The sequence below is a fragment of the Vicugna pacos genome, chromosome 24 (genome assembly GCF_048564905.1).
Source record: "Vicugna pacos chromosome 24, VicPac4, whole genome shotgun sequence".
NCBI lineage: Eukaryota > Metazoa > Chordata > Mammalia > Artiodactyla > Camelidae > Vicugna > Vicugna pacos.
In genome coordinates this window covers 17,345,058-17,489,236 of record NC_133010.1, presented here as the reverse complement: position 1 = coordinate 17,489,236, position 144,179 = coordinate 17,345,058, and the positions used below count along the sequence as shown (strand labels likewise).

Below are 144,179 nucleotides of genomic sequence, written 5' to 3'. Positions count from 1 at the left end.
GTCTGAAATTCAAAATTCAATGGGAAGAAAGTCAAGTTGGTTTGTTCCTAGAAAAATTCTCTCCCGTTGGAAAGACACCTCACAAAGTTTTATGCTTAGAATGACACAGCTTCCTGCCTATTTAGACACCTAGTTCCTAGAATACAGTAGGTATTCTATAAATGTTGAGTGAGTGAATAAAGTGAATAAATATGTAAAGGAGTGAATGGAATGATCAAGCATACATTTGAATAAATAATTAAATGAAGGCAAGAGGGCAGCAAAAGGTGCCAGATTAAACCACATTCTGGAAAGCAAACTAACCAACCAATCCTGGAGCCAAAAGTAGTCTCTATGTAAAGGACACAGAAGAGATAGGAAGTCATCCTAGCTCCTCTGTGGATGGTGCAGCCTGGATCTCTGCTACACGCCAGTGAAAGCCACTTATAAAAGGTTATTATTTGCCTCTTCAACAGACTAATAGATTCCTTCTTTATCTTTATTTTCTAGAAGAAGAAAAGAAACTTGAGCACCTCACTCTTCTCAATCCTCACTCCAACAAGGAGAGAGGAAAAGCCTTTGCTACATCATAACACACCTTCTCAGGAGAACACAAGGCTCTGCTAGACTGTCTTCTGATCTGTCAGTCATCTTTCACTCACTCACTCCAAGCTCCTCCCTTCCATGCTTATCCCACCACACATTACTTAGTTTTGCCTTCCTCTCCAACTAACCCACCTTTCATAGCGCCCAAAGATTGTCTACTAGAAAGAGCATATTAAAATCAGCCAGCCAGCCTCATAAAAAATCAGTAGGAACTGGAAATAGAAATTGCTGTTCCCTTTACAAGGACCAAGCCCAAGAAGAGTTCTCCTGAAAATTCCCAAGGGCTGCCCAGGGCAGTATCCTGGCCCCTCTTCTGATCTAGGCTCTCTGCTTCTCCTAGGATACTGGTTGGTTTCCAAAATAATACACTGGGATGCAAGAGGAAAATATTAGAACTTCTTTTTACATTTAGTTTATCTCTTATTTTAAGTCTATATTTGTATATGCTTTATTTAATATGCTATATTATTACTGTGATATATAGATATATAACTTGTATAACATATAGATATATAACTTATAGACAAGTATATATAACTTATAAACAAGTAAATATATATAATATACATGTACATGTATTTATATACACATACACACACAAAGGATCCTCAAACAATTGTACTAACGGGGCTAGATCCTAAAGTTCTGAAAGCTGTGCCCTTGGTCTTCCGAGCTGGGACGGATCCTCGTCCTGTTCCTCCTCCCAGTTGGCCAGGGGCCATCTGACTTGCTCCTGCCAGCTCTATTCTTCAGCCTTTTTATTGTTTGTCTTTGCCTTGGTTCTAGACCAAATTCCTACAAAGTCCCTCCTTATTTGGGCCTACAGCCAATTCCGTCTGTTATTAAAGTTCTTGTCTATGCCCCAGACTGAAAGATCTTTGGTTCTCAATGTTCTTTCTGTGCCTACAATGGACCTGCAGGGCCTCCCTTGGGGCTTGGCCTCTGATCCCCAGCTGTAGCTAAGTGGACACAGAGAAGGCTGTTAGGGAGCCCAGATCTGCTCTTACTCTCCTTTGCTCCAACTAGCGTCCCCCTAAGTCCTCTGCTCATTTTACTGATTTCCTCACTGTTTCCAGTATGCAGCAAAGGGAAATACTGTAACCCTCTCCTGAGGGGAATGTCCCTTCCTCTCTTCTAGAAGCTCTCTTCTTTCTAGATTTTATCGATGTAATCATCTGTAATATGAGCATCATAGACTAGACAACAAATTGTCTTCTGCTAGGTAGCGTAAGTAAAATCTAGGTAGAATATTGACGTTCACATATAAGGCAGATTCTATTTTAATGATTTAAAAAAGGAAGGGAAAGAAAATCTAAATAATATAGAAGCCAATACAAATCAGAACCAACTATTACAGATTGAATCAAAGTAATGAAAAGTAAGTGCCAGTATGAGTGCAAAACTTGAGAATCTGAAAGTGGCACCTAGCTCATAATAGATGTTCAATAAATATTGATTATTCTGGATTGAACATTATTCATTCAAAGCAGAAAAATGGTCTTTTCCTTTATACATTACTTATGACTGTATTTTCATGAAAAAAAAAAGATCCATGAATGTGTCTCCTATGATTTTCTTATAATTAGCCAAGGAGCACATAACAAAATCAGATTTGTGTGAATTGAACCCCTTCCCACATGAGCAGTGAGGGCGGAATTCTGGCAAGATATAGAAGCAGTATATATGTGGCTTGAAAAAACATTTCATTTATTGTCAAAACTGGGACACTTTTGAAAGCAAAAAGAGATATAAATGCTATGGTATTATGGGATTGTCCCAAGCAAACTAGACATCATACTGTCATCCTACAACCTACCATACTGAAGACAGCATTGACTGGAATTCAAACATATGCAGTGATAAATTTCTCGTTACACGATTCATTGTCACTCAGTCAATTATGAGACTTGGTACCTAGGGACTAGTCAAAACCAAGTGGAAAGAAAATTTTGAAATTTGAAGAAATTAAATCTACCATAATGTTTTTGTTGATATATAATCAGAATTGGGTTCTAATAAATCTTTTTTCTCTGAGTCAGTCACACATTTCATTATCTAAATCACTTACTAAACTTTATAATTCATAATATCAGTCCTTATTTTCTTAACCTCAGCAGCTTTAGTGTTTACTTTACAAACCACTGAATTTCTCCTTTTTTCTGAGATCAAATTCCTGCCTCTGCCCCATCCCACTTTCTCTCCTTCCCCTCTGCCCTCTACTGTAGCCTCTTTTTTCTCCATCTGTTCCTTCTCTTCTTACATTTTATATACCTTGGGGAATATGATTGGCTCTCCTAGCTTCAACTGCCATCTAGCTATAGCTGACTCTTAAATCTTCACCTCCTGTCCAGAACTCACTTTCTTCCTGAGCTCCAAACCTTTGTAACTGACTGCTACTAGAGTTCTTTACTTAAATGTCTCCCAAGAACCCCTAAGAATTGAATACCATTCAGTATATTCAAATCTGTATTCAACATCTCAACAATGCCCCCAGTCTACTCCTTCAGGGTTCCTTGTCTCCATAAATGGCACCACCATTAAACCAGGAACCCACGGCTCTTCCTTGACCCCTTACTCTTTTACTCTGAATATTCATTTGGTCATCGAGTCCTGTCAGTTCTATCTCCTAAATGTTCCTTTCTTTCCATCCTCACCATGACCAATCTCAACTAAATCTGCACCATCTCCCAGTCCCTTAACCAGTCCCTCTTCCTCCAGACATGCCACTCTCTCATCCCTTTTGATACAGCAGCAAGAGTGATTTCCAACAGTGCAAATCTGATCAGTTTGCTTTTCTGCTTCAAACTGTTCCCTGGCTCTTAAATGCAATTCCAAAAACATGACTTACATGTCCCCCCACCGTGTGGCCCTGCCACACTCCTCTCATTCCTTTTCCCTTCTGGACTTTGTACCGGCGTTCCCAACACAGTCAAGCTCTCACTTTGCCTCTGAACTTTAACACACTCTATTGGCACAGCCTGGTCATTTTCTGCCTCATCTGACTTATTCCTATTCATCCTACTCCTACTGAGTCAAATATCATTTCCTCAAGGAGCCATTGTCTGATCCTGAAACTATATTAGGTTTCTTCCTACGTGCTCCTGTAACACGCTTTCTTTGTGTTAGGTTGAAACACATGAAACAGCCTTGCTGTCAGTTGGTAACAGTGAAATACAAGAATTCATGCAGTTGAAGATAATACTTGTATCTGCTAAACTGTAAATTCCCTGAGAGTAGGAACCTGTCCTATCTCATACACTGTCTTATACGGTTTCTGGCACAGGGTAAATGCTCAATAGATATTATTGAGTAAATGAATGAATGAATGAACTACATTTTCTAGAAGTGGGTCAACGTTTTAATTGACCCAATTTGAAGCTATAACAATTTTCTTTTTAATACTGATAATTTTTTTTCATTGTACAAGTGCTTACCTACTCTATTTAGTTTGATCAAATATTGAATAAACATCTTCTGAGGTTTTAGCAGAGTGCAATTATGTGACCCGACAAGCAGCATCTTGGTCTACAGAGCACAAACCCGAAATAATTTTATAAAGGTCATCACTCTTCATGAGAGCAAAGAATCCAGGGAAAACTGGACTCAGAAACTCTTATATATTCTAAAATTGTTTAACCCCTACAGGAGGTCCTATAGTGACACGTTGAAAATGTGACTCCTGAGGTTTTAACTTGAAAAGGAACTTAAGAATGGGATACTTTCAGTAAGTATCATTCAAAAGGCCTATCACTCTGAATATTGGATAGCCTCTCAAAAGATGAATACGGGCATGCTAGCACTTTGCTAATTCCCATTAACTACGGCAATCCTTAGCGAATTGCTGCATTAATGAGGAAGTCATTGCCTATACAGTGTCTGCAAACAGAGGAGTGTATCTTTGCTTCAGTTCTTCTGACAAGTGTAGCTCTGCTTTAATTATTTATGATCATACACCACAGCGTAGGACTGCTCACGAATATTTTGTATGAGTAATGAAGTTTTAGTAATAAGAGCCATCACTCCATCTTGCTGCTATTAAAGCTTACAGTGGAGCAGGGTGAGAATTTAAGGTTTTTTGTGGATTAGTGAACTGGGAATTAACAGGATTCCCTAGGATAGAGTTCTAAATAATACAATGAAAATAAATATCTACAAGTACAATTCTTATTTTTTTCAAGCTCTTTAACAGCCCTCAGAAGACTGTCGATGAACCACAAGGAAAATGATAAGAAATGAAGCGGCTAATGATAACAATAGTTATGATAATAATACCGTTTATATAACTCTTGACAGATATGTCTACACAAATATGTGAGATGGATGTTGAGACAGTTTCTAAATAATTTAGAACAAACAGTTTACAAGTGTGGGCAGAGGGAGGCTGGAAAGGGGAGAGTTTGTTTGGTCAGAATCCTCCATCCTATATTGGTGAAATTTGCTGAATGATTTCTTGTACCTCTCTTTCAATTTTTCAACTCTGTTATTCAAACCCAGTTCTGCATACAACTTACAGTTGACTATGGCCAAATCCTTTAATCTCTCTGAGAATAAATCTCTATGTTCAGCAGAGTAAGATCCAGTTTAGACCATTTGTGACATCTTTCCCAACCACAGTGCTTTTGGTTCTACAACTTTCATGATCATAGACCCATTGTCACTTACTCTTTCAATAACAAGTTACGGAGTAACAATTTAGACAGCAGGTCCTACAATAAAGACCAAGGTGTCTAAAGACAATAGTAAGCCATGTACCACATAGCCCGTCTTCACTTCCAGTCTTCTACCTCCTCGTCTCGCACACAAACACCACTCCTGTTTGTTTCATTTGTCACTGGTGCTCATCAAGATCACAGAGAAATATGAAAGGTTTTATAGGGTGTTTTCAGAAGCATGAGGTACAAGGTGTGCTCCTCCCTTCTTCTTCAGTCTTCACACAGAGCCCTATCAACTTTGACCATCACAGTCACAATATCCCTCTGGGTTTCTCACTGAGCAGCAGGCCTGAGGGCAGTCTCCTGTACTCACTCAGCTAAGTAAAGAATATCTAAGAGCAGAGGGGCCTCAGTTACCCAACAACTGGAGGAGAAAAGAATGTACCAGCCAAGGCTATGAGCACCCCACATCCACAAGCTATTCACTAACCTTGAGGAATGAAAGGTGAACCAAAGACTCCATAGGGTAATAAGATGGTGTAAAATGGCTACATTAAGTAATCTTCAGGAGCTAGTAAGAGTGGCCCTTTTGAGCTGCCCAAATAAAAGAACAAATAAACAATTCATCTTGGGCAATAAAACGAATGGAAAATACAGAGTAGGAAAAAAAACCACTGTAAATTACTAGATCTTGTGTTTTTCAGTTATATCACAGCCTAGGCAACCAAACTCAGAGGGAAAAAATTAAGGAGAGAGGAAAGCTCTCTGCCTTAAGGATACATGTTCAGTCCTTACACTACTCCCAAGCATAACCTTTCGATAAATAATTTCATATTAAAAACATGTTATCGTTTTCTTTTGCTGGGAAATCATATGTGAAAGTCCTTGCTCTTGTGTATAAGGGGTTTCAGGGCTTGAGTCAATACTTCAATCTTTGGCCTTCCCTATAACACCAATTATTCTCATTGATATTAATTTTTAAGTGGTTATATTCAGTCATTCAGCAAATATTTATTGAATGCCCATTATGAGTCAGTCGCCATTCTCAAGCATGTGTATGCAGCAAGGACATAAGCAACATGGTTCCTGATCTAATGGAGCTCATGGTCTATGGGGGAGACAGTTGATAAACAAGTAAACACAAAAAATAAATACATAGTAGCAATTTTTTTAAAACCTGGGTTTTCTGAGAAGATATAATGGGGTTTGGGGTAGGGAGCATCTAATTAAGGGAAAGACTTCCCTGAGGAAGCGACAGTTGATCTGAGACCTAAGGGATAAGGCGTTAGTAGGGGACGCGTAATTAGGGCACATGCTAAGTATCAACCATGCTGGCACTGGAATGCGCTTGGCATATGGAGAGAAATACCTGTGTGTGCAAATGGAGGCTTACATTTTCAAAAAGCTGCTTTGTTTATAAAAATCAAATGAGTGCTTGCTGACTTTCAGGCAAAAATGTACAGATGAGGTAGGAATAACTCACTGAATCTGAAGAGTCCAGTTGTCAAGGTCAAAAAATTCATCTCTGAGTAGTAAAACACCTGCCTTCCTCTAGGTATCTGTCTTATTTCATACTCAATTTAAAAATTATATCTAAAGATCTCCCAAAATTCTTTCTATAGCCTTTTTTAGTAGTCTATTCCAATGCTGAATTATCCTCAGTGCCAAAAATGCTTCTCTGTAGCACATTTATTAAGAGTTTTGTGTCTCCAATAAGACTGTGTGCGCGCGCACATGTGTGTATTTACATACTAAAATGTAATCACCACTCTTTGCATAAAAATCTTCAGTTCGTTTGAAAGACTGTTAGCAAACTTTCCTTCTTTCTTCTCTAGGATATATTATTTTATACTTCATCATGAGTATAAAGAGTTGTTCTGGAGCATTCGCCCAGTTTCTGTACTAGTCTTTACTACTAGAAAATCAGCATTCAAAAGCAAATACATATACCACACACATATATACACATATACATATATATACACGTATATGACATAGGACCAAGAAATAAGACAATGAGATTATTAATAAAAAATAAGTTCACATTTTGACCTGTAAAATGGGCACAAACCAACTGCCATCTACAAGATATCCCTGTAGCAAAGCTATCTAGTGCTACAAAGCACTACTGTCTCTCTATTCACAACCTGGATCATTCCCAAGGCTGTTCTCTCTTTCCGTCTTCTTTCTTCCCCCTTTTCTGGCCTAAGTGTCACACTTGCATTACCAGTGTTACACATTTATATTACTAGCCTAGACTTTCCTCTCTTCTTGTGAATTACCACCACATGCTCACAACATTAGCATTCTCCTCCTAGACTTATTCATTATCCCCTCAAAGTCTCTCATTTAAAACAACATTCTTTACCTGAAAAACAGTAAATAGAGTGGAGGTGTTCCTGAAATACAGCATTGCTTTGATATAATTATATAATTATATCTATATTGTGTTGGTAATTTTTCTGTATTTATGTGCCTGTTCAATTTCCATCTTGTTTCTCCATTACCATATCCATGCAACGTGCTTATAAAAGCTGTCAAAACAACACAACATATAAACTCGGAACAGGTTCAATGAACTGTTTCAGCTGCTTTTTCTTCTCATTTCCTTCCACTCGCTTCAGGAATCCTCGGGCTTCGACAGTGGGAATTGCAAAACCCTCAGGGCAGGTCCCTTTGTGGCTCATTCTGCATCTTATTTAGTGCTGGTATCCAGAGGCTATAAGTAATTCCAAACAGGCTGGTGCAATAGCTCTGGTGACTTGCAACATCATTCAGATTTGTCGATATTCTCCCTAACTTCGCTGGAATAAGGGATCAGTCATCAAGGACTAACGTGGCAGGAAGAGCAGTTCAGCGACACCAAGGTTCAGCCCCAAGCGTCCCATGCGGATAACTTAGGATAACTTAATGAGACCAAATCTGGGGCTTGGTGAACTACTCATCCTCCTCCACTAGGAATAACAGAAAAGGCTTCAAGTGTAGTAAGGCGGATTCGACTTAGACGCAAAAATAAATCCTCTGAGAACATAGTAAACACTGGAATATGTTACCAAAGAAAAGAGAAGAATATATTTTCCCTAGTGGATGTTTGTTTCTTTTTTTAAGTACATTTTCTCCAACATCTGGACCTGCTGACAGATGGTCCCACTCGAACCCAGGGAAACAGACCTGATGACCTGTGATGTGTACCTGGCTTGTCAGGTCTCTCTGTAAATGTCAAGTCCACAGAGAGGCCATTCCCTCCTACCTATCCTAATTAGATTTCCCCTCTTTGCCTTTCTCTTACTATGCTGTTATTTTCCTTTCCATCTCTTACAACAACTTGTAATTATATTTTATTTACTGGTTTTTTTCCTTTGGAGAGCCGGTTGTTAAACATTTGCCAGCACACCACTGCTCCTAATTGTTCTTCCTGCTTCTCCCGCTCCCCACCCACATCGCAGCCAAATCAGTCCTCTAAAAACTTGAATTGGGTCAAGCCATTCCTCTGCTCAAAAACCTCCAGTGGCTTTCCGCTTCACACAGTTTAAAAAAATAAAATAAAAATCTTACCATAAGTCAAAACCCCCCATGTGATCTGCCAAGCCCCAACCTCTCCTATATTTTTCTGATCTCGTCTTCTGACCCCGTGGCTCAAAGGGCTTCAGCCACACTGTCTCCTGCTGCTCCTCAAACACACCGAGTAAGCTCCCGCCTCAGGGTCAGTGCATTCGCTTCTCCCTGCCTGGAAAACTCTCCTCCAGAGAGATGCCTGGCTCCCTTCTTCACTGCATTCATATCGTTCCCTTGCCTACCTATCCCCAGATCAGAGTGATCTTCTCTGACTACTCTGTGAAAAATCACACCCAGCCCCTCTCCACTCCCTTTTACCTGCTTTATATTTTTCTACAGCAGGTTTATGTATTATGTATTGATTAGCGTTTGGGGGTTTGCTTCTCAGATCCACTGCCCACCTCTCCCCAAATCTGCAAACTACACTTGCATAAGTCCTACTGCCAGTGGGAGGCACTTGCTGGAACTCGGAGGGAAGAAATGAGAGAGAGGCCAGGATACTAGCCCCTCTGTCTCTCCCTGCTTTCAGGTGGCATTGACAGCAGTGACTCAGCCTCCCCAGGGCTCCAGCCATCACCCAGATAACTTCTCCCACATTCTCCCATGAGCATCTTTGCTCCTGGGCTCTGGGAGCGCGACTTCTTCCTGTTACTCCCGCAGTCCTAGAGATGATGGCAGCTAATCTTGGAGGTGAAGCCCCATAGCCTCTAAGATTTTTTAATGCTTTCAAATATTTGAAACTTACTTTTTCTATTACATTACATTTCTATTACATTTTTGAAACACCTGGAGTGGGCTCTGTTTCCCTAATTAGACTTTATGGTACACACATCTATGTCCTCCACGAAGGAGGCTGGTAACCAGTCACTCCTCTCCACCAGGAAGGCTCTTGTTCCCACTTCTTATGTGGCTTGTTAAGTTCCCCTTAAATGTCACGTCCTTAGAGAGACCTTTCCTTCCCATCGATTCTAATTATATCTTTGTCCTTATCTTCTTGTTTTCATTTCCATTTCTTACAACAGCTTGTAGCTATACATTTATTTATTGTTTATTTGTGTAAATGCATCGCTCTAGCACTCCACTAGACACAATAAGGATCCCATTTCTCTAGTCAGGACTCTTTCCCCGGCTCCAGTGTCGAGCCCATAGTAGATGGTCTCTAAATATTTTTTCCATTAAGTAACAGACGAATTTAGACTAGACCCCTCATGGTAACCATCATAACACTTTGGGCTTGGTAAGTACTCAGTAACCATTTGTAGAGCTGATTGGTATGTATGGCTCTCTCTGAAAAGCTCACCACTACAGCCAACAGATCAAGGTTTTCCATAAATCCTGAAAGATGTATCTCTCATGGCATATTCCATGCACACCATACATTTTTGCACAGTACCTTCAAAGAGCCTTCATTCCCGTAGCAACATGAAAGTAGATGAAGCAAGTATATCCATACGATCCAAGCATGTTCACATGCCTAGTGGCAAAAATGAAGGGAAAGCCCCAGATGGAACTATGTGAGTAGCATTTACAACCAGTTTCTTCCTCTCAGGGTTTTGTTCCTGTTGTTTTGATATATGTGTGTTTTCTTCTTTCTTTTTTTGGGGGGGGTGGTAATTTCATGTTTTTTTCTCTAATCTAAAATGAACTCAGCTATTAAAGGGTAAAGGCGGATTTGTGTCTGTCATTTGGTCCTTTCAGACAGCTACCGGATTTGGGACGTGTTAGAGATTTTCCACAAGGGCTTAAATTGGTCTTTGCAATGCTCTGTTCTCCGTTCCTGTTTCTAAAGTAAAGAGAAAGCCTCAAACGAACACAGGGAAGTCTATCATGCATCACTTTTTTTAACTTTCCAATTTCTATTTGCTCCTTTATTCTCCATACTTCTCTGTCCTCTCTTTTGTTTAAAATCTCATTTAGCATTCTCTTGAGGGGAGAACATGAGATTACAATCTAACGATTGTAATGAGAATGGGTTAAGTTGGTGCTGTTTCCCATTTTCATTACAATCTTGGTGGCAAGAATAATGTAACAGAATTTTTAATGCCTCATATATTACGTGAACATTTTCCCGTGAGCTCCTGCTCCTTTTCGGCGGACAGCACAGTTGCTATGTGCTGTAGGACTTTGATCTTTTTATATTCTGAATTATAATCAATTGGCCATTTCACCCCTTCCCCATAGATTAGAGTCAAACAAGTGAAAAATATTTTGATCTATAGCATACCACTGCATCTCATGACTATAAAACCCTATCACCTAAAGACCAGCACCAGCAAAATCCACAGAGCCAGTGATTTGAATTGTACAGAGGGTACAACCCAGGTGTCCTGATGGCTGGGAACGTCTCTGAAAGGCACTCTGGAAATTGGAGGTTTGTAATTTAGAGTGTTAATAGACAGAGTTGGTTAATTTAAATATCGGGAGTATTGGGGAATGGGACTTTGCACTCTCAGATGCTGAAAAATCTTACAGATCCATGTTACTCCAAGTGTGGTCCCCAGACCAGCAGCATGGCATCACCTGAGAGCACATACAAAGGCAGAATCTCAGGCCTCCGCCCAGGCTCCCTAAAGTGGAATCTGCATTCTAACAAGACCCTCGGGTGACTGGGATGCACTGCAGAGTTTGGGAAGTGCTGCTCTGGGATGTTTTAGAGGCTACACTCCGTGCACAAAGTCAGGAGTAGGCCCCTCCCCCCTGAGAAACCCCAGTGCTCACTGTGGGTGCCCAACCAATGGCAGTGCCCACAGGGTCACAGAGCCCTGTCACTTGGCTTCTTAGAATCTCCCCACTGATGTCACCTTCATCTAAGCTTTTTCCTGACCCTTTGCCTTACTAGCCTTTCTAGGGTCTGTTTTCGAGGGAACTGAAACTGTTTAATAAACTAAATTCTCAGTGGCCTTTTGAGCAGAAATATCTGGGTCCAAATCTTCACTCTGTTGATATTGCTGTGGGAGAAAGTTATCTAGCTTCTCTGTGCCTCAGTTTCTTAGTTTATAAACTGGGGGTAATAATATTTACTGTATTAGTTAGAGAGTACAAACAAACTACTAGAGCAGGCAGGAGAGGCTGCATCGCCTGGTAATGCAGGGGGCACCGAACAGCACTCATTTTCTGAGGGTATTTGCTGCTGATTTCCACTATATTAGAGAAACAAAGTACTGGGACAAATCAGTGAGAGGGAAAAAAAGATTTATCAAGGTGGGTGGATCAGAAAAGGTTTAGGTCTCATAGCCACAGACTAAACCTCTAACTCCAGCCAGCACTTGACCCCAGGGGAACCATAAGAAACATGAATCACAGTGTAATTTTTCATTACTACTGGAAAATGATTCCTACCACATCAAGAAATAAAATGTTTTCTACAAATAGGCATCCAAGCTACTGGTTATTTAACCTACTAATGCAGTACCACTCTTAGAAACAACCTAGGTACTTAAAACAAATTGCATACCTCAAACAAGAACATGGGTTGATCCAAATCTCCACTTCTAACAGGTCTTTAGATAAACCAGTTTGAGTTTTTGGCTCATTGATAGAAAAGTAAACACACATACAAAAAAAAACAAAATCAAAATTCAGGTCCAGTGAGGGATTCCTCAGGACTGAAGCAAGGTATTTCTACACCTTCACCATGTCTTGTCCAAATTTTGGAGGATCTCTCATATCCAAACCTATTTCTCCCTGCCTAGTATCACATTCCAAGGCCTTATCACAACACACCAAAGTCACAGCCTCCAAGAGAGTCTCACCTGCTCCTAAGTCTGGGACAGAACCAATCCAGACCACAGCTCCACCTCCGGTCATTCTGACCTTGGACCTGGGCCACGTTCCTGGGCTTTCCCTGGGCCTCACTGTACAAGTCCACCACGTGCCCCAGTCCCAGCGTCGACATCAAAGACTTATCCACTGCCTGACTTTCTGCTCTAGCTCCCAGCCTGATGCCCCAGATTCCTCAGGACTGGGTCCTTGAATCCCCAGGTCCTTTCACAGATTTGCCTGATCACCAGCCTACGACTTCCTGCTGCTCAGTGACAGACTCCCTGGGCCACCTGCCGCCTGCATCTGCACCTACTGTCTACTGCCAGACAGCTCTCCTCCCTGCAGAGAGGGAAATAACAGATGGAATACTCTTAACAGAGTGGTGTAAAGAGACAAAATGCCAGCTAAACTGCGATGGAAAGTGAGGGTTCAACTCCTTTACTAGGACAGGGAAGTTGCTAACGTTGGGAGCCAAGGAAATGGAGAGGCTGCCTTCACTCAGTCAAGGCAGCTGTTGTCATCATGGGTTTGGCATAGGCTGGTGGTCGAGAGCTTATGTTCTGGAGTCAGACCTGATGGACATCCCAGCCCACCACTCCCTAACACGTAACAGAGGACAAGTATTTCACCCCCTCAGTCTTAGTCTCCCCATCAGGAGTAACACCTCCCTCACAGAACTGCTATTGTCCTTGCTGACACTAAAAGAGATGCTACATTTAAAGTCTCTTACAACGGTTTCTTAAGCTTGATATACAGTAAATACTCAATAAATATTAGTATATAATTCCAGAGGAAAAGATACATGTAGGGTAGTTTTTTGGGGGGTGGGGAGAGAAATATTATGTATTTAGAATAAAAACCTAAGCTGGATGAACCACTTAAACAAAGATCGATATGTTCAGAAAATGTGGAAGGCATGCGAATCAATGAGGTGAAAACCAGAGCAGAAACCTGAGTCCAGAGCAGAAAGAAGGCTGGAATGGCAGCCCTGGGAGTGGAACCACTGACGAGAAGGTTGGGTGGAGACTGGAATCGACTCAGAAAGGCCGGAGAGAGAGGGAGAGGGACCCTGGCTGTGCTCCAGGGAATAAATGCGCCATAAAATGCCTCCGAGGCAACAGAGAAAGCAATCAGAGAAGAAGCAAAGGGGAATCAAAGAATATGGCGCATTTTATTGGAAGGGCAGTGAATGGAGGGAGGCACAACAAAGTGTTCAGAGCAACTCGGAGAGGGAGAACAGTTGGAAGGTCCACAGAGGAAGAGGTAAGAAAGCAGTCAGCTGTGACAGAGAGAAGAGGCAATGAAGAAACATAATAATACATAACGCTAGTTCAAAACAACGGCTGGGAATAGGGAATTGACGGCGAAGGGATAAATACCAGCAATGAGGGAACTAAATATCATTAAAATGCACAATAGTTAATAACAATGAAGCTGAAGTCTTGAAGCAATTAATAAATTAATAAACAATAACACAAAGTATAAAATGACTCAAGAAAACAGTGAAGTTATGAACATGACCATTTAGTGAGAGAAGGGCAGGGGTTCACTGGAGGAGAGAGAGGGGAGGATGATTCAGCCGGATCACAGAAGTGCATGTTTCAGGTTCTGAGCTGCTAAAAGAGAAGAGAGGGGGGACAGATTCTAAACATTTACAAGCCAATGGATAGAAAAGCAGTTTCTGTGGCGAATGTTGCTCTCTGCCGTCCTGATGCAGCTGCCATCCCCAGGGCTATTCACCTACCACCATCATAAAATTATTTCAAGAACTGATGACCCAGACTGTGTAGATAATGGTGTGCACTATGCTAGGCTTCATACTAAAGGTCATTTCTGCAAGTAGCCACTAGGGAATTATTCTAAAAATGTATGTCTTGAACCAGATTGGAGACCACACTCTTAGATTCAGCTTCTTCTCAGCTCCCAAGCCCCACTCTCAACCTTAACACATCTTTTTGAGTGGTTCTAACAGTCAGTAGGAATCCCCCAGGCCAGATGGAGGATCCCCAATGGCTATATCCACTCTCATCGGTCATGACCTCAGGGCACAGACCTAAAATTCTTGGTCATTATGAGAGCTCCTCACACTCAGAACAGCATCCACCCACCTATGTGATTTGTTTTCAATATTTCTCCTCTGGAAACATAATTATGGTAATTAGGAGCACACTTCTTTTCCAAAGTATAGGTCAAGCCTTCTATTCTCTAAGTTCAAAGAATATTCTCTACTCCACGGAGCACCTCCAAAGCAAAAACAAAACAAAACAAAACCCAAACAATAACAAAAACAAAAAGACGTGGGCTTGTCTAGCTCCCAAATAAGGCAAAAATTTTTACTGAGTTGGGGGATGAACAATAAAAAGGATTGTAAGCTGGTTAGACTAAGTTTAATAAACAAGTTTCTCTTTTTCTTTTAACGAGTTTGTCCCCTCTCCAATTTTTGTGACTTTAAGTTGTTATTCTTGTGACATTTGCCCAGTGACACATTTCCAGAGTCAGGGACAAGTTTTTACCCTCCATTCCTGCCACACAGCACCTCCTATTTGTTTTTCCACATTGGTTTTCCTCCTCTCCTCCCCTCTCATGCCCAGCATCTCCTATTTAACCAGGATTTAATAGCTCACACTATGGCTCTGCCTGTAGCAGGGACTTAGCCACCAAAACACCCCCATCTGCACAGAGAGCTCCTGAGCATTCTTACTTCCTAACTTTCAGAACAATAAGAAATAAAAATAATGAAGTAAGAAAACCAGACCCACAAAAGAAACAGCTGGTACACATTACAAATAATTCCAGGGTCAGTAGGGAAAGGATAAAAGGAAACAGAAGAAAAGAGAAATTAAAGGAATCACTGAGACTTTCCATAGAGTGGGGTATTAAAAATAACAAGATGACATTACCTTTCCATTTGCATAAAAATGTTAATAATCAGCCTTATACAATTAGTACTTGAATGTTTAATGTCTTCAAAGCAAGTAATTCTTGTTGAATGGGATCCATGACCTATAAATATAAATTGCATTTAGTATCAATAAAAGTAAAGGAATATTTTCCTTGAATCTATTGCTGCAAACATTAGCCTATTTCTCTTAAAGAACTATCCTGAAATGAAAGAAAGTCCAAAGGTGTAAGTTACAGCTCAACAGTTCCAACTTCAGTAAGTTCCTGGTACATAAAACCTTCAGCTTAAAAGAGCAGAGGCCAAGCTTTGTTCTGGGCCTGGCACATAGCCTCTACTGCATAGGATTAAACACTGTGCATTGATCATGACTTACTGATGATCACAATAATTAACATCAATTCTGGAGACAGTTAATAGACACATGGGGTGAACTTTTCACTTCAGTATCTACATTATTTGCTATTGGATAAACAATTTGTTTTTCCTGGGTTGGACATGAATTAAATTGATTCTAACCACTTTAAGTTTGATGCAATTGATACACTATTGTATCGCCTTTTAATGTTAGGTTCCTTGCATGTATATAGGTTCAGAGATATAAAGAAATCTATTTCCTGATCTTGTTTTCATGACAAAGAAAGCCAGCTTCAACAACTGTACAATGAAATCTTCCCTTAACTGAATGAAAAACAGTAACAGAAGAAAACAAAACCCAGGAGTTACCATTCTCATCAACGAATTTAATGATGGCCTTTTGTACCCTGCACTATTCCTTCTGAGGAAGGCAGCGACAGAAAGGGAAGCAGACGTCACCTCGTCTAGGCTGCTTATTTCACCAATGAAACCTCTGAATACAAAGTCAAGCAACTAATTACCAATGAGCTAGGATGACAGCATCCTGGTTTCCTGGTTCCCTGGTCTGCACTCTGCCACTTACTTGCCGAAGTCTTGGTTACCCTTTTTTGCCATTATAACACAATTAGCCTATAATATTGGTGTTCAGTTGTCTTTTAACATCAGTATTATGGAAGAATACCACTAAACGAATCTAATTACATCACTAACACTTCTTATAAATTGGTGATATTTTTAGAATCCCCAAAATGTCAATTTCAAGGACACAGAGGACCCTATTTAAGTTCCAACCGACAAATATTAGCTAATACTTGTTGAGCACTTAAGAGTGTGTGAGACTGTACTGTTTCCCATAATCTCATTTACTCCACAATAATACTATAAAGTTCACACTAATATTCTTTCTCTTAAAGAGGAGGAAACCATGAGTTCATTCCTCACCCTTTCCCTAGCTTCCTTTGGTTTTCTAGGAAGACTAATCCCTGTAAACTAAGGTTCCCAGGCTCCTCTGCCAGGGGTTCAGCCAGTGGTAGGCACTGGAAGGACACAAGAGGGCAGCATCGAGGGAGGTCACCTCCCTCCCCTTGTGTGGTGCACTCTCTCCCACAGGTGCTGCTTCTCAGTGGTTCCACTTCTTGCTGGACAGCTTCTCCCTTCTGGATCCTAGTCTCTGTTAACACCCTCCCATTCTTTGTCCCTCTAGCCCCAAAAGAAGTCGCAGCTTCCTTGTGTAATAAATCTTGGGGTTGCCTTTCTATTTCTTTTTTAACTTTTTAGTCTTTCCAACACCTTTGCCCTAAGTTATTGAAATTAAATGCCAACTGTTGAACTACCTGGTCTTTTTCTGATTGGATGTTGACAGATACACTTAGGTAAGCCAGAGATTTAAAGAGCATAGGCTGAGTTTGAACTTAGGCTGTCTGACCAAATTCATGCATTTAACCTTGAAAGGTTCTTGTTTCCTACAGTGCCATAGACTAAGCTGGTTGTCTTCAAACTGTCTATTCACTTTTTTGATTGCACACCTTTATGAAGAAAAAGTCTGTAAGCATGGACCATAACACATGTGTATTTATTTATAAATTATATGTAAGTAGTACTACTGCATTGTATGTTAAACACTAGTAAAACTTAAATCATATTCATTTTATTTTGTTTTGCTTAGCTCTGATATTTTTCTCTACACCAGAGAAAGCCATCATACCCAGTTTTTGAATGTAGCAGAAATATGCCTTTAATTCTTTTTTGCTGTTGTATAATTTCAGCCACTTTCTTTTGCGGCAAGGACATAGTCTGTAGAAGAGCTCCATGTTTTCTCTTCCTTCCTTAGCTCTCTCCCTTGTCTCTTTCCCTATCAACTGTGGGATGGAAACAGCAGAGCTAAGGAATGAGGTGCTGAGGAGGCAGTGAAGAGACAAGTAGGGATGAAAGTCTCAAATATTTTTTAATATCAGTTTGCACTCTAGAAACAGATAAGAATTTTCATCATCTTTTTTATGACAGCTTCATTAAGATATAATTCACATACCATAAAATTCACTCTATGAACATATATAATATAATGATTTCTAGTATATTCACAGAGCTATGCAACCATCATCATTAGCTAATTTTAGAACATATCCATCATCTGAAAAAGAAACCCATATCCATTAGTAGTCAGTCCCCACTTCCCTTGCCCCCAGCCTCTGGCAACCACTAATCTGCTTTCTGTCTCTATGGATTTGCCTATTCTGGACATTTCATACGAGGAGAGTCATACAGTATGTGGCTTTTGGTGATTGCTTCTTTCACTCACCATGTTTTCAAGGTTCATCCACATTGTAGTACACATCAATACTTCACTTCTTTTATGGCCAACTAATATTCCATTGTATGGATATACCAAATTTTGCTTATCCATGCATCAGTTGATGGACATTTAGGTTGTTTCCACTTTTTAGCTACTGTGAATAGTGCTGCTATGAATTCTTACACAAGTTTTTGTGTGTATGTATGTTTGCATTTCTGTTCAGCCTAGGGAGTAGAATTACTGAGACATGTGGTAACTGTATGCTTAATATTTTAAAGAAGTACAAACTGTTCTCCAAAGTGGCTGCACCATTTTACATTCCCACCTGCAGGAATATCTGCAGGCTTCTATTTTTTCATATCCTCGCCAATGCTTCTTATCTGTCTTTTTTCATTTTATCCATTCTGATGCATAAGTGGTATCTCAGTTTAGTTTTGATTTGCATTTCCTTAATTATTCAACATCTTTTAAAAGCTAAATATTTAACATTAATAAAATAATTTATTAATAGTAAATATTAATCTATTTTCAGTGAACGAAACATAAAAGGTAACTAATTTCATTTGCACAAGAAGAACATTCCAGTGCTCTGATAAAATGCATAAAAATAACAATGTAAAAGCAAAGCAACCATTCCATTTAGAAATGCAACTGTACCAACACATTTTCTTATTTCCCTTTTGATTTCTTCTTTGACCCATTGGTTGTTCAGGAGTCTATTGTTTAATTTCCACATATTTGTAGATTTTCCAGTTTTCTTCTTGTTGTTGATGTCTAGTCTTACACCACTGTGGTCAGAAAAGATCTGCAGTATGATTTCAGTTGTCTTAAATTTGCTAACATTTTGTTTTGTGGCCTACCATATGATCTATCCAGGAAAACGTTCAATGCATACTTGAGAAAAATGAACATTCTGCTGTTGTTGGATAAAATGGCCTATATATGTCTGTTAGTTCCATTAGGTCTAAGTATGGTTCAAGTCCATTGTTTCCTTGTTCTCTGATTTTCTCTCTGGATGATCTATCCATTACTGTATGTAGGGTATTGAAGTCCCCTACTATTATTGTATTGTTTATTTCTCTCTTCAGAAATGTTAGTATTTGCTTGGTATATTTAGATGCTCTAATGTTGAGTGCATATGTATTTGTGATTATTATGTCTTCTTGATAAGTTGACCCTTTTGTTATTACATAATGACCTTCTTTCTGTCTTGTTACTATTCTTGACTTAAAGTCTATTTTGTCTTATGTAAGCATAGCTACTTCTGCTCTCCTTTGGTTCCCACTTACATAAAATATCTTTTTCCATTGCTTCACTTTGAGCCTATGGGTGACTTTAAAGCTTGAGTGAGTCTCTTGTAGGTAGCATATAGTTGGCTCTTGTTTTCTAATTCATCCATTTTTCCAAAGAAGATATACAAATGGCCAAAAGGTATATGAAAAGATGTGCAACATGACTAATTATTAGGGAAATGAAAATCAAAACCTCAATAAGATATCACCTCTCACCTATTAGAATGGCTATTGTCAAAAAGACAACAGATAACAAGTTTTGGCAAGGATGTAGAGAAAAAGGAATCCTGTGTGCATTGTTGGTGGGAATGTAAATTGACATAGTCACTATGGAAAACAGTATGGAGTTTCTCAAAAAATTAAAAATAGAACTACCATAAGATCCAGCAATTCCACTTTTGGATGTATAGCCAAAGGAAAGGAAAACAGGATGTTGAAGAGACACCTGCACTCTCATGTTTTTTGCAGCATAATTCAGAATAGCCAAGATATGGAAACAACCTAAGTGTCTGTCTATGGATGAATAGATAAAGAATATGTGAGATAGATAGATAGATAGACAGACAGACAGACAGACAGACAGATATATATCTGTACATATATATATGAACATTATTCAGCCATGAGCAAGAGGGACATTTTGTCATTTCCAACAACATGGAAGGAAATGGAGGACATTATGCCAAATGAGATAAGTCAGACAGAGAAAGATAAATACTGTATGGTATTACTTACATGTGGAATCTTAAAAAGCCAAATTCACAGAAACAGAAAGTAGGATGATGGCTACCAGGGGCTGGGGGAAGTGGAGGGGAATGATGAGATTTTGGCCAAAGAGTATAAACTTCCAGTTGGAAGACGAATAAGTTCTGGGGATATAATGCACAAATTTCTGATTATAGATAACAGTACTGTACTATATACTTGAAAGTTGCTTAGAGAGTAACTCTTAAATGTTCTCATCACAAAAAAGAAATGGTAATTATATGACATGATGGATGCATTAGCTAACACTATGGTGGTAATCATACTGTAATATATAAAGGTATCAAATCAGCACATTGTACACCTTAAATTTACAAAATATCATAGCTCAATTATATCTCAGTAAAATTTGGTGGAAGATACCTTTTTATTTTTGTCAACTTAAGAATATACAGTAAGAAATAATTTTGAAAAACTTCTTTAAAATAACAATTTATGTAACTGTGTTGTCCAAATCAATCCCATTCTTAATAAATGTTTGTGTCTTATCTATCAGTTTTATAGAAATGTGTTAAAAATCTTCTATGGATTTGTCCATTTATACCTATAATTTTTTCAGTTTTTTTCCTTTCTGTTTTTGAGGATATGTTAAGTGTATACAAATTTCTGACTGTTTTATCTAATTGGTGAACTGTTTCATTTATTGCTATGCAACATCTCAATTCATTACAATTGTGTCTGTGCTAAATTCTTTCTTAAGGCATTAATATTGCTATGCTAATTTTTTGGAAATCTTGCTTGATATGATAGGTAGAATAATGGCCCCTCAAATACTGTTTACATCCTAATCTGTGAAACCTGTAAACTTGTTACCTTAATTGACAAAAAGGAGATTATAGTATGATTAAGGATCTTGAGGTGGGAACATTATCCTGAATTATCCCAGTGAGTCCAATATAATCACAAGGGTCATTAGAAGAGGAAGACAGGAGAGTCAGAGTCAGAGAAGATGACCAAAGTGGAAGCAGGAGCGATACAATTGCTGGAACAGGGCCATAAGCCAAGGAATGTGGGCAGTATCTGAAAGTTGGAAAAGGCAAGGAATGGGCTCTCCCCTAAAGCCTCCAGAAGGAATGTAGTCCTGACAACTTCTTTCACCCTCTTAAGACTCTTTTCAGACTTCTGACGTCCAGAATTGTAAGCTGAAGTTCTGTTGTTTTAAGTTTAAAAATTAAAAAAAGAAAAGAAAAGAAAAGAAGGAAAAAGAAATGGAACCATGACCTTAAAAACTATAAATTTTAAATACAATAAAACTGACCTCTCCTCACCCCTGAACTCTAGCCTCTGCCACATTTTAAGGAACCTACGGTCTCTTAAAACAGGGTCTGTATTCTTAACCACCAAGCTAATTCAATTAGTTAGGCAGTAATTTGATTAACATTTCCAGCTCATTCATTAAAACTACTCCTACAATGGGCCACATTTTAGAACACCATATTTTTTGTTTTTCTTATTCATTTTTAATTGAAATGCATAATTATTGTTAATCCTTGATAAGTATCAGTTTTTGCTTATATAATACTTTCTTAAATAAATAACCATTTTAGAAAGTCTCAGGAAGTGGTGTGTATAGTGGGCAATATTGTCCTTACTACATTGCTGAGGAAAGCTTTCTTCCCAGAGCTGGACATGGACCATATCATTAGAGTCACGATAATAATCTTGGCCAAGAAGAGTTACAGACCTCAGAGTTCCAGAAGTTTTGTTCCAAAATGAAATACCACCAAACCAAAGAGTAACCTATTCATTTCACCCACCTTTAAGCACCTACCAGGTGCCAGGCACTGTTCTAGACACAGGGGACACAGCAAGAAACCCAACCTTCAAAGTCCTGCCCTCAAGGAACACGTATTCTAATGAGATGCCTTTCCCCAACTTTCTGCTGCTGCTGCTGTGTGAGGTCGTGGTGCCTGGCTCTGCAGCAGCCATCTTGCCCCTCTGGGGACAAAAGTCAGTACACTGAGGATGCTAGAGCCTCAAAACGGAAAGAAACCAGTTTAAATGAGTGTGAAAGGCTCAAGGCCCCAAAGCAATTCACTTTCAGCGGCCAGGGGTTTTCTACTTCTAATTCTTAGAGCTTGCTTTCGAGAGTTAATGTGCACCGAGGAAAAAAATAACAAAAATAAAAATAAAACTCATTCAGACTGTCCCGATCATGGCCCCAGTTGCTAGCTGAAACTCATCTGAGGAGTGAAAGCATAGAAAAGATATATTTCTCTAACTGGCATTTTCCACACACACCTGCTTTCAGACTGGAAATATCTGACTTCCAGAACAATGCCTCGTCCCTTGGGGTCAATTCCTCTAACTGCTGAGCTCCTTCCTGTTGCAAAGCTTCCACATAGCTAGCCTAGGGTAGTCTTGATGTAGCTAAACCTCAAACTGCTCAAAATCTCTATAAAAGCCTCAATTCCCAGGACATTTCAGGTTCAAGTCTCTAAGTGTGCTTATGCTCTCCGGGCATAAATTGAGCAGGACCGTAGGGATCTCACATCGGCTACCTTTTTTGACGGCTCATGGGAGAAGACACTTAAAAATAGAACTTTCTGAAACAGCCCACTATAAATACAAAAATCTTAACCCCTGACCCCAGATTCAATTAGGTTTCCCTGTTAAATACTCTTAAGAGCACTCAGCACTTTTCTTTCATGCCATTTATCAAAGCTTATTACTCAATACTCATTAGTGTTTATATTTGGTCCATAAAGTAGGAACCGTATCAGTTCTGCTTACCACTGCATTCCCAGTGGATGAATGAAGGCATGTTTCATTCATTCATTGGGCCATGAAAGATTCAGATGGAACACCGTCCTCTTAGTTTAGAACATGCCCTTGCCCTTGAGAATGGAAGTTCTGAGATTATAAAGCAAGTCGGTTACCTGAACACTTTCTCTGTGGCCTTATCACTTGAAAGCTGGGGGTCCTTGTAGACTTACCAACATCGGGGACAACACACACTAGAATGAAACTCTTTCCCAAATTCTCTGTGTGTGGGTTAGTGCTTGACTCTGTCCCTTGAGTATACCACCCTCTTCCCATTGCCCTGCCAAGTCAAGAATCAGTTTCCAGCCCTCTCTACTAAGAAGGCCCTTGATATCATGGGTTGTGTAGTCAGTTGCACTGAAGCTTAGTTTGGGGTCACTCAGATTCCAAAACTTCCCAAAGAGACAGTATTGGTCAGCAATACGCAGGATGCTTTTAGAATGGAGTATATGAAGTACACATATTCAACGTATGTCTTTTTTTTCCATATTACTGATTACCAAAGAACATCTTAAAAATGTAGAATTCGCTCATCAATTGCATTTGAATTGGTTATCATGACATCATTAGCATTACTGACATTCCATTTCATAATGTAAAATCTTTAGTAAAACACTGAAGTGTCCAGCTCTATATTATACCATTCTAATCTCTTGTGATATACACGTTAGCACCTTCATTTTATTTCCCTAGGAAACTTTTCCTAATTTCAGATACTGGAAATGCAAGCCACTCTACACCAAACACATCAGAGGACTTCTGAGTTATGAGAGGAATATGCGTACAGAGATCAGCACAACACAGATGGGTTTACCAAGAAAGAACTGATGCCTATCTTCAGGGCCCTCACCTACAGCTTCTTCCAAGGACCCAGGAGTCTCCCCAGCAATGTGCTAACAAAATCACACATATTTTTGTAGATTTTACAGAAGTGAGCTGTTTATGCTCTGTTTTCATACAAAAAAGCCCCTAAATTATATAAGCTTAAAATAAGTTTTACAGGTTCAACCCAGAAGCTGAAAACCTACATCTACAACCAAAGAGGGAAATTTAGAAAACTCTGATATTGGTCTGTGTCTCACTACCTAACAGATAATTTCTTTCAGTTGGGAAGAACCACCTGAAATATTTTCTCTGTCACTTTAGTCCTTTTTTCTGTTTTTTTTTTTTTAACCAAATCATGAATGCCCATTCATTCAGCAAAAGATGTTGACAGATTATGCTCTGTGGTTCCCTTCCCAGCTTCAGTTTGAGGATGCATAGCATTTTGTTGGGGGTAAAAATATGCATAGAGATACTTCCAGCTGCTCAATTCAAAATTAAGTCTTTGAATGCAAAATTATCCACTTCAAAATAACAAAATCATTGTAGTTATTTTAATTTGAGAATCTATGGCCCTACCAAGAACTGTACCGAAATAAAATGATTATTTAAGTATTTCTTTTTATGAGTATTTGGTGTTGGTCACAGAAATATCAGACACACTCAGACACACACACACACACACACACACACACACATATGAAATCTTTGGAAAAGACTGCAGGGATGGATTTTGTATGAATAGAACCCCGAGGCATCTAACAGTTTAAATAATGGTTTCTATTCCAGGGAAGAAAAAATATTTTTCCTTGATAGCACTTTTTTATATTCACTGCATTGGAATTACTTTTTCAAAATTCTGCCAGTGAAGACTTATCATATGTGGGTGCCATTGCTGTAACATAAAGATAAGGATTGAGGCAAATTCCACTCATAAGCTCATGAGCCCATAAATTGGAACTATCCTTCATAACACAAAGCACTTTACCCATCCAGAAATTTTTCTTAAAGGCAAGACAGGAGTTTTCTCTTGCAGAATTTCCCCCACTTCAGCTGCTTGAACCTTTTCAACTCCTTGAATCTGTTTGTTCACAGACTGTTTATGAGAGAAAGACACACACATCTACAGCCTATTGGCTACATAGAAAAGGTAGCAAAGAGCCACTGGTTAAGTATTTTTTTATCAGTTCTAGATTCAGACAGATATCAAAGCATTTCAATAAAGTAGACAATGCTATTTCTACAGATTAAGGAACATCTTTAAAATCTATATAAAATTTAATAAACAACACAATTGTCATCGAGGCTTTTTTAGGGACAGTAACTGTTCAGAAATGCTTGCATGGTGTTAGGATAGCCTCATAATCCACCCACAGCCGTGAAGTCGTCACATCTCAGCCTAAACATAGGACTATCACTTCTTCTTAGCCGTCTACCTCTCCAGAGGAGGCCAACCTCCCCGACAGGCACTTTACGGTACCCTGCACTGACCCTTCACTGTTTTAAACAGCAGTGTTATCTGGGTGGTTGTCTTATGTCCCCTTCCTCTGATAAACCGTAAGGTCCACCAAAGCAGGGGTATTACGTTTCTTGCTAGTCATACTCTTACTTCAGACCACACCCTAGGGAGTCAATAATCATTTGTCAAGGGAATGAACAAATGAATAAATAAATGAATAGGCAATAGAAATATCACATATTCTTTTCTTGGATCTCTTGTTCTGAGATGGAGAAAATCAATTGAATGGTATGTTTGCTATTATTTGCTATGAATTTCTCTTATCTTAATAGGTTTTTGTAGTTTCAAGGAGTCCTTACAATGGAGCCCTCCCACCCATCTACTTTTATTTGATGCATCCTGCATTTTCTTTACCTTCTGAGGAGGTATCTGGATCAGGCTAAGAGAGCTGTAAATCACAAGTTTATTTTTTTTGAATTGTGATTACTGCACTATGCTATGAAGAAAGAAAGCAAACTAGAAAGTGATGCTTAACCCTTTCTTACTGCCCCACTCAGTACCAAAGGATATTAAACCCCACCCAAATGCTCAGGTCTACAGACACTTTTCTCACTAGGAATTTCAAATATTGTTTCAAGGGCGAAATGTGGATTTTTAATAAAACAGCTCTCCCTTATTCTGTTGTCAACATGCGATAACACATTTCACTATCATAGAACCATGCAGCAACTTACAAATTAATACACAGACCACTGCTCATAATACAAACATAGCACCTAGAGGCCATTAGGACTTCATGTAACCATCCTAATTCTTCAATAATTTGGTGTTGTTTTTCTTCTTTATATTGGGACTTGCACTTTGCTTCACTGTTGTTGAGGAAGGGGCTCAATATTTCTTTCATAAAGATAATTGTTTCCGTGGGATTTGGGGCTGTTCTCCCTCCCCCATTTGAGAGATGCTTCTCTGGCTGAAAACACATAAAGTGGAGACGCACCTCTTCATTAAAAAACTTTAACCTCTCACTAATGATGATATTAATACCCAGCGTGCGATAAACACCTGAGACGTACTTTGTCCTAAACAACACAGCCTTAGAGAACCTTGTAGTCAATAAAATAAAATACCCCTTTCTCTTTAATTAACATATGAAATAAACACAATCTGTGACACCTAGTGTGCAGCAGCAATTAAGAGGCATTGCTTAGTTAAACCTCCTAATACCTCATTTAAATATGCAATTAAGGGATAATTGCCTTCAATCAATAAAAAAATTGAAATATTTCGCAGGGGCTTCAATTATTTTTTGCTAGGCTTTCTGCCTTACACTTGGCCAGCGCTAAGCCTGGGAGCCTTCCTTACTCCTTCGGTTAAAGCGACATTACCCCCTTTCTTGGTCCTGGCTTTTAAGCATGCTATTAACATCGCAAGAGACCAATAACAGTCCTAAGCCTTAGAAATCATCTCTTTTGGACTCAGCTACAATTTCTATGGCTCTGAAATTGCCTCTTCGTGACTTGCCTTAGGTTATGTGCTTTGTTTTTACTCAGCCCTAAGCCCTCCATTTTCATCTCGTTGCAAAGGAATCAACAGTGAAGGAGTAACAGTTTGCTGCCCTTCCTAGTGAGGCATCAACTGCAGGAAAAGGAACATTACAGCCATCAAATGTGTTGGTGCATTGACTTTGGCGGGGCTGGGTTTTATCCCTCAGCCTCCCTCCACAAAACACGACTTAAGAATGTATGTATTTACGAACTGTTATGTACATAGAAAGAGATATTTTAAACTGAACCTTCAGACAAACCCTGAGTATGTGAAGTGAATTGGGAACTAACCATAACCATCACCAGGGAGGACTGAGGAATAACTAAAGGGGTTAGGTGTGTGGCCAGCAAAGCGTAACCAAATATTCTTCCTGAAAAGGTGCAAATTAAGTAACTCGGTGGGTTGACAGAGAATAGTCTGAAGTGCTGAAGCCGAGTGGCAAATGCAAATTATTAAGTAATTATCTTATAAAATAAACCCTCAAATGAGAGTGTAGCATCAATCAGCAAGGAACAAATACCCCACAGACAAAGCCAAGTGAAAGATTAGGTAATCTCTGATGAATTTAGGGCCATGTAAGCATCTGCACTACATGGTTCAGGCAGTAAAAACCTCCCAGGCCTGAATTCTCTGAATGAGCCGCCCGGCATGTGCCTAAACTTCGATGTCACTTTGGTTGAGTAGGTTTGACCTTAAAGATCAATGTTGTTTTGCTCTGCACATAAGAAATAACGTAAGTGTATTACGGTCCTGGAATGTGAAAGATGTCTGTTCGACTTGGATTCCTCACCCCTGAGAGCCCAGAAGAAGCCAAGCCCAGCCTCATTCATTGAACACCCAGCCAGACCCAACAGAAGCCCCAGGAGCAGATGAAATCTGTGAGCACAGAGAACTTGGCAACTCTACGCCCAAACTCCAACTTTTCCTTTCCTCCCTAACCTATCCTATTTCCTTGTCCCAACACCTTAATCCAGCAGAGACAATCTTGCTCTTCTCAGAAAACCGAGCTACCTCGACACCTGAACACACGTACACAAAATCTTACCTTAATTCTCGGCCCTACTGTTTCCCTCTGAGGGATTCGAGGTTGTGGCCTCATTGCCGTGGGCAAACTTTGTTTATCAAACAAAGAGAACCAGTCTCAACCCATCTTAATTGGTAAAAACAGTGCAATAATAACCCCAACCTTTGTTCTAACTGCATTTCATAGTCTATTTCGTGTTACCCTTATAATCCCAGTAGGAGGGTAAATTGTCATCTACATTTTGCAGATGAAGAAATTGTGGCACTGAAATGTGATATCACTAGAAGTAGCCAAGGTTTAAACTTAAGACAGTTTTGTTCCAGATTTTACAAGCTTAGCTACTATACTAGACAAACCCCATTGAGTCTCAGTTTTTTAAAGTGTGGCACATTACTACATGGAGTGATGCAGTGGGTTTGAAATAACAGAAATAAACTGTGTACTTACAGGTTCCACTTTCATGGTTTCAATGACCCTGAGTTGGAAAAACTCTACGGTGTTTCTTCCTTACTCATATGCTAAGATCACACTGACAACACTTCTAACACCAGGTGTGTGGGTTTTCCACACATCATGCAATTCTCTGGACACCAGCTGGATATCCTACAATTTAATTCAATTCTGACACTAACTGGAGTTGGTGCAGGACTTAGTTCCATGAGCCTGCCCTCAACTTTAGATCTGATCACAAGCAGTAGGTTCCCAGGTTCCCAACAATTTCTGTCCTACTTTGCTACAAAACGGTGGCTCCGGTGACCACCTCACTCCCTTGGATTTAATCATTTGCTGGAACAGCTCACAGAACTCAGGGAAACACTTACATACATTTACCAGTTTATTATATAATAAAGGATATGATAAAGAATACAGATGAACTGCCAGATAAAGAGATACATAGTGTAAAGTCTGGAAGAGTCCCAAGCACAGGTGCTTCTGTCCCAGTGGAGTTGGGATGGGCCACCCTCTTGGTACGTGGATGTATTCACCAAACTGGAAGCTCTCCAAACCCCATACTTTTGAAGTTTTTATGGAGGTTTCATCATGTAGGCATGACAGATCATTAACTCAATCTCCAGCCCCTCTCCCCTTCCCAAAGGATAGGGGATGGGGCTGAAAGTCCCAAGCTTCTAATCATGGCTTGGTTTTTCTGGTGACCAGCCCCATCCTGAAACCATTCGGGAGCCCACCAAGTGTTACCTCATTATAACAAAAGACACTCCTATCACCAAGGAAATTTCAAGGGATTTAGGAGGTCTATATCAAGAACTAGGGTCAAAGACCAAATATTAGAACAAAAGATGTTCTTAATGCTTTCTTCACTTAACAAATTATAAGGGTTTCAGGAACTGTGCCAGGAACCAGGGCCAGAGACCAATATAATTTTTTCTGTTATTTCACAGATCCTCAAGAGAGTTGAAACCCTGTAACAATATCCCTGATTTTTGTAAAAACAATCCTCCATTTTTAGAAAACAATCCTTCATTTTAACTCATCCACTCATTCACAATTTGTTCATTCATTCATTCAGTATCATTGAGTCACTAAAATGTTCATCAGGCATCACTATGCTAAACACTGAGATAAAGAGATAAATGGTCTTGCCCTCTCTTCACTCCCCCCATCCATTTTCCACACTGCGTTAGATAAATCTATTGGGTGGAGCCATGCGAAATCGCCATTATTCAACTGTTTCTGATCTACAAGAAGCAGTAATCTTGCATAGCTCAACCTAATAAAACAGAAACCCTTTGATGGCATTCCAACTTATATAGGGCAAAGTTGAGTCTGCTGAGAATGTCAGAATCAATCCTTTCCTACCTACTCAGGCTCATCTCTTATCATGCTGCTTTCCTCCCCACTTCTCTTCCTCCTGTAGGGTCTGTCTCACATGCCCTATGCCTTTGAGAGGGCTTCCTCCTGCCTACTCTTTGTTGGGAGATACTTACTGCTCCATAGGTTCTTGAGCACCTACGTATCTTGCTGGGTATGCCAAGAATGCAAGGCCCTGGCCATTCTTTACCTGGGCCATTTCTCAGGTTTGTGTTTGCAGTGAGCAACCTTCAGGGATAAGGTAGTGCCCCCCTCTACAGCAAGCAAGCTTGATTATTACTTGTAAAACAGCTTGGTGTTTCTCGGCTGCAGCACAAAACCATCTGTGCCTGTTCTGTGGTATTGCCCCAGTGGACCTGGGAGACAAGGGACACTGATGCACATGCTGATACCCACGCTGCTTGCTCAGCAGTGAATAATGAATTCCTTTGTCTCTGATCCAGAAATCTCATGTCTTCTTCCAGTATCCATGAAACAGTATTATACCAACTTATCAGAGTTGAAGAAGAGTAAAATCAAGTCCTAGAACTGATACTCTGTTTTTTTTTTCAACAACTCAGAGCAAGCATTTTCTAAGTGAAACTCTGATTTTCTCAAGTGGAGTTCATGACTTCATTATTTGTAGCACCACCGTGCTTAGTGGACTCCCTTATCATTGTACTTAATAATATTAGTATTGACTAGAGAAATATGCAGTTACTGAGCAGCAGCCCCCCTGACAGTGGGAGCCATGGTTTATTCTGTTGTTGTTGTTATGCAAAATTCCCAGCATGGTTCCTGAGAAGTAGCATTTATTCAAAAAGTGTTGAACTAAATTGTTGAATAAATAGTACAGTATCCCTGCTCTTCAGAAGCTAAGCTTACATTGTTTGTTATTGTTCTTGTTAACTTCTTGTTTGTTTATAAAGGGAGGTTTTTTGGCAGGAGAAGAAATAAAATCATGATTTTCTTTTTAAAAATACAAAATAATAAATTATATATTGCACTATTATAAAAGTTAAAGTCTTTGTTTCTTTTATTATTGCCATACTTCAGAGGTAGCGGCTGGGTTGGTATATGGCCTTCCACGTATTTTCTATGCATATTCAAACATTTGTATCCATTTATTTTCTTTACATAAATTAAACCATATCATAAATATACTGATGTATTTTTTCCACGTAACAACATATTATGGATATCTTGTTAAGTCAATACATAGCTCATTATTTTAAATCGTTGCATAATATTTGTTTATTAGTTTAAGATCATAGGCTGCTTTATCTAATTAACTAATCTTCCAAAAATGAATTCCATTTTTTGCTATATATTATATATAAATAATTATGCAATATACATTTTATATGTATTTCTGTGCCTGGTGTGAGTGTATCTGCTAAGGAAATTCCTAGAAGTAGAATTGCTCAGAAAGATGTATGAATTTTAAGTTTTTATATGTACATATTACTTGTTATACTGTTCTCAGGAGAACATACATACATACATTTTTGAAAGATTAGTTACGTAGCAATGTACGTTTCCACCAAAAAGTGTGAGTGTACCTGTTTCTCCACACCCTCTTTAACCCAGACATTGTTAAAGTTTTTGTATCTTCCAGAAGAATATCTCAATCTCTACCTTCTACTTATCTGAGCATATTTTATATGTCTTGCTATTTGTCTTTTCTGTGAATTACCTAACTCTCTCCTTTTCTAAGATAATCTGACTTCTTTTGGCTTTTTTTTTTTTGTAAAGAAAATCCAGCTTTATTTACTTATTTGTTTGATACCTCATCCTTTCTCTGAGCTTCTTCCCACTGGGCAGAATCTTTTAATCAACAGGTAAACTTAATTCAATGAATCCTCCGATTGATTTTAAGAGTGCTTTGTGAATTAAGAAAATTCACCCTTTTCTGTATGTGTTGCAAAAAGTTCCTGTTTGTTATCTTTTCATCTTGCTTATATATGATTCTTTATATCTATAATCTATACAATTTTTTTCAATTTTTTAATAATCAAATTTGTTTTTTCTTTATAAACTTCTGGGTTTATGCAATTGTTTGTTTTTCCTGTTTTATTTAAATTTTTTGTTCCATCTCGAATTTATTTTGAGCTATGAGTTAGGAATTCAATCTTTTTCTTGCTTTTTCATAATTGCATTCTAGATGTTTTTAAAAAGTCAGTATCTCTCCCAAATATGGATGCTCACTGTACCTGTATGTTTCCTGACCTCTCTTCATTACAAAGACAATGTTAAAATGAACTTTTCATAAAGAATATGTGTGGAGTTATAAGTACTTTTGTACAAGCAGTACAATGAAGAGGATTAACATTTACTACAGAAACTGATACAAATCGCTGCTATCCTCTCCAAAGCATTTCAGATGTTTTGGGTTCCCTCGAATAAATAATACTGAAGATGAGAAAGCCATCGTTTAGAATTTGGTACCAGCTTTGTTACACAATCCCCTGTTATGCTAGCTGATCCTTCTTAAGGTCACCAAAGGTGGCAGAGGGCTTCAGTAATTGAACTGAGATTCTGAAAGTCTGGACTCTGGTCCTGCCTTGGGTGCTCAATGAGCTTGTGACCCTGCCTGTTATAGCTCAAGGGGAAAAGCAAAAGATGGAGCCCAAAGAAGGCTGATGTCTGGGAGAAACCAAAGTGGATGGAGTGGAATTACAAAAAGAGGTATCAAAACCTGACAGAGGGGAATTTGAGAAACAGCATATAATTTGTAAAAGGTCCTGAGAGCTGAGGTTCTGCCAAACAGCTCCCCCTTGTCTTCCCTGAGCTGACTGTGTAGATTCTTCCCAGGTTCCCTGTGCACCTACCTGAGTCCCTAACCCTCGGGAATTTGTTCCTCATCAATTCAAGAGTACATTCATTCAGTATATAGTTATTGATCGCTTACTATGTGCAGGTACCACACTAGATCTGGTCCCTACCTTCTTAGAGCTTCCATTCTACCAGGAAAGATAAATACTAAACCATTTATTTGATCATCTATTTCTCATTATAACAAAAGAGATGGCAGAATGCTATGAGAGTAACTAGGTAACTGGACCCTGTCCAAGGGCTGGGGAACATCATCTTTGGTGAGCTGAATTCAAAAGGATGACTGAGAATTAACTAACTGGAGTAGAAGTGGGTTTCACAACTGATGAGAAACTGCCAAGCAAAGGCTGGGAAGCAGGAAGGAGCATGAAAGATGAATGTGTTTTCTGCCCCAGCTCTCACGTAGATAAGAGGATGTGAAGGTACAAATTCTACCTGGTTTGGGGAGTTCCACTTTGGTCCAGCTCCAGGACACATCGGTACACTCTGAGGTTTACAGGACTGAGCAGGTGCACATGTGAGTCTTCCCCTGGCTCTCCAGGGAAGCATTCCCTCACCAGTAGAAGCCCAGCGACTTCTCTCTAAGCATGCATTACCCATATCTCTTACCCCAAACCATCTGCCACATGAGTTAGTTGTTCTCATCCTTGGCTGTGAATAGGAATCACCTATATTTTAAACCTCCAAATTATCTGACCCCATCTCCAGAGATTCCGATTCAGCAGGAGGTCTGGGGTGAGGCCAGAGAATTGTTTTGTGGTTGTCCTTATTTGTGCTGTTGCTGGTGCTTGCTGGGGTATGTGTGCACACAGGTATACCTGTCCATACACGTGTCTGTCTATTAAGCTTACCTGGTGATTCTGACACAACCAGGTCTGAGAATCTGGATTTCACTTTCTGTTTCTTCTTATGTGTGCTGCCCTGATTTCCCTAGGTAGATATTAAGCCCCTGGGGGCAGAAGTTGTATTTTACACATGTGTGTCCCCAACTCAGCACCTGACAGCATGCACTGTGTTTAATATAGACTCTGTAAAAGTACATTGAGGTAGAAACGAAACCGGACCTTCCAGGGCAGGAGCATTACTACACTCACATGTTTTTCAGTGTCACCTATAGTTACTGTTGCCTCTTCGGTTCCACACGCTCTAGGGTTAGGGTGCCGGAAGCCTGCCATGACTTGAAGCATATTGGCAGCTTCAAGTCCAACCTCTCCAAGAGCTCCCTGTTTTGTTTGCTCATTGAGCTGAGTTTAAATCCAAATTCAACTGTGAATCATTAAAAGGGGGATTTTTCTTAAAACCAGTGATTTGTCTTTGGACAAGTGGCAGCCCTGGCCTCTGCTTGAGCCACATTAATTTCAGCAAGAGTTGTTAGGGACAGAGGAAAGCCAGCTGGGGCTGTCAGCTTTTAACTTCTACTTAGGGGGCTTAAAGAGGTGGTCCCGAGGTGCCTGCTGCCGTGTCCTTCTTTAAAATCAATTAAAAAGAGCAAAAAGTGAAAAACCCGTTGTGGGAAAAAATATCGTATAGGTGATCTCACTTTTTGCAAGGGTAGCTTTGCTTTTCCTGAGCCATGTGGGCGCCGGTGTCCCTACCTGAATCTGATCGAGGGGAATGACCTGAGACATTCACTTAGGTGTGAACCTTTTGTTAACCAGAAAATTGGTCCCATTGCCTCCCTGTTTTTTAATATGTAAGTATGTTTTACTTTCTCTATTTTTTTCTTAAATGGTACTTATAAATAACACCTCATTGATGTTTTATTCATGTGGACAAACTGCTTCCATTATGTGAATATACAATAGCTGGAAGTCAATGGAAATCAAATAGCTCTACCTTTATGCAAAGCTTTAAAAATTGCAGGACTGATAATAACTTATGAGGCTGCCAGTGTTCAGATAGAGCCGATCCAACTTTGTACTTCAGTGTACAGTGTACATATTCATCTTCCAACCCTCAAAGAAGACTCATCACCATCTCTCTCCATAAATAGGATGAACCTACAATCTGCTCAAGGTAAGAGCATAAAATCCTCATTTTTTTCCTGCCCTATAACATCAGGAAAGGCAAGTAGAATTGGCCATCTGTGCACCAGGAGTACCTGCTATGCACCAGGAACTGTGCTGGCCAGAGAGAGACATGGAGCTGGTAAGTCAAGATTTACCCTCAAAGCACCCCCAACAGAAGAGATGCTCATTTCATCCACCTTGGGAAACCTCAGAAGAGAAGGTAATGGACACAGGTCATGTAAGGAGAAAACCCATAGCCACAACATGGGCATGACATAAAAACCTCACAAAAATCTTTCCAATCATTTAGGAATGAGGGGAAGCATGAAATGCTCACCTAAGAATATAAGGCAAGGGTACAGAGAGGATGGGAAAAAAAAAAAACCACACACTGCAATTTGTAAGGAATGAAATGAGTTTTTCAAAGATCATGAGAGCAAATTAAATATATTTACTCAAGACTTATATTTACATATTTAGTTGATTGCCTATGCAAATAACTTAGCTTAAATGAATTAAAACACCCGATTTGAAAAATTATAATAGCTACTAGATCTAAAATCTCTTTTACACATTACAAAACCAACCCTGGCCAGCCACCCCAGACACCACCAGCCCAGGTATCCGGCCTCAGGGCTCATGTCCCTGCCTTACAGAGAATCCTGTTCAAGGCTCCTCCTTCACAAAGGCTCCCATCTGTAAGCCTACTCTGGTTCAAATGTCCTGTGTTCCTTCGTTCCTTCTGAATACAAGCAAACAAATATGTATTAACTGAGTTAGTTACTTTCATGCAGCTACATTGATTTTTCATTTGTTTAATTTTCTTTTTGTATGATTATGTCTTTTTTTATGTACACCAAGAATCTGTACATCAAGGACTGGGTTGTTAGATCTTCAAGAGCAGAAACAATGTGTTCCGCTTTTTTTAGTTGGATAAAGGAGACATTAATCTAAGGTTAGAAAATAAGCTTCATAAGAGGATTAACTATAGAAGTGAGGAAGATGGGTGCTTTAGTAACTACACTTTGGCGTATGAAACCTGATTATGGGCAAAATGGCAACAACGTATTTTTTTATTAAGTTCTATAAGGAATGCAGGGAGGGTAATGAGGATCCCAGCCCAAAAACAAAACAAAACAAAACAAAAAATCTTATAATTCAGTTTTAACTACACTGATTTTAGCAAAAGTTATGGGATTCCATTTTTACTGCTGAGGCAGCTAAACTTTTCAGTAGAGATTCCAAGAAACTACATGTTAGAGCTGTGAAGGTATCCTTTGCTAGGCTGTGGTTGCTCATATTCAGTATCCAAAGAGCCCTGGCAACCTCTGGCAAGATGCTCATACCTGCCAGACCATTTTGGTCCCCACTATGATGATTGCTTAAAACTGGAGCAGCATGTCTAGAGCTCTATGAAGAAATCAGCAGGGGCGGCACCAATATGTGCACTTGCAACAAAGTACTGGAGCTGCCATCATCTCCCAGGGTTCTCCTCTTTGAATCCCCTCTCTCTACCTAATTCCTTATTTGCGGTTGGTCCATCCAGCCTCGCCTACAACCTGGCTGCCAATAGCTGGTTACAGTCCCCTCTAGTGCTAGATCAATAAATGATAGATAGATAGATAGATAGATAGATAGATAGATAGATAGATAGATAGAGAATAAATAGAATCTATATGGTTCAGTTATTCATCAGTATTCCTGTCTCTAGCAGCTGTTACAACTGGCACTCCATTGGCTCCTTCATATTCTGTTGAGGTGTTTGGCTCTTCTACAGATAACTCCTATCTCTGACCTTACTGAGCAAGGGACATAATCTGGTGCTTAACCATACAAGGTTGCTCATGACAGTGTCTTTCCAGTTTCTTGGCTTCCCCTTCAAGCGGTAAGATTATTAAAAAAAAAAAAAAAAGAGAGAGAGAGAGAGAGAGAGACCAAGAGATAATATCTCCCTAGGAAAAATATGTCTGATAGTCAAATTCCTGGTTAAGCAACTGGAGTTCTCAGAGATGGAAGTTGTTTTCCTGTTGTTGTTGGTATTGTTCTTATCTTTCCTCTTAGATTAAAAAAGAAAGAAAGAAAAAGAAAGAAAGAAAGCAAGCAAGCAAGCACTGGAAGGGGACAGGTTATCTAGTTAGACAGACAGGTGGTAGGAAATGAGGCAAATAAAAGAGATCTACCATGAACTTTCCAGGTCGAGAAACTTTTAGTGGAAGCCCAAGTCCAAGTGATAGCATTTTATTTAAGACCATCATTTCCAGTCCCCGTTTGGATGTGGTATTTAACAGAAGCTTCTCATCCGAAGTCTAACGTATTGTCTTGTCTGTTATTGTATCTTCTCCAATCTCTCCTTCTGATCTCCGGGATACTTTCTTATCTTCTAAAAGAACCATAGCAATTAGATCACATATTCTATCTGCTTAGAAAGTTTTTGGTGTGATTATACTTGCAAACGATGGATTGGTTTGCCTGCAGAAGTTTATGAATCCTGAGTTCTACCTTCTCCTTTCTAAGTTTAAAAATATTCCGCAAATAAATCTTTCAGAGATTTATAACATCTTTTATTTAAGGAGTACAAAGTACTTTACAAACAAGTGGGTGTGATGGGGGAGATGGAGAAGATAAATTGACCTACCCCAAACCACACAGAAAATTCAGGAACAGAATATACAATGCCTAACTCCCAGCCCAATATCTAAACTCAAATACCAATACATCTTCCATATCAGTCTCATTATCATTTATTTATTACCCCCTTGAAGACAGGATACAACAAACCTATCAACAAAAAACCTTTTACAGGCCCACAAAATGCTCACAAGCCTTTTCCACCTTTATCAGTGTTGGAATGTTGATGAGATGAGGGAAGTGGACTTGCCCAAAGAACCCCACAGTTACTTTCATGGTGTCACTCCCTTTCTCAGAACACTTCACTGGGTCCCAATTGATTCTCAATGAGATTTAAATTTCTCATCATGAGCTTTAAATTCCAACCCTTTCCTGTATCTCACTGCTCTCATCCCTCCCTTTATTCATTTATGTCACCTTATGGTATTCACTCCAGCCAAAGAAATCTGCCACAGCTCACCTGCACAAATCCCAGGCATTTCTACTGGATCTTAGATTCCATTAGAAGGAAAAAGCACCCTGAACAAGAGGGATGATGGTCTTAACAATATTCTCTTCTGGTCAGACCACACTTGGGAAATTATGTTCCATTCTGGAAAGGATATTCTCAAGGGGTTTAGAAAAACAGGTGACCATCCAGAGGAGAAGCTCCAGTTTGTAAGGGGATAAAGAGTTCTGTGAGCTTGCAAGAAGACAGCATCTTTCAGATACTTGAAGAACTGTCATATTGAGAAAGGGTTAGACTAACTGAATGGCTCCAGAGATTTGAAATCAACACAATGAATTTCCTGATGTTTCAGGAAATAGAATACTGCTCCATTCAGGAGGGAAACGTCACAATAAACTGAGTTGTCCAATACTGGAATATACTGTTTGGGGAAGTATGTGATCTGCTTGTGATCACATTTATAAAGGATGCTGTAGTAATGTCCACTTTCTGACATAAAGTGGAATTAGATGTCTTTTAGAGTAGAGTTGAATGGATAACAGTGTAGCATTTTGATCCCAACTGTATGGGCTTAAAACCTACTCAGCATGACTTAAACCTCCCAGTGCCTCAGTTTCTTCATGATGGTAGTATTGATCTGCTAGTGTTACAGAAGCAGATTAAGTGAATGAAAGAAAAGGACTTATAAGCTGACATGTAGTAAGCATTGCATTAGTGGGTTTTTTTCATGATTTTTATCATCCAGTGACTATAGGAACTACACTGTATGCCCTTCAGATGCATCAAAGCTCCTAGTTTTTTCTGCAGAGCACAGAACCACCAATAGCAGTTAACTTTTCACAAATGCAGCATCTCCTTCTTCCCAGTGAGGCCATGCAAAAGGAAGATGGCAGAACCCAGGACTAGACCCCGCACCTAGAACACGTGAAGAAAGGGAAGGGAAAATTCTCAGCATCTTTCTTCTCTAGTTCTCCAGTCATGACGTTTCAGGAAAACAGCCCAACAGAAAGAAATCTAATCACAAGGAAAGACATCATATTCAGTTCTAAACCGTAACTAGCACATGGATGGCACCTGAAAGCATTAGCACAGCTCTAGTGCAAATCAACTGGGTCTGTGACTGGGTCTGAAAGAAATTAGACTGAACTCTAAAGAAGTCAGACCATGGGTAAAAAGGAGTTTCAATAAAATGATCTAAAGTTTTCACTAACACAGTAGTCAGTCATCCATACATAGTCCACTGAGTTATCAGTTACTTGAGTTACCTCCGGAATGAACAGATCTCTCACGTTCCTTCTCTTTAAAACCTCCTGGGCTCCCCACTGCTCACACTGCGAAGGCCAAGTCTCCTAGCAGATCTTCCAAGTCCTTCATAGTCTGTCCCTTCCCCACCAATCTAACTTTTTCTCACCCCAAACTCTGGGCAGCCACAGGGGACTTCAACCATTGCTGGAAAAAAAATGACCTTTACATCCTCACCTCCCACTCCCCTACAAACCCCACTCATTCTAAAGACCAGCCTTCCCTGACCCTCCAAAAGGAGGCAGTCACTTCCTCCTTTCATTTTGTAACATCTCTATTACTTAAGCATTCTATTATGATTCCTTACTTTCCATGTCTGTCACATCCACTAGACTACGATTTTCCTGAGAACAGGGATTATGACTTATTTTTCTGCACATTTCCAGTGACCAGCATCATTTACAAACTGTCACTATTTTTCTTGAATTAATAAAGGAATGAAGGAAAGAAAGAATGAGTCTAAGCAGACCCCGAATCTTAGTAGCCTAGCCTATTGAATCCTTGAATCAATTTAGAATCCATAGGTTCTTTTTAGCTTAATTCAATCTAAGCTGTGTCTGGCATCTCACGCATATTTTTAGTGGTACTTAAATAAAAGAAGCATCTCTCACTCCCTTCAATATAGAAATCTTCCCTCCAACCTTCTAGCAACCTCTCCACTTCTGTAAATAGCCAAGATTCTCTTCTCAAGCTCCATAAAGCTGACGTTGTTTTTGCCTGTGGTGTAATAGTTTCTGCCCCTTTCGCTTCTGTTTGTGTTTGTCCTGTCTCCTTCATTACACTTTAAGCCTCTATCTTAAGTGTTGACTTCTTTTGTAATTCACCCCAGTGTACAAAATACACACAGATGACTGACTGCCATATTAGTGCATAATGTTTGATAATTTTACTGAAATTCCTTTTTACTCATGGTCTGATTTCTTTAGGGTTTAGCCTAATTTCTTCCAGCTTCTGGTCTGCAGACCCATGTTGATTTGCATTATGGCTGTATTAATGCTTTTGAATGCCATCCATGTGCTAGAGGCTGTTTAGAACTAAATAAAATGTCTTGCCCTAGTGATTTGTTTTCTTTCAACTTGGCAGATTTGTGTGACCCCTGTGTTTCTAGGAGCTGAAATTGTCAAGACTCTTTTAATGCACCTCTTTGTTCGGGCAATCGCATGCCTGGTGGCTTTGAGAATAGCTGTCGTTCAGAGAATAGCATTTGTAGACACAACTGCTGCTGAAAAGGGAAACTCTATACACAGACTATTTCACTGGGAACAAGGCAGCCAAAAGAGCGACTATTGTTCTCCACTAAAAGACATAAACGAAACCTGGTGTATTAATTTGATCCGGAACATGATGCAGCGTCTTCCTCTAAATCTGGACATGATTGCATCTATGTCGTCCACATCAGTGCAGTTCTGATCCCAGTCAGTGTTTGTGATCACCCCCCAAGGCATCCAGTGTAGGAAAGATCTGGCCCCTGCTTCAATGAACTTCCAAGATGGCTTTGAGTAAACAGCACTAGCCACAGTGTGAAACTCCTCAGGTCCCTGTTACACTCCGGAGTGTCGTAAGCTCAGGCAATCTCGGCACTGTAAAAACCACAGACAGCTACGATCCAAAAGAACTAGAGGCTTAGGATACTTATTTGAAACTTGGACTTGTGCCACTACAGTTTAACAAAAGTTGGAGACCGAGAGGGCACATCTGCCCCTCTCCTGCCAGTGAAATATGGTTCCTCAGTGCATTTGTTTACAGCTATGTTCGAACTACTGAGGGACCAAATTTAAGGTATTTGCCACTTTTGCTACACTGAATCTCCTGGCTCAACTGAATGTGCCAAAGCTCTTGTCACGTGACAGACACATTAAAAAAAAAAAAACCTGAAATTCAGCTGCCTGTTTTTTCTTTTTAGAGCATTTGTCTAACATACAATTCTAGAGTAGTTTATTTCAAAAACTATGGACCAAAAAAAAAAAACCACAAATGTATGTCTTAATGTTTTACTTAAAAATAGAATAAATAACAGGTAGGAAAAAAATTCAAGCCAACCTTATAGTTTAGTTATTTACCTTCCTTCTCCTGAAATTATGCTGTTAGAGGAATCCACTACAGATTCCAAGAAAACTCAGAAAGTAATCATTTAAAAAATCAAATATATACAGGTTCAAAGGATCAGGAAAAAAAATTTTGAGGAAGAAGTTTTAAGGACAGACACATTTAGGAAAGGTAAATTCCAAAAGCAAGATTTATGTCTCTAAAAATTAATTCCAAAGTAAATAAGAAGGGAAATTTACTGACCAAAATAGGAGCAATAAAAGAAATGGAAAAACAATAATGAAGTAAGAACACAGATAAACTAGAAAATCTTCTAAAGGTAAAAAAAAAATCAGAAAATATTTACATCTTTGCTAATTTGATAAGAAAAATATCTGCCATCATTTTAATTTGCATTTACTTGCTCACCAGTGAAATTAAACATTCTCCCATGTATTTTCTAACCAATCCATTTCCTCTTTTGCAAATTGTTTATTAATGATTACTTATCTATTGCTTTTCTTATCAATTTGAGTTTTCTCTACAGTAAAGATTATTATATTTATTATGCCTGGGACATCACCAAATGACATAGTTATAAGACATAGATATATATACATTTAAATACCTATTTAATTATAAATGTATATATAATGAACTTTAATTCTGATCCATTTTTCATACTAAATAATATGAGAATAAATATTTTGGAGACTGAGATTCCAGATGGGTTTACTACGTCTTAAATTTTTAGTAAATGTTTATGTGGCAGCCAGTTGAGGTTAGTAGCATCAGTATCTGGGAAACTGGTTGTGTCCTCAGGACACCGGAAAGTGGTGGGCCCAACCAAATGGAGCTTGTTGGGCAAGAGCCGTGTCAGTAAAAGCCATGGGCAACTTGGAGGACCTGGGAGAAACTGACAACGTCCAGTCATGGCAGAAGAATTTGAGAGCCATAGTGACTGACAGCCTTATCTTGAATTCTCATTGTAAGTCTAAAAGCAAACACTGAATACAGGATCCCTGCAATATCCTTGTTATAGTCAGTGCTGAGTCACATTCTTAAATCCTATTTCATTCATTCTGTTCTTCATTTAACCAACAACTACTGGATCCATACTACATGCCAGACTCTGGGCAAGGCCGTGGGTACGTATTGCTCCATTAGATAATCGAAATCTCTGTCCTGCTGGGAATGAGATAGACAATAAACAAATACTCAATGAATGAATAATACAAATTGTGGTAAGTGGTATGAAATGGTACAGTGATTAAAAATAACACGGCCAACTACATACATAATACACACACATATAATGCCAAAAAGTAGAAAATAAGACTTGTGAGAAAAGGCTTAGGGAAGGGATATTCTTTCACCTGGAGAAGAAGTGGGAGAAGAACCAAAAACAAAACCAAAATGCTCCTGAAGAACTCAGAGGGTTATCCTTGTCCACTGACGATGCCCAAGATAAAATGGATGCAATTAGTAATATATTACATTTGTCAGCTATGTAGTTTTAAAAATATCCTCAAAAAACATAAAGGTTAAAATGTTTCTCCTCTGATAGTATTTTAAAAGGGGAGTTTCCCTTTTATCTGAGATCAGCTTCCCAAATGTTCAGAGAAGAACAAATCGTTATAAAATGTCTGCCAGCTCGGGGTCTACTTTCCTCTGAGTTCCTCCTAGTTTTTCCTTCTTTCCCTCCGCCCCTTTGAACAATTACTACAAGCAGCCCCTGAGCAGGAAAAAGCCTGTGTGAACATCGTGTGGTAAGCTGCTTCTGCTCTGACCTCTCCGGGTCCCAGGGTCTGGATTGCAAGTTTCAGTTGTTTCTATTCTATTCAAATATCCTGCTTTAATCTCAAAAATTTCCTTAACTTGGAATTCTGTAGAGGCAACCAATGATTAGCTAAAAAATAATGAAGCCACACTGGAGTAAACAACAACTGAAGTGTACATATTTATCACCTTGTTATTCCTACATATGTATATTGTTAGATATGGCTGTGGTGAATGGATATATGATTTTGGGACTTCCTCCCCAATTGTGGTATTAAAAGGTGACACACATTGACATTCCTATGAGGTGCATTAGTGTGCAGTGATAGGACATGAAAGGAGGGAAGTCCCATTTTAAAGATGAGAAAACTGAAGTTATAAGATTGCTTTACTGAAGGTTTGAAGTGATTCAAAGCAAGGAACAGATTTTAGATGTCATTCTCAAAGCTCCAGCATCTAAACAAAGTGGATGAATGAATGCCCATTTCCAGCTGGCATGGAGAGTCTACAGGGTTTAGGGGCTGGAAATCTGCTTTAAAAATTCTAAAGCAAAAATCCTTTCAAAAATATAGTCACAGCACACTAATTAATGTGCTCTGGTGTCCCTCCGTTTCAGCCACCTCGAGAGCCTGAGATTGTTAGAACCACTTATCCTTGCTTGGCAGTGTTCGCCCATAAGAATGGGGGCCCTGGCGGTCTTTCTGACAAGCCAAGGCATAGATGTGTGTCTGCTGACATGAAAAGGACCCTTCTGTGAAATGTATTTAACAGTTAGTGTTTCATTAAAGGGTCTAGTGTTTTATTCTTTCTCTATCCATCTCTTCCCAGTCATATCCCTTTTTTAAAAAAATCAAGGCCACCTTCCAGGGCTGCTACCAGTCCCATATTTAGTAATTTTAAATGAGTTCTCCACTGTAATTTAAAAGATAACTCATTCCTATTTCCAACATTTAATGTATTTTCTCTTTTTTTTCTGAAAGCAATATACGTGTGTAATTAATAAACAATTTAGTATGTTGAGGAATCTAGGAACTTGGCAAATGTTCTGGGGATATGAAATCTCAAGAAAAGCAGCACATTATAAGAAATAGTAAGTAATTACTTATGTAAGCTTTCTTTTTAAATTCTAAGAACATTAACTACTAATTACCTACTAATTACCAGCACTTCCGCAGGTGTTTGCACTTAACTGTAGGCTAAAGCCCCTGTGAAAAACAAACCTTTCATGGCCTCTCTCAAGATCAAAGCTGAATCCCACCAGACCTCCACGGCTTCGGCAAAACTGGTTACAAGCCAAGTTGTTCACCTCTTGGTAGTGTAAGGTGAAAAAAGTAAATTCTTGTTTGTCGGTTTGCCTTTCTTTTTTTGCCCAAATGCAGTCCGTCATCAGCTAGTGAGAAGGACTGGCTTGAAGGGCCGCGTCAAGGTACGTGGGGTTATATTCAAACTATGACAAAGAGGTCTTAATACATCTGTCTTGTTCCTGTGGCTGAAGCAGCCCTCTGCCTGTGAGGGAGCACCATCGCATTTTTATTCCTGGAATTTGCAAAAAGTGTGTGCTTATCTCACTGCTTTCCATCTCCTTATCTGCATATGAATGTACTCTTTAAGATCCCTTCCAACTTACAAAGTGTGGGATTCGCTGATCCTCTGCTTCTCAAAATTTTAGAACTCAAGCCATGTGACATTCACATAAGACCCAGGATTGCTTACAACTCAGAAGGTCCCCCACCTGGAGGATGCAGTTCTCCACAGTCACAGACAAAGTCAATGCACATCTCACAAGAGCTAACAGTTTCTTCTTCAAGACACCTCAGCCATGCCAGCATCGCCCCTTGTTGGTAATGAGGAGTGTAGAAACCAAAATGTGGTGTCTGACAGCACAAAATCCACCTTAGATCTACCATCAGGCAGTCAGCTCTGCTAGGACATGTTCTGAAACAGCCCATGTCTCTCACTTTGTACTCTCTGTGTTAGTTTCCTGGGGCTGCCAGAACAAATCCCCACAAGCTGGGTGGCTTCAAAGAGTAGACATTTAGTCTCTCACAGTTCTGGAGTCCAGAAGTAAGAAACTGACTGTATCAGCAGGACCCTGTTCCTTCCAGATGCTCCAGAGGAGAATTTGTTCCTTGCTTCCTCTCTGCTTTGGATGCCTCCAAGCGTTTCTTGGCTTGTGTCTGCATCACTCTAGTCTCTACCATCATCAAGTTATACTTCCTCTTCTGTTAAATCTGCCCCCTGAGTGGCCCTTATAAGGACACTTGTCACTAGATTTAGGGTCTGCTCTGATAATCCAGGATGATCTCATCTCAAGATTAAGTGAGTTACATCTTCAAAGTCACTTTTCCCAAAGAAGAGTATATAGAGGGTCTAGGGATTTAGAGGTGGACATCTCCATTGGGGTGTCACGATTAAACCCACCGCAATCCCCTAAAAGGTCTCTCCTCTAGTAATTTATTTATTCAACAAATTACATGGAGCCCTACAATATTTTAGGCACTATTCTGGGTAGAGATAAATCCATGAACACAGACAAAGTCTCTTCCCTCATATAGCTTATATATTATAATCCTTTCCTTACCCTGTTTGTTTTTTCCATCCATTTCAGATATACACATTTTCTTAGAATCTGCAATGTACAACTGATATTCAAAACACACAACTTTGGGAAATCTAGTTAAATCATAGCATGTGTGCAGGTTGGGGAAACAGAAGACGTGCATGAAAAGTTTCTTTTCAAGTTTTCAAGAGAACAAGAAAAGAGAAAAGCATAATGTGCAAATTTTATAAATTCATTTTACAGTGTAATTGAAATGCCAAAAGATTGAAGAATTCAATGCTGATGAAGAGACGGATATTAGTGCAGTGAAGAACAGCTCTGTCTTTGTCAGACGGCCGTCTTTTATATGTCACAAGCTGTCACTTTCTATTGCGTTTCAACTGACTAATTACCTCAGTTTATTAAAACTGAATATGACTTCACATATTTTACTTTTCAAGCCTTCAAGTGCTTCTGTTTTCAAGAGCCATTACCTAAAGATACATCCCACTTTTCTGGGGTTTCTCAGGTAAGGAAATGAGTGCGCCAGTCTAGATGGGTGTCAGCAGGTTCTGGACAGCCCAAGTTGAGGGGAATTGATCTGCTGGCTACTGTGTATGATTGTGGTCGTTAGTCAGAGGTGAGGCAGACAAGTCCTGTATCCGTTAGGGAAGAGGTGGGGAGGCAGACTGGACCAGCATGAGTGAAAACTATGCCCCTAATGGAGAGCTACTTTCCGATCAGACATAATGACCAGAGGTAATCAAAGGACGGGACCATAAATTAATTATGCTGCCGTGTGTGAGAGCTACCTCAACTGCAAATAATACACTTACATTTTAAAAGTTCATTGGGTCCTGGCGGGGTGGAGGGATGGTTCTTGGTGGCGATGTTGTTTTGTGTGTGTGTGTTTGCAGGGGACTGTGGGTTGTTGTTTCCTTTTTCATCTGGAACCATACTGGAGTGTACTTACAGGTGTGATGGATGGGGTCATGTCAGAGGAAGTCTGAGCCAGCCTCAGATTCATCATTCTGCAATTATATCCATGTGATTACAGATTTTAAGGGAGCCACTGTCAGAAAAGCAGATTCTAGAAATGAGTAATTAGGACTTTGATCTCCTACATGGTTGCAGCAGCCGTTCAAATTTCATTTGGATTGTACCTAATAACACACTGGAAAGGAGCAGAGGCGGCACTTATCACTTTCAAAAGGAATACTGAATCTAGACTTTCAAAGTGCAGACCTGCTGATGACATGGTCATTTCTTGGCCAGACAGGTAATGTAGTAGGTGGGTGACGGGAAATTCTCAGTAATGTTTTCGTCAATTGCCAGAGGTAGTCAGTATTTGTGGAAAAAAACAAACAACAATACTTTGGGAAGTCACGTAGATGTGGGGAGCTGGCAAAGAACAAAACGCCCAATCACAGAGGAAAATGCCACTTATCCTCAGCTCTAGTTACAAATGCAAGAACAGAAGGCTCAGGAAAGGGAAGGCGCTTGTTTTTTCCTTAGCAGACTCATACTGTTTATTAAGAAAGGTAGTTATTGTATGCTTTTCCATGGTCACTCTTGCTATCTTGCTCCAATCAGAATAGGTCAACGTCTCAAAGACTGGAAGGGAACAGGCACCAAACCCAGGATGCAGCCTCACCTCTGGCCAGCAGTGTGATGTGGCTGACTGCTTCTCCTGAGCCAAAGCCTTCTCCAGAGCCTGGAAGTGCTTTCCTGTCCAACACAAGGTTGCAGCCCAAGCAAAGGCTGTACTTGCCCTGAGCACTGGGTTCTTAACAAAATGAACTAATGTTTTAAAAATCAGGATATCTGCCCATAACAATCTGGATTTGCAGCATTTGGGGAAAAATCTTCAGCTCTAACCCCATTGAGCCAAAACGCCCACAGAACCACAATCAGTGGAGCTAAAAGGCAGCTGCCCTTCTACCCAGGACAAATGCACTTAGCTGCTGCAACCCCCACTCCCAACATCTCACTTAGGGATGTTCCTGGCCTGGCCCCAGCAGGCTTCTGAAGTTACAAAGGCTGCATATATTTGGTGGCCCTCAAAGGCCTCACCATGTCCCTCTTCACATACTCTTTCTACGATGTGCCTCACCCGACTTTTCCATTCCAGATGCACCAGCCCCTGCTTTGCCTTTGCAGACCTGCCCGCCAGAGGCACACACAATCTCTCGTCTCAGAACCCTGGGCGCCTACAGCATTCACCATTGTTGCTGGAGACTTTCTCACTGACAAACTGTATTTTCCAACTAAAATTGTACTTGAATCCCAATGTGTTAAACAGATCAAAGACTAGCTACCCTGCTTGTGTCTGGGGGACCAGAATCCTGCCTCCTTCTTGCTCCCTCAACCACTAGTTACAAGACCCTCAAATAGCCCCTGAGGCATCTTGGTGGAACCCCCTAAACCTCCCCAAACATTGATGTGTCTTTCATCAGCATCTTTTATATACTGCTCCATAATATTAGTTACCTGATATATATTCTGTTCTCATAAGTAGATCGTTCCAAAAGAATTCTACCTGATGCTTATATTCCACAATGCATTTTTGCATGTAGAGTATTTGAAATAAAGCTTGGTTGACTTTTTCTTTGCCATGTTTTGGGGTAGCCATGACACCTTAGTAAGGAAAACTTAAAGTTCTCTTCCCAACAGAACCTAGTGCTAAATATCACTGCACAAATAATAACACCGAGATAGCATCCAAGGCAGGAAGAGGACGCCACCTCATTTGCTCACTTACAGGGAGGGCCTGGATCCATCTCTCACACCGAGGTCCAGCACCACCTGAGAAGCATAAAATAATGACTGCAGGAACAGGAAAAATAAATGCACCACTGTGTGGGTAACGTTCAGTTTCCAGCTCTGGTTGTTGCTTATTTGAGTTGTTCAATTCGTGGAAATTCATAGAGCTCCCCACTTACAAATTGCACAATTTTCTGTATAAATGTTTTATTCGAAAAGAAAAGAAAAGAAAAGAAAAGAAAAGAAAAGAAAAGAAAAGAAAAGAAAAGAAAGGAGAGACAATGGAGTGTGAATCTTTCATATAATTTTTCCTAGATCGAGACACCTGTGTTGCAACCTGGACTTCCCTGTGCTCACAGCAGGGACTGGATTTGCTCACATGTGTATCACCAATGTCTAACTCAAGATTCGCTGTATAGTGAGGGACAGCAGGTTCTGGCTGAGTAAGTGAACGTGGCCTTGGGATAGCTCAGTATAGCAAGAACTGGTTCACTGCTGGCTCCACCTATCTCTTTATAATCCAAGTATCTACACAACCAGTTGCCAGTTGCTGGCTCTCCATAATACTGACCTCCCTCCCTAGGAAAAGACAGGGGAAAGAGCCCTATCCTGGGCCTGTTCTGTTGTAGATCCTTGTCCTAGACCCTGACAAGCACCAGACACTGCACAAGGAGCCAGGAAGACAGAGACTGACACAACTGTTTTTTGGAGGAATCAGCTATTATAGACACAAGTTGTCAGAGCTATGGGGTATCTGTCATAGGACCTACAAACAAAGCACCATGGGAACAGCTCTTACCTCTATCTAAAGTGATCCTGGAAATTGTCCCAGAAGACGACATGTGACCTGGATAAGGTTTTACCAAGTGAAGATTTCACAGTTTTTGTTACTCATTATTTATGTTGTAAATGGTTTCCCATTCTTCTCAAAAATGCTTCCTTCTGACTCTTCCAGAGAAAGAGAAAAGTCATCTGGCTCTTCTCCAAATCTAGCTCAGAATTGTACTGCCGTCATTTGAAAATGTTCTAGCCTATCTTAACCACCAACTTCTGATTGGTGAACGTATTTGAAAAAAAAACTACTCTACATTTTATCATTTGGGAGAAAGCATGATTTCAAACAGGTCAATAGTCTACTATTTCAGCAATATACATTCAAAGGAAAGGTACAGTAAGCAGAATAATAGTCCCCCAAAGATATCCGTGGCCTAATCCCACAAAATCTGTGAACATGATAATGATGTTCACATCATTATGGTGCAAGGACTTTGTAGGTGGAGTTAAATTTACAGGTCTTCAGATAGGCAGATTATCCTGGATTACCTGGGTGGGCCCAATGTAATCACAGGAGCCCTTCAAAGCATAGGGAGAAGAAGGAGTAAGAGAAATATGAAGTATAAGAAGGACCCAATGTGCTACTGCTGGCTTTGAAGGTGGGGGCCACGTGTCAAAGGAATGACGGACTCAGTCTAACAACCACAAGGCCACAGGCATTGGAGCAAAGCTGCTGTCTCAACCAGCTGAATGTCACCAAGTGACCTCAATCAATGCCATGAGCAGGAGAGTCGTGCAGCCAAACCTTGCCCTAATTCCCCAACACAAAGCTGTGAGGTCTGAGAAATTAGCTGTTGTTTTAAGCTACTCAACATTGCGGGTAGACTGTGATGCACAATTGACACCTGAAATTAGGGTGGGCCTGATCTTGTTCAAGTTTCACTTGGGGTTTAGAAATAAAAACCGAAAGAGTCCAGCTCATCTGCCACGCTTTACAGGAGAAACACAGAAAACCTGAACCACTTTTCCCCGATATGGACCCTCCCATGGGGAATGTAGTAGGAGGAGAGACACACCTCTCAGCCCCCAGAATCTCTACCATGGACATTTGCCGATGGTCATGCTAACTCAGAAGGCCGATGGCAACAAATGTGACCTGTCTCTTGTAAATCCATCCCCTGAGCAGGAAATTACCCAGATTCAGCACCCCCAGTCTCACAGCACAGGGCTTGTTTGTGGCCCGAATACCAGAGCTGCCCTCACATAAGTGGGGGTGAATTCTCCAATGAACAATGCCCTGTGGGCCATTAACTTCAGAAATATCCCTGACTGAGTCTACCTTTCACCCGCCGGACTTCCTTGGTGTGACAATCACACGGCACCAAGTAATCTTGTACCTACTGGGCTTTCTGCTCCCTCTGTCACCATCTGCACCCAAGCACTGGGCCCTTGCCTATTCCTGGGGTGTGTGGGGTTTAGGTGACTGACGTGGTCATAGGGAGACTCTGAGACACAGGTTATCAGTCTAGGTGGGGGCAGGGGGCGCCCACTTCAAGTGGCCTTGCATCAACTGGAGGGTCTCCCCAGATGGCCTCCTCTTGAAACATCACTGTTTTATTTTGGAAAATGTTAACTTCTAATCTGGCATTGGTACATTTGCAATGCAGAGCAGTAGATCGTCTGGCTTTTTATGAAGCCCTGGGGTCCCTCAGACATGAATAGTTATTCAGTTCAATATTCATTAAGTGCCTACTACGTGGGAGGTGCTGCAGACACAAAAATGATTCAGACAATATGCTCACTCATGAAGAGCTCACAGCCTAGTGGAGAAGATGGTCATTTAATACTGTCACCTGAAAAATCTCTGCCTTCTGAAACTTATCAGTTCCTAAGAGGTTGGAGACAGTAGAAATAGAAATGAAACTTGAGCTGAGAGTTTAGAGGACTGTCCTCTAATATGAGCCCCATTGCTAACTCTGTGAGTTTTTCAGGATGCCTACCCTCTTTGGCCTCAGTTTCCTCATCTGATGCACACTGATGATCTCCCTGGACATATTTTTGTCATAGGCTATTTTGATACACATGATATTGTCTGTAAAAGTCGTCTAGAAAGTATAAAACTCTGAAAATCTGAGTGAGAGCCTGGTGTAACCAAGCAGATGGTTAATTTAAATCCAGGAATCCCAACGCAGCATTAACCCTTCACATCTTCTCCCAATCCGGCCAGCGGGTACCTTCGTTCCTTCATTTAATAACGTGCCCTCTCGTCATTTTCACTTTCACTCCCTATGTCACCTTTCCCTCCTTCTCTATCCATTTTCTACTAAAAATATTGTAAGATGCTCAGATGTGGCAAGGCCCCTGCCGAGCACATGCATATGCATGAGGTAGAGCTGTTGCCCCTTGGAGACACTGATGTCACAACTCTGGGGAAATGGCTAAGTAACCATGACAACATGGCTCAGTGTTGCATCTTGCCTGGGAGGGCTCCAAGGATGGCCAGCCCGTCATGCAGGCAGGACAGTGACATTCCCTCGGCAAGGAATGCAGAATGTCCGGGTGATGGCAGCCAGCCAGTGGTGACAGAGTGCCGAGCACGCTTCCTTCCATCTGGCCTCCCCGTTGCCACTCTGGTGCCTGGGGGGGCAGCCCATGATTTATCGGGCTGAGTACTCCCACACAGGAGCATTGGGAGGCAGTCCCGGCCAGAGACAGCAAGGGATGCCGGGACATACAGCCACGGTCTAGTGAGTTTGATCTTTGTCAACTTCTTCCCCTCTTAATCAGATACCACTGACTTTTACGTACTTTTTCATAAAGGGTTTACTATTTTAAAGCCATTAACTAGGGAGAGCAAACTGAAATGTGGGCAAAGGAGGAAAGAGGCTGTGCTCTGGATAAAAATCAACTAACCTATTGTAAGCACCGAGGGTGTGAGTTTTTCTCTTAAATCACTTTTGTGTCAATAATAATAATTTAGTCACTGTGTTACTTCCAAAGTAAACTTTCTCAGATAAACGTCCCTCAGCACTATATTTTCTAGATCTTTTTTTTAAAGTGTAAGTATGTGTTTAGTGCCCCCATCATGTACTGCTGAGATTTTGGAACCATTTTAGTCCATTTTCTCAGCCCCTCCCGCTGCCAGAAAGTAATAATACAGTGAATACTCAGCGTGTATACACTGTACCAGTCAATTTCAGAAACACTTCCTCTATTAAAAAAATAATAATTTAATGGGGCCTTGGTGTATGAATGTTACTCTATTGTTCAGAGTTATAATTTCAGTAGCATTAAAAAAAAAAGCCCTAACAGGATGTATATGGAGGGCTTTATTCCAAATTCCAAGCTCAAAAAACTCAGAAATGTGCAAAAGAAAAGAAAGCAAACCATATCTGTAAAAACAACAAACAGTAAAATGAATGGGCAATCACTGCTAAAGCAGGGGACGTGGTGCTGATGTCATCCCAGTCAGGTGACTGTGGGAGACCCACAGCATCAAGGATCTCTCTCCACTGTATCATACTCTATTTTAAAACTTAGCTCCTCAGACCCAAATGCTAGCACCAACAGACACAGAGTTCTGGAAAGCACCAGTCACAGGTAGCCCCTGATGGCCCTGACCAGAAAAGATTCTCAGATGAGGGGACCTGGTTCTTCTGTAAACCTTCCCGTCGTCTCTTTTGGTGCTGCCCTTCCTGTCCCCAACACCCTCCACATGGCCATCTGATCCCTGCCACTTATCAACTGTCTAAGACTGTGATGATCTGACTGCTGGCCAGCAGCCAAGAAAGCATCTCTGGGCTCCACACTCACAAATGTCAGAACAGTACAGATATTTCTATCTCCTTATAAGAAGGAAGATTTACAAATAAATTCACAAGCAAAAGTGCTATTCGCAAGGTTAGCAGAGTCACAGTTGCTGTGTGGGTAAATACCACAAGGACCACATTAATCTTATTACCCTGTGAGCTCAGCCCCATAATACAGTCAAACTTTAGTTTTATGTTAAATTCTCCCTCATTTCCATTTTCTCATGACTATTCCACATCTGGCCCAGAGGAAGCACTCATGCATTCTTTAGCCTGGCAGAGTCTAAGAAAACAGGACTTGCAATACAACCACCTCTCCTCTGGCTCTCCCATCAGCAGTTACTACACACTTCCCTCATGACTCAGTTTCTCAGATAACCCACAGGTTCTTCCAAGTTCAGGAAATACATGTCAAGCTCTAAAATAGGTCACATTAAATACCCCCTCTCAAGACTGAATGAGAGGGAAATATCTTCTACTTTTCTCCCTGGTAAAGCTAGGATCCCAGTAGAACATTAACTCCTTTCAGAAAGGGCCCTCAAAAAATCTCTCAATCTCTACTATACATTCCTAAAAAGCACATAACTGGGTTTTGGTTACTTCGTTTTTATCGTATTCTACACAGAAATCTGTCTTCTGAGTCATTCTGACATTTGAAATCTATCTTCTTAAGGCCTTGACTAAAACTTCTGTTATAATGTCCTATTACACAAGAAAGAAAATAAAATGGTTACATTTTTTTCTACAACTAACTGCATCTGCCATAGGTTTTAAAATGTAATATACCATTCCAGTTCCCCCACATGAAGGGGTAATTGCTATAGAAACATAAGCAACAGAAATTAAAGCAAAATGTATTAAATAACTGCTTCCTGACATCGAACAGAGACAATGAAAAACTGTGATTCTGAGAAAAAAAGATGCAAAGAAAAAACAAGATGAGCCTTATGACTGTCCCCACTTACAACCTAGAGGCAGCTTCCAGGCTGAGGAATGGAAACTCAAACAAAGCGTGAAATTCTTACAGAGTTAAGAAAACACTGACCAGAATTCAGAAAAGCCAGAGCAGCTGGAATTTTCAGGGCCAAGGAAGGTATGCAGAGAAAGATTTTCAGAAATCTGCATAGAAGTCACCTTAAAGCTCTGGTTGATCTGCTCACGCACAGGACAATACCCTAAGAGACCTGCAGAGAACAACTTCAAAGGAAAGAACATTTATCGGGTAGCTGCAAGATGAACAAATTCCAGAATTCACATAGCGCTGAGAATTCACTGACTTCTCAGAAAGGCCACACCTTAGCAAGGGAGCTGAATTAGCTCTATACTAACAGTTACCCTGGATTTGCCTTAATCAAGTTGAAAAACCTTAAAAATATCAACTCAGCTCAATTAACTTAGCTGTGTGTGATAACAAAGTCGATCACTCTTTAAAGGAATACAACAAGATATGGTGCATAGCAACATAAAATTTACAATGTCCAACATTGAATACAACTAACTAGATATACAGGAAGCAGGGAAAACAGACCCAAAACCACAATAAAAGTCATTCAATAGAAACAGATGCAGAAATGGCAGATATGATCAGCACAGATAAATGGAATTAAAACAGACGTTCTAAAAATGCTCCATATGCTCAAGGAGATAAAGAAAGACGTGAACATAGCAAGGAAAAAGACCCGACTGGAACTTCTGAAAATGAAAACAGCAGCAACAGTGACATGAAACAAATACACTGGAAGGAATTAACAGTAGATTAGATACTGCAGAAGAAAGACAAGTAAACTCAAAGACAACAACAGAAGCTACCCAAAATGAATTATATAGAAAAAAAAAAAAAGACTTGGAAAAAACAGGTCTCAGTGGCCTGTGGGACAATATCAAATGATCTAACCTACAGTATCAGAAAGAAAGGAGAGAAAGGGGCAAAATGATTAATTATTTGAGGAGAAGACAAAAAAGGTATAATGCCCAAAATTTTCCAATGTGATGAACAACTATAAACTTACAGACACAAGAAGTGTGATCAACCCCAAGCAGAATATCACACCAAGGTACATCATAATCAGATAGCTAACAACCAGTAATAAAGAGAAAAATCTTAAAAATCAAGCAGAGGGGGGAAAGAAGACATTACATACAGAAGAACAAAGATAAGAATTAAAGCAGACTTCTCGTCAGAAACTGTGTAAGCCAGCAGACAATGGAAGGACATCTTTTTAAATGTTGAAAGGAAACACTGTCAATCTAGACTTCTGGAGCGAAGTCTACACCCAATGAAAACACCTTTCAAAAATAAAGTCTAAATAAAGAATTTACCATACAAACAAAAGCAGAGAGCATGCATCATAAGTAGAACTCTGATTTAAAAAAAAAGTTAACTTTTCCAGGTGACAGGGTATTAAAATAGATTGAAATTTGGATCGACACAAAGAATGAAGAACATCCAACATGATACATTTGTGGGAAACATGAAAAACATCTTATAAAAACCAATTTTCTCATTTTTAAATCTCTTTAAAAGATAATTAACTGTTTAAGCCAAAAATAATAACCACATATTATAGGGTTTGTTAACATATGTAAAAATAAAATGTATGACATCAATAGCAAAAAGGATGTGAGGGGAAAATCAAAATATTGTTGTAGGAGTCTCACACGCTACATGAAGTGCTACAGGGATTATATGGAGGAAGGCTGTGATAAATTAAAGAGATTTATTGTACATTCTATGGCAATCATTTAAAAAACAAACAGAGGTATGGCCAATAAACCAATTATGGAGATAAAGTTGAATCATTAAAAGAAAAACAATCAAAAACAGAACATATTTCAAGGGTAAAGTGTTTCCTTGGGATTTAAAAGTAATTTTATTAACACAACATTGTAAATCGACTATACCTCAACTTAAAAATTAAATTAATTAATTAATTAAATAAGAAAAAAAGAAAGTAATTTTATTGCCTTTAACCAAGCACTGCAGATTCCATTGAAGGAGTAGGCTTTCGGTACTAAACTTCGGACGTCCTACAGTCAGAAAACCACATTTTTAAAGCAGGGCTGGTCTTGACAGAAATACAAATGTGATTTCTGAAACAGAAGCACATTAACCTAGTATCACACTAGCATATGCATGTATGAGATAATCCAGCAGAGTCCAGCTACAAGTCAGTTTTTCACAGCTGTGAGGTCCAGAGCTGGAAGCTAAGTTTAGACCTCTGAGAGGCGGAAAGAGAAAGAGAGTCCAGCAAGTCAAGCTGGTGTCATACTGTTTTGTAAGCTCAAAGAAGGCACGGCTGTATTAGCTTTGTTTGTCACTGGATACCATCACCTGGTACAGTGACTGGCACTTATTAGGCACTCATAAATGTTTGTGGAAAGAAGGAAGGAGGAAAAAAGGGAGGGAGGGACCTAGCAGTGGAAGTCCCAAGGACAATGTGTCTACACCTATCAGAAGTCTATGCATGGCACTTCTTACACACAGCAATAACACCACCACTCAGAAAATAGAGCTAGGAGGAATAAGCCTCTAAAATGATGTGGCACTTAGAGAAAAAGACCAGAGACTTTAAAACTAATCTTAAAAAGCACCAGATACACCCCTTTCAGATGCCCCAAAAGATTTTCCTTGACTAGTAAGGTTTGTGCCAAGAACTATCCATTTACTCATTGCTCAGCTGGCAAGCTATAGTCCAACAATTGTCCTAAAAATTGATGCATAATATAATCAGGAGAGTAGATCCACACAAATTGAGAGGTGTGGTTATTACAATACAGGTCTTAATGCACATCAGAGGCCATCCCTCAGGCAGAATATTCAATTTAGAAATCTATTGTCACCTAGATACATCTGCCAATAAACCGTCAGAGAAATGCATTTATTATCGAGGGCAGAATACTTTGCCTTATGGTCCCTCCTAAACTCCTTGACGATAAAATGGTTTACCTTCAGCATCTTTGTTTAAATGGCAATAAAAGCCTCACCTAACATGAAGGTCAAGGTAAGGACAGTTGACACACACAGTGAGTCCTCATGGAGGGAGAATGCCTGTGCTCTGAATCCAGTGGGGCTTAGGATGTTGTTCCGTCACAGCCCCACTGGTCATCAGAACATGTTGAACATGAGGTTTAAAAGGTGTGACTTAATACCTAGAATTTCCCCACAAGAAGACATTAAATATACAAACAAAAACCACTGCGTCTGTTACTGTCACATGGCTAACCAAAACACCTAATCCTAAATACAGCACCTCCACACCACCACCTCCACCATTACCGCTAATGTACAGACACACACACACACATACACTTACACATACAGGTATGTACCTCTACACACATATATAAGTATATACAATGTTACCTGTCCCATATTCTATTGAAATAAATTGAATTTACTGCAAATATCCATAAATTAAGAGAAGAAATATCTTTTTTAAAAATTGAAGTGTAGTTGATTTACAATGTTGTGTTAGTTGCTGGTGTATAGCATAGTGATTCAGTTATACAAGTATATTCTTTTTTAAGATTCTTTTTCATTATAGGTTGTTACAAGCTATTGAATATAGTTCCCTGTGCTATACAGTAGGACCTTGTTGTTTATCTATTCTGTGTATAGTAGTGTGTATCTGCTAATTCCAAACTCCTAATTTATCCCCTGCCTCCCTTTCCCCTTTGATAACTGTCCTAAGTTTATTTCCTATGTCTGTGAGTTTGTTTTTGTTTTTTAAGTAAGTTCATTTGTGTCTTTTTTTTTTTTTTGGATTCCACATGTTAAGTGACATCATATGATATGTCTTTAAGAAGGGAAAAGTCTGTATAAACATGTTCTTTCCTCTCTATTCTCCTCTCCTCTCCTCTCCTTTCCTTCCCTCTGCTCTCCTCTTTCTTCTGGGATAGGCTATTTTTCTGGACCCCTCCCCAGCAAAGTTTTGCTTCCATCAATTGCCATTCTAAGAAATCTACCCTTTTCTCAGCAACTTGTATCTGAGCCGTTGGAATGAATTCCGTCCCAGCAGCTCCTGCATTGTACGGAGGCTGGGGAAGAAGGAGGTCCATCTTGGTGGGACATCTGTTTATTTTGTATTTAACAAAAGGGAAAGAGTTTCTTCCAACAAAATTCTTTGGCTTGGGAACCCTGAATGTAAACTTAACAACACTGACCTAAGCTCACCTCAGGAACAATATTAGCTGACAACCACCTTGGGAGTGAAAAATAAAATCCCATTCCAGCTCTCTTTGACTGATCTAAGCTCCTTTTGCTGTCATTTAACACGGCAGATTTGATTTAATTTGATGAGACTTCTAAGACACTTTTGAAACTTAAGCATTTAATACCAACCCTAATCACTTCTCTTCCACATGTTTTCAAAGGTTTCCCGGTTTATAAACAAAAAGTAGAATCAGATGTGAGAGCAAGAATAGTACTTCATTCTTCTACTTTTTAGTTTGTAAGCAAGAGTTATCTTCCAAAGAAAGAATCAGGAGGAATGAGTGGAAGTTACAGAAAAACAGGTTGGGACTCAGCATGAGGAAGCACTCTCTCATGGTTAAAACTATCACAGATAGAAGAGATACCAAGGAAAAGAGAAGCATTCCTGACACAGGAGGGGTTCAAGCAGGGACTTGGGTGGGACCGTGCGAGGGTGGGACTGCATAAACTCTGTGGTACATCACGGTACTTCATATGGTTCCAAAATTAGGGAAGGTTATAACAAGGTGGCATTTCAGCAACAGAACATCTCAGGCACAAAGATGTGGTAAAGGACCACAGTTTGTGCTGAAAGGCAACCTGACAATGACGGTGTCAAAGGATAACAATCCCAAAGTCCAGGCTTCACCCTGGGAAACTCCTCCCTCTCCTTGTATTCCCACCAAAAGTAAGAAATCTTGGCTGAAATTTGGAAACTGGTTACACTGGCATGCACTGGGATCATTGTGACTTTGTGTTTTTATTAAATATTCATTATGAAATTTTCCTCTAACATTGTTCAGTTATCAGAAGAGAAACCTGCATGGCGATTTCTGCTACTGGGGAAATTGCTTCAATTCAAACTGAATTTTAAGTCTGTAAAGAGTTTCCACCAAGCAAACACCCGGAGGCCAGCAGCTGCGGATTCCTGCCTTGGGGGCTCGGTCTGCAGGGGGACGGGACCCCTGTGTATGTCTGTGACTGCCGCATCTGCTTTCTGCTTTGACTTCACGTGACCACTGTCCTCTGATCCACAAGCCGCTGTTCCCCTAGCGGCTTCTTGAAGCTGCTGTGACACCTTTTCTCAGCAATAGGCTTTCGTGACGCCGCATCAGTCATTCCCAAATATTTCTTTCTGCATCCACTGCCCTGCGCTCGTCCCAGCTACCACCGTCTCTCCCCTAGATGGGATCTCTGCGAAAATTTCCAGGCTGCTCTCCCTGCGCATGCCCACGCTCCATCTCGGGTCTCCAACAAAGCAGGCAGCTGATCTCGAGGCTGTAGCACGGATTTCTGTTTATTACCCGTGGCCCCAACAGGAGGCAGGGTCTTTACTTCTGTCGTCCCTCACCGTGTCACTGGCGCTTGGAACACCATCGACATTCCACAGGTATTTGTGGTGCTCAGGGGAATTTTCCACTTGCACCTGCACTCGCTGGGGAGGTATGAAAACTGGATGCTCTGTTTCACGACCACTGTCAAGAATATGAACTTGCAGGGAATTAACTGGACTTAACTGAAGAGTCTTTCCTTATTTTAACCCATCCTACACAGACTTAAGGACTCATTCCATCCTACCCAGAAGAGGACAGTTTTCCTTAGTGAGCATAATCACCAAGAAACCCTCTTCCAAACACTTTGAAAAATCTGACTTTCTTCCCATAGCAAACTATTCATTCAGATTCTTCACTGGGATGTGTTCCTTTGCCACACAACTAAATAAATGCAAGAAAATGAATACATGAATGAATCACCCTCCCTGGGTGGCCAGGCATGTCCTGAAGCTTGGACAATTATTAGCCTCTTTGCACAACAACAATCAAGGCTCTCTCCCATTTGAAATGGCTCTCCCGAAGGAGGGTTCTCAAAAAGCACTGATTTTGGAAGAATCTCCAAACGTAACTAACGGCAGGTAGGCTCTACAAATAAAGGAACATTCATCAGCTGCCACATACAGGCCTGCCTGGTCTAGCGTGGTGGCCAGGGAAGGCCTGGGCTTCTTAGAGAAAGCCGAGTTTGAATTATGGTTCCAGTCTTTCTGGAAAATCACTGACCACTGCTAAGTCTCCCTATCTTCACCTGTAAAGTAAGATCTGCCTGGCTTGGTGGTTATGAGAATTAGAGAAAACGTACACAGAGCCCTGAACACTGTTTCTGGCAGAGTAAGTGCTCTACGTAGTAGTAGTTACTACTCGCAATTGGTAGTTATTGGCTTTACAGGTTAATCTAAGGGGAGCCCCACTACCTTCCTTAGAAGATGCTGTATTTATTCTCTATCACAATGTAACAGACTACCACAAAACTCACTGGCTTCAAACAACACACATCAGTTTTCTCACAGTTTCCACAGGTCAGGAGTCCAGGCATGACTCCTGGCTTGTGGGTTCTCTGCTCAAGGCTGCAATTAAGTTTTCAGCCAAAGACGGGAGTCTCACCTGAGGGTCAGGGGCCCCTTCCAGGTTCATGTGGTTGCTACTTTATTTCCTTGAAGCAGTAGAACTCATGGTGGCTTATTCCTTCAAGGCCAGGAGGAGAGAGATTTAGCTCTTCCATCTCTGACCTCTAGACCCTGTTTTCAAGGGCTCACCTGATTAGGTCAAGCCCACTCTGAATAATTTTCTTTTTAACATAAAGTCAACTGAAATAGAGAGCTTAATTACATTGGCCGAATCTTTTCACCTTTGCCATAGAAAGTGACCTGGTCACAGCAGTACCGTCCCATCACTTTGGACATATTTTATTAGTTAGAATCAAGTTACAGGTCCTGCTCATAGTCAAGGACACGGGCCATTAAGGATCCTCTTAGAATTCTGCCTGCTGCAGACATCGTGCATCATTCCCATGGAATCTGATCATTGCTGACTGACCTGTAGTGACAGTGGAATGAAGTCAATGAACACTACTGTGAGCACATTTCCCACCTGGCAGAGGACCCAAGAAAACCAGGCATAAGGGGAGAGGCAGTTGGTCAGCAAAAGGGCAAAGGGAAATCAGTACTCCCCGCAGGTTAGTTTGAAATTCGGGCTTTCCCCCACTTACTCAGGAGAGAAGAAGAGCTGGCTGTGTGGCAGTGGCTGCAGCCTGCTACAGATAAACCAAAATCAGCTGGTCGACAGCCATTGGCCTCTTGGAGATAACTCAGAGAAGACCCACATAGGAAGAATCTGTTGCTGAAGGAATGTGTTCATTCCTTCACGCATACAGACACACATGCACTCTCTCCCTCTCAAACACACACAGCCTACAAAGCCAGATGTGTTCTACCGACATTCAAGGATATCAGTGCCAGTTTCCTCAATGTGGTTTCCTAGCTGTTGGGCTTGGGGTGAGAGTGTGTTTTCATGCAGGCAATTAAATGATTCTTCTCTGCCACTAAGGAAAGAGTGTCCACAGCAACTTCCTTCATATGTGGTCCCAGAAGCAGCAGCTGTCTCTGGGTAGACTGGGTCATCACCTAGTTAGGTCACAGACAGGAAGCCTTCAGAGTGAATTATAGTCGGTTGTCTCAACAGCTGTGCCCAGGATTCAAGGGAACCAGCTGGAGTGCAGTGAGCCACTCACCGGCGCCCGGGGGGCAGGGGCGTGCTGAGGCCCTTCTGTTCTGCTGGCCACAGCGTGAGTGTAAGAGCTGTGTCTGATGGAGGGCTTCTCTCGAAACCCAAAGATTCACCAACGCACGCCCGAGTCCCGAGGGCACGCCCGCCGGCCTCACACCGGCAGGACCTGGCTGTGTGGGACCCGCTTCCAGGCTCAGACCCCTACAGCTAAGAGGTGCAGAGGGCGTCAGAAGGCTTCTCTGCCTGGAGGCAAAATCCAACTAGGCAGCTGGCGATCCTACTGCCTGATCATTTCAAAACCACGTGCTTCCTTTTTTTCTTTCCCCCTTTGTTTCCATTTAGAACTTTTATTCCACTTTTTTCTTTATTTCCTTTTTCCAGATCTCCTGTTCTTCTCCCTGCAATTTTCGTTACCTCTCTGATTTACGTCTTACTCTAGGCCACTGCCCATGCTGTCCTACACACTTGGATTTTTCTTATCCCCTCTCTGCAGCTTCCCCTCCTCTTTTGCCCTCTTCCTCTCTGCTGCTCTGGCTCTGTGGCTTGCACTCCCTGTGTGAACCTGCAGAGGGCAGGATCTCAGCTGGAACCGTCTCCAGATCTTTGCTGTCAATCATCTAACCATAGCATAAAGGTCCTTTCAAATGCCTTCACCAAAACATTAGATTTTGGTATTTTTTTAAAATCAATGAACAGATTAAATGTAACATAATGTACTTGTCAACATGATAAATAAGTCCCTTGGAGTCTGGTGAATTCTTACTGAATAGGTTGTATATTGGGTAAATTGTATCAACAGAACCAAATAGTACAACTGTCACTGCTATGGGCTGAATCTTTGTGTCCCCTCAAAATTCATATGTTGAATTCCAAACCCCAAAGGTGATGGTATTTGGAGGTGGGGCCTTTGGGGTGATTAGGTCATGAGGCTGAGACCCCCATGATGGGATTAATGCCCTTATAAAAGAGACCCCAGAAAACTCCTTCACCCCTTCTTGTCATGTGAGAACACACCAGAACACAGCGGCCTATGGACTAGAAAGCGGGCTCTCACTTGACACTGAATTTGCAGGCACCTTGATCTTGGACTTCCCAGCCTCCAGAACTGTGAGAAAGAAACTTCTGTTGTTTGTAAGCCACCTAATGTCTTGTATTTTGTTAAAGCAGCCCAAATGGACTAGAACAGTCAGTACAGAAACATCTGTGAAGAAAAGGAAACTTCTTGCAGGTGAGGCAAGATCCGTTTCTCCTGAGGAATGACTGATACTGCTGAAGGCATTTTTACTTGCAAGAGAACTTCACTAGAACATGCAGGTGAGCCTTAGCACACTGAGGAAATGGGAGCCCCGGTGTATGGCTCCCTTCATGTTCTTACATCTCTTTTTCTCTTCTGCTACCACCTCTCAGTCTGTTCATAGAAAGCAGCGTGCACTGTGGAAGATTACCATTTTATGCTGTGCTGCTTTTATTCCTTAAACATCCTCAAAAATGATTTTCTGCAACATAACAGGAGCACTTACAAATATCTTGGTGATGACACAGAAAATCTGAACACTTCAGCCATTCTGTCAATGTTTGAGGGACAAAATATTCCTGACCCAGCTCAAGCTGAAAAGCAAGTTGCTGAAACATCACCTAAAACAGGAGGTTCCAATTCATTGAAACTCAACTTATTACATGCTTGAGCAACTCCTGGAACAAGAAAAACTCTGCAAGATTTTGCAGGCCAGGGTGTGAGAACAGAAAAAAAAAAAAAGGAGCTATTCTTTGAACCTTTACTCAGTGGAGTCTGACAAGCTGTGTGGACCGTCATCCTCCTGCTCGGGAAGTCACTGCTGTCAAAGGCCAGGCTGGACTAGGTGCTGGACTACTGAGCAGGTGTCTGGATCTCTTGGTCAAATCAAAGCCAACTTAATTTGAAGTCAAGAAAATACTCCTCAGATTAGACCCAGGCATGCCTCCCATAGGCCTGGGAAAGAAGGAAGTGTTGGTAAGAAGATAAAGCTCTTCTTAAGCACAGTTCTCGACTGATAATCCTATCCCTGTTTCTTGAATGGCCTTGATCACTCTAGTGAGGTTGATTTAAGCCAAATCTGCATGGGACCCCAATTCCTTCCTCCCTTCTCAGGGTCAAGGGCATCTCAGGAAAACAAGGTCTCTTCAATTTATCTTGAAATGCAAAAAAACAATTGTTTCCTCTCATGCTCTAGTTGGTAAGCCAGTGGCAACACCTGCCATGGATGCTGGAGCTGAGAAGTGGTGGTGGAGGTGGAGGAGGTAGAGGTATCATGTGTTTTAAAGGCTCATTCTCATGTGCAGCCAGGGCTGACAGCTTCTGCCTTCTGAGATGTAAGGGAAACTTTCAACTTTCTGGCTCCTGGTCTCCCGCATGGAGGCCCAATTGTTGCTCAAATTCTTGGCAAAAAAAATGATTATACCTCAACAAAAATCAATATACTTAACATAGTTTTTATGCCAATATCTAAAAGGCTATCTTCTTTTTTAAAGTTTATGGAGAAACAGTTGGTGTAAGGCAAAGCAAATTAGATGAGCAATGCCCCATTCCAACCCTCTGCACTTTAGCAGTTGGTCATTCCAGCCATGCATTTGCTAAAATTCAGTGTTCACTCCAAAACAGTGGCTGATGGCATTGTCTTTGTGTCTATCTTAGTTTTCCATTTACTGGGAAGCTTATTTCACTAAAATAGGCATTTGCAACAGTGTGAATACATGACTGTAAATATAAAAATTCAAGTCCTAAAACAAAAGATTATTGCTTTAAAACTAAGGTCATGGGATTTTTAAATACATTGTTATTTCCATCCAGAATTGCCCCTAAAAAACTGTTAATTTAAAAAAGAAAAACAACTCTGTATTGCATTTGAGTCACCTTGCTCTACATGCTTCATCAAGCTAAAGCTTCCAGATCAGTGCTGGCCACCAGAAATATGGTATGAACCAACTGTGCAATTTTAAATTTTCTAGTAGGAATATCAAGAATGATAAAAAGAAACAGCTGAAATTAATTTAATAATACATGTTATTTAATCCAATCTGTCTAAAATATTATCATTTTAACATGTAATCAATACAAAAAGTTATTGGGGTTTTTTTACATTATTTATTCTTATAAAGTCTTAGAAAGTTGAAGTGTATTTTGCAGTAAAAGCACATCTCAACTGGAACAGGCTTCTTAATTTTCAAGTGCTAAATAGACACTGAAAAGCACAGTCCTAAACAGAACAGCTGCCCAATCGGCATGATGATTGGACTGTCAGCTGTAATGATGATGATGCAGAAGAAATTACCCAGGTTTTGGTCCATCCAGGCCTATTTTCAAATCCTGAGCCACTACTCATTGGCTGTGTGACCTTGCACAAATCACTCAGCATCTCTGAACTTTAATCTCATCTTTTAAGTAAGGATATTAATTCCTGCATTTCAAAAGATTATTGTGTTAGATGAAACATACACATATGTGAGGTGTTTAGTACAATAGCTGGCGCACAGTAGGAACTCAATAATAGGCATTTAACATTATTGCTATGATTCATGGACTATACACATGTAACAATGACTATAAAACACGTCTTTTTTTTTAAATCTGGAAAAAAATCTATTTCTAATTTTATCTGAAAAATATTCTAATCAAATCAGAATTTCTCTGTACTACTGGTTACACATTGTTTTGTTGTTACTGCAGTTAGAAATATTGAATCTAATAAAGTAACACTGATAGATCTAGGACCCTGTAATTTTTAAACCTTCAAGGAATAGAGACTCTAAAAAGCTGCTATTTGCAAATGGCAAGCACCTGCACTTGATATTCTTCAGCATACACTGCAATTTGCTGTCCCATCATAGGAGTTACCTGAGACTTATGGTAGACAGTTATGTTCTAGGGCCACAGGGGAAGACCCTACATGTGGGTTTCCCTAAGGAAAGCAGACATCACTTGGGAAAGTTGGGAACCTACACTCCAGAGAAAAGAGATACGATAAAAATCATTCCCAACAGGAATGAGAAAAGACCAGGGCAGAGAAGTCCCTCAAAGCAGATATATATGGAGGGGCTTAGACCTGTGAATCCTGGGAAGGGTCTTACCTAGTATTTGGTTTTAAATTTCTCTATGTTGTAATTTCCTTCTCATCCCTAGCATTCAGTAAAATGTTGTTAAATATTATAATACAATCTCAGCTGTCATAGTGGGAAGTTTAAAGGGAAGAACTAGACCCATTCCTAACACAGAGCAGTACCAGGAAGTGAGGGGAAGCCTCAGGAAGGAGGGGGAGCCTAAGATGGCAGAAGGTGACCCACACCAGATGTCATAAGGACATGGGAGCAGGAGCAGCAGGATGCAGTGGCAGTGCTGGCCAAGGGGGCATGCACCAGCGATGACAGATGGGGGAGAATGTCAGCCTCCCATGGGGAGACCCAAAAATGTAAGAGGGGATTATCTCATTAAAGAAACTGAACTTCAAAAGGATAGGTGCTCAATTATTATAATGTAGACATTGGAAAGAATTGTGGCAACATTTTGTACCACACTCTATGGGAGGCTTGAACATTCTTGCTACCTAATGGGGAAATACTAACTTCTCTAGCCATTTCTCACACAGCTGTATATTCTTAGACAAACTATTTGAATTCTCAGACCTGAGTTTGCTCATCCTCAGAATGAGGGAATTGAACAAGGTGGTATGAAGTTTATTCCAGAGATAGAATTCTAATTACGTCATGATTTGAGTACCAGCCACCTAATGCATTTAGTGAGTAGATGCTAGATTTGGACATAGCTTCATCGTTCAAGTTTAAAAAGCCATTCAATAACCTGACTCCACATAGTAGCAGAAATATCCTAATTGCACACTTGAATCAATTCAAGTAAGAGCAAGTTTAATAGATCTAGTAAAGATGTAAAAAGTGATAGAAAACCACTAAAAAAAAATCAAATGTAAGTTAGGGTATGTCCATTTACTTTATTGGAACATTAAGATCTCAAGTTTTACTACACCTAATTTTAGACTAATTCAAGTCTGTCTTGGTATGAGGATGAACACAGTAGGTGCTAAATGAGAGTTGAGCAAATGACTAAAAAATGCTGTCAGACATATTCAGTTAACTCCTATTTCATACCCTTCAGTTTTTAACCTCATTACATCCATTATGGCTGGTTTAGTGCTCAGAAATAAAAACTTACTATTATTTTAAAATGAAATCTGATATGCCATCACAAATGATACCAATGATGAAGAAAAGAGGTGTGTGGACATGTAAAACAAAACAAAACGAAACAAACCCAGCCACCCACATATACACAGAGAATTCTCAAATGAAATTGTGGGGGTTTTTAAAAGAGTATTATCAAAAGAAATAGCTGGCAAGGCTGTTGATCAAGGTAAAATATTAAAGTGGTCCATGGCAATAAAGGAGGACACAGTTTAGAGTGAAATGAGGTTGCCAAAAAAAAAAAACCCGAAGATAAGAAACAGGGGTTTTCTCGGCTTGGTCTGAAGCAAGAAGAAGGAGCAAAGGGAAAGTGGTAGCTTGGAGAAGATGGCATAGGGGTAACACTTTGGCAAAAGGGCAGAGCTATGAAGTTCCAGGTTAAGTTTATTCTCCATAGAAGAACATAATATTCAACCTGAGAAGGGTAGAATAATCTTAATAAAAAGGAACATAAAGTTTAGATAGTTAAGAAAGATAAAAGTTTGTTTTTAGGTCCTAAGAATGCTATCCAGTGTGCTCAAAGAATGTTCCACTGTTACTACTCAGCCATTGTTGAGGAATTATTAAAAATAGAAGAAGAGCTAACAGGTTAAGAATGAGAAAATATTACACAATTTGCAAAAAGGAAGAAAAAGTTGATTCACTGGATGGTCAATGGATCCTGCAGAAATCTAGTCTGAATTAATAAAACTACGGTTTGTAAACTTTAAGAAAACAATATGGTTGTTTTACTAGAACCAAAAGGAGCTCACCAAGAACATCCTGAACCAATCTGACTTTAATCCTTATTAATAGAATTGCTCAGAGAATAGACTATGTCAAAGGCATAGTCTCTGGATCTTATGAAAGCACTTGAAAAAGCCTTAAACTTCCCTTGTAGAGAAAAATATTAAATATGGATGGGGAAAGATAGAAGGTAAGTTAGTTCATAGGTACTCAAACAGTCACAACATCAGAAAGTATTAATCAATGGCATGGAAAAAAATCTCATCCTTCTCAACATTTTTACTAGTTATTAAAGGTAAAAACATAGAAAGTATACTTATTCAATTTAAGGAAGACACAACACTGGGAGAGTTCTAGTCAAAGCCCTAGGTTTCATACTTATTGCCCTGACTTGGGACATGTGCCATCACTGATCCAGCTACAGTGATTTAATGCTTTGATTGTCCAAGCTTGGAGAACACATCCACTCAAAGTCCAAGGAGAAGAACAGGGAGGAAGTTGTTCTTTAAAGAGATACTACTGTGCAGGCAAAATACAGCAAACAAGTACACCAAAAATTATAGGCTAAAATAATAGGTTAAAAAAAGATTAAATAACAAATTAAAAGTCCTGAACTTGATTTAAAACAATCAGTTTCATAAATTTTAGATGAGGATAGACGACATTTGTCAACAAACGGTTCATGTGAAACAGATTTAAGAGACTGCGTTACACAATAAGCTCATTATGAATCAACAATATGCTACAAAAACTGGAAGAACTAATTCAATTTTAGGTTGCCTTAATAGAAAAGTCATAACCCAACTGTGGGATGTTATGGTCCCACTGTTTTCTTCACCAGTCAGGCCACAGCTGAATATAACATTCTGGAAGAACATTCCCAAGGAACAGAGCATCCAGAGGAGGCAAACTAGGATAAGGAACTAAAAACTTGGGGGAAGACCCGAAGAAGTTGGAGATTTCCAACCTGGGAAAGAGAAGACCAAATAGCAATGTTGAAATATCTGAAAAGCAATCATATGGACATAAGACTGACTTTATCTGTGCCACTTCAACAGGAAGAACTAATACCTAAAATGAAATTAAAGGGAAATAGATTCTGGTACTGTCCAGTACTATAGTACAAGTAGTACAGCCCAGCAAAATAACTGACTCCCTTGAGATGAAGTCAGCTTCTCTCAAATGCAACTATCAGGGACGTTGTAGAATTGTCTTAGGAACTAGTCATCTCCTAAGATCTCTCTCCCAACTCTTGAAGCTTATGATCCAGTGATTCCATGAATGTTCATTAACTTCTCTACTATGGAAAATTTAACAGGAAATGCATAACCTTTCTTAATTTCCAAGAGTGGAGAAAGAACTCAGGCCTTCTGGGTCTGTTACATGACTATGACTAAGAGAATTCACCACTCTGGCTGACTGGAAGAAGTTCAGTGCTGTGTGCAAGTAAACTCCCTGTGGATGAGTTTTGGAATACAAGACACCAAGGAAACTGAGGGTTTGGACAAATGTCTCACTCATGTTGACACCTTCATGCATTTGCATCAGCTCGATGTGTGTTTTAAATAAATTATTATCTGGTAATTATTCTTTTGTCTATTTCTTCAGGGAAATAGTTCAAGTTTCTATTAAAATAATTTAGATCATCCATGGATTTCTTTATTAATGTTATTTTCAACAAGATAATACAAAAATATAATAAACTAGCAAGTGTATTGTAAAAATATAATAAAGTATCTAAAATGTTTTATAAATTCTCAAACAGTACATACATGTAAAGAGTTACTGTAATTATTATTAATTCCACCATGGCATAGATAAATTAGAGTTAGCTGCATTAGAATTTTCTTTATGAAATTATGAGGATTTACTAAATCCTTGGAAGACACAAAATAATCAGGAAAAGGGTCATATTCCTCTGAACTGAGAACTAATTTTAGCCTAAGGAGATGCTGCATAGATAGTGTGCACTTAAATGTCACTGAATAGCCATGAGGATTAAATGGAATTTTGTCCAAGAAAAGTGTTTTGCAATATGTTATATAATTCCAAAATCAAAATATTATCATTCTGTCCTCATTATTAGCAATTTTCATTATCCTACTACAATGAGTTAGCTGCAGAAACATAGATGTCTCAGCTAGGTCAACTCTACCTGATAATTAATAACAGAATTCTGGAAACCACTGAGGCAAAATCAGGTAACAGTTTCCTCACCTGTGAGAGACTGGAATACATGAAATCAGCTTAATTATTAATTATTATCAGAGGACACAATCTCAAACATAGAGACTTTGTGGCCACTCTGTATATCACAAATCACTCTCATAATATTCCTTATGTTAGCACAATTGTATGGTAAAAGCTCTAGATCAATAATAAAAGTTAGTTATGTAGGAGACCTATATTAAGACTACACTCTTAAAAAGAAGCACTGAAATCATTTTGATTCTCCATTACTATAATTCCAAAAGGCCAATACATAGGATTCATAAAGCCTAAATATCCTATAGATTTACGTTAGTGGCTTTTGAACAAGATCTCATAATCCGGGATGTGGGTAACTAAGAAATAGTGAAACTGAACCTTCTCATTTTGCAAATGAGAAAACAGAGACTCATAGCAAAGAAGTGCCTTACCCCAGGGGAGACAGGACTTAGACAAGAGACTGGAATTTTTAGTGCTTCTTGGGAAATCTTTATTCTTAACAGTAAAATCTGACCACATATTTAATAAAACCACCCAATAGGTATGCAGTCCTTTCTTTTATGGTCATCACCCTCATCAAATATATATTATTAAACATCTGAAAGGAGGCAAGGTCTGATATAAACTGCATGCTATATTTTAAAGGCTATGATTTATTTCTAGTAATAGCCAAGATTACAATCAAAAAAAGGATCAAAAATGTGACTCAATACAGCTACATACACAAATATGCAGGCAACCAGAATTACTCTGCTGCGTGAGAAAGGTCTGCAAAGAAATGTGTCCATGCATGTAGAGCTATGGAAAACCTGAAGGACTTGTAAGAAATAGATAATAAGTGGGGAATATTGACCTTGTTTCGATTTGGGGTCAAAAAATGCAAAATGATTCTTTTGTATATTTTATTTCCCTGGGGAGCACAGGACTTAATTTAAAAAAAAAAAATTCTTGAGCAATGCAATTTCTGTAGTTGCCAGGGGTGCTTTTTTTTTTTTTCTTTAGCTCTATTTTACCTCAAATTATTTTTGCATTGTTCAAAAGCCAAAAAGAAATTTTTGGTGAAATTTAACCCGGTCAAGATAGATGTTAACTGCAATATTATAATACTAATTTGTGCGTCCTTACTCAACCATAGGAAACTCATTATGTCCTCATTTAACATTCTGAAAAGATTTTTAGAGCATTTATAGGTTCAAATGGAAATAAATATAACTATATGTGTAGAATTGTCATTTTAATCAAATTAAATTTTCCAATTAGTGAAAGAAGTCTTGTTAGGATCACCCATAATTCATGTTCATAGGAGACCTAGTTTAGAAGACCATTTGGAACAAGAAATTTGATTCTTGCAGTGATGTGTTTATCAGTTTTTGTGATTCTATTAAACACAGAAATACTATTTTATAATAATGTATTAATGATCTGTAGTTTGACTCTTTTAAAACGCTGACTAGTTAAGAATTCAAGGGTTGAATGTTGAAAATGATTAGAAATTGAATAAATATATTCCTAAGTAGCATTACCTGTTTAGAAGAAACAAAGAATTGAAATTTTGCTTCTCATAATAAATGAAAACCCTGCATTCTTTCAGTGCAAGGGGCTAAATGCATATCCACGCTGGTTAAAAAAAAAAAAGTACATGGCCTTAATATCTATAAAGTGTAAGTAAGAGGAACCAAATCAAAATAGAAAGTTGAATCTGGTCAGCTTGAAGTATTTAATAGTATCATTAATAATAGATTCATAAACTGTGTCCATTTAAATACCAAAGTTGAGTTCTTAAGCAGAATAAATAAATATACTCGGTGGAATCAGACTTTTTAAGATGACTCATTACTTTCAACCCTGACATTCAGCTAATGATGATACATTACACTGCATTTATATCACATCACATTTATATTACATTAGGAAACTAGCTTTATGACCCCATGTTCAAGATTTTTAAAAAAAAATTTCTTCCAAACTTACACTTTTTTTTAACTTCTGAATTCAAAAAGCACAAATATGTGCTCTATAATTAACATGCTGCCTGAGGTTTATAAAATTCAGAAAGCAAGAGTTTCCAGGATTCCTGAAGAGATTTAACCTTACAAGACAGATGGTCTGAGCCATCTCATCAGCAGGCTCAGAATTGGGTCTAGGTAGAGGAGGCTGTGACCCCAGATGTATGATTGGAAGGGGACTGGAAAATGTCTTCTGTTCCACCCCTGGCCTGAATAGCATTTGTTACTCTGCTTTGAAAAAAAAAAAAAAAAAAAGCATACCTGTGGCTCGGGGCTGTATCGGCCAGAGTCCTCTGTTAAAATTCATCCTACACATGGCTGAATGCATTTGTTCAAGAAATATTTACTAAGTACCTACTATGTTCTAAGTCCTATGAGGAATACAGAGATATATGAGCTGTAAGACTGCAGAATACTAGCGAGTGGAAAAAAATTAGGGACAGAAAAGTCTGGGTTCAAGCCTTCTCATCACACCTTACTGGTGACAGAATCATGGGAAAGTAACTAAGCCTCAGCATCCTGATCCGTAAAATGGGTGGATGGTAGTACCCCCTATCTCAGGATTGGATCATGATTAACTAACTAAACACATGGACAGGACTTATGAGAGTGCTTTACACATACTAAATTTTGAATAGTTATAGCTATTGCTATATTATTATTATTATTATTATTATTATTATTAGGCATAGACACTACCTTCAAGGAATTTAAAGTGAAAGAGGGAGATGAAGTGTATGCTTACTTAACAGTGAGTAGTTCAGAAAAAGAAAAGATGGCCTCCAGAAATAGGGGCCAGGGAAAGTTTGAGGGAAAAAAGTCACATTTGAGATGGATCTTAAAGTCTGAGCAAATATTTCTTTAAAAGTTGGAAGCACCTTAACACCCGATCAAGATTTACTTTATTCACTCATTCATTCATTGATAATGAACAATCTTTGAGTTTAAAGAGCTACCTGAAAAGAATGGGTACGTTTTGATTACTATAAATGAGTATGGGGCTTTGTTTTGGGGGTTATGTCACTTGCAGATGTGTTGAGTCCCTCAACGTCTGTTTTTAAGCTTTTCTTTGGTGGGTCTTGTGTAGCCTTTACTCCAGGGATTTAACTCTGCTGCTACTGTGTGATCTCAGGATATCGCTGAGCTTACAAGCCCTTGGTTGGCCTTTGCTCAGCCTTGTGGTGACATAGCTACACGCACAGCTTGGTGTTCAAAAAAGACCCAAAGGGACGCCCTTACAGATTTCTAGAGCTCTTGTCTTTCATGGCTTTTTCCTTTCTTAAACTCTTCCCTGCAAATCTCAGCCATCTCAGCCTCCCTATATTCTGGTCATCATGTCTTCTGTGGGTTCCCCCTTTCCTGTGCCTGTTGCCTAGAATTTTCCTGTCCAAAAATGGGAGACTGTAGAACTAACATCATTTTTCCCTTCTCTGTGGAAGAAGTCCTGTGATACCCGTTGTTTGATGCCTGTAAACAGTTGTTTTAAATTTTTTTAAATAATTTTCTAATTTACTGTAAGAAGGTAAGTTCACTCCTTATTACCTGCTTATGGCTAGAAGCACAAATCCAAGATTGAAGACGCTGAAGATATAAATTCTGACTCTTCTATGGTGAATAATGTCAATCAAACGGACAAGAAACACTATAGTGAAGACAATCATAGTCTATTAGGGCTTGTACTTTTAAAAAATGACTGCTAAAAAGCATTCGCTAATATTATTTTATCCATTTGGAGGAATATTTCTAGAGGAAAACTGCAGACTCCTACCCAAATCAACATTTTTAACAATGACTTTGATTAAATTTGACAAAATAAAGCTAAAAAGATTAGCTACTTTTCTGCGTGAATTCAGAAATCTTTCCATAGCTGGGACAAGATGGAATTTAATGAAACTAAATGAAAAAAATTTTAAGTTCAAAAGACGATGGACAGAAGCTGTCTTATGCAATTTACATGAGAAACGTCTACCATTTTATTTGGCCACAAGCTTAACTGTGCTGTCACTGATTTTTTCAATATATGAGAAAAGGAAAAAAGGAAGGAAGGAAGGAAACGGACAGAAAAAGAAAACTTTAGACCAAAGACAATAATCCTGCCTTCAGACACCAGAGGGCAGGAACTTTGCTTTGCTTATTAATGCATCCTCCTCACAGTGCTTTAAACAATCTCAATATGATTTTGTGCAATAACTTGTGTTCAGTTTCAGGCATCACACTTTAAATGATCCATTGAAAATGTTCAGTGCACCCAAAATAGGAAACGCAGCATTCCGGTGATTCTGGAGAGTATCCCAGTACAGAAATGTTTGAAAACATTTTGTGTTCAAACCAAAGAAGATAAAGCTGAGGAGAGAAAGGTAGACTATCTTCAAACAGTTGAAGAACTAGCAAATATTTGATGTTGTCAAATTGCTCTGTGTGTTTCAGGATAGAATGCTACAACCAACAGGGGGAACTTACAGGAAAATAGGTTTGGGTCTAATAATGAAACAGTATCTTTCTACAGTAGGAATGAGGTCACAAACATTGAACTTAATCAGCGCATCCACCATTTGAAATATTTTGAAGAGGTGCTTTAAGGCTGCTTAGGAATTCTATTTCCCTTCCATCTCCGTAAGTACATGACTTTTTAGTATCAGTAAAGTAGAATAAGTATTTTTACCTCCCTCAAGGTCATGACAAAAAATCCTTAGTCATCATTGTTTAACTGTCATGTCTTCTACCACAGGCCAGTGTTTTTGCTATGAGAGGATAATCAGTCTCAAACTTCACCCCCTACAGAAACTGTTGAGGAGGAGATGGATAAGGAAGAAGAGCTGAGGAAAGTAATGGAAGTACATAAGTATTCTGTGTTGGGAGACATGAGAAAAGCACACAAAAAAAGCTCCAGCCCTTTCCATGGACTAGCATATTCTACAAACCATCTGGCTGCTGCACAGTGCCCTGCATTAATAGACAGTATGTTCATTCTGATACCATCTTCTTAACTGTTCCAGTCACTAAAATATAAAAATGTAGATCTATGGCAAAATGCAATCATTGAAAGCAAGTAATAGGCACATTGGGATTAATTATACCACTGTCTCTACTTCTGTGTATGTTTGACATTGGTCCATACTAAAAAGTTCTTATTTTTTGTCTAGCAGGTATCTTCCAAGTATATTCAGAAATGTTCAGGAGAAGCACTGGATCCCTTCTCCTAAATGTGCTGTTGCATGTGGAGGGAGCTTTGCTAGTTCAACACCCCTTGCCTCTACGACCTCTGGCTCCAACTTCCCTTGGGAAGGAACCTATCTGATAGGTGAGTTTGGGATAGGGAAATGGATACCCAGCTCGTCTCCTTCCCCTCCCTCATTTCAAGAAAAGCTCAAACTTGGTCTACTCTTCATACTGTAGGTGCATAGAGGCAGCTCCCGTAAGAAGAGGCTGGTTCAGTGGTACCTGTTACCAAGACAGTAAGCCCAATTCTGGGGTGAAGTATTAGAAAGTTCATTGCTGCTGCATATCTAAGCCTTGTCATCTAATCCAAGTTTTGTAAAGCTGACAGTTTTAAGCCAATCTATCTGAAATTTTTCTCTTTCAGAGAATCCAGAACTCTGCCCCCAAAAAAGGATGCTTACTTAGCATTGGACCCTTAAAGCCCCAGCAGTTCCTACCCCATGACAAGAAAGCATTTCCACTCCTCTCCTGGCATGTTCATCCTTATTAACCAACCTTCTTGAGAAATGTCTTCTGAAGTGCTACATCGAGTCACTGCTCCCTTGTGTTCCCTCTCTCAGCACTCTGAGTATACCCACATTGTGTCATTTATAGAATTATGTTGCCATTACTATTTTCACATCACTGTTGCCAACTAGATGGTGCCTTCCAGAGCAAAGAACTGTCTTATTCATCTATGTACATCCAACCCTGGCATGACGCCTGGTCCTCAGTTAGGTGTGCTCAAAATGTTCTATAATAGAATGAGTACGTGAATGAAATACTTAGTCTTTTAAGTGAGTAGTTATTAATTCTGAATAATGGTTCCTTCTTAAGACCTTAGTCATTTTTGCTGATAAAACCTAAGAGCTCTAATGCCTGAGACAACAATCATGTATCTCAACTGAATTTTAATTTATATTGACTTTACTCATTTATAATCTATAGGCTCTAAAGGCAATGCATTAATTTACTGAATTCTTTAATTATTACACTGTGGGACCAGTGGTCAGAAATCTTGAGTTTTATTTTTGGCTCTGTCACTGACATAATTTTGCCTTTGAAGAAATCACTTAAGCAAGTGGTGTCTCAGTTCTGTATCTATAAAATACAGACAATAATTTTCTTGGTAAAATGTTCTAATATCACTTACCAACTAACATTTTCCATATAAAACCTGTATTTTCAGCTTTTTGTTATAACTTAAGACCACAGATAAACCTTGGAAATTATTGAAAAGCCAAAATTATTGAAACCTTGGAAATTATTTAACAGCAAGTTATATGTATTTTTTTAACTTCTGTTCATTGGTAATAAAATAATTCTTTAATATTGAAATAATCCAAATCCATAAAATTACCTCTTTTCAATGGTAATCACTTATATACTTGATTGAATTAAGGAAGAAAAAAATTGGATATTATTAAATTTGGTGATACTTGAAAGAAAAATAGTCACATTAAAATATAAACATCTGTTGAACGGTCAATGTAAGAAGAAGGAAAGTCTGATTCAGTATCAGAATGGAATTACATGGCTTCTTCATTTCTAGTAACAGGAAAACCTCCCACCAGCACATGCCTGTTTCTATAGATTTTGCTGGGAAAGAAGGAAGATGAAGGGAAAGATATATTACTAAAGTGTAACTGACACTGCCAGTTGTCCACACAATAGTCATTCCTTTGTTTTTCCTAAGAACAAAACCTCAATTTTATTCTGGGCAGCAAGATTCTTGGATTAAAAAAAAAATTCCCTCCTTTGCAGCTAAGTGTGGTCCTGAGATTGAGTTCTGACCAAAAAGACGACAGCAAATCTGTTGATGTGCTTTCCAGTGGGAATCCCTAAAAGAACAACAGACATCTATCATATCCCTGTTTCCCCTTGCTTTTCCCCGCTTCTCTCTATCTGAAATGTGGACTTGATAACTGAACCTTCAGCAATCATTCTGTGAAAGCCAGTGCGAAGGCTGGCAGAGCACTGACTTAGAAGGAGCCTGGGACCCAGGCACCTTCATAGAATCATCTTACCAGTCCCTGGGATTTCCTGAGTCCTAACTGCAGCAAAATTCCCTTTCTGTGAGAGAAAATAAACCCTTCAACCTTTTAAGCCATTATGAGCAGGTACTACCTGTCAAATGCGATTTCTAAGTGCTACAACACATCCTGCCTCAAAACAAAGACAATCCCAGACCCACATACTTTAAAAGTTTGGGGGGATGAGAAAAGTGTTGCGAGATGTTTTACTGCGTTCACTTGCCAAGTTAAATTTTAAAATCTCATACTGAGAAATGATCAGCTACCCTTAGAAACTCTGCATGGGGTCATGGCCCAAGGGAACTTTCTTCGTCTTCTTTGTAACAGTCCTCCAAACCAAACAGCTCTCCACCGAGCACAAAAATAAGATTCAATTTAGCTTTAAACAACTGTGATCCCAAGTATATGTGACCTGATGAGGAAGTGAGATTGGCTCCTATGGATATTACCTTTTTTTTTTTAATCATTATGAGTTCCTTGAGGGCTGAGATGACCATATTAGTCATTGCGTTCTCAAGTAATAGGCACTCCACAGATGGATGGTGAATGAGTAAGTGATTTAATGTTTGAGTGAATGAAATGGATTCCTACCATTGGAAGTTCTCAGGGACAGACCCTTCAGCAGCCTAAACTCTTGACATGTGGACTGGCGGATGTGAGAGCCGTCAGCAAGCATCAAGCATTCCCAGAGAGCTGAGAGGAGCCAGTTCATCCTTTCCTCTGCCAAAAAAGGTGGTGAGAAAGACGGGATAAGAAGGAAGAGGAGACCCCTTCCCTCTACATTCAGGAACTAGACATTTCCCCTTAAAAAACAGATGATACTGATGGCATCACTGGTTAAACTTTTTAACACTATGACACCAGGAATCTCTGTTTCCTTTTTTTAATGTAGGAAAAAAATCCAGATTCATAGGAAAAATAACTTATAAATTTGATAAAAGAGGGTGTGAAGGGTTAGCAGACAGTCACAAAGTGGAGGGAGGCATTTCTGTCAGGAGGAACATGTCGGCATGCAAAAGCCTGGAGCATCTGAGGAGTCTTCACTACTCCACGCCATGTCTGTGTCCAAGCACAAAATTCCACTCAGATTAGAAAGAGCAATTGCAAATTGAGTCCTTGAAGTGATTTTTGCCTTGAAACACTTTCATCAAAGGAAATCTTTAAATAAAAAGTACAACATGCAAAACAGCAGAAGTGGAACCTCCCTGGTTGAAGAGGAAGGTAAGAGACGCAAGGACCGTCTGCTCCCCATACCTCCATCCACTCCTTTTTCCACGTTGCCCTTGGTGGAGAGAGCACAGTGTGAAAACCACTCAGGACTGTCTCCTTGATCTTCCTACAAACAAACCCATAGGCTGTGAAAATATTCATTTCTTTACTCATTTCTGGGCAGCAGAATAGCCCATTAGCCCCAAACAAGAAGCTTAAAACTTCACAACCAGCACCTAGCCTCCCCTTTCCCTGCCGTGTATTTTACCTGCCTGCTGTTCCATAAAATGAAGCAAGAGACTAAATTATTCTTTTAACATTTGGCTGAGTGTATTCCCTTCATTTGACAGTACACCTTAGTTCGAAAGAAGCGATTTGTTAAATGGATTATGCAAAGTTTAAGCATTACTGACTAACATCTTTCCTCACATATGCCTTTTGTTAACTTCCCAAAACAGCCCTTGGCCATCAGAAAGACAAGGAGAGAGTCCAATTAGCTACCTTGGTCCATTCTCCTTGATCAAACAACCTATTTGGTGATTCACATTCTTTCAGTTTCTCAGGTATAAATGTGATTTAGTGCCTTCCTATCTGGACACCAGATGTTTTATTTGAAAATAGTTACTAGAATATAAATGGAATGAAAACTAATCAGGTTTTTATAAATTCAAATAAGGTAGCTTGTTTCTTTGAGAAAATCTTTGGTGACTGAGCAAGGAAAGGAGTATTTTCATCAGATGAAACTTGGGCATCGCATGAGAAAGCACAGTGCAGTCTTCCCACATAGCTCTGGGCACTCCATAAATATTAAACAGCAACAATAAAACCACCATGGCCATGACCTGCAATACCCCTGGATCCTCTTGGCTTCTTATGAACACTGTCTACCTGTCTAATGGTATAATGTTTGTAAGAGAAAATTGGTAAACTAGAATGGTCTAAGTCTGTACTTAGTAGGAGAGGGAAGTATGGTTCTTGTCAAGCAAGTTTAAAAGTTCAAGTATTTATTTCTAGATACTGATAGTAAATTTAGTCACTTCTCCTGTGTTCAGTTATTTAGTAGGGATAACAAGCTCGGGATATTGCTATTAAAGCAAAGTTCAATTATAAGATCAAATATTGCACGTTTTTCAAATTAACTCATTGTTTGGGGGAAATTGGTGAAGGTGGTCAAAGGGTATACAAACTTACAGCTATAAATGAAAATGTTCTGGGATGTAATGTATAGCTGGTGATTATAGTTAACAATATTGTACTGTATATTTAAAATTTGCTAAGAGAGTAGATCTTAAAACTCCAAAAAAATCTTCATAACTATGTGAGGTGATGGAATTGTTAAGTAACCTTACTGTAGTAATCGTTTGCAATACATACATATACTGAACCATTATGATGTACATCTTAAACTTACTCAATAGTATATGTCAATTATATTTCAATAAATCTGGCGGTGGGGGGGTTACTTATTATATTTGTTTGCTAGGGCTGCCATAACAAAATACCGCCAATTGGGTGGCTTAAACAAGACTTTCTTACAGTTCTAGAAGCTAGATATCTGAGATGGAGGTGTCAGCAGGGTTGGTTCCACCTGAGTCCAGTCTTCTTAGCTTACCTTCTCTCTGTGTCTTCTTCACATGGTCTTCCCTTTATGTGTATTTGTGTCCTTATCTTTTCTTCCTATAGAACACCTATCATATTGGATTAGGGCCAACTCTTAGGATCTCATTTAAACTTAATTATCTACTTAAAGGCATTATCTTCAAATACAGTCACATTCTGAGGTATCAGGAGTTAGAACTTCAACATATGAATTTTAAGAGGGCACAATTTGCCCCACAACACTTGCTTTAACTTGAAGGAGTCTCAGGCTCACTTACTACAAATCTCTCATTTTATATTCAGGGAAATCAGATCGTGAGAGGTAGGATGAATGCACAAGAAGAGATCTGCCATAGGACTGGATGAGGCAGGGACAGATTGAGGACTACAACAGTGTCCCAGATTACGGCCCATTGCTCTTTCTCTGAACCCTTAGAGAAAGAAGAAATTGTTCCACGAAAATCCTGCTTTGTATTCAGTAGAGAGGTAGTGTAAAAACCATTCCATAAGTCTTTGATCACTGCTGATCTATGGATTGGACACAGTGAAGTGTCCAGTCAGAACTGTGCACTTCCTTTTAGTCCCAGAGGTAACTGCACTGACTTCCAGTATTATTTTTGAGCAAACCTATATGGCTTCATTTACCTATCAAAGAGTGTATACATTCTAGGTGTCTTCAAGACAGTCCACTGGGAATGGGAAGAAAATATTAAAATTTCTGTATTATCTTTTTCATCCTAAAGTGAGAGACAGATTAGTTTAGATGCATTAAATGTATGGATTGACACTGGTCAGGTGTCATGTGGCACTGAGGGAAGGATGGATATTTCCCAGAGAGGCACTCTTAGAGTTTATATCATGTGTCTGGTTAAATGAATTTATGGTTTATATCATCTGATTTGAACTAAATTACCCCTCTCAAAAATGAACAAATGGCTTTAAAAGATTCTTTCAAAGAAACTGCAGATTGAAGATAGTATAAATAATACAAGCACAAGTAAATAAGAAAATGGCTGAGCTGAATACTTTCATTCCTAGTATAAGTCCATCATCCGACACAACATGAGGTAAAAGCAATGACGACCTAATTACCTCTGACACATTGAATCACATTCCTTTCATGCTCTTTTTTTTTAAAGGAAAAAAAAACCTTACAAGATTTCATATGACTTATAGAAAAAACTTATTTTTCAAATGTTTATTTTCTCTTTATTTCATCTTTTATACATTTAATTATGGGCATGTGTTCACCATGTGCAACACGTACACAGGATGCTATGGTGTGCCAAACATGAGGAAAGGTGTAAACATGTACATATTATAAATTCTTGCTCAAACTATTTTTTGCTATTGTATCGTATGATCTAAAATGCTTGGTTGCCCTTGGCCACAGGTATTTGGAATACTGAAAGGGCAGAAAAGGTGCTTTCCCACAAGCCGCTGCCCTGCCTTTCTTCTATAGCTTTCTTGTACTCAACAGCAGATCTGTATTGGGGGAGGGCAATTTTTTTTGGATTTTAGCCTTTTATTAAAGTTTAACATACACACAAAAGTTGCATAATTCACAATGACTTTCTCAAAGTGAACACATTCATGTCAGCAACACCTAGATCAAGAAACAGAACAACTCCAAGACACCAGGAGCTCCTCTAGTGGCCCCTTCTACTCACTAGCCCAGCCAAGGGAAACAACTATTGTGTTTTTACACCATAGCTTAGTTGTGCTGTTTTTGAACTATATATAAATGGAATCATGCTGCCTTTTCATTTTTGATTTGTAGGAGTTCTTTATTCTTTCTGGATGCACGCTCTTTGTATTGAAAATACATACGAATTTTTATGTATTGAAAAACATCCTCTTCCACTCTGTGGCTTGGCTTACCCTTTTACTCTTCGTGGTGACTTTTGAGGAGTAGGAGTTCTTCATTTCAATATAGTCTAATTTATCACAAAATTTGTCTTTTATACTTAAGAGTATTTATGTCTTGTTTAAGAAATCTTTGCCTATTGTAAGGTTATAAAAATGTTCTCCTTTGTCTTATTTTTAAAGTTTTACGTTTTGCCTTTAAATTTAGATCTGAAATCCATCTGGAGTTAATTATTTTTTGACATGGTATAAGGTAGTGGCCAAGATTCGTTTTTTCATATGGATATTCCAGTTAACCAGCATCATTGATTTTAAAATACTCACTTCTTCCCACTGCACTGCAGCATTACCTTTTTCATGGGACTGTGACTATTAATTTGGGGTCTGTTTCTGAATTTTCTCTGTTCCATTGGTCTGTTCTTGCATCCTTTATCTCTCCTTGCATCAATGCCACACTCCTTTTTAGCTTTAAGATAGGTCTTCAGTCTGGTAGAGTAACACTTCCATCTTTATTCTTCCTCAAAAGTGTTTTGACTTTTTCGGGTCCTTTGCATTTACATATTGATTTTAGAATCAGCTTGTGATTCTCCATTAAAAATGCTGAAATTCCAGTTGTAACAACATTGAATGTGTAGTTCAAACTGGGTAGAATAGACATCTTCCCATCTATGGCCACGATATATTGCTTCATTTATTTAGGTCTTTAACTTCTCCCAGTAATGAATTGTGGTTTTTCAGTTTAAAGTGTAAATTTTAGTTTTCACATCTTACATTAAATTTATTCTCAGTCATCTGATATTTTTCTGTTGCTATTGTAGACAGTATCTTTTTTAAATGTCAATTTCTAATTATTTGTTGCTGGTGTATAGAAACAGAAATTCATATTAGCAAGAGATCTTTTATCCAGATATCACGTCAAATTCTCTAATTCTAATCCTTTTTTCTTATAACCTGCTACCTTGCTAAATTCACCAGTTAATTTTAATGGCTTGTCTCTAGATTCATTCAAATTTTTGACAAGATCATGTTATCTATAAATAATACATTTTATTTCTTCCTTTCCAATATTCATGACTTGTATGTATGTATGTGTTTGCTATTAATGTACCAACTAAGACTTTCAATTCAATATTGAATAGAAATAGTTATGAGAGACTTCCATGTCTCATTCTCAGTCTCATGGGAAATCTTCTATTATTTCATAATTATGATGCTTGCTTATAGTGTTGTTTTTTTAATTTTTGTAGGTAATCCTTATCAACATCAGAAAATTCTTTTTTGTTTCCATTTTATTAAGAGTTTTATGAAAAATCATAAATCTATTTGAATTTTATCATATACTTTCCCTGTATTTATTTATATAATGAATTACATTTTTTGAGTTTTGCATAATATTAAAAACCCTTACATTACTGGAATAAAGTTGTGATGCGCTATCCTATTGTCATGTTGCTGAGTTCCATTGGCCAATGTTTTGTGTAGGATTTTTATGTCTAAGCTGATGAAAGACATGGGTTTATAATTTTCTTTCTTTTAATGATCTTGTCAGTTTATAGATCAAGATTGTACCACCACAAGAGAGAGTTAGGAAGTATTTTTTCTATTCATATTCTCTGGGAGAGTTGTGTAAGAATCATGATATTTCTTGCTTCCATATTTGTAAAACTCTACTTATGAAGCTATCTCAGTTTTCTGTGATAAGGTTTTTATTAACAAAATCAATTTCTTCAACCAGTATAGGGATATACAAATGTTTTCATTTGTTCTCTCAGTTTTGGTAAGTTGCATTTTTAAAGAATTACGTTTTTTTCTCTAAATTGTTTAATGTATTGGCATGAAGTTGCTTATAATCTTTCATTGTTTTCTTAATGTCAGTTGGGTTTGTAGTAATGTTTCCTGATTCGTTCTTGACATAAGTAATTTGTGTTTTCTCTATTTTTTTTCCTTGGTTGATCTTTCTTACTTTTTTAATTTAATTTCTTTTTATTTAGGAATAGTCAGTTTACAGTGTCGTGTCAATTTCTGGTGTACAGCACAATGCCTCAGTCATACATGAATACACGTATATTCGTTTTCATATTATTTTTCACTGTAAGCTACTACAAGATATCTAATATTGTTCTCTGTGCTACACAGTATAAACTTGTTTATCTATTTTATATACTCCTTGGTTGATCTTTCTAATGGTTTATCAACTTTATTAATGTTTTCTAGGAATCAGCTTTGGGTCTGCTTGATTTAGTCTATTTTACACTCATTTTCTATTTCATTGGTTTCTGCCCTTATCTTTATTGTTTCCTTCCTCTTGCTTGGATTTGACTTGCTGTTTCTGTTTTCTAGTTTCTTGAGGAGGAAGCTTAAATCACAGATTTTCAGTTTTTATTATTCTAATACATGCATTAAAGTCTCTAAATTTTTCTTAGGGAACTGCTTTAGCCGCATGCCACATATTTTGATATACTATATATTATCATTCAGCTCAAAACACTTTCTAATTTCTATTAAAGTTTCTTCTTTACCTGTTGGTTATTTAGGAGGATATCAGTCAACTTAACAGGCAATCGGGCATTTTTTAGCTACCTGTTATTTATTCCTACCTTATTTGCACTGTAGACAGAGAACATATTCTGAATAACTTTAATCTTCTGACATTTGTTGGGGTTAGTTTTTACCCAACACATCATCAATTACGGTAAAGATTTACTGTGCACTTAACAGCATAAATTTGGCTGTTGTTGGATGCAGTGTTCTGTATAGGTCAGTTAGGTTAAGTCATACAGACATTCTATATTTTTAATGATACTGACATGCTTCTATGTTTCTCTTTAGTTCTATCAATGTTTGCTTTATTTTTAAACTATATTATTGGGCACATACAAATTTCAGATTGCAACATCTTCCTGTTGGGCTGATTTATTTATAGTTTTGAAATCTCTCTTAATCTCTGGTGATACTTACCTTAAAGACTATTTTGTCTGGTATTAGTCTAACTACACCAGCTTTCTTTTGTTGTGTTTCTTTTACTTTAAACCATTCTCTGTCTTTACATTTAAGGTGTACCTCTAGAAATCAACATATATTTAAATTTTTGTTTTGTAATCTCACAATCTTGGTCTTTTACTGACAGTATTAAATCCATTTACATTGTAATTAATGATATAACGGGTTTAAACATAACATCTCATTATTTTTTATTTGACCCATCTGATTTATGTTTTTTCTCCTTCCTTCATTTGGAATCTAATTAAGTGTATGGTAAATATTTTCTCTATGCCTCACATATCTACTGCACTCTTATCCTTATTTCCATTCTTTTTTCTATGTATGCTTTATTTTGAGATGTTTTCCATTAATTGGCCTTCTAAGTTCTTTAATCCTGTCTTGTCCTGTCTGTCTTTGATCTATGTTAAATCCATCTATTGTGTACTTAATTTGATATATTATATATCTTATTTTTGAAATTTCCATTTGCTTTTTTCTTGATTCCAATTCTCTGGTGAAAATTTTCCATTTTTAATCTCTATTTTTTTTCTTTTCTTGAGCATAATAATTAAGGTTATTTCCAAATGCCTGTTATTTAACCACAATATCAAGATCATCTGATAGTCTGTTTCTGAAGTCTGATTTTTCTCTTGGAGTTTGGTTATATGATCGTGTTTCTTGACATACATAGTGATTTTCATTTGAATGACAGACATGATGGCCAGATGTTGTTATCTTTCACCAGAGAATGTCAATCACTTCTACTAGGTATAATGGACTCAGGCGGATGGTGATCTCCTTTATCTAGTTAGGGGCTAAGCTAAGTCAAGGCTGTACTGCAATTTTAGTAGGACGGTCTAGCTCTAATTTAACCTGGTTTCTAGAGCAAGGCATGTGTAAAAGCCAAAGGTTTTAACTGAGAGCTAATGAGTCTTTGTTTCTCCAGAACCAAGAGGCTCTGGGAAATCTCTCTCTGTATTTGTGAGCCTCACAGATGCCTTCAGAATTTGGCATATACCTTGAGGAGAAAATAATCATGTATTTGAGACTCCTTGAACCAAAAATTTCAGCCTATTCTTGGAACTGACAAAATCCTTCAGACAAAACGAGAATGAAATGTGTTAGCTAATCTCTAAAAGGTTCTCTCCTCTCCAGAACTTTTATCCTGTTTCTCACTGCTTCTTCATTTTTAAAAAATGTCTTTAAACATATGGATTTTTGTGTGTTTTACCCATCTTTTGGGGTTGTTCTCAGCAGGAGTGCAAGTTTGACACAAACTATTCCATTCTACCCCATAGTGGGAGTCCTCAGTCTCTGCTTGGGAAGCAAAGGAAGTAGCAGTCTTAATTACTTGCTACCTGAAAAGAGTTTTTAATTTGTAAATTCCACTAAGGAGTTTTTCTTCTTTGGTTGTTTTATGAGGAAAGAATTACTTTAGGGCCAAAATTCATTTTTAAAACCCTGCTTGTTTACAGGCTGAGGGCAACATGGAATAGCAAAGTTGAATAATCCTTTTGTAGTTTGAAATCTAGCCAGGCATAGGGTAATTATAAAAAGCAACCAGTTAAATGAATATAAAGCAAGCCGACAAGAAATCTGCAGAACACGGTGACTTGTGTAATGTTCTCTTCTCACTGTCAAGTAGAAACTCTCTGCTGTATTAACTAAATGTCAAATAGAGTAGTCGAGAACACTGTGGGCTTCTTAAATATACTACAGACATCATTTGTCAACTTTCTCTACAACAGGAGTAAGTTATTCATAAAAACACTTTTTCATTATATATTAATTCTGATCTGAATTTCATTAGGATATGAAAATTACATAGAGTAAAATACTTATTCATATGAATATATCTCTGAGGATGCTATTTTGAAATTACTATTTATCATATTTTTAATAGGAGAATGATCTTTTCCTTCAAGTGTTTAAAGATGCTCAATGAATCTTAGAATAATGTATTAAAATTTTCCTGTTAACATAAATAAATTCTGCTCTTCCACCTTATTTTTACTTATAATCAGTAATAATAAAAATATTAGTAAATTTAATGCCATACTGCATAAAGGTTGTTAAATGCACACTCTGGGTCAGAGCTTACTGCTTGTATGTATCACCTCAGTGAGTCACTGCATCAGCTGTGTAACATGTGTTCCTAACTTATTTTTATAGATAAGGAAACTAAGTTTAGGCTATTGCACAGGTTTGTTTGACACCAAAGCTAATACTCTTAACCAAAACTATATGCTGTCTCTGAGGATAAATGAAAGCTGATGTATTGATTTCTAATTTAATAGGTACTTATTTCTTGTCCAAATTTCATCAGATGGACAGACAAATAAAGAGAGAAAAGTGCAGGTCAAACTTATCATTTCTATCACTGTCAAAGGGTCAGATGTTGGACGCAGAGAAAAGCCTGCAGCGAAAATGAATTTCTGGGATTATCTGAAAATCACAATTTTCTATCCCATCTCTATCCAAAAGGAACTAAAAAAGCTGATTTTTTTCCCCATCGCTCCTCTTTTTCCCAAAATGGCCTTTCTGTCTCCAATTCCTTGCTTCTTCTTCAGAGCCTAATGAACTAATCTGATCCCAGCAACCTGGAGTCTAATAAGAGGTAACTGTGTTAATCCAGTCAACTGTCAAACTGGGTCTGTTGGGTTGCATATAGTGATAGATGATTGCCTGGATAGCATCGCTAGCACACAGAGCGACCTCTGCCCACCCTTGCCTCCATTCCCCTCTCACCTAGGCGTTCAATTATTATCACCATCATTGCTGATTTTGCTGCTGCTGCTACTGTTACTATTACTGTTCATGTGTCTTAATTAATACTTTCATTGTACGCCACTTAGCCAAACATGTCTACCTGACTGATATTTCCCCACCATATGCCTCTTTCTTGTTAGTCTTAATAGAGATATCAAAGACTCAAATCTCATCATAAATTAATTCTACTTCCTCTGGGATACTTAGAAGTTTTAGGTCTCCAGAAGAGCATCTGCTATAAATTTACTTATTCTTTTCTATTCTGCAGTTTTTATGTCATTTGCTAATCAAAATAACAAGAATAAAGGTCTATCTTAAGTAATAATCCCCAAGCCCATGTTATTTGCATGTTATTCAATTTTAATTTTTCTGGTCTTATTATCATTTCATTATTCAAAGTAACCCTTTTCTCTTTCCTCAGATTCAATCAACTTACAGTTAAAAGTATTTTTAATGATTTTTGAAACTTCCTTAGATAAATTATATATATTATAGTCTAGTTTCTGGAAGTAACACTTCTGAACATACCCCTCTGAACACTGGCAGATAATACTCTAGGAAATAGGGATCAGTGTAGCCAGGCAACAATTTCAAAATCGTCACATGGTCAAGCAGTAAGGTGGATATGAAAAATGCAGGCAGAGGTTCTATAGAACCTCTCTGGAGGGGATGTCTTAATATATTAGCATTACAAAAATGTCTCCGGTTCCCCAATCTTAAATACATAATTTGTGAATAATATTATGGGTTTGCAGCTGGCAGTGAAGTGTGATATATTGTTAATGCTTTTTGCAAATGTTAGAGTGGATATCTATCAAGACTCTATTGTCTCTGATGGCTTTCATATAGCACAGTCCAAAAAATACTTCAATCTCCTGCTAAACTAGAAATTTTACTGTTCTGCAGATCATTAAAATTTTCATTATATCTAAATAATAAAAGCTATTATTAGGGTCAATTCATAGCTATAGAGTATGCAATTTTAGTATCTTCTCTATGGATCTGACTTGTACTCTCTGGAATCTAAGTTTTCATTTTGGGTGAAAAAAGATAAGTTAACTTTTTGTAGCTTTCCTGCATAGAAAGACAGCCCTGACAAACATTTAAATACTATGCTAGAGAGCCAAACATATCAGTTTCCAATTAACATTCTCAATCCAAACTCATCTAAATTTTTCTCCAGTTGAAGGAGATTGGGCTATACTGAAGGGTTGTACTTACAAAGTGATTATGAAATTTTCTTCTGTCATTCAGTTTTGTGTGAGATCTCTGGGCAATTCCTGATGTTGCTACTGTAGCAACAGCATACTTAGTGCTTGTCAGAGGCAGGAGCATTTTGAAATTGTGAGGGAGGAGCTATGATTTATAATGTGCTACAAATTGCTCTCCGTGCTAGAATACAAATTCAAATATGATAGTTGATACCGATCTGCAATGTATTTTGGAGTAATCCCAATTGCTTATGAAAATCCCTTGATGGTTTGGGGATACATTTTGTCTACCAAACAGTCACTCTGACTGCACTGTGAATTCAGACACAATTTTTTTAAATGCAGAAGGGATTTCAGGGTAAATTAGATTCTTCTTAAACCCCAAGTATTCAAAATAGAGGCATCTTTGCTTTAAGCATCAAGACCCTGTAAGGCTCTGCAGATAGGGTGGCTCTGAGAAAAATTCCATTCCTGGTAAATATGACTGGGGACATCAACCGAGCACAACTTTATATGATCTGTGTATGGTAGGTATTTTCCTACATGAAGAGAGAATAGCGCATTTTTCATCATTTCTTTTCACAACGTCTTTATTGAGCAAGAACAAGAATGTGGGTATGTGCTAACCTACACACACACACACACACACACACAAATCTACTGGCAGCTATTTCTTCAATAGCCTAAAGAGTGCCAGAGTGGAAACAAGTATGCAATGTGACTATCGAACCAACAGTTATTTTGATTATTTGTTTAGACTCCAACACATCTTTAATGCATTACTTGTTTAGAATTTGAGAATAAATTCACTATAAACAAATCTCAAGTTCAAGTGAATGTATCTAAACTGCAGGAAGAAGAGCACATAGACATAGCTAGCTAGACTAATAGCACACTGTCACCAGCAGTGAGAAGGAACACTCCACATAGGCTTGACTTGAGCCACTATTATCTGAAAAGGATGGTCAGCAAGAAGGCACTGAGGGGTGGGAAACAAACAGGCAGACATTTCTGTGATAATGAGCATGGTCCTCACCCTCAGAAATCCCCAAGGGAATTCCTCAACACTAATCCCTAAGTCAGGGATAGACCAGAATTTGCTCATTCTTCACCATGTTATAGATGGGGAGGAGGTCAGTCGACCCTTCTCATGCTGTAAGTTAAAGCCTTGTATTTGCTGAGCTGCCATAACGAAATACCACAGATTGAGTGGCTTCAACAATAGAAATTTATTTTCTCACAATTCTGAAGGCTGTAAGTCTGAGATCAAGGCGTTGGCAAGTTTGATTTCTTCTGAGGCTCTTCTCCTTGACTTGCATCTTCCTTGACATCATCTTCCTTCTATGTGTATCTGTGTCCTAATTTTCTTTTCTTACAAGGACACCAGTCAGACTGAATTGGGCCCCATTCAAATGACTTCATTTTAATCTAATTACCTCTTTAAAGACCCTATCTTCAAATATAGTCACACTCTGAGGGACTGGGGGTTAGGATTTCAACATATGAATTTGGGAGTGGGGAGACAGAATTCAGTCCATAACAAGCCTAAACACTGATTTTAATTATATTTCATCTCTACTGAGTTTCCTGATTTCTCATGTTTCTGCAATGTTAGCCACAAAAATGTTGACCTATTTGGGCACCCTCTGCTTGTTATGGTAAGAACAAGGCATTAAGGAAGCCAAAAGATAACTTGACATTTCTTGGTCCCACAATGGGTCGGCTAGTGTCACTTGTGCACTTAAGCTGTGGAGGAGTGTATTATAGTTCAAGATTGGCCATGTGACTTGCTTTGGCCAATAAAATGTGAGTGGAAGTGAGATGTGACTCTTCTGAACAGAAAGATAAGAGCCAGTGCACAGCTCCACCATGTTCGCCTTTCCTTTGGCCATGAGCCATAAATTTTCCCAGATAGGGTACAAAACATGAGCAAAATAAAATAAGCCTTTGTTATTGTAATCCACTGAGATTTTGGAGTTGTTTGTTTCTGTAGTACGGTTTGGCGTAAGTTGCATGATATATCCTGCACGTCTACCCCTGCCCCTGAGGCTCCTGTCCATCTGTGTGGGACCACTCATCAGTTGCTATAAACTGCACTAGCATGTTCCATGCAGATCCATCAGTCCACCCAGGGCAGTGTCATAAGTTCTTCCTGCCCAAATAAAACTCTAATTCCTTTGTTTCCTTAATCAGCAATCAGGAAAGAAACTTGACCAAAGTGACACATAGGAAGGTAGGTGTGTGGAAACCCCTGCTGCTCAGCTTGACATATAATTTTGCCATGGGAAAGTTCTGATTTAAAGGGAGATGCAATAATACTAATAATAATGCAAATAAAAGTCTCCCTAATAATGAGATTTCAAAAATGCTATTTGGGGAGCAAGAAAGACATTCTAGCACCTCCGACACTGCCTTATGTACTTACCAGCTATCCCTGCCTGCCACTGTTAGAAAAAAGTTCAAAGCATAAATGCTAGTGATTATACTTGAACTGTAACTTGACCTGTATATCCCTACAGTTACTTACCTACTGCAGGCACTCTGCAGGGCTCTTCACATGTGTTATTCCATGTAATCTCTTCAACAACTCTAGACAATAGGTACAACTTATTAACCCCACACTACAGATCAATAAATTACTCTCTGGTCATATGGCAGGTGAGTGGCACAGCCCATGCTCATAACTACTGTGCTAGTTAACAGTGAATCAATGCAATCTTTACTCTTAGAATCTAAGAAAAATAAAGCATCACTGTGGATTTTTCTGATGTGTCTTCCCTTTACTTTATGATCTGTATTTTAATTTTTTGATGGCATTTATGATGGAGGGTGAAGCGGAGGTGGGAATAGAGGCAGGTGTTTCCCATTAGAATGGCTTCGTTAAGTTCAAAACCCAAAGGTAATCTACCCTTCTGCTTCAAACACTTAGAAACAATAGACAAGAAAGAAAACACAACAAAAAGAAAAATAAACAACAAACCAGAAAGATGTATCAAGTCTCAGCCAAATCTTCCTGTAGATCTAAAACAGACAGAAACCCATAACAATGATGGAAGGGAGTAAGGCTGTGCAAATCATGGCCTGTCAGACTCTGGTGGTGGTCATAACGCTTGCTCCTACAAGATAATGGAGACTAAAATGGTTCCGTGCCTGTAGATGTCTAGAGCCAAGTTCACTAGCTGAAGCCAGAAACTAGAGGTGGCTCACCACTGATCCTGATTTTTTTTAAAATGCCACTGAATGAAGCCTGAGGCTTCAACTGTTAGAAAACCAAAGGTATTGGAAAGTAGGAGGAACCAAACTTCCTTCTGTCTCTGTGAATGGATCAGCACTCTCTCTAGTACCATCAGAAATACTGTACAGTTATAAAACCTTGATCATAACTAGGGTGTGAGGGCCTGAGTGCAGGCAACAGTCAAATGTCTAGGCAGAAAGAGAAAAGCAAAAAGGAAAAGACTAAGGGAAAAAGCAATCTCCCACTTAAGATGAGCTTGTAAACTCAAATTCCAAAACACAGAGAAAACTATTGCTAACAAAGAGAACTATAAATCAATCAATCAAATAAAATCAGTGTCACAAAACAGTCTAACAAAGACTTTAAGATATGTTTGGCCAAAAAGCAACATCCAGAAAAATATAATAATAAATAAAAAAATAAAAACACAGAAATGAAATAAGGTGCTTATGAAAAATAAGAATAACTAGGAATCTTGGAAAGGAAAAAAAATCAGAGAAATAGAAAAAGTAAGGGGATAAATTCTAGACTATACTGAAAAGAATTAGCAAATTTGAGCAGCTTCAACATGCATCCAACAGGAGTTCCAGAAGAAGAGAATTGAAGAAATAATGGCTGAGAATTTGCCAAAATTGAAGAGGAGTCCTTAGGTTCAAAGTGCATTCAAACTTCTGAGCAGGATAAAGAAAAATAAATTCATGCCCAAATGAAAAAAAAAATCTAAGAGCTGCCCAAAACGACAGATGACCCACAAAATAATGGCAATTAAGCTGGCAACAAAACTTTCGTTAGCAACCATATGAGACAAAAGACAATGGAGCAATATTTTCAAAATGCTCAGGGAAAGAAATAGTAAGCTTCAAATTTTATACACAGCTAAACATTTAATTAAGAACGAGAGCAAAATAAAGGCTTTTTTACACTAATAAAAATAAAAGAGTTTACCACCTACAGATGCTCATTAAAGGAATTATTAAAGAATATGTTTCAGCACAAAGGGAAGTGAAGCGAGAGTGAATGTGGATGTGACTTGCACAGCTCACCAAGATCCAATGTCTAGCCCCTCACCCATGGGAGAATTAGATTTTCCTGTACCTCTTGAAGTCAGGCTTGACCACGTGACTCACTTTGGCCAAGAAAATGTGAGCAAAAGTGATGAAAAATTCTCTTGCATGGAAGATTTAAGAGCCAGCTCACGTCCACTGTACCCTTCCCCTCTGCCGCAGCCACCCACACTCTTTCAGACAGGGGCTGCCCCTTCAGTGGCTTCAGAATGCAGGAACTAAACCTCTAGCCAACCTGGAATATAAGCAAGAAATAAAACTTTGTTGCTTAAGCCGCTGCTTCTTTACAGTTGTTTGTTACGACTGATACAAAGGACAATTATACAAAATTGGAGGGACTACAGAAATTGATCAAATATGCTGGAAATTTTAATTAAAAGTCAATTATGAAAATACTAAATTTTAATGAACATCTAAACCTCTAGGCAACAACAACATGGAATATGTTCAAAGGAGAGTTTTAAAACATATTCTGGATAACAACAGAAATACTGAATAATTTTAAGATTTGTTTTAAAATGTATAGAGTAGCACACATGTTTATAATTTAAGGATACTTACCAAAAGAACAGAAAGGCAATTTAAAGCATTTAAACGGCAGGATAGAGAAAGGGGAATGTTGAAAACTCACCCAATTCATGTAAAATTAGGAGAGAAGAAGATGGAAAAGGCAAAGAAAAATGATAACAAACAGAAATCATAAAAGAAAGTGGCAGAACTAGGTCCAAATATTGAAGTCACAATAAAATGAAAAGCAATGTCACATATTAAAAGTCCAACCCAACTGGATCAAATCGAATCTAATCAGATTGCATATTTTTAAGTCTAGCTATTTGCTGCTTTATAAAAAGCACACCTAAAATTAAACCACACAAAAAGATGGAAAAAGGTACACTAGACAAATAGTAACTGTTATGGGCTTAATGGTATCTCTTTCCTCCAAATTCATGTTATAGTCCTACCCCTAGAACCTCAGAACATCACCGTATTTACAGGCAGGATGTATAAAGAGGTAATTAAGTTAAAATGAAGTCATATGGGTGGGCCCTAATCCAGTAACACCAAATCCTTATAAGGAGAGGAAATTTGGACACAAGTATAGAGGGAAGATGGTGTGAGCACACAGTCATCTACAGGCCAAGGAGAGGCCTCAGAAGGAATCAATCCTGCTCATTGACATCAAGCCTCCAGACTGTAAGAAAATTAATTTCTGTTGTTTAAGTCACCTCGTTTGAGGTACTTTGTTGTGGCAGCCCTAGAAAACTAGCCCACTAACCAGAAAACGAACCAAACCAAAAAAACACACAAAATTACATCAGACTAAAATAGAATTCAAGTCAAAACACATGGATAGTATTATAAGGGAGCACCAACCATGAAAAAGGACCAACCCACTAAGACATAAAGTCATTCTCCCTTGAACCCTCTCCAGTCATGCTGTAGTTCCTATTCATCCTCCCTCTAAAAAAAAGAAAAAAAATCACTCCTGTGAGTGTTACCAAAGATCTTCATGTTATCAAAAAACAATGGTCAGTTTCCAGTCATAATCCTACACATCTTCCCTTATCTCCAGCAACACCATACTCTTCACTCTCTTCCCGCCCGCTCTGCCTTCCCTCGACCCCAAACACAAGCAGAACCGAGAGCTCGAGCCTCCACTGTCTTCTCTTCTCCATCTGCTGTGGTCTCCTCAGAACAGCCACAGGGGTTGCAGGGAGGATGGGGCTACAGGGAGAATTAACTGTGGTCCCCGCTGATATGGGTCAGAGAGAGAGGGGGTCAGGGAGCGGATATGAGAGCAAACAGACAAACAACAGGCACGGTAATTAATAGGCACCACCAGGTTAATACTATAAAGAGGAGCTCTTCATTTTTACCCATATACCCAATCCTTCCAAGTCTTTCCCCTTTGGTGATCCCGTTCATCCAGTGGCTAAGGTGAAAAATCTTAGGAACCATCCTTGATTTCTCTCTTGCTAGCCTATCTGACATCCAATTCATCAGCAAATCAGTGGGCTAAAGTCCCAAAATATATTCCAAATCCTCCCACTTCTACCAGTATCTCTGCAGCGCAAGCCAGTGTCACCTCTCTCACTTGGGATGTCACCTTAGCCTCCTTGCTGGCCCTCATTCTCCCCTCTTGTTTCAATACAGTTAAGGTGACAGAGGTACCCTTTCAAAATGAAAGCCATCCCCTGCCATTCTGGCTTTCCTACCATTCTTCAAACACATCGGTTGTGCTCCCTCAACATCACATGCTCCCACCTCAGGGCCCTTCTGTTGTCTCTGCCTGGAATGGCCTTCCCCAGGTGCCATATGTCTCACCTCCTTGCTTTGTTCAGTCCTTCTCAAGCATCACCTCCTCAGGGTGCCTCCTCTGAGCACCCCTGAGAGCCCAGCTCCCCATGCCGGCCTGTCTCTCTCCCCTTACCCCGCTGTGTCCTTCACAGCACTTGCAGCTACCTGATGGTAGACTGGTTGTTTACAATGAACTGTCTCCCCCCAGCTGGGATATAAGCTCTTTGAAAGAAGGGATTCTGGGGAGTTGTTCACTCTTCTATTCACAGTACCCAGAACAGTGCTGGGCACATCATAAATTCTCAGTAAATATTTGTTGAAAGAATGAACAAACATAGAAGTCAGTGAGTTAATCACAACATTGTACGTACCAAATAGCAAGAAGGCCTGGAGTTATTCTCTCTTGAACTCACTCTATTCAGCAAGCCTTTGAAATACAGAAGCCAAAAAGAGAATTCATGAGAAATTAATAATCTTCAAGTAACCTTCCTTAGTGAAGTATAATGGATACATCAAATTTTAAAATAAAGTAAGAATATGGAAGATTTGAACAACAAATCAATATGTTTGATTTAAGATGCATGTAAAATCCTATATGCCCCAAATAGAGTATAGATCCTTTGTAAGCACACACTGATAAAAATTAAAGATACCTAAAACAGAAACTGAAGCCCTAACAGATTTCAATGACTCCATGTCATAAACATATAGTTTCTGACCATAACACAATTAAAATCAAAATCAACAATAAAAATATAGTAAGTTAAGAAATATATGTTTGGAAATTAAAAACTGGACCTCTAAATACCCGTGAGATGCCATTTCATTCCCAACACATTGGCAAATCTAAAAGCCTCATGGTACCTCCTGTCGAGGGGAATGTGGAGAAAGGCAGAGCATTCATACACTGCTAGTGAGCATACAAACTGGTTCCACAACTCCATAGATCAATACAGCAATAATTAGCAGAGACAGCATGCCTAACAACACAACAATGTCAATTCTTGGTACATAATCCAGATAAATTCTCTAGCACATGTGCCCAAGAAGACATGCACAAGAATAATTGTTGCCACTATTTTTGTTGTACCAGGTTAAAAAAAAGAAAATTGAAAACAATTTAATGTTCATTAAGAGCAAATTGGATAAATAAATTGTAGTATATTCATACAAAAGACTTTATACAGCTATCAAAACAAATAAATTAGAGATGCATTTATCAACATAGATAAATCTCAAAAACATTAGATTGAGGTGGCAGAAAAAGGCCAGTTGTAGAATACCAATATATTGTATTATATTCAGTACAAAGATTGAAAATATGCAAAACAACACTATTTACTGTTCGTATGTGTTATTTACGTAGTGACTCAGTAATAACAGAAAAACGTGCATGTAAAAGGAAAGGGACATATTCAAGGCAGTACTAATATCTAGGGGATGAGAGTGCCGTGATACGGAGATGTACAGACTTTACGTGTGTGAGTACATACCTATATCTATTGCTAGAGAGAGAGACACAGACACAGATAAAGAGTATTTTTATTTCTTAAAAAAAGATCCAAAGAAAGTAAGTCAAAATGTTAACATCTGTTAAAGTTTCATGGTGAGTGGGTGTTTTGTGCATTACTTATTCTCTACGATTTTTTTCTGTAGGTTTGAACTATTTCATAACAACAACAACAACAAATAAAACAGGAGACAGGAAAATGGCACGAAGAAGGTCTGAAAGAACAGAGGATGGGGAGGCAAACTAGTTTAAGATTATCAGGATTGGAGAGAAGGAAAAAATAGGAGAAGGTAAAGCCTAAAGGAAGAGCCAAGCAGACAATGAAAGTGAGCAGGAAATGGACAAAAGAAGTCAGCTGCTGTCTAAGGAGTGAGGGAATGAAGGCTTGCCACGCCCATACCATTGCGTTCTCTCCTCCCCGCTGACGCCACTGGCTCAGTCGCTCACCAAGGGACAGGGCTGGTGGTGAGAGAATCCAGCCAGGTCACCTGTGATCTCCTTGCTCCCAACAGCTGAATCCCTATTCATGCGGGGGTTGGAGGGGAGTCGGCTTTATTTACCTATCCTAAAGTAGGTGCAATCTTTTCTATGATTCCTGAAATGTAAATGCTGAGAAAGACATGTTAGCAAGACTGCTTTTCCCTACCGTAGGAAATCACTCCCTGGGCAATGCTAACTTTAAGAAACTATTGGCCATTCAATTCCAGGAGGTAAAGAGATTTTTACTTTTAGCAGAAATTTTACTGTGAAAAGGAGAAATTGCTGTGTTAGGAGAAATTATATGGTATATGTGTTCATACAGTATAAAGCAGAACTTACTATTTTTAGCTCCAAATATTTCCCACCTCTGACTCTCCTCCCCTCTCAGGTTTGGAGAGTGTGATGCCATCATCTTGGCCTCTCCTTCCTTATCTTCCACATTCAGTCAGTTATCATGTCCTGCCAGTTTGCTCCTTCTCAACATACCTCACCTGTGTCCCCACCACTTGCCTAATCAGTCCCCATACCTGGGGCTGCTCTCCCTTAAAGAAACTCTCTCTACCCCCATCTGATAGTTGCTCTAGCCCAGCTCTGATCTCACTACACCTTTCCTCGGAAAACACAAGCAGTACACCAATGTGTGAGAACAGAGCTCAAGCTCTCAACTCCAGTATTCAAAGCAAGCCTGCTTCGATCTGGTCTCTTATTTATCTCCTGCAGCTGCTCCTCTTGGCTCATTCCATCGTTCCGCTCCCACACTGTGCCCTGCCAAATGGTCATCCTTAAATATTCCCTGCCACTTTCCACCTCTGAATAGTTACTCAGAAAGTTTCCTCTATTTCCTCTCTCCCCATCCCTACCTAGAGAAATCCAATCTCACCACCAACGTCCAGCTGAAATGCTGTCAGGCTCTATCCTCCTCAGGACTGGCAAGTGCTGACTGTAAATCACAAAGGGACAGAGTATCATTTCTAATTCATTGCTATCTTTCTGGCCATGCCTAGCACTGTACCTTCCATATAATAGGTGCTCAACCATATTCAAATGAATGTATGAAAACATGCGTTTATATAAGTACTACCTATAACCACGTGTATTTTTATAATCACAAAATTGATACAGATTTAATTTTAACCCTGAACTTCAGTCACCTAGTAAGCCCTCAATATGTAATTGTGTGAAATAATGGATGACTGAGTAATGAATGGATGGATTTTCCTATACTTACTTTATAATTGAATGAGATATCATAGGTCACTATATATCATTGTCAGTTGCCCTATGCTCTTGCCAATATGTTTGCTCAAGATCCTTGGGAGTACATTTCTAAGTTCTGAGAGCAACAGATAAATGTTAATTCTACTTAATATGGTTCTAAAGAGAAAACATAAACACAAGAATCTGTCTGCTTGGTTATAAATGCATTGCACTTAATATTACAATAGACAATGTTAATCACATATTTTGATATTCTTCTAATTCTTTTCATTGTTTTCGAACCCTCTTGCCTGAGTTGATTCCTTTTCCTTGTAATGAGAACAACTCCTGGTGAATACTAGCCATTTGACTCTTTTTTAAAAACCTCACTCAGTAGCCCTCCTTAGGACTAATAGCAGCTTTCCCTACAAATGACTGCTGCAGGTTATTAGGTCATATTTTCTTGGAATATTCTACCTTTCATTTATAATTTTTAAATTAACCCAATTATTTCTAATGGTGAGCTGAGTATCTTAAACAGCAAAGAAAAAGAAAATTGTGTTGCTATATGACTTAACACATTGTTAAAAGGAGATGGGAAATCTTGTGCAAGTGGAAGTTGATCATTAAATCAACACATCCTCTGTGCCCTTTACAACACCTCCTCCCAAAGGAGGCATCACTGTGCAGGGACTGCCAGGACCTCCAGCACCCTCTTGCTTCTGCACATCTAACGAAGAAAATGACCATGCAAAAACAAAACTCAATTTTTCAAAATGTCAATCAACCAATATTACTTCCAATGTAATATTTTCACCCACACAGCATTAAAAATATATATGCATTAAACCTTCCATCAGCTAGAAAAGAGCCTCATAAAGTTTCACTCTATTTCAATAAGAGTGAGTCAATTTAGGGGCCATTGTTGTATCTAGAGGCAAGATTTTTCTCTTGGGTTATCACAATACCACGGGTGTCAATCAAAGAGCCACACTCAGAGGACCAAGAGAATATCAGATGAGATCTATCACCAGGCTGAATTTTGGCCTGTATTTGTAAGTGATTTCCTTAACTGGGTCATCCGTCACAAAGTCATCTGCATGGAGAGGATACTTCATTATTGTTCTATGGGGCTCCAATTAAGCAGGACATGATAAACTGCTATCAAATTGACAACTCAACCAAATATTCAGCAATTACTACAACTTGTGACTGTGAGAGGAATGTGGGCCTCTCTGCTTCCTCCTCAGGTGAAGTCTGATGGGAATGAAAGATACTTTAAATAGCCTTCTGAGTGTCTTGTGCCTCACCGAGAAGGCTCTTTAAAAAAGAGTCAGAGGCCCTCAGTTCAGTGTCTCGTGTAGAATCATCATGAGTTAGTGTCAATTTTAAATTCCTCTATACACGCAGATAGTGTGACACTAATGCAATGACTTCCCACCTGAAAAGGATACTGATATGTTTCCATTTGTTTCCAGAGCTCGTAAAAAGCCTTCTGCATTGCATCAGATTTTAGGCCCAAGCTCAGCGAAGTACAGTCCTTAGTAGAAGTACGAGTCATTGGCTTGATTTTCATATTTATGCAGCCGTGCTTAGTCTCTCTCACCGAGGGAGCTGCAGCACTCCACAGGAAGGAGAGGTCTTTTCAGACCTTCAGGGAGGACAGCCTAGTGGCATTTAAGCTGCCTTTGATCGGCTAAGGTGATTTGATTCCCACTAATAACTAATAAGAGCTGTTAGGCAAATTGGATGGTATTTATAATTCTAATTTGTTTTACTCTGTGACTCTAGGAAACATCATTGTGGTAAATGTATTGAAATGTCAGGGTTATCACTTGCCACATGAAGTTTATTTTATTTTTTCCCCCCACTGAACAAATGCCAGCAGCTTAGCCGGCTTGAGCCCAAGCTTATGTGAACCAGTGATCCAGGCAGCCTCTGGCAGCTCCGAGTGGCCATTTGGCCTGCCCGAGCTTACGCTGCATAGATTCCCCGGGATGGCCTCCAACTTCAGGGTAGTCGGAGACTTTTCAGCGCTGCTGGGGCCCCATGTCATCCTGCAGCAGCAGGCTGCTTCCTAAGAAGCTGGCTCCTCTCGCTGTTCCAAGAGGGAAACTTGAATACTGTTTTGGCAGCTTTGCAGCACCATTCACTCTCTCCCTGTGGCTGAAGAAAACTTTTTGAAAGTGCTAGGAGCACTGGTTTAGAATCTTCGTCCAGAACGACTTTGAGAAAAGCTGCCTTGAAAGTTGGGACTGACTTCTTTGGCTGGCTCCGCTGACGAGCCAGATGCCACTTTTTTCTGCAAGGTACGTGCACATGGGAAATACGGCTCCAAGGACAATGTCCAAGGAATGACAGCTCAGATGCACCAACAGCTTCTTCTTCAACAGAACTTCAGTCCTATGAGTGCAAATCTGCTGTCCACAGAACACAGAGATCAGTTTCAGGAATCCTCAGCTGTTGTTCATGGTTTTTTCCCATGCACTAGTGAATTTGACCAGATGACACAATTAAGTATGCTTCTTTAAACGTACGTTGTCAATGGCTTTATTAGGGATGCGTGTTACATTTCCTGTGAGATCTTGTCTTCCAAATAAAGAAAGTAGGTGCGATGGAAGGAGACTGGTCAACCAAGACTGACAAGCAAACCAGAATTCTATGATGCTCTCTCCCATCAGCCAGAATTCAGCTCTCAGTGCCTTGGTTTATGGGTCTGAACAATACAAAGCTTGTAATACCACCTCCTGGCTTGAGTTCATCCATATTGTAAGGAATAGACTTTTAAAATTAATTTGTTTTCATTTTGCTTTTGATTTGGAAGGCTTACTAGTTTCATTTTGATTTAATTTTGTTTCATGATTACATAGAACATATACGTAGCTCAAAACTCAGTCCTACAAAGCACTGGTCCCATCTGCTCTGTCCTTTCCTCCCCGTAGAGCTAATTATTTTTATTAGCTTTTGGTTTATCCTTTCATTATTTAAGTACAAGCAAAATATTTCTATATTATTATCTCACACCTTTCTTAGATACAAGATAGCTTACCAGATGCACTGTTCTGCACTTTGCTATTTCTATTTATCCAGAAAATCACTCCATAACAGTATATATGTATATATAGGCATCCCACATTTACTTTTATAGCCGCATAGTACTCCATTGTGTAACTGTATCTTAGTTTAGTCATGTAAACCTTTGTTGATAGACAATGAGCTGTTCCTAGTCTTTGGAAATTATAAGGAGTGCAACAATGCCTTGTGTATATATGCTTTCATATCTTTGCCATACAATCTTTGGATGTGATATAAAGGCACTAAGCACAGAGACATGATTAAGATAAAGCTCCTGCCTTGGAACTATCTCACTCTTATAGGGGAGATGGCACAAAATCAAAAAGTCATCGTACAATAGTTAAATGCTATTAGAAAATAACACACTAAGTTTTTCCTACCACTATCTACCTATAAACATAGATTGTTTTTATAATAGAAAAAATACATTTCATACTTTTAAAAGTCTTCAGAGCTGAATATGTGCCACTTGAACCAGCCCTGATTGTTTGGAACTCCAGGAACTTAGCATCTGAAGTCCATGAGGGCAAGGTTCATTCATCCTTAGTCACTTCTGAAGTAGGATGGAAATGCCATTTCCCTTTGAAGTTTGCAACTCTGAGTGTGTGTATCTTCTCATTCTCAAGGCAAAGCAAAAACAAATGAACACAAAGGAAAGGAAGGTTTGCATTATCATTGCTAGACACAAGTGTGTACCCCTGTCACTTCTCGTTTCTAAGTCCTCTTATCACCTAACCACACCAATGCAGGGACCTTGGAAAAACTACTGTCGTTTCTTTTTAACCTCTTTAAGTTCTTTCATTTATTGAAGGTCTTGCATGTCATGTCCTGGGCTAAGTACTTGAGGAAGAGGGAATTAATTAAATTATCCCATTTAGCATTGAGGGGTAAACAGTTCATCAGAGAGGGCCTCTGCCAAAGACCTCTAACAGAAAATACTTCTTTTATTAAAAACATTCTGGCATTCAAAAATTAAGTCCATCATGACCAACTTGGGGATAAAGAATAAATTCAAGATGGTGCCATTAACTATAACATAACTGGATATTTCATCACCCAATACTTGCTCCAGATACATTTCATTTTTCATATATTCTCAGCAAAAACTAAAATTCAACATATCCCCTGCAAGATTTAAAATATCATAATATTTTCTCACTTCTCAAGAGAATACTCCTTGGTACAGATGTTGAGAAAAGTGTGAGCTGCAGAGAGTGATTTGACAGTTGGTATATGGAAAAGCCTCAAAGAATGACGTATTTTGATAGAACGTGAATCACATGAGACTGGATCAACTTCTGGAGACAATCTCATTAAAATGGAACTGCAAGGGATCCTATTCAACAAGTTTTTCCATCAAGAAAAATAAAATTAAAACTTTGATCAACAACAGTGTCCCCCACATGTAACTAAGAAAGATGATTATCCAACCTCAGTTTCTTGCTCAATTTCAGCCTCTATCTCAGAATATATCATGTTCCCCTTCTATCAGATTAGACACTGTTTGCTTATTACATATTAAATGTTATTTAACATCTAATTTCTCTTCAGAAAAACAGATCCAAACATACTTTTCTATTCCAAAGAAAAATATATAAGCAATATCCCCTCTTCTCTCCCAACAGCTGTTCATAGCTCTGTTTTATTTTTTTTCTTAGCTCTATTTTAATTCAAATTTGAATCATACTTCCATTAGTATGAATTAGAAATGCACAATCAAATGTATTTGAATTTTATTTTATATAAACCCCTTCAAACCACAACTTCTAATGGATCCATGACTATAAAACTCCAATTTGTAGAGTCCCCTGCCTCTAAACCTTCAGAGAGTGTTATTAAATTCTGTTATTTGTGATGGTTAATTTTATGTGTAAACTTAACTGAGCTAAGGAATTCCCAGATAGCCGATAAAACATTATTTCTGGGTGTATCTGTGAGGGTGTTCCCAGAAGAGATCAACATTTGAATCATTAGATTGAGTAAAACAAGACTGCCCTCACCAATGCCGGTGGGCATTGCCCAATCTGTTGAGGGCGTTAATAGACCAAAAACACAAAGGAATGGGAAGTTTGCTCTTTCACTAGAGTGAGGACATCCATCTTCTCCTGCCCTTGGACACTGGTGCTCCTGGTAATTGGGTCTTCGGTCTCAGACTGGGACTTACATCATTGCCCCTCCCTACCCCCATCCTCAGGCCTCTGGATTTAGACTGGGATTTACACCATTGGCTCCTCAGGTTCTTGGCTTCTGAAATAAATGGTACCACTGGCTTTCCTGGTTCTCCAGTTTACAGACACAATTCATGAAACATCTTGGCCTCCACATGAGAAAGTTCCTGCAATAAATCTTCTCCTACATGTACATATCTTATTGGTTCTGTTTCTCTGGAGAATCCTGAGTAATACAATTAACAAGTATGAAAGATACATCCAATTGAAAAGTTTTATTGGCTACATTTTTATGCATTTTATTTATCAACATATGTTTACAGCATACCTACTGGTGTCAGACATTGTGCTAGACACTGGGGACAAATAAGACATAGTCACTGATCTCACGGAAGCCTTGTCTAATGCAGGAGAGAGATGTGTGGATAAACAATCACAATGCAGCGAGATTATGGTTTGTACAGGGGCCAATGGAGATAAGAAGAGAAGGTGCCTAGGAATGCATGGGGAATCATAAAATGTTTCATAGAGGGTATTAAATTTGATATAAAACTCGGTTTAATGTGTAAGGGGTTACTGAGAAAAGGCATTCTAGCAGAGCACTCAATGTGTGAATGCCAAGACATCCAGTGCATGGGAAGCTGCGAGTGACTCAACACACTGGGGCCTCAGGTACATGAACAGAAGTGCTGGGATCTGAGGCGATAAATGTGGGCAAAGAAAAGATCATGAAGGACACAGAGAAGTGGCTGTCTCAGGGGAGTCCCCAGAAGTTATGAGCAGGGTACTACCAAGACCAGATTTATATTTAAAAAGCATTCCTATAGCAAATGGGAAGCTAAACTGGAGGAAAGCAAAACCAATAGCTTGGAGAGAATTAGGAGTCTCTGCTGTAGTCCTGGCTTAATTAATAAGGCATGAACCAAGCTTTAAAGAGGAGAGAAGTCACTGGATATATACTTAGGAAATAAGATTGTCAAAACTCAGTGACTTAGATAAGAAAGTGAGGAGAGAGGAAAGAATTGAAGTGGACTCCCAAATTTCTTGATAGACCTTGAGCTCTTGTTTAGCAATTTTATGTGGGGGATATTGTTACTTATGATTCTTGATGGTAAAAAAAAATTCCTATTAATTTGGCAAGCTCATCATTTTGAACCAATCAACTTGGGAGAATGAATTATGGCATGAAAGAAAGGAAAATTAGACAGCTTGAAGAACAGGGGTCAAAGTTACATCAACTTACATTCAACTGGTTTGTAGTGTCCCTAATCAAGACAATGCATTAGGAGATGGGGCAGACTTCGAAGGAATGTTGACTTTCATGAATTCCAGTTTGAGACGCTTGAGATTGAAAGCCTTCTTTTAGGTTCAGATAAGGGTGTTCTATAGGGAGTTGGTTAAGTGGATGTTGATCTCAGAGGAGAATTTTGAATAAAGATTTGGGCAACATCAGAGCATCAGTGGTAGTTGAAGCCACAATTAGGTCTAAAGTATACATTGCTATTCCTTAGTAGTACATAAAATTGGATCAAAATTGGTCAAATACTTTAAACAATATTCATTCATTCATTCACTCAATAAATAGTAACTGAACATTTCCTATGCAAGTATCTGAGTGAGGGGCTTGGGGTAGAACTGTGAATAAGACAATGTTCAATTTCATGACCTATATATTCTGACTGAGAATTCAGATGTTAAACTGGCTGCACAATATATTATTTAATAATATTTGAGATTTGGGCCACCAAGAAGAGATATACAACTTTTAACTGAAAATACAAAATGAGTTCAGGGCAAGATAGAGGATTTCAAGTAAGATTCTCTGAAAAACTGCTTTGAGCTTTAAAGTTTTAAAGATGAATTAACGGTAAAACAAAGGAAAGAGTGTTCCAAGAAGGAACAGCATGTGCAAAGGGCCTGGGACAGAAAGAATACGCCAGGATATGAAAGTCAGTGAGACAAGCAGAAATGTATGTAAATACTCCACATTATAAAGTTGAACGAGCAAATATTTTCTTTGGGTAAATATTAATAAATATGATCATAATGTAGAAATATGAGATCCATACCATCTGGGGGCTTTAGGCCCCTTATTCAGAAACTCAAACTCCAGTTTGTGGGGAAAAAAAAAGAAACAGAAAAACCTACAAATATGGTTTGGAAACAGAACAGATTAATACAATGCCATCAAACTTCCCTTAGCTCTCTGTAAAGGCATGTTCCTAACAGAGAAGTCAAAAATCAATGTCTGATATGATTTCAAGGTCGTATCTAAATGGCAGTATAAACACTAAAGAAAAATACATTTTTACTTTTATAAACACTTAACTGCAAAATATCCTCTGAGCACTAAAAGTTCAGGAATAGACAAGATCAACCATATTCTCTTACTCAGGCCCATAAGAAGGTTATGCATTTGTTCCAGGCCCTTTAGCCTGGTGGTCCTGCTTTGTTATTGTCAATACCTAACTTCTAATGGGGTGTGGCTATGCCACATACATGCAAGTAATTACCTATAGCCATTTTATACCCATAAAAACCAAGCCCAAAGGTAAGAATTGTACAATTTTGACTGGAATAATTACAAATACCAGCAACAAACATTCTCATTTCTCTTACTTCCAAGAGAGTTTTGGGCTGTTTCCTGAATTACTGCTTAAGTATCAACTTGCTTATGTCTATTTCAACCATTCAAGCCAAAGGTGGTAGCAGTTAGACGTTTAGAAGGAACTTACACATAGCTCAGAGAATTCAAAACTGTCTGATGGAAAAGATAAACATTGTCTGAAGCATCGTGCCTTGCCTGACAGTTTTTGGAAATTTTCATAAGAACTTTCGTTGCATCTGACGGTTCACAAGGACATAGCTCTATCATCTCCACCCCCTAGTGATTTCATGTGTAATGGCTATAGCCCTCTCCTACACTATGCTGCAGACCTACACAGGGACCCACCAGAGACCTTCAGCATGTTGGGTTCCAGCAAGTCACAGGCCCAGAAGGGAAACACACACCAGCTTAGTCCTTAGTCAAAACCCAAATCCAGAGCTTCTCCACAATGTCATAAAAGCAAGACCATCACATTTGTGAAAAAAGCAGAGCAGACTGTAATGGGATCATTAAGATCAACCCGAAAGTATGTTCACAAGTATCATGATAGCATTGTGGATACTAATTGCTATCTAAAAACACCATTCCAGTCTAAGTGCTAGTATTAAGCAAGGGTGCATTCTGTCAAATGCTGTTTGGCCCATAATTGAAAGGTCATTAAAAATTCACTGAAAGGGATACTGGAAACACCATAGAGGACAAAAGGTGTATTTGAAGCTCCAGTCATTGTCAATGATGCCACAACAAGTGATAAGAACCAGGGGTCTAAATATGGCAGAATAGATTTGAAGGCAATGGTGCAGAGAGATTTTTTTTTTACATGAATAGCAAGCCCAGGGCTGCCTGCTTGTGAGCTCTGTCAGCCACACTGTGATGAAGCATTGGTGGTCCCATGCACTTCCCAACGTAGACATGTACCTACGGATTTACATCTTATGAATATTTGATCCAGCTAAAAATTTGAAAGAAAAAATCACCAGTCTCTGAATTATTTAATTGTTTTTGCCAAAGCCCTAGATTATTTTTCCTGTAATAAAATAAAATGTATTAGGTGGGAAATGAGAGTCCAAAGAGGCAAATACCAACTAGAGCCCTAACAGCTGAGGTTCCAGCCGCACTGATTTTCTTTACGACATAAGTGGTCTGCTTGGCTGAGAGCAGCAGAGGCTTGGGTCAATACTGTCATTCCTGCCTGCCAGCACTGCAGACTTCATGCATTCTCCTTTGAATTAACTTGACCACAGGCTATTTCTTGGAGGATATAATGAAGAAATTGGCCAAAGTTCCTGCAAGAGTTATAATGTTGATATGAATTCTTTAAAACACATAAACAAGCCTTGAAGACTAGAAAGGTCATGGTGAAGGAAGCAAATTTCCTTCCTTTAATATTTATGGGAAGAAAAGAATTCAAATCTTGGAAGTGACTTGTGAGCATTAGCAATAGGTCAGGGGCAGAATTTTGCATGTGACCATGGGGACCAGACAGGTGACTAGTCTTTGGGAAGGACTGTGAGGAGATGCTGTAAGGTGCTGTACTCTGTGTGTATAAGTATGTATGTGTGTGTGCATGCCTTGCTAATAGTGATATTAAAGAATTATAACTAAAAGAACTCATTATATGCTGAAAGTTCATAGAAGGATAGCAGATTTTAACACTAAGAAAGATAGGGTAAAAAAAAACTTTAATAAAAAACAGACATCAGGTATTTCTGTGGTCATTTTAGGGGATGTTGATGAGGAAAATCCTCAGAGAACTGTAAAAGTCATTGTGATATCCCAAAGAATGGATGCGGTGCCAGGTGGACTCTAAAACCATCTCCGTTGTTCCATCTCCTGACACTCATGCCCTTGAGGCATCTTCCCACTGTGCACAGGTGGACTGTGACTTGCTTCTAACCAACAGAATCTAGCCAAGGTGATGGGATGTTTGTGGCTCCGTGTGTGATTGTGTTACACAAGATTGCATTGCCTGTCTTGTGAGGAAAGTCTCTCTCTTGCTAGCTGCCGGGAAGGCCCATATGGCAAGGGACTGAGACTGGCCTCCAGCTGACAGGCATCAAGAACCTCAGGCAGCCTACAAGGAACTGAATCTGGAAGTGGATCCTTCCCCAGTCAAGTCTCAGATGACTCTACAGCCCTGGCTGACACCTTGAGAGCAACCTTGTGAGACCATGAAGCAGAGGATCCCGATAAATTGTGCCCAAACTCCTGACCTAGTGGAATTATGACATAGTAAATCTGTGTTGTTGTAAATGGCTAAGTTTGTGGAAATACTGTTATGTAAAACAAATTACTGATAAGGCACCAATGGCTTTAACTGGGTTCTTTCATTCCTAAGGACTCCTCCTTTTTTCCACGTGATCTCCAATTACAGGAGATAAAGAAGATTACTAGGAAGCCACAGGGGACCAAATTTATATCAACAATGTGACACACAGAAGAAATGATAGCCCTGGTACTTTGGGATCTCCATTTACCCTCCAAAGAGGGTGAATTCTGACTTTCTAAAGAAATGGTAACAATTCATAATCCACTGAACACAAAAGAGCTTACAGATGTGCCAGCAAATGGGAGCAATTAGCCTATGGTACACTAGAAAGAGCTTTGGGGTCCAACAGGTGCAGGCTCAAATGCCAGCTTGACTCTTTACTAGGTTGGGCAATATACTGAGTCTCAATTTCCTCATCTGAACAATTGAAATACTCAAACCAATTCCAAAAGGTGTTGAGAAAAATGAGTTAAAAAACAACATTGGGATGGAAGGTAGTAAATAATAAAAAAAAAATACTAATTCTCTTTCCCTTTCTTTATGCCATAACATTAGTGCATCCTAGACTTTAGAAGGTAATATTTTTAAAATCAGTGAAAGTACAACACTAAAAAAAATGTGGCCTAAGAAGTACTGGAGGCACTAAAATTGAGAGTCTGATTATACAATTGTGAATAATGTTAACAAAGGAGAAACGCTTAAGAAATCCAGGTAGCAAAAAAAAAAAAAAAAGAAAGAAAGAAAGAAAGAAAAGAAATCCAGGTAGCTGCTTAGAGAATTCTCCAGTAAGTTCAATTTTTGTAAAGCATGTGAATGAAAAGGAAAGGGGTTACATCATCAATGATTCAGGGGAGAAGAGGAGGAGAAGACAATGAAACCAGAAGAATGTCACAAAGTCCACAAGCCAGAAGTTAAGTTTGTCTGTTGAAAAGTACAAAGACAAAAAAAAACAAAAACACTTATTATGCTATGTTTGAAAAATAACACAGGTAGAGTCGCTGTTTGGGAAAGATGGTACAATATTATCAGATCGTACTAAAAAAACTACTTTTACTTTGCAATCATCTTTACTAAAGAGGGTGATCATCAAACAGAAAAGTGAGGAATAAACATAATAAAGACAAAACCAAAGAGTAGGAATGTGGAGATGATAGAAAAATTGTACTTTGGCTCAGGTAATTATTCCCAGGAGTAAGAGCTTGCAAATACAACTGGAGAGCCATTGTTGGTCATTTTGAGAAATCTCGTAGAACCAGAGAGGCCAAAGTAGGCACAAGTTTTAATTTTTAAATAGTAAACACTTCAGAATACATCTTGATACTAATTCCCAAGTAAATTCTCTAATGGATAATTAAATAGACGGTTTGTAAGCACTTTGAGAGGAAAAGATTATCACTAGGAGCCAAAATGGGTTCACTAAGAAGACACCAAGCCAAACAAATTTCATTTATTTTCTAACAAAGTTACTGAATTGGTAAATTAGAAGATACTGGAGGCATACTTATGAGGTCTGGAAATGAGAATTGAAAGAAATATTTTATGTTTAGCCTAGAGAAAAGGACTTGAGGGAAATGCTGTCTACAGATTTTTTCAGAGACTATGGGGTTGAATCACTGAGCACGGCTGCATCCTTCATCTCGCAGCTTAGATGACCCTTGGGGAAGCTCTCTCTGATCACTCAGTTCAGATTTGATACAGTCTTCTATGTTGCTAGAGCACATCTATAATTCCATTATCAAAATGTATTATGGTTATTCGCTTAATTGCCTACCCCTCCAATGGAATGTAAGGCAAGGACCAAGTCTGTCTTTTTCATTGCTTTATCTCTGGGGTCTAGCACTGCACCAGATAAGTATTGGGTACTATATTAATACTTGCTAGCAGAATGAGTAACTAAATAAGTGAATGAAAAATATTTATATGTCATAGAGATATAATTTTCATCTAAATGTAAGAAAGAACTTTCTTATACTTAGGCATCTTTAAGATTCCTTCAAAATTTATAAATTCCTTATTCTGAAAGTGTTCAAGAATAACATGAAAAACCAATCATCCATATGGTATTTTGTACAGTGGAATGGAAGTTCAATTAGCTGAACTCTAAACTCCCTTCTGACTCTATAATCAAAGCCACATCACCTTTGACTATAAAATGGAGTCAGTCTCCAAGAAAAATCAAAATCCATAACCCCCAAATTCCAGACATAACAGATATCCTAAACAGTGATCTCCTATACACTGATTTTGCTCTTTTGGTGTTTCCTATCTGGTTTAGAACAGGACTTTGCCCAAACTGACAGTTAACAGATTTTCGATAAATAAATGGTCACAATAAATGTAGACTGTTTCTGAAGTAAAAGGATGATTAAGATATTCCTAACCACCTTGTTTCAGAGAGGAAGTGTAGCCCTAAAGGTTTTCATGATCTCTCAAAACTCACAAAGCTATTTGGGGCAGAGCCAAGACTTGAACCAGTTTACTACTATTTTCATTTCTCTAGATTGCCTTGAAACTCTTTGCAAAAACAACTGAAGTCCAGAAACTCTGGGTTTCTTGGCCATCTGGGGACACGATAAGCATCTCTGTAGTCAAAAACCTAGAAGTCAAGTCACCACTGTAATAATTCCAAGAGAGATGTTGGACAGGACCAGAAGAGACAACACACAGAAGCAAAGGAAAAATAAATTACCTTTTACCTCATTCACTGAACTTCTACCATCAGATTTGCTAAATTACGGAAAGACAAAATAGTAGCAGTAGTAGAAGTAATAATAATAATAATAATGTCATATTTTATGGCTCTATGGCAGTACATAACCCACGAATATAGCCGTAAATCTGAGAAAACTCATTAAAACTCAATGTCTGATTCCACAACAGAAAAGACAGTGGACAAGAAACCATTTCTTGGTTACCCTGGTCAATGTGAACACAAATGTAGATAGATAGTAATAAAGGGGAATTTTTGGCCCAGTTTTCTTCTTGAATAAATGAATAAATGAATAAATATGTATATGGCAATCCAAGTTGACAATGAATTTTGGGGGCCCTTCCTTTTTCTATCTATACTTCTTTCTTTTCTTTCTCTATTGCTCTAAATCACCACAACATTGCCAAATTTTATACTCTATGGCTACAGACCACAGGTCTAGATTTTATACTCTATGGCTACAGACCACAGGTCTAAAATCAATCGAAAAGATTTATCCAGTAATGCGTCCTAGAATGACAGTCACTTTATTTTCTTTTGCTGAAGCATTTGATGAAATGGCAGTTAAACTGCTGCATTTGTCCACTCAAAGGGTAATCACTGAATGCCCATCGCATGGTAGCCACTTTTATTACATATAGCACAAGGTGTAGACCCCACCCTCCAGGAGACATAACCAAGTATCAGGTACTGTTGCAGTGGTTTCATGAGCTATATGTCAGGTTCTTTGGGAGTCCAAATAAGGGACACCTAGCTCACCCTAGGGGAAACAGAGTTTGTCAGAGGAGGTAATGCTGGAGGTGAATCTTAAAGTAAAATAAAAGTTAGCACGCTGGACAAGGGATCAGCAGTTTTTCAAAAGCATTTGCAAAGGAAGGAACTGCAAATGGTCTGCTGAGGCTGAAGTCTGTGGCCCACGTGAAAGGGGACTTTAACCACTGGTCATTTGGATGTAGACGGGGACAGATGTCAAGGACCTCTCCCTCCTATTTAACCTACTTGTCATTGCCTTCTTTCAGGTTGTCACTGCCTCTCCCTGGAGGTATTCTAATAACTTTCTAACTGCTCTCCCTTCTGCCAATCTTTGTTTCCACTTTTCAATTCATCCTCCACATTTCAAGAGACTTATCTTTCCAAAATACAGATCAGATCACGTCATTCTTCAATTTCATCTTTACTTATGAGATTAAGTCCAAATTTCTTAGAGCAGCTCATCAACATGTTACAGCACAGCTCCTTGTCTCTCTAACTTGACCTCCTGCCTCTTCCCGCCTCACAACTTAAAATGCAGCAACACATAAGTACGCAACATAGCCTCCCATACCATGCTCCCTCACACTTCTGACCTTTGTGCGTATCATTTCCTCTGCTTAGAAAACCTTTTCATGGGGAGAATTCTAACTCACCTTTCAAGATGCTCTTGTAAAGTAAAGTGTTTCCCACGATGTTTGGGAAGTTATTCTTCCATCTTCTCATGGTCTTTTGCACATGTCTCTATTGTATCAATTTGCACATTGTTCTGAGTCTCTTTCTATGTGACTTCCCCACTCAAGGGAGGAGACATATCTCAGTTTTATTTAACTTACAATTACTGTTCAGAATTAACCAGTGCCTAGCAAACAAAAGGTACTCAATGTTTGTAGAATGAACAAATGAACCATGAATTTCCTCATATTAAAATTTAAAACGTTCATTGCTTTGGCTTTTTATTTAGACCAATCATCACCATATGTCTAAACATGGAAAATATGTCTCATCTCCCCACTCTGATTTACACCTCTTGTAGGCACTGCCCCACCTGTCAAAGGCCCATTTACTCCAAACCACTGTTTCCAAAAGCAATAGGCTTCCAATGCTGTAGAGACTCACCAAAAAAGCAAAACACCCTACTAGTAAACAGTTATAAACAACCTTTGTTAGAAATGAGCTGTATGTATTTTAAGTACCTGATGAAATCTGTGTGAAAATGAAGGCTACTAATTTGAAGGTTCATCACACAATGTTAACCCAAACATAAGAAAATGCCTCGACACAAAGGCCTAAAAGTAAGTTCTTCCTGCCCTGGGATCAATTAATGTGTGTAAATAAGGGAACCGTGAGGAGTCTTTACACTGCCGTTTCCCAGTAGGAAAGGAGCACTTGTTCATTCTGTGGGGAATCAGCAGGCAGACCTCACCCTGGGGCCTGCTGGTCATTCCTGTTCCTTCACGCGAACTGGCCCATGATCCTTCTATCATCCAAAGGAAAATATTTTAAAAGGGGGTGCATTTACATATGATTTGTGTCATAAAAGTTAATTCTAAAGTTCAAATCTTCATCTCACAGCTGTTTCCCAGAATGTGGAAAACACTCTGAAGCACAGATGGTCCAAAAGACTGATGGCTTCTGCGAAAGGTAGAATTGATATTGCACCATATATATATATATATATATATGTGTGTGTGTGTGTGTGTGCATGTGTATGTGTACATACACACACGCACACACATATATAAGAAATTAATGTACCAATTGAAAGTAATCAGCATTTCCACAATTATTTCATGGTCATGGATTTTGTGTTCATGCTGGCTAATTAGCCAAATATGAATTATATATATATATTTTAAGTAAGTGTGTATGCATATTAAAGGTTTTTTTCCCTTTATTTCATTGTGAAGTAAATTATTTGATGTGGCTACGCATAAAGCTCTAACAAACATCAAAAAGCAATCAACCAACTCTTTGAGTACCTCAAGTAGGATAATTTAGATGGTTTTTAATCATGATTATGAAAATATAATTAGGTAGTTTCATGTTTGTTGTTGAATATATGTAGGGGAAAGTGATTCTCCAAATAGAAAGTGTGGGCAGTGTTACACAGAAACCACAAGAGAATAGTGTGAATGAGGTACAGGCACGCCCGCTCGCCTGCACGTACACACACATCCACACACACACACAGAAGCTGCTGCCCCTTTCTCCAACACGTCAGCAGCTCTCATACTTAAAAAGAGTATCATTTCTTTCAAAATGCCAAAGGAAATCTTGTTTAATAAACTGATGACATAGAAGTAGGTTGGAAAAATGCCTCCCTTTAATGTCCCCATAAACTTTAGCTGTAGACTGCAATTTAAAACAAATCCTCCCTGCCATGGACCCGACAGAATAGGTGGGGGTGGGGGGAGCTCATCAGTGCCCAAGCAGCTCATGTGTTATTAGTGACCGCTGGGAGTAGATACAGTCATGGATCTGCACAGCTAAATGATTGTGCACTCGTGGCCTTATCTAATCCATTTGAAATACACCTGATATTTATCTAACTCCAATAGAAGTTGAAAGGATCTGCAAGTTCTCATGCCAGAGGACGAATCACACTTTTAGTAAACCACTGCCTCATGCCAGCTTATCCAGGCCTCCCCACTGTGGCCAGGAAAGGTGGCAAGAGGGACTCCATTCTCCCTCTCCCAGACCGTCCCCATTCCCTCAGAGTTCCCTAATAAACTCTCCCAAGCCACATCTTATTTTTATCCCTGTGCAGCCAGAGTTGATTACTGGCCCCATTAGAAAAATCCATCCTTCCTAGTCCATCTCAGAAATCATGTACAAGAGCTGGGGTTGCACTTGGAAGTAATTTGGTCACCAGCGAGCTGGCCCCTTTTGTTGAGAAATTCAAAGAGTTGCAACACCATGACTTTAACAAAGCCACAATTAGAGTGGCTTTCTTCCAGCACCATATGTAATCTGTTTCACCCCGAAAAAACGAAGTTGCTGTCTGTGCACACAATTTTAGCATTTCTGGTTTTTATGCCATCTTACTTACAAGAAACTCCCAGCTGTTATAATTTGTCTCATCCATCGCTCTCTTGTAGAACCGGCCTTTGTTCCTTTTTTTCAGTGCCAGGGACTTGCTGCGTTTCACCTGATGTGATTTGTCCAGGCATTAATAATGCATCTTCAAGATGCAAGATGCATGAATTCCTTTAGTAACAGATCTGCTGGCAGAGGGCTGTATTGTATTGTACAGCTTTGCAGCAAAAAAAGGGAAGACAAGGGGACAAAGGGAAGGTCATTAGCCTTAGAATTGAGGAGTATTGGTGATTTTAGAACATCACTCCCACCAGCTCTTGGTAAGGGCATGGTGAGGACTCTGAATATTAGACCAACAATTTCTTAAAAAAAAAAAAACTTTTGACAAATCTGCAATTTGTCCCTGTAAGGGAGAGAGAGTTGCATACACAGATGACAGTTCAGGAGTTCAGGGTATCTGGTTATTCTCACGTATCACTTGGTACACATCAAGGGAAATTGCCTATACATGGGTCCCTATTCCCCCTCTGTACCTCCAGGCACACTCCAGCTACCTTCCCAGTGGCCTTGATATAACTATTGTTATTGTTACTCATATGAATTTTTTATCACCTTGCATTTGTGAGGAGCTTGTATTTTCAAGCTGCTTTATAATCATTAATAAGTTATTTCTCACAATTATCCTGAAAAGTAGGACAGGGCTTTTTTCCCCTCAATGCTACAGTTAAGGGAAAAGAAGTACAGACAGGTTACAATGCAAGCTGCTCCCAGGGAGTGTGCTTTCCAAAGTTGGAATAAGGACACATTTAGAAGGCCAGCCCATCTCCTCAACCAAATAGCTACCTCTGGAATGGTAATGTGAACAATTTAAAGCAGAATGTGGGACCCAATTAGGAATAATCAGGCTCTTAGAGGACACAGCCATAAACTCCACAGGAAAATAACCCTGCTTCAGATGATCGGATTTTGAACTCAAGGCTAGCTATACCGGCTGGCTCCAGCATCCTAGATTTTCTTAAGAAACGATGAACTTACTACGTAATGTTGAAATTCAGAAGTTCAGCCACAGAAACAGTACCTTGTGCAGATGATCACTTAACTTCCTGTTTCTCTGAGGACCCCTGACAAGATTGTCGATATACAACCACACCACACTCTGCGTACGGTCATCACAGTAAGTTCCTCTGCCTCTATGCCCATTCTCACCACTGCCAGCACCACCGGCCCCCCAACAACAACAACGAAAATTCTCATTTAATCAATAACATTTGCTTTCAGGGCAGCTCTCCCTTACTGCTGTTGCATCTCTGTCTGGGTTACCATAGCAACTATTCTCAGAGCAGTGTGATACCCAGTTTATACATTTCAGCCCTGTCACATGACTGACTACCTGCTTCTACTTTAATCATTGCTGGAGGGAACACTCAAAAAGTGGCTGCTTCCTGCTTCCTGTTGCAGTCCACCAAACTGCCGGCATGGTTTTACATTTCTTCCCTCAACCCAGAAAACACATGTTAATTGTGCTGACTTCCAAAGCAGAGAAGGAGGAAGACTGGAGTGGTGGATGAGGGACTCCTAACTGCTAGAATTAGCAGAGCCTTCCAGGCCTTCACAGCTAAATTCTTCTTTTCCCCAATAGAGATGCTCTGAGATGTAGCAGACCTCTTTTTTAAGATCTTAATCGCAGAATAAAAGATGTTTTCAACCTCATCCACGTCTGAGATCCATCATCCAACGGCCCCATGACCTCCGAACACTCATCTCCGTTCATGTAGCCATTTTGTGGGCCCCCTGCAAGGCAAGGCCTGGAACTTGGGACTCTCAGGAGCCTCCCCTGTTACAGCTTCGAGGGGTCCGTTTAAATCACATTATAAACCTAATGAAACACAGCTAATGAAGCACAGATGTCCTATCAGATTTGGAGCCCTGACTCCCTGTAAAAGCCCAGTAAAAATAAATGAAAGGAGCCTTGTATCCATGGAAATGGGCAGCTCACATGTTAATCCTTCCCCCTCGCCCATTTATGAGTTCATTACCATCTCTAATTCCAGGGCTTCTGAAAGCATTTGTGGCTTCTGGGTCAGTCATTTCCTGGAAACTCATGATGGACTGGGCTTAAACATCATTGTCTTGGCCTCTTTGTTCACAGCCATGGGAAAGTAAGGAGACGTGTATTGTTTATCAGTTGCACAAGCTCCTGGTGACTTTTTTCTTTTTTGAGATGGTGACATGAATCTAGAGTTCTGTGTCCTCCTGGGACCTCTCATGGACCGACTTCCATGTCTGTTGAGAATAACATTAAGGAATTGGATCAGAGTGACCTGATACCAAAGCATTCATTCTCTGTCACAGCACCAATTATGCCCAACAATCATTCCTCCCTTAGATTAAGACATGAGCATTCCTTCATCAAACAGAGATGCTTTCTGCCATTACTACAGTAGCAACTACTATTTGACAACTTCATGAAAGAAAGTGACAAAAGTGGGGGAAATTTTGTTGGGAAATAGAGTCAGGCAGAATCCAGAGCTCAAGGCAATCCCTGCGGTAACAGGCATGGGCAGGACACTGAGGGAGAGCCGAGAAGCACACTGAGGGCATCAGCTGCCCAGTGGTCAAAAGATCAGTGAGAATAGAGGACATGCTGCAAAAAGAAGAAAAGGAATGCAGAGCATCTTTAAAAATAAAACTTGCTTCCCTCCCAGATTCAGAGTAAGATAAGAACAGCTTGATAGGAATAACTAAGTGGCTTCTTCGGGGTACAGAACAAGGGAGAAGAGGCCCTCTCTGCTCAGCCGTGTTTCTTCTTTTAGTTTTTTTGTAACTGAGTAACATTTATTCTCTCTCCTAAGATATTTGCTTACAGAAAAAAAAAAAGTTGATGTTGGAGCCAAAGTGTTTTCTCTCAGGGACATCCTTAGAGGACAACCCCCTACGTGCTTTATTTTTTAGATTTATAACTTTGAAATTTTAAATTTTCAAACATGTCTTCTGAAGGAAAGAGTACATATTCTTAATTTAAAAGTAAATATCCGAGTGTCAATAATATTATTAGAAAGGCTCTTTGTATGTCTCTGTCACTTAATCGGTCATGGAGTTGTTATAGATGAGGAAACTGAGGCACAATGCATTAGAGAGACATTTTGGGGGCCACGCATTGGTATAAGCAATAGAAAGAACCAAGGCTCTTCACAATACATCTCAGACCCGAAGTAAGAAAGCATTACAAGCCCTAGACACTTTTCCAAAACAATCAATTTTGTCCACCCTAATAGCTGAAAAGTGAATGCTTCATAAAAACGGTCCAAGAAATTAAAGCTTAGGCTTGTGATTATTACAGTGATTTGTCAGCGGTAGCATATGATTTTTGGAGGAGTACCAGCTGTATTAACAAGAGGATAAGAGCGCAGTTCATTTTTCATTTGCCTAATATAGAGATCCTTGCCTGCCTCACCAAAGAGCTAAGAAGAAGTGAAAAAGCATCAATGATGTAGCAACATAAGCGACTTCACAGGGAATGATTTAAGCCTTTCACTGCCCACTAACGTGAGAGATTTTTACAGCAGATTCATGTGATGAAGTAACTGTCTGAAGTGTCAGAAATGGAAGCAACCTTGAGCAAAAAAAAAAAAAAGTTGGGGGGGAGTTATGTGGGCAGCTAAGACCATTTACCTACTCTCTGCTGTCTAAACATAAGGACCTACATGTTGACAGGAAAGGTGTTGACAGAGCCAGCTGCTTATCATGATGAAGTGTTAGATGTGCTTCACGGATCAGCAATCTGTTGCTTCAGTACTCTCTTCTCCTGGTTAAGACAAAGCCTCCACATGTGAGCAGTAAACTCATTTCATAGACAAAGCTGGGCAGACAGCTGTCCTGGCCTTCTCTGGCTAGCACTGTGTTTCCTTTCTTGTCAACTATCTTCTTTCCTTCCTTGGCCTTTTATTCAACCCAACCCTGTCACACTTCAGTAACATGTTTCAGAAAGACTGGATTGGCTCAAATTCATAGAGCATCTCAAATATTTAAGATGCTTCAAACAGGTTCATTTTTCCTCCACAATTTTCGAAAGTGACATAAAGACCACGGCGTTCTTTCTAAGTAACTTTCACTAATTGTTGACATTGTAAATTGAGAGATTGCCAGTGCTTTTGATGGAGTACATGCTTTGAAGTGATGGAGTATTTTAAGTTTCAGAGGTCTAAGAATTAACTTTTGCTATCACCAACCATCCCGGCCAGGTCTGTGACATGGAAGAGACAAGCTAGAAGTAGAAACCCAGGGCCCTGTGTTACTATCTTTTCCTTATTAACACTCTCTCCTAAGTTAACAACAGTTGCAAAGCTTTTTCTTTGTGGCAAAAGTCTGCAAAGAAGGTAATATCTGGCACGTTGAAATAAAGTCCTTAGGAGTATATCCTAAGCTAACAGCTCTGCATTTTAACATAAACAGAGGAATGCAATTCCATTCTATGAAGAAAGTGTGTTTCAAAGCACTCTGGCATCTCTTTGCTCATGTGTGTCCTCAAGATCCCACGGAGGAAAGAATGCATTTTACAGATGAGTTAGCAGAGTTGTGTGGGACTCAGTGGCCCGAAAGAAAGCTGAGGGCAGAATCGGACTAGAATCCAGCTCTGCCACTGCCTATCCCCTGTTCTCTACTCTGTGCTGCCAATTTTTTTCTAAAATTGAACACTCAAAAAATAAATCAGTTTCATAATTTGACTCGTTGTGTCTACTTTTGGAAAAGCACAACTAATATACAATCAAGTATGTAAATAAAATAGCAGATTCCACAAAACCGTATCTTGAAAATGTAATGCTTTATTCTTGGATTAGGAATTTAATGATCTCTTGATCTACTCAAAAGTTGTAAATAAATTTTTACAATCAAGTAATTTTAATACTTTAACTGAATAATTTAAGCCCTTGTATCACCAAATGAGTCCTGGACCAGGGACTCTTAAGGTTTAGTCCTGACTCTAGGACTGGTTGCTCTCTGGGTATCAATTTTCCCCTTCATAGAATAAAGAGATTAAACCAATTTACTTCTTTAGGTTGAGATTTTATGAATTTGAAATCTTGCAGGATACTAGACTGTCTTCATAAACACTGTATCAATTCTGATCCTGCCTCGTTTTTCTCCACCAAGAAGAAACAAGCAGTGTTTTCTCCTCTACTCCCACCAAGCCTCCCCAGAGAATGAAGAGGGACAGTCAGGTTTAAGCAGAGGCTCACAGGCCTGTGGTTTTATCAGTTCTGAAGACCCAGAGGCCCCAAGGGGACACTGGCCAGAGCAGGACTGGAGAGGGACAGGTCCCAGAAAATGAGGGGAAATTCGCCCAGCCAGCTCCCCTCCCTCAGGGAGTCACTGTGCCCTTTCCCAAGGAGTCCACAGACTCCTCTCCGTCAGCAACCAGGTGACCTCTGGCCTCTATGCAAAGACTCTCCTTTTCGGTGGGGCAAAAAGCTATAAACAGAAAGCAGATCTACTCAGCTTTGTCCTAAGAAGAACAGCTTTCCAGAAACAAAGCCCAGAAATAAAGTATGCCCCATCACCTACCATTTCATAGGAATAATGAGTTTGTCACTAAAGATTGCTGGAACTCCTACACCTCTAAGAATACTACCTAATAGTCTGATGACGATGATGATGAAGATAGTGGTGGTAGTGGCATGGCTATATCAACAGATACCAACCAATATTCATATGACAAATCAACTAAGTATTTTACTAAGCAAAACTACTACAATATATTTGGCAAAACAATTACCTCCATTTTTACATCTGCCTAGATATATCTACTCTAAACCACTAGCTTGAGACTATCCCTAAGAAAAATACATATAAATATATTATTTTGCTCATTTCTTTCGAGCATTAATGTATTAACAAATTCACTGATCACTCTCTATATGCCAAGCGCTGTGTTAAGAATGAAAGAAAAGCCAGAAAGATACAGTTGTCAGCCCTCAGAGGCCACACTATCTAGGAGAACACCTGACACCAGCAGTGGTATAAGTGCTATGATAAAGATACCACAAAGTAGGAGGAGGGTATAGCTCAAGTGGTAGAGCACGTGCTTACCACACAAGAGGTCTGGGTTCCATCCCCAGTACTTCCTCCAAACATAAATAAATGAAAAAACCTAATTACCTCCCCATCATAGAAAATAAAGATACCACAAAATACAATGACAGCCTAGGAGAAGAAAACTTTGGTAGAGACTCATTTGCAAGAAAGAAAAACAAAAAATAATTTGCCGTTTAAAAGATAAACTAATTTTAACCTTATTCCTAGTAAATGATTTAAAGGAAAAAAGAAATCAGAAATTATAAGGAAAAGACCCTTAAAAATAACAAGGGCATTATTTTAGTTATTATTTATTTATCTGACACCTGGAAATACTCAGGTGTCAGAGTCTGGCATCTTTGGCATGGCAGGTGCGCCTAAGATATGTTATAATGTAGTCTTGAGATACTAAGGGAAACTTGAGTTTCAGTCATTCTGATTTCATTTACACAGGAACATTCTTATCTTTCTACAAGACACATATGCTTTATGTGAGTTGAAAATTGGCAGAACATTTACAGTATCTATAACATGTTCCATCGACTTTGAGTAGTCCAGTTCTGTGGTAGACCGGTGGAGGGTGTGGTGCCAAATGGACCCTACAAAGGAAAATGTGCTGATAACTCCAAACTTGCACATCTAGTCTTAAGCACTCCGTTGATGCTGCCATACCCAGACATCCGTGCCCCATCAACAACATGCGTCGGAGTGGTAATGGTGTTTGAGCACGGCATGTCATGGCTGGGATGGCACAGTGTTTCCAACCACATGCTGGGAAAGCTTGGCTGTTAAGGCTTTACTCATCATTCCACCTCAGTCCTGATGCCATGAAGACGCCCCCCATAGCCATCCTCTCCTAATGCCAATCATTCACTTTCCCTTCCTCCTGCCAAGTATGTCCTTTCTTCTACCCAGAAGGCAAGTGGTCCAGCCACTTTTTCTACTGAGGTCTAGGAACACGCACCCTCTAATGTTTCTTTTTTTCTTGCTTTTGTATTCTCCCTCTCATAGCTCTTCTTGTCTTCTTTTTCATCCCATTTTCCTTACACTTGTACCTTTCATCCATCCTCCCTCTTTCTTCTCATAATACTGCATCAAAGAATACATTATTTGTAGACCTATTCTCCATTCTTTATATCATCACATCACCTACTACCTGTACACATTCCCTGTTATAAGTAAGGAAGAGAATTTCTTTACGAGTTCATTTATTTATTCACTCAGAAACAACAACAAAATTAGCACCTACTACACAGCAGGGACTATTCTAGACAGTAGAAATAACATGGTAACCAAAAGACAAAGGCTCTCCTAAAGCTCACATCCAGGTGGGCAGGCAGACAATAAATAAGCAAACCGATAAAAAATAATAATAATTTTGATTATTTTTCTATTTATGTTTAGTTTAGTGTTTAGTTTTCTATTAATGCCATAACAAATTACCACACACTTAGAGGCTCAAACAACACAAATGTATTATCTCCCAGTTCTGTATGTCAGAAGCCAAATCTGAGTCTCACCCAGAAAGGGCTGCATTCCTTCCTGGAGGCTCTAGGGAAGGATCCAGTTCCTTGCTCATTCTAATTGTTGGCAGAATTCTGTTCCTTGTGGTTACAGAACTGAGGTCCCCATTTCCTTGCTGGCTGTTATCTGAGGGTCATTCCCAGCTCTAGGAACCACCTACATTCTTTGGCTGTTCCCCTTCCTCCATCTTCCAAGCCAACAAACACAGGTCAGGTCTCTCTCACACTCCGAATCCCTTGTCCTTCTTCTCTCCACTTTTAAGGACTCATGGAATTAGATTAGGCCCCTCTGGATAATCCAAGATAATTTCCCCCTCACATGGTCTGAAACTTTAATTACATCATGTTACCATGGAAGGTAACATATTCTCAAATTCTGGGGAGGAGGATGTGGGCATCTTTGGTGGGCAGGGGGCAATATTCTGCCTGCTATGGATGGTAATAGGTGATATGGGGAAACCCAAAAAGGTGATGTACAAAAGACGGCATGGAGAAAGGGGTGCAGGTCGGGGGCTAATTTAGATAGAGTCATTAGAGAAGGCCTCCCTGGGGAAATGGCATCTGTACTGGAAAAAACAGCTGTGTGACCACCTGGGGGCAGAGCATTGGAGTATATATTTAAATACACAGAAAAACACATACAAAACTGCATCATACTGTGCATGGCTATCTCTTGAGAAGAATGGAATTCAAGGGTAGGAGAAGATAACGGATTTCACTGATTACTCTGCATCTTTCTGTTTATTTGAATGTTTTGCTTGTGTAATTTTTTAAATTATTTATGTTTGTAAAAGACTTAGAAACAAAAAAGGAAAATATCTTTTCCTTGGGCCCCAAGGAAGCGAAGAGAGTTTAAGATTTAGGCACTGGTGAGAGTTAGACATACCCTGAATTTTGACACACACACTACAGAAAATAAAAATAAAAGCTGGGCTTGGATTCTGTGAAAGAATCCGTTCTAGAAATGAGTAATAAATCCATCTCCTTCCACTTCTGAGTCTTTAAGAAGGATGCATTTGCCAATCAGGCATTTTTACACATCAGCAACCTTGGAAACTTCTCCTGGCTGTAACCTCTTTACTTTGTTCTAAGTCCTAACTTGGTGCTCATTTGCTAAGTTCCCACCCAACCTACCACACACTGTTTCACGTGGTTTTCCATGGAGAACACTAAAAACTGCTGAGATGAAGATAAACAGAAGAAAAGTTACTTGAATGGGCTCTGTAATGTATCAGTCTGCCACAGCAAAAGGGAGACACTGCAGGAAACGCATTCCTAATACTCCAGAAATGAGGGAGAGATCCCAACAGGACACACAGAGGTTCTGATCAGTGAACTGAAGTAGGGGGACCACACAGAGTAGACATAAGAAGGACTCTCCCAAGGATACAGGAAAGCAGCCCTTCCAGCAATTTTGTTTCAAGATCCTGGGATGCAACTGCAGAAAACAGACTTCTTGGTGTCTGTGTGGGGATGGGTGGGTTTACACACACATGCACACACATGATAATCATAGTTACAACTCATTGGAAGCAAAGATATTACACTGAGAAGCAGTTAAAAAGTAACAGTGGCTACAGCTAGCAACCATGGAGTTCATATTTGTGTACTCATCACATGGCTTTTTTTCAGGCACCCTGCCTATCAAAGACAGGAATTCTTTGAGTCATTTGTTTGTAATAGTCTGGTAGACTCTTCTATTTGAACATCCCTTCGTCACCTCAAGAGTGACAAATCCAGAACTGAACACATTCTTGTCTGCTCACAAGTATTTTCTCCTCCCAGCCCTTCCTTCCTCAGATAGGAACACCCTCTTTTCCTCATCACTCAGGCTTGAGAAGTTAGGGTCATTCTTAACTCATTCGTCACCTTCAACTAGTCATCCCCCTCAGATCCTTTTTGGCAGCAGGTGAAGTATAAATCGTACACATATACAGACAATATTTAATCAGCCACCAAATATATCATCAATGGTTATGTCAATCTTTTCCTCTCCGTTCGCGCTGTCATTCCCCGGGTTGAGGATTTTATCCCAGAAACATTTATCTGAAACATTTTCTCAGGAGCTTCTCCACCCACTGCCTATCACCCCAATCCAACCTTCCTGTATTTCTCTAGCTGGTGGGCACAGACGCAGCCATCACCATCCTGCAGCCAAATTATGCTTCTGAGCCCCTTGCACGTGTGGCGAGGGGTTCAAAGGCAGGGAGCAGGGCTTTCACAAGGCATCACTTCCCGATTCCTTCTGATGTCTCAGGACTGTGTAGACACATCCCACATACATTGGTCCTCCGCTCCTGGGTCTGCATGGCCGCCTCCTCTCAAACGCAGAGGTGAAGGGAACACCTTCCTCCGCAGACCCTGGTGTTGGGCCCCGAGATCTCCAGCACCTGAGGCTTCTGAGCACTACAGCTGCAGGGCTAGTTCCCTCCTACTGCCCTTCCTCCCAGGAGAGGTGGCCGAGCAGGACTGAGAGCTGACCATCTGTCCCCTGCAGCTCGGAGACAAAGGGAAGTGCCAAACCAGACAAAACCACACTCACCACAGCAGGGCGAGAACAACGCAGACCTATGCTGTCTGTGCTCCTGCAGTGAGTCCAAATACTTTCTCCCAGCTCTAAAGGGACAAAGAAAGAAAAAGAGAGAGGGAGGGGGTGGGGGGAGGAAGGTATGAAGGAAGGAAGAAAAGCAGAGAGGGAGGGAGGGAAAAAGAAAGAAAATCAGCAGTGCCCAGCAGCACAGCTCTGACCACATACAAGAGCCTACATTCCCAAATTAACCTTTACTTTCTAATTTATTTCTTTTTGCAACAAATATTTTTCAAGCATCTACTTTGCACCAAGCACTAAACAGAACAGACAGGAGCACTGGCCTCCAGGAGTTTAAGTTCTGGTGTGGGAAAGAAATGATTAAAAACAAAAAATCAACAAAAGTAAGCAAAGTCATGTCAGGCAGTGGTAAGTCTATGAAGAAATGAAATGACACTCTCCTTATGTGTGTGTCTGTGTTTAAATTTCCTCTTTTTATAAGGACACCAGTGATACAAGATTAGGCTTCCCCCTTGCTCCAGCTCAATCTCATCTTAACTAATCATATCTGCAATGACTCTATTTCCAAATACGTCACATTCTGAGATGCTGGGGGCTAGAGCTTTAATTTGGGGTGACAGAATTCAACCCACAGCAATGTTTCTAAAAGGGGGGGTCCATTCAGGTTGGGTGGGGGACAAGATTTACCCATGACAATCTGACCAACTCCTATAGAGCAGGGCTGAGTCTTCTCTGTCTCCCCACATCACGTAACCAATGGATGAAAACTTGTTGATGGTTGATTAATGGTACATTTTACACTAAAGTTAAAAAATGTGCGTGTTATTGTGTTGAGGTAGTTTGGGATTTGTTTGTGTGCCAGCAACAGATCTCATGCTTAGCAGATAGGAAGGTCTTAAATCGTTTTGGGGTCTGATATGATTAGTAACTGTTCCCGGAGACCATGTGGAAAGAAAAAAAAAAAAATAGCTGGCATCTAACAAGGAGCCAGCCCCCTTTGTCTGGCCGCCTGCATCCCAGAGGCTCAGACGCGGCTGGCAGAGGTCACATTTGTTGAAGATCAGGGAAGAGATCACGGTGAAAGTACAGTGGCAAGAATGCATCCAGCCAGGCCTCAAGGCAGCTCAATCTCCTCGCCCAGCCTGGGGACACAGCTGCCCTGTGCAACCTCAGAGGGGCAAATTCCCCCACATCAGAGAAGCAGCCCTGGGCCGATAAACGGAAACCTGGCCAGCAAGGAAGTAGCTGGTCTTGGCAAACAAAAAACAATGCCCCAGGCAAAAACAAAGCAAGAGGGAGCCTGAAAAGAGCTTCATTCTGAGGAACCACTCCTTCCCTAAACTAATTTTTTAATCCAATATAAAATTCAATGCCTATTCAGAAAATATGAGACGGCAAATTCCTTCAATCTAAATTCTTTGTGATCAGAAATTCCTAGAAAGTTTTTCCTTTCCCTTCCAACAGTTTGCTCCAGTAGGATAATCCATGCCGTGGCTGGCTATTTTGCTACCCAATGTTCTTTTTTAGTGTAACACAGACAATCACCAGCTCTTGTGTAATTTCATGAGGATTTGTGTTACACAGAATTGTTTTTAAGTGTCATTTATTGTCTCCTTATGTTTTCATCTCATGAAATGAAGTATTCATGACAAGCTACTTTTCATTGTTGAAAATTATATTTATGTACACATGTAAATATAGCAATCTCTTATGAAATATATGCTTAATTCATTTATTAGTTTCCCACTGTGTAAGAACTCATGAGCCTGAAATTAGCTGTGAATAATGCGGCTTCTACTAAGAATAGTAATTCTACAGATACAGACAAAACAAGGTCAGGTGAAATTTTCAGAGAAAAAAATAGTTATAGTTAGGTCAGAGCGTCTAAAACAGAAAATGTATCATTCTTACCATGACAAAAGTAGCTAGGACTGATTATGGACTTTCTACTATGTGATAGGCCATGTTAAGTGTTTTGTACCTACCTTATCTCAAATCATTTCGACTCCATAAAAAAATTATTGCTTAGGATCACTGTGTGACTTGCCCATGATCACAACTGTTACTAGTGAGAACTGGGACTCAGACTCTAGTTTGTCTAACCCCAAACCCTATGCTTGGTTGAATATACTACATAGATAAAAATAGAGGAAAAAAATTAACCATTAAAACATTAGTCAAAGATTAAACACTATAGGAAAAATACCACTAGTACACTCTTTTAGAGAGTTGTTTAGAAAAAGAACTTCCTGTTGTAAAAAACAGGAAGCAATGTTCCAGAGGGTAAATTGAGGCATAGAATTTGTAGCTACAGCTTTTCCAAACTTACTTCAAAACACAGTTGCATCAAAAATATCATTTTGCACTATTTCTGAACACAAGTTCTAGAAGCACTGGAGACTTACAATGATAAAAATTACATGATAACATTTTATGCATCATTATTGAATACAACATTAGGTTAGTGATGCTATTCTAAGAAGAACTAGTCATGCTGGGCTAAATTTTCTAAGAATGCAATTTAAGCCCACAGTAAGGTATGTTATAAAATGAATGGAATACTGTGGTTCAAATACAGCCCTCCGAATGGTCCATCTGTGGACCTTATCTCACCGTTTCTCATTAAACAGTGATTTCATTTCTCTACATCATCACAAGCTCTGCTCCTGGGCCGTCGTTCAGCTGCCTGGTTAGTCTCACAACACATGCAAATATGAATTAAAGGTGGCCGGCCACACTGCAAGACAGAGGAGAGTTTACTGATACCCTTCCCAGTGTGAAGCACGGGGCCCCAGCTATCACAGACGGGAAAAAGAAATTGGTGGTCCCAGCAGGCCTCCTGTTTATTACCCCCTGAGGCCTCCTTTGGAGCATGGCAGTCACACACATGCATACGCACACACGTACACACAGACACATCCACACACGCTCACACACGTGGATCTAAACCAATTCACCTGCCCTCTTCATTCCACAGGCTGTAAGGTTAAAGATGTGTTTGGATGCTATGAAAATGAAATCCCAGAGCCTTTACAGATACCTTGTCCCTGACTCTCACTGCTCCCCAGTAAGACACGTAAAAGACGGTATGTTTTCCTCATTAGACGTGTAGGGAAATTGAAGTGTGAAATGTAATAATTTGTCCAGAGCTGGGAGGAGAATCAAAGACAGAAAACAGAAGTGGAATTTTTCTGCCTTCTGACCTCCTATAATACGCAGTTTGCCCCTTCGTACAGCCTGCCTTAGTTTTTACAATATGGTCTGGTTATTTGTTAACTCATCTTTCCTCCCTTACATAACAATTAGCTCCTCAGGGTGAGGGAGGATTTCTGGTTTGTTTTTGTGTTCTCACCACAACGTAGTACTCTCCAGGGAAAGTGTGGGAACTCCATCTGTGGCTATAGACTGGAATAAGAGAAGAAACAAATAGAGAAGTTGAGTGGATCTGGGCAGCTCTGGCAACAGTGGCTGTCAGCCGGGGCAATGGCTGGTCACTAATGACTTTTCTTTATGGTGCACATGTCTTCCACCAGATCTGTTTACTGCTAGTCATCGTGAATGGAGGCCAGAGAGCACAGAAAGAGAGAAAATACACTCCATGGTGGTTATAAAGGAGTAGTGAGAGTTGAGGATGAGGGGCCTGAGATGAGAAGCATTAGACTCTGTCTACCTCATGTGAGGTGTCAGGTGGCTCCTGGAAGCACTCATCCTTTCAGTTCCTGGGTGTCCTGCAGCCCTAAATACTCATTACAAAAATGACGTCAGTCTAAAGGAAACCTCATGAGAGTCACACATCCACTGGCTGAGATCAGCCCCACCTTGGCCCAGGGAGCCATCTGAACCAGTCTTGAATTATCCCAAAAGTAGTCAAAGTCTACAGGTGTTTATCATTCTATGCTGAAGACAAAGACTGCAAATATCAGCTGCCAGCCATCTCAGACCTTTCAGCCCAGTAAAGCCATGACTACAACCTGAGTCAACACCACCAGGAGCAGAAGAATATCCCAGAGGAGCCCAATAACCCACAGAATCATAATAATAAAATGGCAGCTGGTTCAAGCCACTAAGTTTTGGAGTGCTTTGTTTCATAGCAAAGATAACCAGAACACTGAGCCTAATGCCAAAACTGAGACAAGAGTTTTCAAAGGAAGGGGGCAGTGTCTTGTCGGGACGGGTGAGTACATGTGCACACAGAATTACTTGGATTATTAGAGGTAGCATGTAGGCTAAGGTAACTATTCTTAGATGGCCCCCCAGTGAATCACACCTCCAGTATTCATGACCTTATACAGTCCCTTCCACAGTGAATGTGTGACCAATGCGTGAAGACAGAGTGTGGGAAAATCATTTGGTGTGTCTTCCAAAGTTATTATGTCATAAGAAACCTTGCAGTTTCCTCTGCAAGGAGCCATCCACTGTGCAATAAGCCTAACCACTCTGAGAGTGCCACACGAAGGAGAGGTCCCATGGAAAGAGAGAAAGATGCCACGTCAGCCCTCCACTCTGTCAGACCTCCCGGCTGGGGTAGCCAGCATGGGAGTGAAGAAGCCACTGGGGTCCTCCGGCCCAGGAGAACCTTCAGATGACTCCAACTTCAACTGATCAACTGATCTATCACATGAGACACCCCAAGACACTGCAAGAACCCTTCCGCTGAGCCCAGCCAACCTGCAGAAGTTGGAGAGATAATGCAAAATTGTTCTCAGGCCAGTAAGTTCTGGGTTGGTTTCTTGTGCAGCAATAGGTAACTGAAAAATTAGGTTTGTACAATGTAAATACCTCAGACCTTCTGGTTCTTTCATGCACAAACAACTTTTTCTACTGGCGACAAATAAAATATCTGATATAGAGTCTCCCTATGACCAAAATATCAAAGCAGATTGTTCCTTTACAGGGTCATAGGAAGAAAAAAGGTGGTTGCAATGACATTCTATCATGTATCAAAAGAACTTCTGACATCTGTAAGCTATTTCTAGCATAGCAATGAAAATGGGGCAACTAGATATTTAGGTTAAAGAACCAAGTGGTCCAATATGACTTGGAGCTACATGGACATGGCAGAGCTGGCACTAGGTGAGGATGCAATCATTAGGCCTTAGACTCCAAGTGCTCACTATGGCCCACTTATAAGAAATTTCCCCCAGATGCCCCTCAGGTTACAGACCTAGCAATTCGTGCACATCAAAGAAGTTCTTAAATTATGTAGAAGACTAGATTATACTGAAAGTTGAACTAAAGGAGCAGCTATGGAAAAACAGCTTCTAGGTGGTATAAGGAAAGGAAGTAAGCTTAGGAGCCATGGCCAACAGTGCAGGAAATGGGGTCATTGGCCTCCATGGGACTCTCCAGCCCAGAAGAGCTCCCCCTCCAGCCAAGCCTTGGTTGTCACATACCGTTACTCAGGTGCATGAGTCTTCCCTCACCGACATCCATGCATCCTCAATTTTCTCATACATTTCTGACATCAGGGGTACATATCCACCCTAGCTAAGTGCACTACTATACATGGTTCAATTCTGTAGCTTTGCATAGTATTACAGTTTGAAGGTGGGCTCTGGGGTCACACTGACCTGAGACTGAAACTCTGCTCTGTGACTTGTAAGCTTTGAGAATGTGGATAAGTTATCTCAATTCCCTGAGCCTCAGTTTACCCACTGGTCACACTGGGACAATAATAATGGTGCCTACATAATGGGATGACTGAGACTATTTAACGCATGAAAAGTGATTAAACACTGAACATGCTCAAATATCAGGGACTATATTATTCCTGAGAAATGGTGTATGGTTTCCTTTTCTCCTTTTTCCTCCTAGGATTTGCACATACAGAACTAAAACTGAAGGAGACAGAGACCCTCTTCAGGCTAATTCCCTACAGGATTGTTAGCCACGGTCTGGAAAAGATTTATTTATCTTGCAAGTACTTCATCCCAACTCTGTGAAGGCAACTTTCCCTTCCTCCCTCTTCCCATCCACCCTCGGCCTCCTGAGGGGTAACAAGAGGCAAAGAGAGTGGGAGGACTGGCCACCAGCATAAGTGAGATCCTGGGGTAGAGAACCAAGGAGGAGATGAGGGGCACAGGAGAGGATCCCAGGAAAGATGGGGGAGTGGGGAGAGAGGGGCAAATGAGAAAAAAGTTCCTCTGCCCTATAGTTAGAGAGCTAGACTGGAGACTACTTCCACAATGCAAATGCTTGGAGGCAAAAGTGGTGGAACAGAGTATACAAGCCACCCAAATCTCTAGCTCCCTTTAAAGACTCCAAAATAGTCTGGAATATATTATTTAAATCCCAAATACAAGACATCTTGGGTCTTAGAGTGGGTGCTTGGCTGGCTAACAGCAAAACCACGGCCATATTGTCCATGCCTAACACATGGGGACAGCACACTGCTATGTTTTCTACATAGCGTAAAACACAAAACAGAAAAAATCATTTTCAGACCACAGATCCTACCTAAGTTGGAGGAGGGAAGGGAAATACACTCATTGACCTTACTTGCCCCAGAAAAGCCACACATTCCTGACACACTTTCTTTTCTAAGCTTCTGGGGCCTAGTTAAAGCCAGCAGCACTATCAGAAGCCAACTTCTCATTCCCACTCCAGCCGGTTGTTCTCAGTCATTCCTACCTCCCAACCTCAGGCCACTCATGCCCGGGGACATCCTGCACCGCCAGGAACTGTACAGAAGTTGCGGGCACAGGCTCCTCCTCAGCTGTTAGCCTTTGCAGGTCATGGTTGTCTTGAACATGTTCCATGGCTTCTCTCTGCTAACTCAGGGCCTCCAGAGTTGTGGGTTTTAACCAGTGTATTAGTCAGCTCAGCTGCCATAACAAAATGCCACAGGCTGGGTGGCTTAGACTATAGAAGTTTATTTTCTTACAGTTGCCGAGGCTGGAAGTCCCAGATCAAGGTGCCAGCTGCTTCAGTTCCTACTGAAAACTCTCTTTCTGGCTCGTAGAAGGCTCCTTCTCACTGTGTCCTCATATGTCAGAGAGAAATCTCTCTCTCTTCCTCTTCTTATAAAATCACAATCGTATCAGATTAGGGCCCCACCATTACAACCTAATTTAACCTTAATTACCTCTTACAGACCGTATCTCCAGATCCAGTGACCCAACATATCAATTTCGGGGGCACACAAACAGTCAGTTCATGACACCCAGGTTGGTTGAATGTTTGTCAGTCTTTCTCTAGGCCTTTTTTCCTGCCTTTCCCACAATATTTCCATGCTTCCTTGCCCCTCCAAGGTGCTAGGTCCTTCACCACCAAAAAAGCAAAGGGAAAAGTTGAAGAGTGTTTATCAATAAACTTAAACTCCTCACACTGGGACAATGGTTTGACATCACCAAGCACTTCCACATTTTGTTTCAGTTGACTTCCTCAACAGGTGCTGTTAGTCGCTTTTTCTGGATGAAGAAACTAAAAACAAGAGAGGTTGAATGCCTTGTCCAAGTTTACACAGTCAGCAAGTAGAACAGAACTCAGGCTACATCTGGTGGAGACCAACATCCAGATAATCCACAAAATTCTCTACCTCCCTTTCCATCAAGGCCTCCACTGCCAAGGTTCAATGCCTCCTCATTTCTTGCCAGGGCAATTGGCATGGCATCCTCACTCATCTTCCTGGCTCCTGTGCCCGTTCCCCGGCAACTGCCTGCCTGAACACATTCTAATTATAGTTGTGGCATTTGTCTACTTAAAAACTGAGAAGCAGTGGCATGACAGCAACAAGTACATATGATGCCCAGATATAAGTTCCTAAATACCATTCACCAATAAAAGGAACCAGGGTCCTTCAGAGAAATGGCTGATTCTAGGGCTGAGACAGGGAAGATACAGTATGAGCCTGGTGTACCTTGTAATGCTAGAAACAAGGAAGTGCTCAAAACATATACACAAATTTCACAGAACTGGAACAAAATATTTTTAAATTTGTATGAAAACACAAAAGACCCCAAACAGCCAAAATAATCTTGAGAAAGAAGAATGTAGTTGAAAGAATCACGCTCCCTGACTTCAGACTATACTATAAAGCCACAGTAATCAAAACAACATGGTACTTGCACAAATAAATAGACACATAGATCAATGGAAAGGGATAGAAAGCCCAGAAATAAGCCCACATACTTAGGTCAATTAATCTATGACAAAAGAGGCAAGAATATATAATGGAGAAAAGACAGTTCCTTCAATAAGTGATACTGGGAAAACTGGACAGCCACATGTAAAAGAATGAAATTTGAACATTCTCTAACACCATATACAAAAATAAACTCAAAGTGGATTAAAGACCTACATGTAAGATTGGATACTATAAAATACCTAATGGAAAACAGGCAGGCCACTCTTTGACATAAATTGTAGCAATATTTTTTGGATCTGTCTCCTAGAGTAATGCAAATGAAAGCAAAAATAAATAAATGAGATCTAATTAAACTTAAAAGCTTTTGTACAGCAAAGGAAACCATAAACAAAATTAAAAGACAACCTATGGAATGGGAGAAAATATCTGCAAATGATGCAATTGACAAGGGATTAATTTCCAAAATATACAAACAGCTCATACAGCTCAATATATTAAAAAAAAAAAAGTAACCCAATCAAAAAGGAGCAGAAGACTTAAAGAGACATTTCTCCAAAGAAGACATCCAGCCAAAGAAGACATCCAGATGGCCAACAAGCACATGAAAAGATGCTCAACATCACTAATTATTAGAGAAATGCAAATCAAAACCACAATGAGGTGTCACCTCATAAGAATCAGAATGGCCATTATTGAAAAGTCTATGAATAATAAATGTTGTAGAAAGTCTGGAGGAAAGGGAACCCTCCTATACTATTGGTGGGAATGTAAATTGGTGCAACCACTATGGAGAACAGTGTGGAGATTCCTTAAATAACTAAAAATAGACTTACCATATGATCCAGCAATCCCAGTCCTGGGCATATATCCAGAAAAAAACTCTTAACTTGAAAAGACATGCACTCCAATGTTCATAGTAGCTTTACTCACAATAGCAAGATGTGGAAACAACCTAAATGTCCATCAATAGATGAATGGATAAAGAAGATGTGGTGTATATATACAATGGAATGCTACTCAGCCATAAAAAGAATGAAATAATGCTATTTAAAGCAACATGAATGGACCTAGAGATTATCATATTAAGTTAAGTAAGTCAGACAGAGAAAAAGAAATATCATAGGATATCACTTATATGTGGAATCTAAAAAATAATACAAGTGAACTTATTTACAAAACAGAAATACACTCACAGACACAGAAAACAAACTTATGGTAACCAAAAGGGAAACGGGGGGAAGGAATTTGGGATTAACAGATATACACTACTATATATAAAATAGATAAACAGTAAGGACCTCCTGTATAGCACAGGTAACTATATGTATCTTGTATTAATCTACAATGGAAAAGAATCTGAATACATATATATGTATATATGTATATATGTATGTATAACTGAATCACTTTCCTGTATACCTGAAACACTGTACGTCAACTAAACTTCAAAAAAAAAAATTAAAACACATGCACAGAGGCACACACCCACAATGATGGAGACATATCAAAACAACACAGAAATATCCTGAAAGAATTTCCAATGGAAAAAGCTAGAATAACTCAGGAAACAAAATAAATAACAATAGTACCAAATAGTACCAAAAACTACCCAAAGAATTAATAAATATCCATGAGTCCATAGTGATATAAATAAATAACTGAACAAATAAATGGCGGAGAAGGGACCAATCTTCTTTACAGAGGAATTCCAAATAATAAATGTAAAAGTAATGAGAGAAATAGAAAGTTACCATTAGAACACGGCAGTAATCCACTGCTGCAGGCAAGATCCACTGATAAATACTAAAATTAGAAAGTGAAATATTAAGAAGAAACAAGATATTTGTATAGCCTCAAATATCTTTTTATATTAATTATTTAGTACTTCCTGTGGTGGTTTTACAATATATCTACAAATTATTTAGTATGACTTTCTCCAGGAAGTGAAGCTTATATCCCTTCCTTCCGAATGTGGACTAGATTTAGTAGCTTAAGTATAAAGAATGGTGTCTTAGTCAGCCTGGTTTGCTAAAACAGAGTATCACAGAGTAGATGGCATATAAACAACAGAAATTTATTTCTCACAGTTCTAGAGGCTGAGAAGTCCAAGTAGCTGGCAGATTTGGTGTCTGAAGAGACCCTGTTCCCTGGTTCATAAATGTCATGTTTTTTCTGTGTCCTCACACAGCAGAATGGGCTAGAGAGCTCTCTGAAATCTCTTTTTATAAGGGCACTAATTTCACTCATGTGGGCTCTATCCTCAAGACCTAATCACAGCTCAAAGGCCCCACCTCTTCATACCATCACCTTGTGGGTTAGAAGTTCAATGTATGAATTTGGGGGAAACACAAACATCCAGTCCATAAAAAAAAAAATGGAGTATGAAAAGGGGAAAATGGGAACGTTGCAGAGGAGTGATCAACAGACACACCTTAATTACATGGTCAAGATTGAGATCACCAGTAATAAGTCATGTTAGTCTCATGTGTCCTTTGATATGATGCACTGAGAGGACACTTCACTTCTGGGATTCTTCCCCCAAAATCTATTCATCACAGTCTATTTATGAGAAAATATTAGACGAACCCAAATAGAGGGACATTCTACAAATGCCTGACCCACACGATCCTGGAGTGTCACAGTCATGAAAACAAGGAAAGATAGAGGAACTGTCACAAATTGGAGGAAAGTAAGATGTAATAACTAAACACAGTGTGAGATCCTGAATTCAGTCCTAGAACAAAATAGACATAAGTGAAGAAACTGATTAAATGTAAATAAAACCCATTTTTTTAAATAAACAAGCAAACAACCTTCCAGTGCCTAAACAGCAAAGCACAAATATTCCTGAGCTGGAAACACGAGACCCTCTGAATGTAACTCAGATGCCTCTTCTGCCTCTCTTGCCACCTCGCACTTTCTTCTACTCTTCAACCAAACCAAACCGGGTGAGTGGGCTCAGCCACCTGCATCTTCCTGCCTCTTCTCTAATTTCACCCTCTGCCTGGTATGTCTTCTCCCCTCTGCTTCATGTACCTACTCACCTGTTTATCTGATAATTGTCTTTTTTAAAGCTCAGTCCAAGAATTTCTTCCTCGATGAATTTTTTTCCAACCATCCCTGCATCCTAGTGGTCAGTCTTTCCTCCCCCTCACTTTCTCAGTGACACCAGGAATCCCACAGCTATTTTATCAGCATCTATAATATTTTAGTACATTTCTTTCAATGACTGTATCTTCCTTTGCTAGATAAAAAAATTCTTGAGGGAAGCCTGATCGTATTCATCTTTTATAGCCTTGGAGTTTAGCGCATACTTTATACATATTGAATGAATGAATGAATAAATAAATGAATGAATTAATGAGTGAAAGAGATATGAACCCATACTAGAAATCTATTGGCTAGAATGATGGATGTGTAAATTCATCTCAGCTATGCAGACACATTTGAAGAAAATTTTCACTCAAAATTTCCAAATGCTTTGTAGGAATACGTAAAGCAATTCTTAAAACACTTCTAGAGGTCAGCAGATATCCTGGTGGAAAGCCGAGGCCTTCCACAAATGAGCCCATGTCATGGAGGACCCAGGCCCTGGAGCTCTCCTCTGCACAATTCTCATTCCCAGTTACTCTGTCAGATCAATTAAAATAGCCCCACACAGAGCCATATGCATCCTCATTTAAATGCATGGCCTTTATTTCAGTCAAATCTGTACCTTGAAGTTATATACCTTTCAAAACTCTCCCAAGTCAACTGGGCTGCTTCCTGTCACGCTTGCAGAATGAAAACTTGTTTTCCATGGTATCTTTCACCAAAATTCTCCAAAAAAAATTTTAGTTCACTATCATTTACCAGGACATCTTCCTGAATTTTTATTCTTTCTCCCAGGATAGTGTCTGAAGTTAAGCAAGAGTTCTCCAAGCATGAAGATCATTAAGTATGGGCTGGACTGGAGAGAAGATAAGATTCTCTGATATGATCATAATCAGCATATTTATCTATTTAGTATCTACTGCATCCACACATACACAGCATTCTGATAAAATTATGGCAGATGTACAAAGGTTTAACACATTGTCTCTACCACAGGAGGAAGAGAGATCTAGAGATGGAGACCACCCATATCCCTTTAAAAAATGGCTAGTACTACAAAAACAAAAATGGTTAAACCTCTGCTTCAAAGGTCCCCAACTCTTCCTTCTCAGGGGATGCTAAACAAAAAAGCCAGGTCCCAAAGCATCATCTTGACGGAGTAAATAAAACATCAACTACAAAAGACCCTGCCTCTGACCAGGACTCAGAACTTAAAAGGTGTCCCCCAGCCCCAGTGTATCCATCAAAAAAGAACTGACTTCCCACGCCATTTCTTTCCCCTTGTCTCTGAAATAAGGAGCTTTTCTCTCGTTGGCTAATTTCTTCCTAGAACGTAGGCAGAGGAGAGGATGACTGATTACTATCTGTCCAACTACTTTATCTAACTCAGGAGGGAAAAATTTAATAAGCCAGAACAACCTTCCAGTTGGGTCCATCCATTTGGGTTGATTCTGTTCCTGTAGTAACCATCACAAAGTTATCTTTTGACTCATGAAGTCTTGAAGCAACACACGATCACCGTCTGAATCTTCAATATTATTATGACTCCAACATCTCTTTTCCAAATAGAGGGGAAAAAAAACACATGTGAAAAAGGAACTTTTCCCATGCAAGAATTCCTTTTCATCTCTGTCTCCAAGTTTCAATAGTGGCAAGGAGAATTTTAAGGAAAATTCGACAACTTTGATAAATAAGCACTGTAGAAATTGAGAGAAGGGAAGTTTAAAGAGAACTGAGCTCTGAAGAACAAACATACTTAAAATAGTGCTGAAGTGAACAGATATTCCAGGCAGACAGAGCAAAGGCATAGGCAGGAATGCTTATGGTGAGTTCAGGGTATTCCTAGATTCACTGAAGCAGGGACTACCTGTAGGGGCAATGGGAGATGTCAAATGGGAAAGGTCTGCAGTGCCAGAAAAGAGATTTTCCTCCGTAATGTTGAGGTGGGAACCGTTTATGATCTGTGTTTAGAGGATGTATATGGGGGAGGAATATCTTAGGAAGCAGAAGTATACTGGCTGGATTAGAGAAGACCCTGGAGGCCAGAAGAAAGTAGTAGAGACCTTATCTTAACAGCAGTTTGAATAGAAAGAAAGGGATATATGAGAAGATGCTCGTGAAGGCAAAGTTAACAGGACTTAAGGACAGACTAGGCATGGAGGGGAAAGGAGACAAGGTGACTCTCAAAGTACCCAAAAGAATAGCCATGCAACCTAAAGAGAAGATTCAAGACTCTGGAGCCAACTGCCTGGGTTGGAATTCTGTCTCTCACACTTAGTAACTGTGTGACTTTTGGGAAATTACTCGGCCTTCCTGTGCCTCAGTTTCATCACCTGTAACACAAGGATGATATCAGCATCTACCTCATAAAGTGGTTGTGATATTAAATGAGTTGAAATATGCAAAAGTATTTAGCATAGTACCTGGCACCCAGAAAACTGTAGTACATTTAGTTGCTGTTGTAGGTGCTGTAGTTGGTACAGAAACATCAAGACTATTAGCAATAGGGATAAAAACTAAATCCTTTCAGAAATTGCTCTGGAGAGAATGGAGAGGTAAACCTGGAACTGGAATATATTACAGTAAGTCCTTTTTAACATTTAATGGTAAGTCATATTTGCCATTAGGGTATGAAGTCCCCCTTTCATCTCCCCTGTCCTCAAATACATATTTCCCCAGCTACCCTCATGTGTCCAGGCCTCCTAAGAGATCCACCCTAAAATTTCCAATCCTAGTTTATTTAAATGGAAATGAAATTTCACTGGGGATACTTACTGGTTGAAAGGGGATTTTAAAGTCATTTTTAAGTAGAGAAGCATCACTCTAAATGCAGAAACCTCCAAGAGAGATACCTTCCAGAGGACACTGCTCTGAATATTATATAATCAGGGCATCTAAGGATGAAAATCAATCCCCAGGAACATTTGCCCCTCATCCTGCCTCAGACAAGGACATTGCCAAAACGCTCAGTCACCATTTCCCCAACTGCAAAGTGAGGCTAAAAATATAAATATTACTCTAATAGGAATTGTACTTATTTGAGAGAAAAGGAACAAGGGGAAAATAGTAAATAAATTAAAAAAGAGAGCATGTATTTGAAAACTATTACACATTATTAGGTTGCGGGGAGGAGGGTAGGGAATTGTGGCACCTAAATACTTATTGCAAGGAGGATGTTGGGAATTAGGAACACTGGCCTTAGTCTCCTCTCTGCAACTGAACCACAACTGGACTTGGAGCAAACTGCTTAATCTTCACCCACCTTCAGACTTCGCTAATGTCTGATCTCCTGGGTTCCTTAAAGTGACAGGCAACTTAAGTAAAGGTGTCATTTTCATTCAGTGGTTTTTTTTTTCTTAATATAATGATGAAGGCAGCAATCATCAGTATTAACATAACATCCAAGGAGCTCAAGGCACATGACAGACACCATTATTACTCTTAACGTTTTTAATATTTTTACTGTTTTTGCCACCATCGGTAGTGCCAGTTGGTCCCAATATATTTGCCATCAAACAGCCTCCCTGCTTTAGACAGAAACCTTGCAGTTGCTATTTTTAAAGGCTGCAAAGTGAAATATTTCTATTCAATAGGGGGAGGAAAGAGAGAACTGAATTTTGAGGCAGTTTGACTCTTTTCTTACATGGAGGCATCCCAGTTCAAGATAAATGCAGACTCATTATTTGATGGATGACCAAACTTGTCAGGCCTGCACAGGCTCTACCTAGTATGTGCAGCCATGTCTCTAGCCTTGGCCTCCCCTAGACTTTCCTACTAGGGATGTTTATAATGTCCCTCATTTCCAGACTCAGTTCCACCCCAATGTGTAAGCCAGTTCTGCTAAGGCCAAAGCGTATCAACTGAATCAGCACATCCTGCTGCTCCAGTATCACCTTGGATTAGCCATAGGCCTAGTTCTGACTGCTGGGTTCACATGTTCTCCTTGAATCTTTTTCCTGTTCATTAATCAGACCCTGTGCCTTAATCCCCAAAAACTCTTGGGTGTCAACTTTATCTGAATTACAGCTCTCCCATCAAGCCCCATAGTCACATCATGTGCCTATAACCCATAAACCCCATCATTCTAAGCAGTTATCTTGACTATTTCTCCAGACATAGACTGATTTATGGCCATCTCATCAATGACTTAGGGGTCTTGGAATTATGTCAGCCCTCTACAATCTTGTCATGGCTCTAGAGCAGAGGAACCCTGAAATAATTGAGATTAAATTTCCTACTAGCCCAGTGGGATAGGGGTTCTGATAGAATTACATCACTGTAGAAAATAAAATTATTTTACACACACTTCTGAGTTTGGGACTGAGGCTCATGTCCCCCAGCCTTTTACCAGCATCCATCCTCCTGGGACTGGTCTATACTTCTACCTACAGGTATGCACTCTCCCGCCAATACAAAGATCTCTCAGATAACAGTGACTACCAATCTGGCTTCCAGGTTTGAACAGCCACCTACAGTAGCTGCTCCCTATACCACGAACTGTACCAAAGCACTTCCCCTGCCATCCTTCCATCTTGATAGGAACGATCCAACCTTCTTGCCATGAGATTTCCTTCTAAAACCCTAGGATAGTCTTTCCTAGCCAAGGGACCTTCTCCCCAAGAACAGGCACATATTCATATACCCAGGAAAATGTATTTTGGTCACAGGGATTCACTGACTCGTCAGGGGCCAGTGCCTTGGCCCCAGATTAAGAACTCCTGCCTTTGATTACAGGTTCAATACATGCTCAGTTCATCTTGCTTACTCAGCAGCTGAGAAGGGGAGTGGACTCTCCCAGCTCCAAGCCACTGACAGTAATGTTAAATGCTGCAAGGAAGACATCTGGTTTGACTGCTCCAAAGAATGACCTCTTCTGAGCATATTTCTAGAACACTCATGTGTAAAATTTATGGTTTTCCTTCAAAACCAAATAATATGTGTCATTTTAAAGCGATATATATATATTAATTCTGCAATAATCCTTTTTAAAAAATAGACTTCAGTTGGGGGAAAAAAAAAAGTCTAGAATTCCAACTGGGACTGTCAGGAACAAATACCCTAGCAATGGAGTCAGGGACCTTCCTATCCCACCTTGCCCTCTCCAAGCCTCAGGGCAGAGTTCGGATGGAAATGTCTCAGCATCAAGTCACTCATTATGGCTTTTGTGGCCTTGATCAGAGGTTCTAGAAATACAAGTATGCCAATGAATAGCTGAGATGCAGAAAAGAGACGCAATTCCAGTAGGAAACTTGAGAGCAGCACCTCCTCTCCTCTTTCTCTCTTCTTCGTAAGGGTTTTGTTCATAAGGGTTCTTCATAGGAAAGAGCTGAGGATGGGACTGAGAGTAACACGATTTTTGCCTCCTTCCTCTCTCACCAATAATCCTGTCCATAAGCAGTTACAGAACCAAAACTAAGACTGGGGTGAGAATATACCATAATTACTTTCAACTCTTTTTCACATACATAGAATCATGAAGTCAACATTTGAAAGATCATTTTGTCTCTCTGAATAAATTATGCCCATTTTTTAAGTTCTCTGAGAATGAGGTCTCCCCAAGATCTGAGCCAGTATTTTATGCCCCTCACATTCACTCATTCAACAAATATTTATTGTGCATATGCTATATGCACAAGTCCTGTCCTAGAAACGAAGGTTACAATGGGGACCTGCAGACACCCTACTCTTTCTAGTCACAGTGAACCAGAAAGGCCAACATTGGACAAATGTAACATCTGTGAGGCCAGAGAAGGGTGGGGATCTCCCATATATGGACTCAACCTAGAGGAGAAGTTTCTTCCTCACATCTAACTGAAATCCATCTTATATCATTTGAGCCCATTTTTCCTTGACACAAATAAAGAAGAGATAATACCGTCATAGAATGGCTACACTCATAAAATTATCCCTGATTCTTCTCTTCTCCTGCTTAAACAGATTCAGTTCCCTTCACATTGCCTCACAGGACATATTTCCTTCCTTTCATAATAACTTTCCTCTCATTGGTGCAGACCTTTCTCATTTACAAGACGCTTTGTGGTTTACAGAGCACTTCCGCATCATTACCACACTTTGATCCTCCCAACAATCCCACAAGGAAGGTACTGAAGATATTTGCTGAGCGCCAAGTATGCCCAAGGCACTGTTCGAGGGCTGTGAAGGCACCTGTGCCACTTTACACTTGTCCTCATTGAAATTTATCCCAATTTTGTAGAGCCATTTTCTCAATGAGTCAAGGCCATTTTGAATTTTATTTCTGTCTTGCAGAGCAATAACAACCCCACCTAATTTAGTGCCAGCTTCCAATTTAATGAGTATAGTCTTAATTCCTTCATCCAAGCCATTAATATAGTTATTGAGTAGGAAAGATCCTGGCCCCAATACCTCTGGGACAGCGCTCAATATGTCCCCCTAGATTGATGCCAGGCCATTGATAACTCCCTTTGGGATGAAGTCTTCCAGCCTCTTGCAGAAGTGTAGATGGGAACATACTCTTCCAATGTGCCAAAGACACCACCTGGTTTAAAAAAATCAAAACTTTTACTATAATTGAGATAGATCCCATCTATCAATTCCCCTAGTGTATGTAGCCTCTCACAATCATGGCAGGAAATTAAATCTGCCTAGCACTATTTGCTCTTCATAAAGCTTTACTGATTGCTATTCAGTATTTTATGTTCTTTCAGGTGCTATCCAATTGATTATCTGATGAGTTATTCAAAGATGTGGAAGATCTTTCCAGGTATTGATATTAAGCTCACATGTCTGAAATTTCCAGGGTCATCCTGTCTCTCTTTTGGAGACGGACACATCATTTACCCTTTTGCTATCCTTAGGGGCTTTTCCAATCCTCTGTGATTTGGGGGAAACACCGGCTAATAGTCCTAGGATGGAAGTTGAAAATTCATTCAATATCCTACAGGGCAAGCCATCACGTCCTGCTGACTCAAACATATTAGGTTTTTCTAAGTTTTCTAACTTTGTTGTCCCTTTGGCTTTCTAGACTCCTATTACAACTGGGACTTATTCCAGGCAGCAATTTATAACTGTTATTATCTTTCCCTCTGGAGGAGGGGAGTGAAGAGAACATTGCAAAAATAAAATAAATAAAATAAAAAGCTCTACCTTTTCTCTCTCTCTCTTCTGCTTTAGCATCTTTGACAGAGACAATGCCAGATACTCACGTCCCATTTCCTTTTCCTCTCCTTGCCATACTGCAAGATTGCATTTCCCAGCTCCCTTGCAGTTAAACTGAAGTCATGGGGTTGGGATTGGGCCAGTTTACTGATGGAAGGAATGATGCCCACCATTTTCTGGCCTGGACCCAAAACTCTCTGCATGATCCTCATGCTTTCTCTTCCCCTTTGCTGACATCCATAGGCATGTTGATAAGGTAACAGCAAAGAGGAAAGGAGACTGGACACCTGAATAACCACTCAGGAGTGCTGCCCAGGAGACTTGCTCAATGTGCATTGGACGGTGATATAAATAAGAGACGCATTCTGGTGTTGTTAAACCACTAGCTATTAGGAAGTTGGGTTTTTTTATGCTGATGCAAAATCTCTCTCCTTATAGTCTTCTCACATTAACCTCGGTTTTGCCCTTTGAGATCATACAGGGGATATTTCTCTGTCGATTACAAAGTAAAATTTTCTCTTGGTATCATTTTTGGACCAATGAAATATTTAAAAAATATCTTTTTGTATTTTCTATTATCTTTCTTAGGTATATATTTTCATTTTAACTTTGCTAATCAGTCATACTAGTTTATATAAATATTATTTATATAATATTTAGTAATTTTTAACTTAATGATATTTAATAATATAATATAATATATTTATTTTATTTTAATGTAAATTGTTATTTCATTTGGAGGAGACCTTGACAAAGGATCTTTAATCCATCAATATGCTACACAAAGAGAAAACTGCCAGGATCAATTTTATTTTTAAGTCATAAAGAATTACAGTGGGTGTGGTATCTGTGTATGTATGTGTTTTCATTTGACAAGATTCTGTCAAGTTCTTTAACAGAAAGAATAATACAACAAATGCCTGTCACCAAATATTTTTAAATGTTCGGTTTCTCGATATCTACAAGAAACACACTTGACAGGTCAAGTTCCTCTGGCCCCGCCACCCAGTCTCATTTCCTTACTCTTACTTCAGAGAAAA

At 39.4% G+C, this 144,179-nt stretch overlaps 3 long non-coding RNA genes across 4 annotated transcripts; 2 read left to right on the top strand and 1 right to left on the bottom strand.

The window, feature by feature from the left end:
• Positions 1–51,253: 51,253 nt before the first annotated feature.
• On the top strand, positions 51,254–74,968 carry LOC140689008 (uncharacterized). Of its 2 annotated transcripts, none has more exons than XR_012063861.1 (4): positions 51,254–51,431; positions 74,192–74,368; positions 74,557–74,711; positions 74,807–74,968. It is a non-coding gene; the product is annotated as an uncharacterized lncRNA (long non-coding RNA). The 2 variants fall into 2 exon arrangements; XR_012063862.1 differs by lacking the exon at positions 51,254–51,431 and adding an exon at positions 62,475–62,555.
• Positions 74,969–77,249: 2,281 nt separating this feature from the next.
• Positions 77,250–114,891, bottom strand: LOC140689009 (uncharacterized). Its single transcript, XR_012063863.1, has 3 exons — positions 114,694–114,891; positions 95,246–95,301; positions 77,250–77,361 (listed from the first exon to the last, which is right to left on the bottom strand). It is a non-coding gene; the product is annotated as an uncharacterized lncRNA (long non-coding RNA).
• A 7,486-nt stretch (positions 114,892–122,377) lies between these two features.
• On the top strand, positions 122,378–128,886 carry LOC140688899 (uncharacterized). Its single transcript, XR_012063738.1, has 3 exons — positions 122,378–122,484; positions 127,801–127,909; positions 128,357–128,886. It is a non-coding gene; the product is annotated as an uncharacterized lncRNA (long non-coding RNA).
• Positions 128,887–144,179: the final 15,293 nt, after the last annotated feature.